At 37.6% G+C, this 144,179-nt stretch overlaps 1 protein-coding gene and 2 long non-coding RNA genes across 3 annotated transcripts; 2 read left to right on the top strand and 1 right to left on the bottom strand.

Annotated features, from left to right (window-relative positions):
- Positions 1-25,609: 25,609 nt before the first annotated feature.
- LOC138106456 (uncharacterized) lies at positions 25,610-31,794 on the bottom strand. The gene is made up of 3 exons (XR_011148995.1): positions 31,660-31,794; positions 28,225-28,343; positions 25,610-26,578 (listed from the first exon to the last, which is right to left on the bottom strand). It is a non-coding gene; the product is annotated as an uncharacterized lncRNA (long non-coding RNA).
- Positions 31,795-43,366: 11,572 nt separating this feature from the next.
- Positions 43,367-106,848, top strand: AHR (aryl hydrocarbon receptor). Its single transcript, XM_069007071.1, has 11 exons — positions 43,367-43,851; positions 51,514-51,701; positions 82,987-83,102; positions 86,555-86,644; positions 88,434-88,557; positions 92,782-92,912; positions 93,782-93,984; positions 95,645-95,754; positions 98,365-98,506; positions 99,270-100,560; positions 103,725-106,848. Exons 1-11 carry the CDS (start codon positions 43,796-43,798, stop codon positions 103,878-103,880), a joined length of 2,607 nt encoding a protein of 868 aa, XP_068863172.1. The 5' UTR covers positions 43,367-43,795; the 3' UTR covers positions 103,881-106,848.
- Positions 106,849-140,403: 33,555 nt separating this feature from the next.
- LOC138105688 (uncharacterized) lies at positions 140,404-143,947 on the top strand. The gene is made up of 3 exons (XR_011148616.1): positions 140,404-140,478; positions 141,322-141,447; positions 143,668-143,947. It is a non-coding gene; the product is annotated as an uncharacterized lncRNA (long non-coding RNA).
- Positions 143,948-144,179: the final 232 nt, after the last annotated feature.

Genomic DNA, 144,179 nt, shown 5'->3' on the forward strand with positions numbered 1-144,179 from the left:
TGTTCCCTTAATTTGTAGCCTTAATGAGTGTATTTTAATCATTTTAGTGAGCTCTGGCATAAGACAGTACAGAAGTAAGAAGACAATATGTTCCACAGGAAGTTCTATAACAAGAAGTGATATGTTGTGTCAGAAATAGTGTAGTTGGTGCTGACATTCTTTTTGGTAGAGTAAGAGAAAAGGGGAAAGTGTATGGAGGTCAAATGGAATTAATAAAGCACACTAAGCTATTTATTGCACATTAAAAATTGAACCTTACTCATCTCAAAATGCCTTTTGGGCTATTGGATATAGATCTCCTGACAGCTGCAGATGTAGTCACAGCAGTATTAGAAAAACAGAGATTTTTTTCTTCCAAAGTTCAAGACCTGAGCACTGCCTAAAAAGGGAGATATGCCTTCAAGCACTGAACTTTTGATATTTTTCTGACTTAAATGCATACCAACACTTGGAGTTCAAAGCATGGATTCAGTAACCCAAGGAAAAAAAATAATTTCAAGTGTGATTACATAACAATGAACAACATAACATAATTTTACCTGGAAAACCCTGAAAATACCTGACTGCTGTTTTGTTTTTCTTTTCTGTTTGGGGAGAAAATAGATCAGGGAAATAGAATGATGTTATTCACCATTTTCTGAAACACTTCAAAGTTAGCAAACATTTCTGATATGTGTAAAAGTGGAGATCTGTAGCAGGTAGAAACATGAATGCCTTCAACAAAAATATTATTTGGTTCCAGGCTGAGATAATGGCTGTCTACCCAGGAATCCAGACAAACTCTTTCATTTAGGCCCCTGCTGAAGTCAGAGGTGTTTTCTGGCTGGGTGGCAGCCTGGACCTCAGAATATACTATGCAGGTTCCAAAGCCACCCTACGTTTCAGTGAACACCAGCTCTGCTACGATTGCAGCTGTACAGCTGCTTTCACCCAGCCACAGTGCAGGCTCCTGGATTTGTTTTGTCTTTGTTTTCACCAGATCACTTTCCAGGCAGACCGAATCCCTGACCTGGTCCCAGCCATCTGAAGACTACAGCTGGCATGGAGAAAGCATCAGCCCTCCTGTTTTCAGGGGTGGTGCACATTGTTGTTGAATTGATAGGTCTGTATAAGAAGAATCTAAAAAGTAAATGTTCCTGAAAATGAGGATTTGAGAAGATGCCAAGGGACCAAAGATAGACCTCTTCTTTCAAGAAAAAAAGTCAGATGAAGGACTGCTATGTTTCACTGCAGCCACCAGGTATTTCTATAGAAAGAAAAGTTACCAAAATTTTAATATTTTTACCCACCCTGACTCCCCAAAGACTTAGGTATGGTGAAGGATATTACAGTATAATGAGGACACATGATAATCACATGGTTAAAATCTCTTAAACATATGATCATCTTACAGCTTTGAAACAAATTTCACATTGTAAGACTGTATCTACAAATCCTCCCTAACTCAGAAATTTTTTTCCTTAGTCAGCCTAAAAGAAATACATTCTTTGATGGTTTTAAATTAAGCTTGCAAAACCTGATGCTTTGAAAGTGGAAAAACCCCCCAGGCATTCTTTCTAGTGGTAACTGAAGGAAAGTTTCACAACAGGGATGTGCTGTTCAGCCTCCCTTCTGGGCATGAAAATATTATTGAGAAGACTCAAAAGAGTGCAGTCTATTCTTTCAAAAGTACTAGACTCAGTATTATCCTTTATTTTTTGTGGGTACAAATACCTTCCTTCAGACGACATCAATGAGAAAAGTTTGCAAGTAACCTGAGATCAAATGGAATACTTTTCTAACATAAGAAATGTTCTCATCGTGGATTACAGTCAGATTCTGGTCTCACTGAAGTCAATAAGATTTTTATTGTTGATTTCATGTGAACTAGTTAAAATTTAAAAATTTGCTAAGAAATAGGCTTGACATTTGACACAATAAGAACTTCAAGGGACCTTTAGCATGAAGCAAACAGAGCTTACTTCCAGCTGGACCATTGACCCTGCTGGCCACATTCACAGTTATAATTAGGTTCCTTTTAGCTTGTTTGGCAATATAATGGTATAATGGGCCTTTGAAGTCTGTATTTCCTTCCTGCATTTCTGTCCAAGTCAGTAAAGACTCATGACTCTGCTCCAGCGTGGTCTCTCACACCAAGCCATTGCCAATGTGCCACACACTCTGATTGTCAGCATCCATCCAGCTGAGGTCCCAGGGCCCTGGATGTGGCAGCCAGAAGCTGGCTGAGAGCCACTGGCTCTGCACTCTTGTCACAGCTTCTTTAGTGTACTCTGGGGATGGGCAAATCACCTCTCTTTGCCCCAGCTTCCCGACAAGTTAAAGGAATATCCTGGTGTGTGCAGTAGGCCATGGAAATATGAGTTGTGGGGAGTGAGGTGTTCTGCATTAACACCTTGGAAGTGGACTCCAGATTTAGTCACAGGCCCTATCCAGCTATGTATTGCATGAAAAAGTCAGTAAAAAATATCTTCTGGCCTCAGAAATATTGTGCCCTGAAGAGTATAACCTGATAATCTAATTTTTTCTCACATTGCAGGGCATCTAACAACAAATGCTAGGTTTACAAGGAATTTTTCTTGTTTGTTATCTCTCTGCTCTTGGTTATTGTCTTATTATCTGCTTACCTATGACTTTATTATTCATGATTATTTGGCTTTTTATCTCAAGTGTACTTAAACACCAAAAAAGTTAGGAGATACTTACTTTCACAGGTGAGAAACACTGGAAGCTAAAGTAGCCTTGAAAAATTTTGTTTAAATCCCTTCTACTTCTGTGTATAGAAGTGTATAAAGATATGTATATAATTACAAATAACTTTTATTTGCACAACTTTGGTAAGACAGAAATGAACACTTCTGGTCTTCACATGGCCCTCATATTTTTATTTTCTTATATCTAACAGTTACAAATGCATACAGCTTCTTATTAAAATGTAAATAAGTTTTTAAAATATCAGTATGGTTACATATATTTAGTTTTCATATTGCAAAAAGATACAATACTGTATGATACGGTATTAAAAAGAAAACATATGAAATGGAGTTATATTCCATCTCCATACTTTTGTACTACAGAGTTATTCTTTCCAATGGTCCTAGGATTTCATAGTAATTTAAGGAAGTTTTAACTTTTATTTCTTAAAAAATTAGACAAGCTATAAACAGGAAGTTTAAAAAAAAATCCAGTTGTTTTTTAATTGTTTTTGATTAATTAAACAAAATCACTGTAACCTTAATGAGTTCCTAGAACATGGTTATTTTGAATCATACCAGGGTGTTTGCCTTAGAATATACTTATTGGGTTCCTATCTTATTACATCCCTGATGTTAAAGGAACACTACAAAACTTCAAGTCACTGAAAGAATAAGATCTAAATCTTTGTTTAGAGTTAAGAATGTAAGTGCTTTTCTGGACCAAGGCCACCATGCTTAACACTATTCCAGGTTTGCCAAAACTTCCTTCTGCCAAAATACAGCATGGTAAAAACCAAAAACTTTTGGTTTTGGCAAAGAGAAATTAAAAAAGTTCTTGAGAAGAAGATGAATTTCTAGTAAAAGTATGCCACAGGGCATAGATTAGCCTGGGGAGTAGGTTTTACTCTGTTGCTCGAAAATGAAGGTTTTGATTAGTTTTCTCACAGGCTTGAAACAAATATTTTGTCTCAGGTCATTCTGAATTACAAAAATATGGGCTTTCAGTGTAGAATTTCTAAACTCTTAGTTTGAAACAAGTACCCTTCCTAGTAGGGTGTGGAGCTTGCTCCACTTCCATGCTTTTCTTGGATTCATTCTATGTTGATACCAAAAGAGATGAATTTTCTGTGTGAGACATGGAAATAATCTCAGTGCAGATCTATCCAGCAATTTGTAAAGCTTAGGCCTCAGTGAGAATAGGAATTCTGATAGACAAACTTCCAATGAAACCTTGCAATACTATCATAAGTTAAATATTATGATATTTAAAATATAGTTATTTTATTTTTAAATTTTTGTTGTTCATTTTATTATTTAATATCATTTTTTTATTGTTTATTAAGAAACTGATTTTCTTCAGCCTTTTTTCTTTGTTTACAGTGATAGAAAGAGAGCTGTCTGAAGAAGGAAAAGGAGATCACTGAGTGATTCCACAGGTGGGTCTAAAGTATATGTGGGACTTTGTAAAGCATTTGGAAACAATTTCAGATAAACTGATTTAAAGTCAGAAAATATAGGACAAGTACAAATTATCTTTAGCATATCAGGACATAAAATCTTCTGCAAGATGTTTTCTTTGGAAGTCTATTGCTCAAGCCTGAAAAATTTCAGTTAAAATATATTGGATGTCACTTCATTTCCCTATCCTCAGAGCAGGCATATCTGGTGACAAGAATGCCAGTCTCACTGGCAGTGAATAGGATAAGGGAAGTTTGCTGTTCATTAAAAATTTTGGAAAAGATTGATTTAATCTATTTTGAATTTAAAACACATTAAAAATAAAAATAAAAATAAAACCAACAAAACCACAAAAAAATCAAAAAGCAAACCAACCAAACCAAACCAAGAACATTTTTTACAAACCAGAAAAACACTTTCAAGTATCTCCAAATTTAGCTCATTTCTTCCTGAGATGGTTTCAGAAGTCAAGAAAATATTTCAGTAAAAACCTATCAACCTCCTTACACAATTCAATATTCAGAGTGCAGTAAGGTTCAAATGACTTAGCTGAACCAATTTAGAAGCTTCACAGAAGACAGACTGGAAGCTGCAGATCTGCAGATCTTATCTTTCTCATCCTGTGTGATTTCTAGCTGGCCACTGATAGCTCTAAGCCATAGAACCTAATGAAGACATTAAGAAAACCTATTTACGCAGTTATGTTTTTTAGAAGAAGCTGGCATTTAGCAATCATAAGCAGCAACAAAACAATATTGTGGCTTGACACTCATGGTTGTAACAATGTGATAGGAAGTGGGTGTCAAGTTCCCTTGGTGAGAAATAGGGAATAAATAAGACACTCTGAATCACCAATGAATCACTAATAGACTTCTGCTTCTGGTTTTTTGGCTTTTATTTCCAGACTCTAAAATTATGACAGTTTTAAAATGATGGATGAAGGTGAACACTTCACAGCATTCACAACTGTGTGGTAAGGGTTAGATTGTCATTAAACTTCCTAACACCATGAAAACAGGAAATTTTAACAACCAGCGTTCTTTGTTTCTTTTGGCTAATGTCAGAGTTAACGAGTGTCCAGGTTCTTTGTAGAACAAGACAGGATGAGGGTAGAAGGACGACCTCTTCATGGCCAGCAGCAAAACCACTAAGTTCAGCAGAGTTCAGGGAGTTCTGGATTCCTCTCACAAAGTTTACAAGAACTCACGCTCTTTAAGCACACACTCTACTACACATTGTGCTGGAAAATGAACTACAGTAGTTTTACTGTGAATAAATATACGCATTTTGATAGCCAATAAAAATAAAGTGATAAGATACGTTAATCTGAGCAACTGGGAGCTCCCTCAAATTTAAGACATGATGCCACAATTGAAAGTAAGAAATATCAGGCTGTTAAAGGGAACAAGAAAATTTTCTAGTTAGTGTATGTGTATGTATACATACATGGGTTCATTATCATCAGTATTAGCACTGAAATTTTTTAAACAGAAGTTTCAAAAGCATTGTCAGAGTTCAGATTGTCAGCTTTGAATGGACAGAATTACATGGATTGAAATACTTACTGTAAAGGTACACATAAAGTTTATTCTGCATTCATTCTGAATTCCTGTAGGAGTTCAGTGAATAGGACTAGGTCCAGGCTCTGGTACCTTGTCACACCAGATGGAACCAGACAGAGACCAGATCACCACTGTCAGAAGCTTTACTCTCCACTTGCTTTGTTTATTCTGTTCTATATGACAAACTGTACTCATTGAGCAGGCAGGACCAGGGAGAGCCTGGGCAAGTTTTGGTAAAGCAAGTGAAGAAACGTATCCTGCAGGTTTGCCATCTGGGCATTTCTAGATGCAAATATGTACAGCAATGTTTGTATATTTATTGACAATTGTATTGGCTGTATGTTTGATTTCTGCTATTAAACAATTGCATTGAATTAGCAATGGCCTAGTGTTATAATCTAGACAGGTCTCTGTGATGATTGTTGCATGCATTTCAACACTCCTGAGCTTACAGTCCAGTGGAGGTACAATAAGCAAATGCCGAAGGAAAAAGCCATTAGGATTGTGTAGGACTATGGCAAAGTGACTTTAATCTCTATGATGAAAAAGAAGGGTGGCTTTAGAGATTATGATATGAGATTAGAACATAAAATGTTCTGTATTGTTTGCATTTCTACTGAGAGAATTTTCCTCAGAAGAGAAGCACTGTGCTGTGTATTGGACTGATCCATATTGTTTTTTTTATCATCTATGCACTAATAAATGCTTTGTGAAATGTTTTTCCCTTGTTAAAAGAAAATTAACAAATTCAAAACTGGTTCTGGCCATCACCAGGGTAAAGAGTGGGTTTAAGTTAATATGTAGACTATTATCTCGGGAACAACACCACCACTACTTTTTTTTTTTGATTTTTGTGTTTTCCAGAGCATGTTTTAAGTTATAGAAGCACATTCAACTGTGAAAGATCTTGTTGGGTCACTCCATACCCTCTTCTTTCTAAGTTGAATTAAATCATAAAACTTTGCTTCCAGCAAAAGCTTTCAAAGCAAGGACACAATGTTCTTAACTATTATTCTCTTCCTGTCTCATGCAATTCTACATACATCCTGCCAACTTGGAAATCAATGTTTTTAAGTAAATCGAAGTTTTTATGTCCTTAATGGAGCTTCAATGGAGCTTCTTCTGTACCTACTACATTGAATAGTGGTCTCTGCAGAGGGGAAAATTGAAACCCAAATCTTGCAAAATTTTTTTCCCACTTGTAAATACGTACTTGAATGTTGAGATTGTACAGTCAAAAGCACAATGTAATCCACATCATGCCAGTTCATGGTGTCATCAGTAACAATTAGGAAATTTTAACATAAGAATATGAGAAACTAGTAGCCCAGTTAGACCAAGACTGACTCTAAGCTTGACTTGATACAAGGTTCTTGTCCACTTTGTAGTATCAGACTTTAGAATAAAACCTCCATAACCATTTGGAAAACTGAAGCCCATAATTATTGGTAAAGGGCCTGGCATCTCTGTGCTTGAAATTACTGATGTAAATGCAGTTGTGTTGACTCAAAGGTTGAGTAAGAAAGGCTATGGTCAACTGACTATATTTTCCCTGGTTCCTAATATATACTACCAGCTATTCAGCATAGCTTTACATTTCTCATAGGTTCCAGCTGCTCTAGAGATTTCATCAGTGCAGCTTCACTGGATGCTTTTCATGGACTGATGAGTTTAGTTCTACCAAATGCAGGTAATTCTTCCATGTGCTACAGTCACCTACTAAATCTTCACAGAGCAGAACCCTGGTAAAAAAATTAATGCCGGTTTATGCTGTAGCCTCTGTCTTTATTTCTATCAGTAGCAGTACCCCAGATGATCCAAAGTATTTCAGGTCTAAGAACTATCTCACATTTATTAAGTCATATTAGAAGGTAGATTTAGGCTTGTCAAAAGAAAGCTAGGTGAGTTGACCCATGAAAAGATTGATTTTTCTAACATTTTTTCAGTCCCCTATACTATCAGTAAAAGGGCTAGATTTCTATCCAAAATTAACTGCAGATGATTTTATAAATTGCCTGCACATCCAAAGAGATGGAAACCATCTATGGTAAATGGACTGAATTCTCCTCTACTGGTCCCCAAATATTTCTCCCTCTGTCTAGTGACTGTAGAAGAAATTAAGGACCTGGGGTGGTTGAGTCCCCTCCACCACAGTGATAAATATAAATTTACCACAGGTAAGTAAAACTATAACAAGACAGCACTAAACTTAGGCTTTGAGTCAGAAGAGTGATTCCTCACAAAGATAATTGGTGAAACTGCACACAGTTAGTGGCAGTGATTGGCACCCTCTATCCCACCATGCTCGTAGTCCATTTACATACAGCTGGGGAGCCCATGGTTGCCCCAATCCACACTGAAATAAAGTTGCACTGACTCCAGACCAATGGTGAGAAAAATTCTGTAGTTTTGATAAACATACCAAACATATGTATCCAGTGTCTACAGGTTTTCAAATACAGTAAGTGCTGATACTGAAATTTAAATTTCACAAGTACGAAGTTTCTGCTTTCACAGACTAATCTGACCCCTCTACACCAGACATAGTCTCTCCTTTGTGATGTTGTGCAATTATTTTTCTCAATTTTTTGGCTTCCACTTCCTTAACTAAGGAGAAAAATAAAAAGTATACCTTGGGAGTTTAGGAAGTTATTAAGAAGAGAAACTTATTCAGGAAAGGAACTTCTTTTTTCTCATAGATGCCAGACTCAGACAAAAGACGTCTCTTTTTTTGTCTTCCCTCCTCCCCACGCACACTTCCATCCTCCTCCCCAGATACAAAATACACTGTGGTTATTTGACTTGTTATGTTTCTCTACAGGAATCATAACAGAACATTGTTATTTTGTATATCTTCAAAAAAAAGTCCCGTGTCTCAATACACAACATTTTCCAGACATGATTTTGTTTTACAGTTTCAACGTCTACAGTTTCACCTGGCCAGCTCCACCCCAGAATTTCATCAGTGTTACAGGTGGAGATCATTTGCTATGACTTCATGGTTATTATTCTTTCTCTTTGCAAATTAGAGATAACAGATAAGCTATTATTTTCCCTGAGGGCAAACCATTTTCTCCTGTACTTGTAATGAGTCAGCAACATGTTATAATGCATGTGATCATCTCAGTGCATGAAATTTCACAAAACTCTATACAGGGTGTGAGCGTATTTGCTGTGTATTATCTATGTCTTACTGAAGTAGAATATTCAGAGAGTCCTTCTGGCTTGAGAACTACTATGACAAGATGACAGAGAATCTCACCTGCAGAAGAGTTTCTTCCTTACTCTTTTTACTTTTCCTTCAAGATTGATGTGCAAACTTTTAAACTAAGAGTCTTCATCTGAAACCATGGAGTTACATACTTCACAGAACGATCCTTAAATACTCATTTTGATGCTGCATTAATTAGTACAGCTAATGACCAAATGAGAGAGAGACACACAGGGCATTTACACCAGCATTGATAAAGTACTGCAAGGCAGCAATGGCAGTACCGAGATTTTCAGGAGAGCCTTTAGACTGTGACATGCAAAAGGAAAGCAACCTGGTGGAATTCTGTCAGTGCTATATTGCACTTGTGACCATTTACTCTCATCTTTTAAATGCTTGATGGTAGTACATTTTGGGGGCAAAGGCTGTTTCACATCACTCGTAATAGAGCAAAGAAGAGGTCATCTGCCTTATCTTCATCTTTTTACTATTAACTGAGGGAAGAATGGAGAAAAGTTTAGTCCATACTTTTTGAAGAATGCTTACATTTTGAAAAGTTGTGGTGTCTGAAACTACTATATTTCATATACCTGCCACGGGATTTATAGCTAATAAACATCAGTACTGTGTGGTAAATGCGGCCCCTGGACTACACTTTACCACAATACTCCACTGCGCCTTTGAAAAACTGTAGGGCATGCTGGCAGCAGTAGGAGGTTAGAGGGAAAGAATAGAGACTGGAGAAGGAGATTTGGCTGGAAAGAGAGCTGTGGTAAGTCATGGATGGGATCCCCAAGAAGTCACCTGTTGATTATACTGTGCAGATGTTATGTTGCCTGGAATGCAAAAATTAAAAAAAATTATAGAGGAAAAAAAAGAGGAGGAATGACATTTCCTGCAATCATACTAAGCAGAATAAGCAGAGTTATTTAGTGCATGAATTAATCTGAGAAAAGGGTTTAGTGTGAAAAGAATTACCTGCACTGATTGTTTGTCACTGTAGTAAAAGAGCACAAAGACAAAAAAATGGTGTCAGTAGCTGGTTCCAGCCAACGCCTGCCCTCAGCTGCCAGTGGAAGCATCCCAGGCATTGCCAGAAGCTTCACTGAGAGTCTGAGACTGGTTTGCATAGTTAAATGATAAACTTTGGTTTCTACTAGTTTCCTCTTTAACTACCTGTTGTGTTATACCTCAGGCTCCCTTCTGAGATACGAAAGAAAACAGAGGAACTGTAAAGAATTTTTCTTAAGTTTGAGGGTTTTGAGGATTTGTCATGGGGGTCATTAATGTCAACTCTTATGGAGAGATTGTCATTGATGAAAATTTAGAAACATCTGTAAATAACTTAATTCTATTTTTCTTTTTTTTTTTTTTCATTCCCCCTCAAGACACTGTGTACTTGTGTCTCTTGGATACATTTGTAAAGCTTGTTGTCTTTTGATATCAGTTCCCATTCTTTATATTTCCCCTTCAGGAAAGAAAACTTCTCTTCAAATGAAGAGTCAGGCTTAAAACAACAGGAAAAAACGAAGCAGGTGGACTACTCACTTTAGATAAAAGGCATTATTCTTGAAAGTAATTTGGGTTGTCTGTGTCTGTTGGTCATGTCAGGGCCTATTTACTTTACCTTGCAGGAGCAATCTGACTTCAGTTATTTTCACACTTTGGGCTGAAACTCTATCAAAAGACAAAAGCACAGATGTGTCTATCGCAACTTGCACCTCAAACTTTGTAAGAGGCTCAAGAAAGCACTGTGTGGATGTGTTTAGCTTTCAGAATGCAAATTTTTATCTCTTTAAGAACAAATGTTTCAAATAATAAGAAGAATATAATTACAAAATAGCTAATGAAAACAAAACACACTCATAAACTTCCTCTTAAAGATGATGATTGAGTACTACTACTCTGGAAGATTGTAAAGGTGTGATATAATTTCTTGGTTCTTATTCCCAAGCAAAATATTTTTTTTTTTTTGCCTTCAGTGGAAAAATTCTCCTTTGATGTAAAATACAGACTGTTACTTTCTCATTGAAATAAAATGCATGTTCTGATCAATGACTTGTTCCAAATAATAGTTGTGTCACTGAGAAACACATTTCTGGGATGTTTTCTTTGGTCATGTTAGAACTTCCTCTGTGCACAGAGTCTCATCAGTCTGGAGACCCTGCAGACAAATTACCTGCCTTTCATCTTTCTGCTAGACGGTGGAAGAAAGATTTCTAGAGGAAAAAAAAGCTTAGTAAGAGTTTTTGTGTAATAGAATTGGAATGTGAGACAGAGACAAATAACAATTTCAGGAAGAAAGACTTAAAAAAGCAGAATGGAAAAGGAAGATGAATATATAAGTTATGCCTTCTTTTACATTTACCTTTAAAGTTTCTATTTTCTAAAATTCTTTAGCTTTTATTAACAAAAAGTACTATTTATTAAAAGTACTATTGTTACTATTAACATTCTGGTAGATGAACAAGTCTCAGGGAACAATTGTAATTTAGCTGGAGAAGAAGGAAGGGAATATATTAAACTGCTTTTCCTTTCTTTTGAAGCAACTTAGAGAAGTGTGAAATTATGGCATAGCATCTGGTTCCTCTTCCTCAATAAAAGCAGGACTAGCCTTGTTATCATTTCATAATAAAGTAGAGCAGAATCTGTCTGAATGATGGTGAAAAGAAGATCTGATAACCTTAATTTTACTTCATCCATTTCAGAGACAACCAGACTTTGAATATGACATTCATAGATTAAAAATTTCAGAACTGTCAGATGTTCCCCCTTCTGACCAGCATTTCAGTATTTGAGAACAATAGCTCACAGTGGTTGTCCTGGAGAGCTGCTTTATCAAAGTCTTGCAGGAAAATCTGAGAAGTATGATATGAAGTTAAGTCTGATGGAGGTTGATACTGCCAGAGGAAGTGGGTAGTACTGGACTCTTCAAACTGGAGAGAATTGAACCTGGGGTCTCCAGTATCTGTCCTAACCACAGGTCTGAGTAGAAGCCTGAGTGGGATGCTGCTCTGGCAGTAGAAGCTGAGGCATCTGTGCTGCTGAGAAAAGAGGTGTCATGGGGTGGAAAGGAAAACAGGCGAAAAAAACCTAGTCGGGGGGTTGGAGTACCCTGTTGTGTGTTGTATTGGGTTGACCTTGGCTGGATGCCAGCTGCCCACCAAGCTGCTCTATCAGTCCCCTCCTCATTTGGACAGGGCAGGGAGAAAATAAGTTGGAAAAAACTCATGGGTCAAGATAAGCGGAATTTAATAAAGCAAAAGCAAAGGTCATGCATGCGGAAGCACAGGAAACAAAAATATTTTATTCTCTGCTTCCCATCAGAAGTTCATGTCTTGCCATTTCCCAGGAAGCAGGGCTTCAGTACAACTGGGAGTTGCTCCAGAAGAAAAATTATGTAAATAACAAATCACCCCTGGCCCCAATCTCCCACCCCTCTCCTCTTTTCTTTTAGCTTCTATTGCTGAGAAGATACATGGTATGGAATTTTATGGAGTATCCCTTTGGTCAGTTTGGGTCATCTCTCCTGGTCATATTGTCTCCCAAGGTCTTGCCCACCATGAACCTGCTGGTGAGGGAGGAATGTTGGAAAGGCAGGGCTGATGCTGTGCGAGCTCTGCTCAGCAGTAGTGCAAACACTGGTGTGTAATCAACACCTTTCCAGCTGTCAGTGCAGACCACAGCACTGTGAGGGCTACTATGGGAAAATTAACTCCACCCCAGCCAGAACCAATACAGCTGCTAATGGACACAGCTAAAATGCCATGTACACATTTGTATTAGATCATCACTTAAAACAAATAAAACCATTCCTGGATGCAGGGACCACTACCTCAACCCTTTGCTGAAGCTGCTTCTGAAATAAGTGTATGAATTAAAATTAATTCTATTCACTGTTGATTTCTCAAAAACTGCTTTATTTTAATCTTAAAGAAAGGCATGTGTAAATGTGTGTAAATGTAGGTAAATATGCATTGAAACGTGCATGAATAAAAAAGTAGTAATTTTCTTACCAGAATCATCTGATAAACTGTTGTCTTCAATGGTAAAAAAGAGGAAACAACCTAATTGCTCTGTGCTTTATATCTTCTCTAACTGCTCCAAGTTTTCTTGAGAAAACAGTTGCCAGAAACCCGTGGTTTCCTTATGTCTCAGAACTATATTGTTAGCTACTTGTATAATTTGGTGAGGTTTCATTTTGATCGTCAGATTTCAGCACTTACTTCTGTGATTCATTTTTACTAAAAGAAATCACCAATTCCCTCCCCTTAAAATTACTTTTCTGGATGATTAAGAAATGCAGTTCCACACTATCACAGGACTTCCCAAATTATCTTTCTTCAAATACTATGTCCTGAAGTTCCTTTAATGTCGTTCCCAGAAAGTGACTCATGATTCTTTATTAATTATAGAATATGTTAACTTGATGAATGCACTAGAAAAGTGTTTGTGTATTCTCACCATAGCTTGAAGGAAATATCATTGCCAAGGCATTATCTCTAACTGATCTCGTAATAGTAGTATACATATAACTTTTTTATGATTGATTCTTTAAAATTTAGCCAAATTTTTTAAAGCATGTTAATGTACACCTGATTTCCTTTCTATAGACTACATCTTTAATTGCATGAATAATTGTAGACATTTAAGGCTAAATATTAATTTCATGAAAAATGAGGACAGAAGCTCCTCTACTGTAGGTTGGCCAGTATTTTGTTCTGTTCATGCATAAGTTTATTGCTGATACGGCACAGTGCCTCTTTATTATTATTGGCTTTTTGCACTGTAATAATCTGAATGAGACTATACTGGAAGTAGCCCACTTTTGTGACTTGGATGGATAGGTTTATCACACTGTCAGGAAATAAATGGGAATATTCCAGTGTTAGCTTCAGATACATTCTCTGGTATCACCAAGGGCATGTTTGGAGAAAAATCTTGTGTTTGTATAGAGATGGTAAGTGGAGCAGTTCATATTCTTAGTTATGTTGTGCCCTCTGGCAAGCCTGCCAGGAGAGTGCTGTGCTTGTTTTGTGAAAAGAAACCTCCTCCACATTCCAGCTTGAGCATATCTATTGTTTTCAGACATAAACAGATGTCTTCCTTACCTAAGGGAAGCTCTCAAAAATCTGGAAGTAAAACAGAAGAAACTGATGTGAAACCACAACAGTATTTGACCTGTCTGCATGCATTAATAATCTCAATTTTAGCTGAAGGCAGATTTCTGTTGCATTCAGTTTTATTTATTTACTTGGTTTCTGCCCTGCAATATGGAAGAACAATAAAGGATATTAGTATTAATTTAATTTTTAAAAATTCAGTTAGGATTTTATTAAATACATACATGCTTCTTATGTCATTCAGAGTCTTTAAAAGCAAGATAATTCAGAGTTGCTTAAGAAGAGCTGGGAAAAGGGGGGTAAACATATTCTTCATTCTGCCAATACACCCTGTATTTCACCCACCAAAATCAAAATTCATGATGAGATCAAGCTACAGATCCAGAGCAGAGCTTTTTCTAATAATTCTGATAGGGTGAATGAATTTTATTTGCATGAATCTTGTCTGACTGCTAACAAAATGCATATGTTTGGGGGGTTTTTGCGTCTATATATTTCATTTCTGTGACAGGCTGATCTGTTTTTCCAGCCTTATACAAATGTCTGTAGGACATTCAAACGTGTTAGAATTTAGCTGCCTGTGGGAGGTAAGATGATAACTTCAAGTAGGTCAGGTTTACAACTCCTTCATGAAGACAAGGCACACCGCACTTATGCTAAGTTTGAGACTCATCTCCCTTGAGTGCCCTGTCTCTCTCCTCTCTCCTCACCCATCTGCACTACAGTTACAACACAGATTGTATGATGAAATTAAAACAATGCTAAAAAACTACTAGGGGTATTGAGAAAAATTACTGTGTGTTCAAGGACAGCAGGATAAGTGTATCGGTGAAGGGGAAGAAAGAGAAGTTTTGAACACAGCGCAAGAACAAAGGAAGTGGAGAACTATTAGAGTGAGGTACAGTGCCCCCAGCTGAGCCCTGTACTGGAGCCAGCTCTACACCTGCTGGGAAAGCCACATGTCAGAGCGCAGCAAAGGCTGATCCAGCATCTCTCCAGCAAACCACACTGCACTGATACTGGTGCTGCCTTTGCTGTTTGTGTTGTAGTGCAGAGTAGACACAGACCTCGGTCTGACATCTCCCTGCAAGGTTACATCCATTTGCAGAAGTAGCAGCTGGTATGCAACAAACCTCGTGTAAAAGTAAAGATGCCCAGAAACTTAGATATTTTAATTGTTATTTTTTCATTCTCAGGTACCTGATGGTCCGAATAGAAGCAGGTCTTGACTTCTCAGTCCTCCTCAGAATGATGAAACTGTAGCTCTACAAAAAGGAAAGAATGAGAATCTAGAGCATGGCAAAAAAAAACATGATGGAAGGATTTTAGACATGAAAATCAATTCTACTTTAAATTCTTGTAAAATTTAAGTGCAAGTAGCCTCTCATGTCAGTGAGACATAATTTAAAATAAGAGACTAAACATACACTACTAAAAGTATTCAGAGATGGAAGAATTTAATCTGTCTCTTTCATAAGTAAACTACAGAATTCAATTTGTTCATAAAGCAAACAAGATTTCCAGTAGAAATTCTTAAGAATTGAAGCTATCACAAAAGACTGCTATCTTTGATTTTATTTGTTATTTCTGAATGTGCATCATCTTGGTTTCCATGCTGCAGTAGTGTGATTCATATCTTGTGGTTAGGAAGACTGACTCTTTTTTTCCAAAATTTCTGCTGTGAGAAAACATCTGCTGAAATGTAGATAGTTTGTGGTATGTGGATGAAATATGTATTCTTTGCAACCTCCCACAGTAAGAACAGGCTCATCACAAGACAAGTAACAACACTATTCTCACAGTTGTTTTCTTGGCACATTACCCCCAATAGTATGATCAAATATTTTTTCTATGTAGAAATAAAGGTCTCATGGGATATTTACATGTATGTCATTTGCATCATTTCCAGGTTGTAGATACATACATTACCTTCATTGCAGGGAAGACTATTTCTGTAATTTAACATTTTATAATCACAAATCATATTGCATAAAATATAATAATTTCTATTACATAGAGCAAAGCCTCCTTACAATACCAAGAAACACTTGTTCAACTGGAAATCCAGTTTTAAGCCCTAAGAGCAGAGAGGTTTTCTTATCCAGTTTCAGCTTATCGGGCTGCAGTGGGAACTGTCTATCATATTACAATATGAGTACTCATTGACAGGAACTCCCTCCTGCTGCTGGTACCTCTCAAGATTCCAAATAGACCTCATATATCTACATCAGAAATTCACACTTCTGTATCTCTGTGCTTCTCTGCTCCCTTCCTCAACTGGGGGGACAATTCCCAGAAGGAGCAGAAGACCTCCAGCCTTTCTGTTAAAAGTCCATGATGTCTGTCACGTAGCCACCTTACCATCCTCAATACTTGATGGCTTAGGCAATTCTCTTACACACAAAAAAATACATCTTTCTCACCAAATTGGTGATGTACCTCATATTTTCTGTCTCAAAGCAGCCCAGGTCTGCACCACTTGCAGATTGCCCAGAAGTGTACCCAAGTCACCTGGAGAGATACAGAAGCAGCTCTTCCTTGCTCTGTGCATACAGAAAAGTCAATCATTCCTTTGCAAACAGTTACAATTGGTACTATGGTTCAATATTACCTTTCTGGAGAATGGCACTATGCTCACACTACAGAGTGGTGCATATGGATGGGAGTCCCTCTGTGGCCAAGACAATGTTGTCATTGTGTATTGGAATATGGAAGGAAACTGGAATTCTACAAAATTTTGCTGTGAGAATTTTCATTTAAACAGAGAATCATTTAGGTTGAAAAAGATCTTTAAGATCATTATGTCCAACTGTTAACCCAGCACCACCAAGTCTACCAGTAAGTTGTGTATCTAATAAAAGCTAATATTTTGTGATCAGCAGGAAACCCGAGGTTTTTGAAGTTCTGGTTGCCTTAATGGGATCATTGTGTATTTGTATATCTTCAGCAACTTCAAATGTTTGCATTTAGGGAAACATATGTAATGAAATCATTAATACTCTGTTGTCAAGCATTTTTAGTAATTATGTGAGGAAGAATTTTAAAAAGACAAAACTTATGGCTTTCTTTCTTGTGTTACAATATTTGATTTCATCAGCTGCTCAAAAATCTTTTGTTATTTTTTCAGTTAAGGGCTTTGCCAGAGTTTTGGATGAAACAGAAATAACCCCAGAATGTTTTTATTCTCTATTTCAGTACTAATTTTGAGTTGCCAGAAAAAAATTGTCTAAAAATGTCTATAAAGTAAGAAACAGGTTATATTTCACTTCTGTTTTCAGTGCGTAAACAGTGCAGCACAACACTGACAGACCCACAGAAAAAAACCATTTCTGTGGTTTTTTTAGCTGGCAAATGTGGATGAACAGGAAAGAATGAGCTCTGCATTCATCCACAAGATATGCAAACCCTGTATAGGAGTGTGTACCACTCTCCTCTGTAACACCGGTTTTATGGATAACAATGAGCCTCCAGCTCTCATCGCAGTCAAGAGGTACTGCTGGAGGACACTAACCCTGCTGGAAATCCTGACTGCAGTGGTGCTGCAGAGGGTTTTTACTGCAGCACAGTGGACACCAGAAAGCCATTACAGAATGCCAGTGTGACTATACCACTTCTTACCCACAGGTTTCTTATTGCTGAGAAAGGCTGGAATAGATGACCTGTGAGGTCACCTTCCAACCTGGTATTCTATGGTTCTACATACACATATGGTCCTTAGGGACATACATTGCTTCCTCTAAATGATTGATACTTTATTTTAATGTCACAGATATAAATGGGTATCATGTGGGAGGGTAGAAAGCATAATAAGTTGCTTTCAGATTATAATTTGTTCCAATGAAACCTGAGTGTTTTGGCTTTGATGATATGTTAAACTGCAGTAGGGAAAGCACCAGATATAACCCGGCTGGTAATGAGGAGAGGAAGAGATTTGCTTCTCTGAAGTGGTTATAGTCTAAGAAAATCTGTCTAAATTTTCTGGAATTATATACCTTTATTCACTGTAGATATTTAAAGTGTTAAAGAGCTGTTGAGCTATTTATTTTAACCAAATCTTATTTAATCAAAAGGCGTATAAAAATCTTCTTGCATAGTGAAAGTGAAAAGAAAGACAGGAAAAACTTAAATTTTTTTTAAGACCTTTATCTTCCTGCCAAAAAAACCACACCAGAAGATGCTTAACCATTTCCTAGCCATCTCTAAGGGTAAAATACCTCTCTGTGGCCCTGAATAGAGACAACAGCAATAGGCCTACAGCAGATTGTGATAGTCCCAGCCAGTAACAGTCAGTCGTTTATAAATCCACTCTTCTGCTGTGTCTATACATTTTCTAACCTTAAAAGGTACAAAAGCAGATCTCTAGGAAATCCATCCTCGTATTTAAGTGGCCCCCTTGAAGCTCTTTGTGTGACCAAGCCCGTGTGAATTCTCAGAAAAAAAATAAGTAGTGTGCTTGTTCCTAGCATATTATAAACTTTTCTGTGTATAACTATTGATCAGCAAACCCTAAGGCCAGCATTTCATCTGCTTTGTTAGATATCCCAAGGAACTCCACTGCAATTATCAAGACCAGAGGGATAATACTGCAATATTTGCCTCACACATCACGCCAAATAAATAAGTACTCATCCAGTCAACTTACAGAGGTAATTTCATACTCAGGCTTCTCTTTTCTGCTGTTTCTTCACCCTTACACACTTAACAGAAATTTCACAGATCTTCACAATCCCTCCCATCCCGAATGCCTCAGGTGTACATGCTCTCCATGCTAAATATATCATAGAAAACATAATTGAAAATAAATTTTCCCCAGTATCATGATGATGTTCTGCAACATGGGAAAAAGTTACACTTCTTTAACAAGAAGAGAGAGAAAAATAGAGTGTCTGAAAAGAGTCCTTTACTCATTTATAGAAGTTTTTAAAATCAATGTTACATATAGTATGCTCACTTGTCCCTAGAAGAGCTCAAATTCACTTCTTAGTTATTAAAATTAAACTGCATTCTAGATTGTAGAGAATATGGTATATTAAATATGTGCTCATTATATCCTGGCTGGTTCTTTAAAACATGTGAAAATATATTCCCACAGTGAAGTAGTTAATGTAACAGATGTTTTATCTCCTTCTAGACTGATTTTTTTCCTTTGGCTACTTCCTACTATGAAAAAGCAGAAATATGCATTATGTTTGATAAGCAGCATGGTATTCAAAGACTGAAGTATTCAGCTGTGACTCTAAGAAATAGTATTTAATCATTGGTTATAACTTTCCTCAGTGGTGGTGTTCCGTGATTTTCTCTAACTACTATTCTTTGGACTTCTTTCTCTTTTCACAGTTAGAAATGGAGCTCAATTTTGCACAGTTTATAGGCGTATCCTATATGTTTTCTTGATATTAGCCAGCACTAAAAGAATGCTTTTGATTTGAGATGCTTGAAGAAAGAAGTCATGGAGTGAAAATGGGTGTTACCCTGTTCTCTGACATTTTAATAAACTGAGCTAAGCTTGAAAATCATATATTCCACTTACCTCAATGGGACTGCTCTTGCATGGAATTGATCAGATGCTCTTTAGAGGGAGGCTCCCTTGGATAGGGAACTGACAGTCTGATCAGCACAATGTACACTGTGTCTGTATGCAACTGTGACCTGATTCAAAGCCCTTTATGGAACTTTTGTCACTGGTGACATTTCAAGAAGTCAAGTTTCCTTGTTTGTACAAACTAGTCCTGGTTTCAGCTGGGATAGAGTTAATTTTCTTCCAAGTAACTAGTACTACTGTGTTGTACTTTTTCATTAGGTATAAGGATAAAACTGATAACACACTCATATTTAGTTGTCGCTAAGTAGTGCTTGCCCTTAGTCAAGGCCTTTCAGTGTCATGCTCTGTGTTAAGCAGGTGCACAAGAAGCTGGGAGGGACCATAGCCAGGACAGCTGTCTCGAACCAGTCAAAGGGGTGTTCCATACTGTAGAACACCATTCCCAGTATATAAACTGGGGGGAGTTGACTGAGAGGGGCTGATAGCTGCTCAGGGATGAGCTGGGCATTGGTCAGCAAGTGGTGAGCAATTGTATTGTGCATCTCTTATCTACGTTGGGTTTTATTTCTCTCTAATTGTTGTCTCCCTTTCCATTACTATTATTACTATTACTATTATTGTATTCTTATTATATTTTATTTTATTTCAATTATTAAACTGTTCTTACCTCAAACCACAGGTATTACCTTTTTCTGATTCTCCTTCCCATCCCACGATGGGTGGGGACTGCTGAGCAAACAGCTGCACGGTAGTCAGTTGCTGGCTGGGGTTAAACCATGGCAACATGAAGGCTAACACTCCAGTTATTAAATTTTAAAATATTTCCCCCTTTTTTTTTTTTTTTATGGGGCTGGCTGTGAAGGAAAATGATTCATTAGTGTCTCTGTGTGGAGACAAAAAGCCTCTTAAAACAGAGGACTACAGAAAAATATAGTGGGAGGAGAAATTACACTGAAGATTTTGTCACCTTCAGAAGCAATTGATGTAGTTTCAGTTCTATATTTCACTATTTGGTTATATCCGTGAATACCCAGTACTAGAATAAAAACGTGGCTCTTCAGTTGTGGTTGGATTTCCATTGTTTTATCTGATTAACAAATATAGAAAGGTCTTGTCTAACAAGTGGTTTAATATCTCTGTGGTATAAATGCTAAGAAATTTTCACTTCTGGGCTAAGTGTCTAAGTATTTAACTGTCAAAAATGGCAAGGAAAAAACACCTGTGTAAATTAGAGGGATGAGCAGAACACAATAGTAACACTTAAAGCGTTACTAGGTTGCTTTGGTCTGAAATATATCCAGCCAAACACACACTGCAGTGGCAGGGGTGTATAAAAAGGAAAGGAGGGGTGGTGGTGTCAGCCACCCTTTTAGAGACATTTTAGAGCCTATCAAGAATGTAAAATTGAAATGTTAACACCAAAACAAAAGTGTTTTGCTGCAATATAGCAGACCTCAGTGTCAATATGGTGTCACTGAATGTAAATTTGCCTTAAAAGACTAATTTTCTGCTCACTATACATCCACTCAAGTATAAATTTTAAAGTAACAATAATAACCACGCTTCCCCCCAAAATTGTTTTTGTAAACACTGTTTTAAAGAAGGAAATTTTAGAGATAAATGCTGCTCTTACTTACCAAGTCTGGCAAAACTGTGAGTAATTGGAGAGGTGAAGGAAGAATTCCCTCAACACTTAGGTAGGCTTCCAGAAGATGAAGGGAGAGGTCTGACTTTCCCCCTCAGGAAGCCAATGGAGTCCCCAGCACAAGGAGCTTGCCTGGGAGCAAGGGCAGGTAAACGAGGTTTCTGGACTGTGAAGGATTCGAACTGCAGGAAATATCTCATAAACCTCAATGAAGGGTATTTTCTTTTCTCCGTGAAGTCTAAACAGCTTCTTACCTTTCAGCAGGGACCACAGTGCCTTTTAGCACAAACTAAACCTGACAACTTGAAAGTAGCAAAAAGCTCTGCTCTCTGAATCTTTTGACCTGGCCCTTTATACTGCAATGTCCCAAGGCAAAATTCCTTATTTCTTTGCCACTAGAAAAAGTTTGCACTTCAGGGACATCTTGGAGTTCCTTCAACCTTTACAGAAGCTGTGCATTTGGGGAATGTCTGAATAAGACTATCTCCCACACCGTCGTTCTATTTTGATTTTTTTTGTTTCTTGTCTATGTGAAGCCACTGATTTGTAATCTGGCAAAATAGAAATGACACATTCTCTTTTTGGCAGATAGGTGGACTTCCAAGATGAATACTAGCACCTATCCAGGGCAATGTTGATGTGCTAATGCTCAGAGCCCACTGATGAATGAAGCAGACATTTTCATGATGAGCTCAAGAAAATGGGTGACCATTTGTTTAAAAGACTAACATTAAAATCAGACACTGAGCTGAAGAAAGAGCTGAAATGAAGGAGGGTAGAGAACTTGCTCCTGCTAGAGGTCAAAGGAACCTTGCAGACTCATTTAGCAGGTGCTGCACCTCTTACCATGTGGTGGCAGAAGCAACCCAAACCCAATGTGGCCACAGGACTTTCAAAAGGGAATTGTGGGCCTAGTCTCGTGCCTGAGGTCAAAGGTTCTCTAACAGAGATTTAAGAGCTCACAATTAAAATTAAGTCAGGCTGGGCAAATTTTCAGTGCCTGCAGTTGGGAAGATATAAAGTCATGTTTCCAATTTATAATTTGTTCCTGGCATTGCTGATGACACTTCAGTGATGGTTCTTAGAATAATTTACTCATCATGCTCAGATTTGGCCCAAGACTTCTTTTGTATTTGTATACATTCAGAGTCGCCCATGTCTAGAGTTTGTTAATTATAGCTTTTGAACCTGTTTGCCTCAGAATTGCAGAGATCCTTTTATTTAAAATAACAGTAGGAACATAATAAACAAAGAGAGGAAAATAATCAAACATAACTGCCTTTAAGCTGATCCACATAATGTCATATTGGATATCCCATCAAAATAAAAAATGCTTGGAAAAGAGTGATTCTTTATGGCAGTGGAAACCAAATGCTTTCAGCTTCTTATTGGAAAGAATAATCAAATTGCATCATGTTGCTGCCTTAATCCCACTAGGGTTTAAAGAACATTAGTTTATTCACAGCCTTCTTTCATCTAACACTAGACTAAGCCCTGTATTAAATCATTATTCAGAGCTGCTTTAATATTGTAGATCCCAGTTCCATGTTTCCCACACTGAAAATGGCCTATTTTAAGAACTGACAGATTAATATTAGTATTTCTAGAAAATTTAAAAGAATTTTTTTTAATTCATCATATAATAAATTATATATTAATAATCTCAGTTGTTTTCATTTCTAAGAAAAATGGTTTTATCTTCTCTGTAAACTAAGGTTTTGGAAAATGATACTTAGGGTATATATTCAGTCATATATACTTCAGTCATATTACAAGTCATGCCTCTTTTGTGGTTCACCCTTTTCCCAGGAGGCTCATATTTTATCTTTTCCATATTGTTATCAACACAGAATATTTCCCAGTCCCCAGAAGGCTTGTTTTAAGCTACTTGTTTCCAGTTTGTTTCAAATATTTTCCTACAATATCCTTCCATGCTGTACAGAGCAGCTATTCACCAGATGCCAGATGCATGAAGTACTCTTCAGCTGGCTCCTTTCCTCAAAATTATTGATTTCTATGCCAAACCAATTTCTAATTTTTGGACTTCATAGCTGCTGATTGTGCTGTTACCTCAGGGCAGTTGTTACTGGAAACACTCAAGGCACCAGTGACTACTGTCACAAAACTTTCAAAAAATTCTCAATCCCTTTCTCATGTATTTTTCCTGGAATTTCTAAAGCTGAACGACCAAACCTTAGTAGCAGTAGGCAACTGTGGAACTGAGAATCTACTGCAGAGCCAGAGTGCTGCTTCCATAATCTATGAGACCTACATTTCAACAACTGCTTTTACACCCTAAACAAGGTTCCTTTATTGTTTTTTTTCCCAGATATTACTTAAACCCATATGATAGTGTAGGTGTAGTTCACGGAAATTACTTTCTTGGCCCTTTGACGTTTTATCTCAGGAGATGAAAAATGCATAAAGCTACAGCACAGTCTCAAATTCCAATTTCCATAGCCAAGGTGTTTTACAGCTGACATCTTGAGGGCCGTCCTACACATTATAAGTCATAGAACTGAAAAATATGAAGATAGGACTGCTTAGTGAAAAATACTATACACTACTGAGTCTAGAGGACAAACTCTATAGTGCAGGAGAAGATATCAGTAGTGTTTTGCTGCATTTGTGTATACCTATTACAATACTGCTCTCAATCACATGATCATGGGCAATCTTATTCCATAGCACTCTATGTTTATTCTGATCTCTCAAGAATTACAGAAGAAAGAGGACTCAAGGTTTCTCAAACAACTGTAAATGCTAGAATTTTTACTATCTCCTTTGCAGTAAGCTACAATTGATTATATTTTTGTATGTAATAATGGTAGATATGACAGAAGTATATTTTGTAGTTTACAAAACTACAATCAAGTAGGATATTAATACTGCTCATCAATTTTCTAGGATTCATCTTTTCCCTCATTCTTCTTTAGGCCTTTCAAAAGCCTCTTTTTCTAACTGCTTCATATCCTACAGCAGATGTTTTGCTGATCCTTTTCTCAGAAAAAGAAGAGAACACAAAAGCAACTACTCCCCAGGAGCACAATCTGATCCCTTTAAGGGCTTACTTTAAGCCTCCCATCTGAAGGATTTTGTGGGAAAGCACCTGAGGAGTGAATACTTCTGATTTGCAGGGAGCTGCTTTCTCTTGAGAAGTGATGATTACAGCAAGATGTTGGGGAGCTGGCCATCCCTCCCATTGTTCCAGTAACAGGAACAACACAGAAGGATGGAATAAAGGCCTGAATATCATATTTGACAGTATTCATTTAGTGAAAAGCCCATACAGAAATCCCATACGTGATGTACATACACACCTGTGTTGGGTAAATCATTGAATAATCCCTAAAATAAGGATAAGGGTAGAGGTTGCCAAAACTACTATTGTTAATTTTCATCTGCATTTCAATTAATTTTACAGGAGACTCTTCCTGTTGTAAATGTATTTAGAGTTATTATAGATATCTTATTTTTTATCTGATGCAATGCATTAACAAAGAGTTGGATATTCTAATCTATAATCAGCCCTTTCTGTTTCTAAATAAAATGATCTAATAAAATTCCTTTAGTTTATATGCTGACTCTTCTGCTTTAGGGTCCAGCTTCCTCAGTGTTAATGGGATGGTAACAGCTGTCAAATCTTCTCCCTCCCAGCCCTGCAGGGCAACTACATCCATGTGTTTCAGACACAGATGAGAAGAGAGAATTTACCTGCTCTTTGTATTTCTACTGAAAATACAGAATGTTCCTGGGTGGTGGCTAAAGAAATAATATTTTCTGTTTTACGTATTCCCAGGCATGATGGACAAGCTAAATAACACACTCACTGAGACATTTCATCTGCTGGAGAAACTCCTGAGAGTATTTTGAAATCCATCCCCATCTAAGAGTGTAAGTCCACGTGGGGGTGTTGGGTTTTTTTATTATGTTTCTTTTTTTTTCTCAGAGGTAAGTGTGTATATGATCAGTATTCCTGAATGGAGGTACTGTTGACATTCACAACTTTAGAAAGATCTCCTGCAAAGAAAAGAGGTTAATAATTTAGATTCTCAAACCTATAATAAAGATTATTAAATACAGACAGGCCTTAGCCAAAAAGCCCACCAGGTTTTTTGGTGTGAGTTTTTAGGTCAGAGGCAGTAGACATACAGATGTTTTCATGTCTGGATTTGAATGTGTGCAAATCCTGAGAGTGTTTCAATCTCAGGTTTGGATCTTAATTTTCCATCTTTTCCCATTTTTCTAAATAGCTTTTTCATCTTGCTGCACCAAAAAAAATTAAAACAAACAAAAAAAGGCCTTCATGAACCACTTGTGAAGAAATAGTACAGGTCTTTTCAAAGTTAGTTTTAAGAAAAAACTACAACTATAATTTAAAAGTGCACTGTCAACTTTTTATTTTTTACACACCAAATATTGGTTCAATTTCTTGTGAAGATAGAAGACTGCAACATCTTTGCTGCTCTTGTTACCATTTTTATTATGTTAAAGGGAAAAGGGAAGTAAACCTGAACAGAGTTGACTTGTCAGCACTGTCAGTGTGATTCTGTGCTATAGATTCTGTGTGAAAAAGACATAGAAATTCTGAGAATAAAGAAGTCTGATGAAGTCCAGGAAACACTTTACCTCACTATTCTTCCTCTTTTCATTTTTTTCACCAAATCTTTGTTTGGTTTCCCTTGTTTTGGTAAAAATGATAGAATGAACATATGTATCAAGCTGAATACAGGAATGATTATTTATAGTCCCATTTTTAACAAAAAAAAATTTTCAGTCTTCTTTCTAAGTAAAGCAGTTAAGAAAACTGAAGTCCTAGAATAACCAGAAGCACTTGCTTGACATAAAGAACCATGTACATGAAACACAGAAGTGTTATCATGACTATTAAAGTGGGACTGTGTCTCTTTGAAGAAGAGGCAATTTTTCATTATGGTACAAGCCTTCTTTTACCTTAATCCTCAAGAAAGCTGATATGTGTGACATTATCCTTACACCCTTACAGTGTTCATAGCACTATATTTTGGTTGATGCCTTCATTCAGTATCTCCCCAAGTGCATAATGTAAAGAGGGATCCATTTCTGTTTCTCTCCCTGGAAGCACCTTGAAGCTTAATATTTCCTGTGCAGGTTAAATTTAGTGTCCAATTATTGCAAAAGCAACAGAGGAGACACAACTGGTGTCCTGCTTGGAGATGGCAAGTGGCTGAAGCTGGTCATACCATCGAAACAAATCAAAAGGTTTCTTCTTTTGTGAGTTGAGGGAATCCAGAAGTTTTCCCCAAAACTGAAGACAATATAAGCCACACGTATTCTTCAAATATCAGTTCAGCAAGTTGCATAACTATGAAAAACATACAAATGAATTTCAAATTTCTGCAGAATAATTCACACACACAAAATTATGTGACTACCTCATGGTACCAAGCCTTGAAATGCTGAGGTCTGTTCAGAACTCTGGTATTTTCTCTTGCATAAAACAAACAAAGAAAGCTTTTTTGTTTGTTTGTTTTGTTTTTTTTTTTTTTACTTGTTTTGGTTTGGTTTTTAAGGCATTTTTTAATTTAAAAAAAATCCAACAGCAAATACCACAGAAGATGAACTGGAACACATATTTTACCTTTGTTTCCAATAGTCCAAATATTATGTCTACAGCCAGCATAAGAAGCAAGTTTTTTTTCAATTGATATTTTAAATAGTTCTGCCAGAACTGATCTTTTAAAGTAGGAGACAAGAGGGGACTCTCAATTTGAGGAAATTTAGGAAAACCATTTAGGAAAACAAGTTTGGATATAAAAGATATTGTGAATGTATCTTAATAATAGTAGCTATACTCCAAAAGAAATAGCTAATTTAATTATATGATATCAACGCAAATATTGATGCTTATGGTTAAACAAGATTTTAAAAATATATTTTATACTAAATATTTTTCTATATTATACATAGAAGGTTGTCTGCTTTTCCATAGGAGATTTGTCTATATACTCAGAAGTCACCTCAGGTTTTAAAAAAAAAGATAATCAGACCTACTGATACTTTGTCTTTTTATATATCACATACCACCTACAGACATAGCTTTCAGCATTATAATAAAAAGAGTCTACGAGGTGTCTTCCTTCCCCCATCTTGCTCCCAGGAAACATTTTTACTCAGCAATTTTCACAGCTGGGAAAAGAGTAAGGAAATATTTGAGGGCAATTATTTTCAAGTAATTGATAACTCATTTTAATTAAAATATTTCTGAAACTGCATCTGTGCATTTAGTGTGTGTAGAGTGCAGTGCATACTGTGCTACAATGTGGAGTCTTGCAAAATGAAAAAAAAATGCATCCATGCTTTGTAACTACATCTTTAGTGGCTGGAAAGTTCTCTTGCACAAATAGTTTTATGTTGTGCCAGGTGCTGACACCTCTGAAATCTTGCTTGAAGTAGTTTATGGCTTTGTCTAAACTGGGGTAATTGTGCACAGTGGTTTATGCAATGACAAATTGCTCTTTGCATTTACAGGACTCTGTACAGTTGTTAGGTTTAGCACTGCTATGTAAAGCATTAAGCTTATTATGCCCAAAAGAATTAAATTATGCTGAGGCAATTTGATTACTTGTGTCCAAAGGAAGACAAAATTGCAATGAGGTAAAAGCTTGAAGTGAATGTTGTTAACAGTAATGCTTTGTAATTAAAGAAAAATATTTTCTTAGGCATTTTTATTAAATCTATTTTCCCTTTTATTCAGTCCGTTTGCTGTCCTTGTAAAAATGTCTTTTGACTTACAGATGATTCAAAACATGAAAGTTGATTGCGCTTTTTAACCTTAATTAAGTGTTTATACACACTGCACACAATATTGTGTTTACAATCCGTGTCAGAAATTCTGGGTTTGTTCGATTTCTTTCAAAATGTTAAATGATAGGCATCTTAGCTCAAATTTTTCTTGAAACATCCAGGTCTCTGAATGAACTGTGATTCAAAAAATATAATAGCACTTACTCATTTCAGTCTGCCAAAATTAGACCAGTCATGAATGGAAGCTGGTTGATATTTCATTAGCATTACTTTTAGTTGAAGCAAATGTAAACCGTAGGTTCCTTGTGGTGTTCTGCTAAATGCTGGAGAAGAGAGAAGACTGCTGAAGTAATGAAGCAACACTGGGCAAATCAATAGATTCCTGCAGAAGCAGGTTCTTCAAAATCTGCACCTTGCCTTCAGAAGCAGGTAGTGAAGCAGTGATGGCAAGCGCTGTCTCATGGGCAGCCTTCACAGCACAGCTATTTTCAGCAGTATATAATTTGATAAGCATTTTCATCTCAGCACAATTTAGCATATTTATTCCTTCATAAGTTTTAATTCCCCTTAAGAGGAATGATCCTATCAACATAAAGAGGTCATAAGGATTGCTGCACGATCAGATTAACCTCTCTTCGACTTCATTGCCTCCAAGCTTTAGATCAGTTCTCCTGTGTGTGTGCTGTTTCCAGGCTACTCTTTCCAATTTATTGACGTATACTATACTTATTTACACATTATATTAGATTTATTTATCTATTGTTTTATTTCTTTCAATTAATATTTATAGGCCCATTCCCACCATATAGCCCGATTCCATGAGGATAACATTACCCAGACACTATATTTTAGGGTTTTTCTCTCTCTTCATTTTTGTAACTTTTTATTTTGTAACTAGTTAGTTGTATCATATTTAAAACAAATTCACAGGGGCATTAATAATGATCTCTAGCTTTCTTCACAAACTGAGGTGAACAAGCAGCTGGTAATAACTGCGCTGCTTGCAGAACCCGAGCCATCGGAACTTCTCCTAAGACTAAAGCGATACAGACTTGTGAATCTTAGCTTACTGTTGGAGAAGTTTTTAAATTATTCCTATGGTGCTTGAAAAGATAGATGTGAACTTCCTGTTGTGGTTGCCCTCTGAAGTTGCTTACAACAACTCTAGACCCTCATGCTTTCTCATTGCCTCTGTTGAGCTTGGAACACCTGATTCCTGGAGGTCTTATCAGGAGAACTGAGAGGGAGCACTGACTTTGTTTCCATCCAGGATGGAAATATGGAATGAAAGAAAACAGGTGTGACTTGGGGTTTTGCCTAACCAGGGTTTATGCAGCATGCTTATGCTTTGGGACCTGCTCAATAGTTTTTTAAATTAGTGCTGTTGTTATCTGTATGCTTGCTTGCGACATAACCATGTGAGAGCAATGATTCCTTAACAACGCTTTCCTGGGAGCTCTTCTGTTTTGTATTGTTTTCCAGACAGTAACAAGAGCTCTTCAGAAGAAATATGATAACTGAGTATCAATATATTGCTACTGGGTTGTGATCTTGTAAATACCTGTATTGTTGCTAATTGTGCTTGTATTTGTAATATGGTATACTAAGGAATGTAAGGTATTCCATAACTGTTAGATTTTAGGCAGGATGTTCAATTTAATTCTGACTTTTCAAGGCCCAGATTCTTAGGATAATTCAAATCTGTGTATCAATTATTATGCAGAATATAAAATGATGTCTATTTATTTAATCTGGATACCTTCAATTGAAATAATTAGCGCGAGGGACATGTGCCTGAGATTCCATTCAAAATCTGAGCCTGAATTGTGTTGTAGTCATTGCGCATGGTACCACATAAACCCAGGGCAAAAAGCAAATTTATATCCATTTTGAGTAGAACTGGATCCAAAACGTTTATTTATGTATGAGATTCACTTATTTCAGAAAATCCACTGAGCACTAATCCTGACTTTGTTTCAGTTGACATTGAAAAAAGAAAGAAAGAGTGCAGTGCTTTTTAAAGAGTTTACTCCAAAGACTAGAAACCTTAAACCATGCTCAAATGAAGGGATTTTCTTCTGTAGAATAAACTTAAAGATGTGGAAATGTTCATTTTTTCCTAGCAAGTCTGAATTATGGCTGTTTCCATTCAAACCAAATAAATAATTTTTCTTATTCTCTCCCACTTTTCTTTTTTCACATCTAGAAAAATAAGAGTCTATATTTAAGAACATGTCCCAACTTACACACTAAAACTGCAATTTTCCATTGTGTTTACAAGTCACAATGATTTATATCTATTAATTTCAACTGTGTGTTTGTCTACTAACACAGTAAGTGTCACAGTAGGTAAAACTGCACGTAAGCATTTTCATAAGAACTATTAAAACAAAAAGTACTTGTTTCCATTGCATCTCATATCACTTCCCAAGTATTCAGTTTAGACATCCTGGGCATTTTCTTGAAGAATATAATTTTATTTCAGTATGAAATCAATTAAAGACGATATTTCTACTTCTGGATTTTCTACTTGCTTTTCTCCTGTTGCTTGTTTTCCCCGTGCCTTCAAAATAACCAAAGTTGTGTGTGATTTCATGAATGTGTCTTTGTGTAATATACAGCTGCAGAAGAAACAAAACAGATTCTGATGAGGGATGAGGGAGGTACTTTCAATGACTAATGTGTTTGGCTTTGTTTTGTTGCCTGTCTGCTCAACAGCAAGGCATTAGATAAAAGAAAGCAATAAAGGGAGACTTTAAAACGTGAGATAGAAAGGTACAGTAATGATACCAGTACTGGTACAAATTACCTCTTCAAAGCTATAGAGAAAAGTGTTTGAATATTGGGTTGATTGGGATAAGGGTGTCTGGCAGGAATACAACATAGATAAGTCAGTAATCCTCAGATTGAGGAAATCACAAACATCAAAAATCCTGCAACTAGCTGGAAGCTTGAAAAGAAAGTAGTTATCAAAAATGTGCCATTGATATCAGTTCAAAACAACAGGATGATTTTTTGTTTGCTTTCTTTTCAATGGTGGGATTTGCTCACAAAGAGGATTTATTTACTTATTACTTTTCCTAAAGGCTTTTCACCTTGCAAAAGTAATATAAATTACTTTGTTTCTAAAGCCCTGTGTCAGCACAAACACGCTGTGACAAGTTCCCTCAAGGAAAGTCCTGTAGGGTCCAAATCCCAGCTGAAATTCCTGAGTGAGCCATGCTGAATGTTTGCTACCTGACTGCTGGTTGGAGTGACTGGATTGCAGAATACCGACTTGAAAGGTAGAAAAGCCTGAGGATCTGTACATCTGGCAGTACAGGTGGCTGCTCATCAAACCAAGGAGCACCATCGGAGATTTATTTTGAACCCTATCACTTCTTACAAAAGTATGATGAAATTGCAGAAATAACCTTCATTGATTATCTTCTATTGACTTTACATCCATTACTATCTCTTCCTGGACCTCATTTGGACTACCAGTCTCGAGCAGTTTGTAACTGATCCTGCAGGTCAGCTACCCTGATGCACAGCACACACTGACTTTCCTGCCTACTGATGTTTCTCCTTCCAGTGTAAACTGGAGTATAGGAAATAAATATAGAAGAAGAGAGAAAACTATATTGAGTTGCAGCTCACCTTATTCCACCACAGAATGCAAGCCTCCATCTGCACCCAGGCTCAGGGTCTAACAGCACCTGCCATTTGGATGAACTATTAATTTCATCAGAAGCAGCATGATGCTCTGTTAAATAGGACAGCCACTTCTTCTCTTGAACTGGAGTGATTTCTGGGAATGACATAGGTTGGATATTAGATAACCAACATGAAACCCATAGTTTTCTAAAAAAAATACTCATTTTCTTCCCATATCATCATTGCAATAGTTTCAGTTACAAAGAAGAAGAGGCATAGTGCCACCAGCTCGCTGTCCTGATTATTTTCTTGAGCATCAAGCTTGAAAAAGATTGAGTTGTTTCCATCTGTGTGCCTCTGTACATCTGTTAAACTAAATAGATTGAAGTGACTGAGAAATACTATTAGATGAAACACTGATTTCTGTGCTTTTTAAACATGGAAATTACCTAGCTACTCAAAAATAATGTTTTTTTCCATAAAGAAAACACAGGTGACTTAGAATAGGGAGTACTGTTCAAAGCTTATTCTTTAAGTTATGTCATCGTTATCAAGTATTTCAGAAAACACATATTATGTCTGCTGTTTGGATACATGCAAATATATTATCAGTGGGAAAGAACCTCAAATAAATGAATGCAATATATCAAATACTACCAATATTAGGTGTTCTTACACCATGTGAATACCAAGAAACTACATAAAAAGCATAGTTTTAATAATAGTAACTCAACAGCAAAAAGGATATAACTTTTTTTTTTCCCTCCCCCGTGACACACTGTGGCTTAAACCAGAAGCGTTTATTCATTTATGGAAAGTTCTGCTCTGGGTTTGCATAAAGCTTGGTGTAGGAAATTACTGTTTTATCTGACTAAATGTTCGGCAATATAAATCATTGTATGATAGTTTGATCCATATATATGTGTGTGTGTGTATATATATATAAATACATAAATATATATATCTATAAAATGCAGCCTTAGTAAGCTTGGAGAGGGTCACAGGAGGTTGTTCTATCCACTACAAGTCTAAAGGACCTAGAGCATCATCTCCACGTTTAATGCCATTCATCATCTGTGTGAATTATGTCAGGGTAGAGACTATTCAGCTGCTTATGGATAGAATGTATGTAGATGTTAAAGGAACAAACTCAGCAAAGTCAGAGCATCAATAACTATAACAGGAGTAAAATGGCACAAACGCATCTGAAATTCTTGTTATTTTCATTTTATAAAAGCAGTTCAGGTGACCTGCAGCCATGATTTTAAGGTAACCATACTTCCAACCATCAGGAATGGTAACTATTTTAGGCTTAAAATCCTAAACTGGCAGTTTTCTTTATTCTGCTCTGTCTACAGTAGAAAAATTTGAGATGAAGGGCAAAAAATCCCACTGAGTTGTGTTTCTTCCATCTGCATAGTTACAAAGGGAAGGAAAACACACAGGTATCTACAAGGTCCTGCCCTGATCAAGATAATTGCCTCATTGTGTCCATTAGAAATGTTGTCATGACTTTGGTTCAAATTTTGTCCTGAAACAATGGAGAACACAAAATATGTATTTGCTACTTATTGAGAATGTTATGGGAATAACATAAATATTTCATACAAGGGTAGCAATACATCTTTAACAAATATTATCTAGCCATAACATTCTGGCACATGGATTGCTGAAAGAATTGTTACTGGGGAGAAGTTCTGACAGGAAGACTAATATCCCAAAGTAAATTTGTTTTCAAGTCTCCTTTTAGAAAGACTTTCTTTTTTCAGTTTATTGTAGAAGGATCGTGTGATGGGAGAAGTGGAAATTTCCCTGTGGGTGCCTTTCCCTGAGGGCTTCACTGAGGAATAATTATTGTAAATTCACAATATGCTCTGTGGAGCCAAAAGACACAAGAAGATTCTGTGGGGACAAGCTGAAGATTATTCCCATATCATTCCCTTTCTTTGTCCAGTTTTTGGACTGGCTAATTCTAGAACATGAATGTGAAAGGCAGCATCTACCTAGGAAATTAAGTCGAGTTTAGATGTTGGCAATGACCCAGATACTGCAGCTCAGACATACATACACTGTTAAATTTGTAGAATCCCTTGAATGACTCTCTGCCACTGTAATTACTGGCATGAAAAGCTTTAAGAAATTTCTTTATAATGTAACAACATATTGATCACTAGATCTTACAGTGACCTTTCTAAATGAACTATTACAAGATAATAGCTTCCATGCTTATATGAGCTACTAGTGGAAATCAATAATTTTCTTTTTTGTCTCTTTTTTCAGATTTTTTTAATGTCTTCTTTTTGGTCCCAAATTTCTCCAAATCCATAGCTAGTTTTCTCTTCCGTAACCACCTCTTTTAACTATTGGCTTATTGTTATTTCTGGATTTCCTCATTTGATGTGCTTATTCTCCTTGCTTTTCAACAGTTTTATCTTCCTGTATTATTCTGATTGCATTTCTAGGAAAGTACTGCAGGAATCCCACTATTAGAAAGTAAGACAAACATTTCTGTGACTCTGATAAACTGTCACAAGACTTTTTTGTTATTAAACATCTAAAGATTGTATAGAGATGTTTAATAACTTCTATCAGATAAGGAGTGAATAGATGCACCAAAAACAACAAGGCGTTGTCTTATTATTTAGCACATAAAACACTATGCCAGATATCCTGATCTGATGGAATTAGGGATCCAAATGCAACATAGACTCAATTCACTTCATATTATTACAACTATTTGTATTTTTAGTAGGTATAGTAGGAATGTTTACCAAGAAAAGAGAAAATAAAAAAAGAAAATAGAAAATTTGACAGAGTTGTTGTATTTCATTCAATAAGATAACTTCAATAACTGAAGTAACCTTCAGCTGCAACTCCTGATTATTTTAGGCTTGAGGTAGAAACAAACACAGGAATTACTTTTTTCATCTTTGGAAACTCCCTTAAAACATATTACACTGGCCTTGGGACATTATGCAGACCACAGGCCACCTTAAGGCAAGCCTGAAGGCCAGCTGAAAGGTTCCAACAGACCAACATGCAGCTGCTTGTCTTTCTTAACATAGATGAGATCTTCTCACCCAATTTCTGTGCTTATTGTTTGGTTTCTTTTCAAAGCCTACTCTACTTCAAGATACTGTCATATGTTCCTCGAAAGGACTATCAACTACTTTTGAAGGATGATCTACCATGCTGCACATTACTAGGGAAACCCCCACCCTTAACTCTGTAAACTGAAAGAGCCCAGATTCAAATTTACCAAGTGTGGACTCAGGGAATTCTTATAAAAGGAATCCTGGATGAAAAATTAATGTTGGCAGGAGTTTCGCTGTCTCTAGGCCATCCCTTTTGGTAAGTCTTCCTTATGAAAGAAGCTGTGAACTGGCTCTGATATACACCCTCAGAAATAACAAGCAGTATTTTATACATCTGAAATGAGCAACTTTTAATCTCTGGCAGACAGTTTAGATAACAGATCCATGGACTATTTAGGGAAAATGGTAAACTTCTAAAGCTTTGTGGTACCTTGATGATGCAATCTATTGAAGTGTCAGGATGATAAGAATATTTGTGCAAAACACTGAAGAAACAGTTCTGACAATATTGTGCTGAGATTACCAGAATTGCTAAGAACACTGACTTGAAAAACTGGCAATGTGCAGGTTTCAAAGCTGGTTTAATCTAGTGTTTCCAGAAGATTAAAATCATACACTAAAAACAAGCACTTCTTTTTAAAAGAAAAAGTTCTTTTATTGCAAAGAATGCCCATGATAGCTCTTATCCACTCCAGTATTTTATTTGTCGTTTATTTACAATGTTATATATATACAGTACAAAATATAAATTATAAATGAGGCAGCATTCCTTAGAAGAAACAGAACAGCATTTTTCCTCACTGGATGGATAGTTTTCTAATTCAGTATCTTCATTATTCAGTATCTTTATTACTGTAAACAGAAAAATATTTAAAGGAAATTCTGAACTGCAAAAGAACACACTAGACATTGGTCTGTGGTTCTTTTGTGCATGTATAACATTAAAAAAAAATTAAGAGACAGCTTCTGCATAGATGAGATTGTTAAAATCTTGCTTTTCAGACAACACCACAAAACCCAAGGCTCTACGCTGAAGCTGATGCTAGATAGCTAGTTGTGAAGATAACATGCAAGTCACTATAACTGAGGAGCTAAACATCTATTGTGCATGCAGGGCACACTGATCAGAAGGCTTTCAGAAGGCTCATTACAAGCAAGTGTTAAATACTAAAAGTTAGTCTGTGAGCCAGACAGAATTCAGAGAACCAGAGATAATGAGACTATAAAGTTGATATGTAGCTAGCAACAGTTGTGGCTTGCTTAGGGACACATGTAAACACAGTCTGGTTAGGACACTTAACAGGATAAATGTGGAAAAAAATAGAAAGGATAAAGCAAACAATACATCAGATGGTTTGTGGGCAGTTTTCAGTACATGCATGTTCTCTGTTAACATTAAGAAGAAATAACAAGCCATGACTACTATTTGCAGAATAAAAGCATTCAAGTTTTTCCCACTGAAAAGATACCTGCTCCTGTTACCCCTTCTCCAGTGTTAGTGTTTGTTCTATGTAATGTGGCAACTCTCTGGATGCATGCTGGCTTTAATTCTTCAAAGGCAGTTGTTTCCCTACTTTCCTGCCCTGACAGACACACTGTTTCCTCTCTTCACTTCCTCAGGTATCTCAATCAGAGATGAAATAAAAAAAAATTACTGTTGGAATGGCAGAAAATTGTAGTCACTCTGAATGGGAAAATATGTTAAAGGTCTAAATTAAAAAGCCTACAAAAATACAATTGCTTAATGAGAAACAGTCTCTAGGAGTAAGCTCTGAGTAGCTTACCTGGGGAGGCTGCAGTCTCCTTGTGACAGAAGGCTGCAAATGATGGGCAGGGCAATTAGCTGTTAGGGATGACACAGATCACTATGCTTTAGAGAACTATGGGCTGAATGAATGGCTGCATTTTGTGTCATGTCAATGAAAATAACTTGAATGAAACTAACACAGACCACAATTTTATTCTCAAGCAGGTTATTTCCTGAGCAGGTATTAAAATCACTGTGTTTGGGCTTTCTTGTTTGTTTTTTCTCATCTATTATTAATTATATTATATATATATATACATATATATGTAACTATATATTAATTATATATATATTTTTGGAAACCTCTCTGTGTAATTATGCAGATATCATATTGGTTTTAGCCTTGGTCTTTGGCCTTTAGATATCTGTGTATCTATTTGCTATTTTTGTTATATTCTTCTCTTTGTATACCCACTAGATTTGGTAGGAAGTCCCACTAAAATGAGAAATAACACAGTTGCCATTGATACAATACCTGTAGCCTGTCTTAGTCATGGAAAGGTTTTATAAGGTTAAATTAAAATGCATGACACCTAATTTTATTTATCAAAATTAGCTCAGGTTTCTCTTCACAGAAATTAAACTTTGGCATGGAAACAGCATTGTCATGTCTAATTTATATAATTTTTTTTACTCATTAGTCTTACTTTGTGTATACCCTTTCCTCTTAATGAGAGCATAAAGAAAATTTGCAACCTACTGAGTCAGCCATCATAATTGTAAGCTTGTTTCAGGATCTCTCAAACCACAGGTTTTGCTAAAATTATAAGCCAATAGAGCAACAAAGCCCTGTTAATAAATAGAATGCAGTAGTGTTTTTAAAGCAGAAGTAAAATGATCAGCTCTTTATGTATTTGTTATGTGTATAAGAGAACACCACAACAACATTGTGTTTGTGGTGCTGCTGGATCATATGCTGCCCACATTTGCTGATTGTCATGGTGATTTATTGTTGTGATCAAAACTTCCCTGCTTCTGCATACGAGTGATTGTACGCGATTTGGCACATGTATGGCCAAAAGCATCGCAAATGTTCTCTGAGGTTAAATCTGTATTAGTAAGTTTAACAAGTGCTATGGTTGTTAAAACAACCATTGGTAGATTTAAATTGTTAGAATCATCCTTTAAACAGCTTCAGCATGTTCCCACATGATTCCCAGGGGCAGTTCAGGGTCTAGCACAGGGTAGTGGCTGTTTGCAGTTTGCAGGCAATCACCTTAGTTTGGAAACTAAGAAAATATTGTAGTGTGGATCTGATTCCTCATGTGCCAGTGAGCCTCAGTGGCAGGGAAGGGTCCTGGGAACATAATGTATTTGTTGATCCTGGTGGTTTGACTGTAAGAAACATCAGGCAGTACATGCAAAACCAGTAATTTTCTTTTAATAGGTTTGTAGTTGCAGACATAACTCTGTGTATTCATGTGACAAACAGAAGCTCACTCCATCAAGAAGGAAGGAGGGGAGGAAGAAGGAGTGGCTGTCAGTCATACAGGTGTCTAACTGCTGGGGTCTTGGTTAAGAGGTTCTCTTGGGTCATCCCGACTTGCCCTTGGGAAGAGATGACTTGTTATCACTGATTGATTTTTTTTCCAGTACTTGATTGGGAGTGAATTAAAATAATGAGCGGTTCTTTACTTTTCAGGACAAAAACAAAGGTCCTTGGGCATAATAATGGAAGACTATTTTAGCTATATAATAAAATTTGCTTTGAATGCTTCTGGGTAAAAGAGGATTGATGAATGTTTTAGGCAGGCAACTTTCATTCAAGTTGCTTGCTATAGCTGTATAGATCTTCAGAACTTTTTGGTTTGAAAAAAGAGTTCTCTTGAACAAAGAGGCAGTTTCTGTATAAACTTGTTCTCTTCTACTTGTTTCTGCATATGAGAAAAAACCTCAGAATACTAATCAATGTACTGACTTTTATACTTTTATATATTGTTTTATATACTTTATATACTGTTCCTTTATTCCTGTACTTAGAGGTGCAATATGCTTTTTATTTTATATATCATAGGATCTGAGCAGAATCATGATCCTGCCTTACAGATGATTCTTACTAATTACCCAAACTTTTTCCAAGTCGAAAAATCTTGAACACAGTCTTTAAATGTGGTTTTCATCTACTCAAGAATTTTTTTGGGGCTCTGTTGGAACAATTCAGACTATAGATTACATTGGATTAGTGCAAGTCAATGAATTTAAAATAATTAAAACACCATTATTAACCAAGACCTATCAGCAGGAACCACTATGTGAGGATTATATTCTACTTGCCCAAATACTAATTATATTTCATATTTTTCAGCCTTTATATGGCTCTTCAACTTCTGGAAATGCTCCCTAAATTAAATACTCAATAGAAGCTGGGTGTGATTTTAAACACTAACACATCAGCAGCACCTGCAAGGGGAATGGGGAGGCAGGTGTCTGAATGGGAGAAGAGAAAAAGAATGTGGTGGTTCTGTCCTATGTTGACAAAAATATAAATAGAAGGGTGGGGGAGGGGGAAGTTTCTTGTCAATCCCATTTTCCCATTAAAACTGTAGACAGTTCAATTAGTACCTGCAAATGAGGCTTCTCTAATATTAGTCTCATTACTGATTTTCTTTGTTCTCGATATAATTACTTCTGTTTAAGTTTTAAAAAGTGGGGTAGAATCTCCTTCAACAATCCTTGTTTCTCACTATGATATATTTGTATGACCTTCCCAGTCACCAAAGAATCCGTATACATGTAATTTGCTGACTCTCATTTAACTTCCACAGACGATTACTTCCCTGAAATGAGTAGGAAGAGACTCATCTGAGTTGCCATAGATATTCTTTCTTAGCAGAACACAGAAAATAACAGCTAAATCAGCAGTAGTTCTGTATATCCATAAAACCTGAGATGCATAAATCATGGTTTAAAATCACAATCTTCTTTCCATGTCTCCAGGGAAGGAGGAAAGAAATCACAGATAACCAGACTAGATTTCTTCTGTGTTATTTGCACTGCAAACAGCTAGAACAAGTCAGCACATAGAATTAAGCTGAGGGAAGGAAAATTTTGGCCATGGATAGAAAGAGTAGGATAAAAGCTAGAAATGAGTCAGAGATGACCCTAAGATAGCAAGCAATGTTTATAATTCTTATAAATTCCTCCCAAATGACAAGATTTTTGTTGGTCTCATAGTGACCCTGTGAAACTCCAGCCCACTCAGGAATTTCTGTCTGTTTAGTAAAAGTCCCCTCTTCCAAATAGCCCCTACCATAGGAAACGATTGAAGGGCCAGGAGACAGAAATTAGGAGGGAACTGTTGAGGGTAGGAGATGCAGAAATGGGGCAGAATGTGGAATTGTGTGGAAAAAAACTATACAGCTCATTTTGGAGCTAGGGCAGCAGGTGTGATTGCTGACAAGTGAGAGCTCTGGAAGTTTCAGAGGATAACAACTGCAAGGCATACTGGGTACTGGACCTCACACATGCTGGGGATGGGGAAAGGCACAGCTCATTAGATGCACAAACATATTTTTCTTAAAAATCTCATTGATTGGCACCCCAATTCATATCTATAAGGGCAAAAATGCTGGATTTGAGTATGAGGAGAAAAGTGATTGCTAGTGGTTTGAGAGAATTTATTACAGGAAGATGTGTTCTTTGGTTTAGACCTAGTAAAACACCTGGGTAGTAGCCTAAAGATAAAATGAGAAGGGATGAGAGCACTACATGCATGAAAGTGATCTCCATAGGAATTAAACCTTTTTTAATTGTCCACATTATGACATTAACCACAGTCATCCTTTGCGAGACCAAACATGTTGTAAGACATGACAAAATACTAGTTCAAAAAAGAAAAATAATAAAAAGTCCAACAAAAACATACACTGTAAAGGAGGTTTTAAGATTGCTGAATCATGGTTGTATAGTTTTTCTTGTTTTACACTCAATATGAGGCAAGATCTCTACTGTACCCAAATTATCAAATAGAAAAGAAAATACTGAGACGGTGCATTAGGCAAAGAGACAGTAAGAACGTCAGAGGAGAACAGATTTGCGAAAGTTGTGGGTAATTTTTAGAATTTTTTAGTTAACTGCCTAAAATGGACATTTTCCATGCATTCTACAATTCTCTGTGTGCTGAACATCTGAAATGTCATACTTGCTGTTAAATAGGTGACTGCCCCATTGGAGTGGATTTCTAACAACAGGCAGTGGATTGAATTGCAGATGTACAGAAGATGCCGCTTCTGCCTAGCAGCATGAATTTACCTTACTCTCTATTTCCAAATTAGGGAGCTAACAGTAACCACAGTACCTCGCTGGTGCCATGCAATTCCCATGGCCCCAGAAGGGAATTGGGAGATGAAGTCCCTCATGGGAGGCTACTTCCTTGTTTGTGTAACCCTCAGTAGATTTGGAGCTAGCAAATAAGAGTCTATGTACGGGTGTCTCTCTGCTACCTAGGTAGCACAAGAGATCAAGAAACAGTTGTGATCTTGAAGCCAGTGGAAAGTAAGAAGTCTTAGTTCAATCTCATAGTGAATGAACAAAAGACTGGAAGCAATTAAATTAAAAATTAGAAGAAGAGGAGCCATGAACAATGATTGTAAGCTCTCAACACAAAGATAATGTAAATGAAGAGAAGAATGAAAGCAGATCAGCAATTTAGGTTGTATGGATTGATCACAGCCCACTTGTGTTGACAGAGAAAGAAACCAATGAATACGAAGAGGTTGGGGATGAAAAGAGCACTGAAAGGGACCGGGAAATTTAGGCTGGAAGAAACTGAGTGCTTCCATAGATGAATGTGTATGGAGTGAAGAAAGTGTGTGAATTTCCAGTTTCAACCCTAAAATCAAAAGAAGAAAGGGGTTGGAAAAGAGAAGGAAGTAAGACATGTACAGTATTACCTGCTTGTTTTTTCTAGGATGCTGGTGTGATCTTGTGAAGAGAGATGAGAGTGAAGAGGAAAGGGGCAGAGGAAAGAAGCTACCAAAAAGTTGCTGTCCTCTGCAAAAATGTTTGGTCAGAAAGTTGGCAGGACTGTGACTGCAAGGCATTGCCCTCATAAGGCATAAGGTCCTCTTACTATATTTTCCCAAATATGTTGCATTCTGAAGACCTGTTTCTGCAAAACATCATTTGACAAATCCCTGGCATCTGACAAGCCCATTAGCATCGCTGAGGTTTTGTCAAACTAGTGTTATCTGCCTGTTGTGGCTTCAGTGTACTTTGCCCCTGGCATAGGATGGCAGGGAACTAAACCCGAGCAATTAAGCTGATAACCGAGGGCGCTCTGTGCTGCCTAGCGCCAGAGGGACCCAGCGGGGCACGGCCCGCCCAAAGGGACCCGCGGGACCCCGCGGCCGCCGCTCCGGGGAAGTCGCTGTGCCGCGGGACGGGCGCCGCGCTCAGCCCCAGGTTTTTGCCGTACGATAGCACCGGGACCACCGCTATCTCTTCCGTCGGCAGAGCGGAGCCGAAACGCCCGTGTAACCGGGGCTCCAGCAAGCACCGAAGCAAGGGGCGAGCCTCCCGCCGCTGGTGCGATGCTGACAGCTCGGCCAGCCCCTGCGGACGGGCAGCCAGAGCAGCACCACGGACACTGCCTCGGCCTCCCGCCCGCTGGGCGCGGGTGGCTGCGGGGGGACCGCACCGCGGAGCCGGGGTCGAGCCCGCAGCTGCGGTCGCGCTCCGGCGGCGGGGCAGGGCCGTCCCCATGGGGCGCGGGTGCGTCGGGAAGGGAGAAAAGGGTGCTCTTCCCGACTCTCGTCTCAGCCGTGACCGCGAGCAACCTGTGTTTACACAGGGCGATTCCCGGGCTCTCAGGTTTAGCGCGGAGACAAAATTTATTGCGGTTATTCCAGGGGAGAGAAGAGCTCTGATGCTTGCTGCAGTGGCGGCGAAAGGGACCGGAGGGAGAGAACGGGCAGGGGAGCGACCGCGGGTCAGAGCGGCACCGGGGCTCTCCTCGGACGGTTTTACTAGTCAGCAATCTGACAGTAACTTTCCCATGCAGCTCCTTTCCTTTGAAACAAGTGTTTAGCCTAAAATGTCAGTGTAATAACTCAGAGATTCATCACCTAATGAGCCGCGTCCTCGGTCACTGAGACCCGCCGGTTCTCCCAGTCGCTGGGTGAGCGACAACCTTGCCCTCAGTGATTCCCATTCTGTCCCCAGGTGTCCTGCTGTCCTTGTCCTCGGTGGAGCCCGGTGCCTTTGCGCTTCTCCCCCACTAACCCCCTATTTTGGGCGGTCGCGTGTTATTTTGGGTTTCTCTGCTGGGGCGACCTGCGGCTGTGACGGGGTCAGCGCAGCGGAGGCGGGAAGGGGGGGGAAGGGGGCGGGGTAGTGACAGACACGGGCCTCACTGTGACACTGTGCTGGTGTCATTTGTCTTTCAACCTGAACGCTGTGATTTTTTTTCCCCCCACGATTATTTTCTGTTATTGGAGCTACATGAGCGCTCGGAGCTGACCTTCCTTCTCACTGGCCGCGGGAGCCCCCCTCGCATGGCTCCCCGGCCACCAGTGGCTCGGGGTTTTTCCATCTCCCCATCCCATCCCCACCCCACCCCCATCCCGGAGCGCTCCCGCCGCGCTTCCCCCCGCGCCGCGCCGGTCCTCCCTCTCCTCGCGTGACCTTCCCAACATGGCGGCGCGGCCGCCCCTGCCCCCTCCGCCCCGCCGCCGCCGCGAGGGGCCTCCCCGGCGAGGGGGCGGTGGCGGCTGTCAGCCGGGCGGGGCGGGACCCGGCCGGGAGCGGGCGCGGGGCCGGGCCGGGCCGTGCGGGGCGGTCCCGGCGCCGCGCACTCTGACAGGCGCTCGGCCAGCAGACGGCGGCCGCGCCGGGGTGCAGAGCCCGCCGCGCACCCTCCCACCGCCGCAGAGGAGCCGACAGGGAGACGGCGTCGCCTCGGCGGGGAGACGCGGCGCTGGAAAGCTCCGACCGCCCCCATACCTGTGCCCTCCGGGGGCGGTGAGTGGGTGTAGGCGCCGCCGATCACCTGGGATCCCGCCCCGCAGCGCCTCCGCCTCCCGTCCTCGCCCTCCCGGGGAAGGTGCCACCGCCACTGCGAGCGAGCGAACTCCGGGCGGCCGCGGGCAGCAGGAGCGGGGCCCGCGGGCGGAGCAAAGCGAGGGCTGCGGCGCCGGTGGGGCTCGCCCGCTCCCAGCAGCCGGGGCGAGGCGGGCAGGAGGGGCGGCGGCCCCTGGCCGGCGGCGCCCCCGGCGCGGGGCGCTAGAGCCGCGGCAGGATGAACCCCAATGTCACCTACGCCAGCCGCAAGCGGCGGAAACCTGTGCAAAAAATGTAAGCGGCCCCGCGGACGGGCGGGAGGCCAGGCGAGGTGGGGAAAGCGAGCGACGGGCTTCCCGGAGACGCGCCGTCCTGCGGCGCACCGCGCCGCGGGGGCCCGGCGGGGGCGGCCGTGGGGCGGTGCGGTGCAGGTCGCCGGGGGGTGCTGGTGCCTCGGGGTGCTGGCAGGATTGTTACTGCTTTTAGGGTTTTTCTCCTCCACCCCGAAAAAGAAGAAGAAGGGAGCGTCGGGGTGCGGAGGGTCGCGGCGGTGGAAGGGGGGAGCAGTGCCGGCAGCGCGGCGCAGCCGGCTGACCTAGATTGGGAGGCATCTGAGGTGACGGCTCCGCGCGGTGGCTGCGCTCGCCCCGCCGGGGCGGGTGCCGCTCTCCCCGCTGCGCATCCGCAGCGCTCCGCACCGCGCGGCCGCCGGCCCGCTCAGGTGTCTCTGCGGAGAGCGCGGGGTCGGAGCCGGGAAAGGCTTGGCCGGTTCCCACCGTTTAGGGCCTGCCTATGAGGACTGAAAGGAGATGCGTTTATTTGTGTAGAACCAAAGAAGCCCATGTGCAGTAGACCAGTCGAAAGAGGGGGAAAATAAAAAAGCTTGGCTATATGGTGGCTTTTTGTTAATTAATGGATATTTTTGAAACTGTGGGAACAGCTTAGCGCCAGAGTAATTTTGTATGATGCACCTGCTTTAGGTTTGCGTCCTAGGTTTTATATCCTTCACTAAAACGTTGCTCTCATGAGAGGGGAATTTTTAGGCTAGCGGAGATGCTTAACTTGCACTTTCAACTGAAAGTCAAGAATCTATAGGTCATAAAAAGTAGCAAAGGTAAACTACTGAGTTGCAAGAAAAACAAGCAAAGCTTAAAAAAATCCCTATGCGTTTCTGTGGGCTACTTCTGTAGATGTAAAATAACTCCAAGGACTAGAAAAGCATTAAAGCAAAAAATGAAAAAATATTGGATGAAATTACATTGTGAATGATACGTTTTTAGATTCACAGCAGACAACTGTCTTGGGGCAAAGGGAATTAGCTTGAGTGCTTGCTTCTTTACGGTTGGAGTTGTTAGAATGAATGCATGTATATAGTTTGGGTTTTTTTTTACCCCACAAATTAGAAAAAACAGTCTAAAAATGTGTGTGTGTCTATCTATCTATCTATCTATCTATCTATCTATCTATCTATCTATCTATCTATCTTTAATTCCCCGGGTAGAAAATGCATTAATTATGAAGAGACCAATGTCTGCTTTTTTGACCATTCATTTCCAAATAAAAAGGTAGAGGTACCTAATTAAATTCACACTTCAGATTTGGATTTTTAAGAATGAAATCAGTGTTTGTTCATGAGGAAGTGAAATGTATTGGTGACATTTGTAGACTACTAATAGCTAAAGGCAAATGGTTCTGATTGTGAAAGGGTGAGGTATTCTGCCTTGCTGGTGAGATCGCTTAATGTCTGGCTTGTTATTAAATTTTGGTTAGCCTTAGCTAGAGGATGTGAAACCTTTTTGTTTAACCTTACTGTAGTGTCTGTGTAAGTAATCCTTTCCCCTGTATCTTCTTGTTATGTAAGTTGGCTGAACTGCTGTGATTAGTTGAAGTTGAAGCTTTATTACTAATGGGAACTATTTTTCTATCAAGGGACTTTGCCTTAGGATCAGAGGGAGAAGTTTCTTGTCAGAATAAAAGTATTCATATTGAAACAGTTTGTTCACCTGTAATTGAAGTGAAGGCTGATTATTAACCCACCTTGCTTGGATTACTGGAAATTATTTTTTATGTAAGACATTTATCTTGCTTTTAACACATTTATCCTGTTCATCCTTTTTCCTTCTCAAAACGTCTTATCCTCTTTGGTTGCTGCTTCTGTTGGGCCAGCCTTGGAGAAATTGCTAGTGGATCAGAGGGCTCTGATTTCTCACAAAGCTACTTACAGACCATACCTTTAGGCCAAAAAAAAAGTGAGACAGGCAATAATCTTTTTTTAAATGATTGTGGGAGAGAGGAGAGATGTACTTGGTACTGGCTAATAAAAGTTTGATGCTGTCATTTTAATCTGTTTGAAGTTGATTTTTCCTTCTCTCAGCAGAATTCAGTTATTCAAAAACATACAAACAAAAAAAAGAGGTGATACATTTCCGAGACTAGTATAGTTTTTATTTTATAGAAGAGATTGTATCTGTTGATATTTCTAATGTTTTGTTTGCCATATATGTAACTCTCAGTGGAGCATAATAATTAGAAATCTGTGGAGGCAGCTTACATAAATGAAAGGAGGTCGAAGTATAGTGCTATAGTTGCCATAGGAAAAAAATGAAATAGGAGAAATACTTCTTGTTTCAGGTACAAATAACTCATGAAAGCCATGGTCATAACTCTATAACAATTTAAGAAACTTTCTCACTACAACTCCCAGTTTTTACTATGTGCCTTGTAGAGAACAGAATTTGAGAGGGAATCACAGGCTGTTGTCTGACAGTGCCAAGTGTTGAAATGTGCTTTTTTGAGTCGGGAATTACAGTACTGCAGCTGAAAAAGAAAAGCAATTGCGGGGGAACGTAACAGTCAACTGTTCCTTCAATTCATCGTGTTATCTTGTCATGTAAGGGAAGAGGAAAAAAAGATGCAGAACATGTGCTCTTCAATTGCTTTGTAGTATGCTACAGAAATCACTTTCTCAATACCTTGGAGTCTTTCAATTTCCTCCCTCCTTAAGGTTTGAACCCTGTGAGTCCCCCTGGTGGCAGCAGGGCTGGGGGGATTTTTCACTCCCCACTGAGGCTTGGGGAGCAATGGCGTGGCCCCTGCTTTCTGTTTTTGTCTTTTTTTCCAAACCTTGAATTTCTTTGGCTAGTGATTATTAAGTGAACTAATATACTAGTATTTTAGTTAGAGGAAAAAAATGCAAGTTTTATGGAAGTGGGGTTTACTGCAGATAGATTCTAACATGAGATGAAAGGTATTATATAAGTACAGCTCCAACTTGCAGTTTTTATGTCTTTCTGCCTGCTAGCTCTGATTTGGTTTGGTTGGATTTTTTGTTTTCAGTGTTTGGATAGGAATTGTTTTGTATAACTGGATAAATATAAGAGACAAGGAATGGGGTGGGGAGTTCTAGATACTATGCAGAGGCAAAAAGAATAATGATTTGTTTATTATTAGTAGACTAAATTAAAAAATAACGATAGGGTTTTCTTCTGTGTTATCTTAAATAGATTTATGATATTAGTAGTCCAGAAGTTTGACTGGTTGATCCTTAATGATGAGTAGTCCTAGTAATGTTAGAAAGCAGAGCAGAGAAATTTTAATTTAAAAAATTGAAACTATTTATGTGTTCTTTCAAGGCAAACAAACAAGAAGTGCCAGAATAAGCTTTCAAAAAGGAAGCTCATCAGAAAAGAAAAATAATCTTTGAAATATTCCTTTGTGTAAAGCAGTATTTGCTACAAAGCATTTTGCACCTCTTATTTGAAATGGAGGCAATTAAGACTCTTGTCATATGTAGAATAAACTTCTTATATATATTTGTCAGTCTTGGGGTAGCCATATGTTACATGTAGACTGCTACTTAAAAGTCACTTGTTTTAAGGTTTGTTGGGCTTTTTTGATTGGTTGGTTTTGGTTAATGTTTCTTGCAAAAGTATACTTTTTAGAAAGAGAATCTGCAGCAAATGGTGGTGTACATATATAGGTAACATGGTCAGTAAACAGGAACCTAATTTTTTGTTCTTTTTTTCCAAGAAATCCTGGCTTGTTATCTTAAAAAGTATTGAGATATGTTAAAACTGAGTGTCAAACTTTCATTCTTGATTAGTGCTCTGGATGTTTCTATCACTCTGGTTGAATCCTTCATGCGCCAAACCAACCTGAACAAACTAAAACTATTTACTACTGGAGGACAAACAATAGCCCAGCATCAGATGAGTAGCATGTCACTGCTTAAGGTTTTTTTGGTGAAACAACTTTATCCCTTCAGCAGTTTGAATCTGGACTGGTTTCAGTCTCTGCTGAAAGAGCCACTGCAAAGGGTCTCTGCCCCTGCAAGATTGGTTGACAACAGCTTTAAATCTAAGAAGTCGATAGTCTGTGTCTTATCTGTTGTTTCCAAAGAAATCATCAGCTGAATTTTCAGTAACTGTAAATTCAGTGTGGGAAATAAGAGTAAATGCTTAGAAGTATTTTTCAGTTGCTAAAGTAAATAGAGAAGTTTTTTAGGATTGTATTACTTGCTTAGTGATAACTGATTTCATATACCTGGCCTCCACTCTGTGAAATTCTATGCATAAGAAGAACATATGTTTTTGCATGTACTATTAAATATGAGATGAAAAATATTCAAAGCTGAGAAGATTAAATCCATTAGTTGGGTGACTTGTTTGTTCTTTCTTATGTCCTTCTTTCCTAAGCAATAACACAGTTCTGATGAACGAATGATTGGGGGTTTTTAACAATTTTTTTTTTTTTAAACATGTCTCTGTATCTCTAGTGTTCTTCTTGCACGTTCTTTTATTCTCTGATTTCATTTCACACTTCAGTCTTGTTACTAAGGAATCATTCTTTTCAGTGCTTGGTTGTTGGGTTTTCTACTTTTTCCCCCAGCGTTTTATGTTGTCATGAACAAAATAAACTTGTACTCTTTTGGCATTTTCTCAGAAACTGCTTCAATTTCACTTTAAAATAATAAAAATTAGCATGTAAATATTGAAACTTAATTTGGCCTTTTGATAATAACTAAGACTCAGGTAATTGTGCACTTTTTAATAATTTATTGTTAATGTCTGTGAAGGTTCGCATGATGAGCATGTGTAGTGAAAACTTCTGATTTAATATTCTGAGCAGACCTGTGAAAACAGCAGTCAGCTGGTGTTGTGATGTCAAATCCTTTAAAATTGTTAAGTCAAAAATTAAGTGTTTTTGCTTGTCTTGCAGCTGGTGGGCAATAATTTGTAGATCAGAGGCACTGAGTGTACAGAGATCTCTGGTCTTTGCTTAGGGAATTCAGATTTCCTATGAAAGGTAGAAGATTAAGAATGGAGAGATCAGCTTAAATACATTCCCTCTTTTAGTCTTTTTTTTTTTTTCTTTTAAATAAAGCACATGGCATGGATTTAATCTTGCCATTGCACATAATTTGCCTTGAAGATCATGTTCTGCGTTGAAGCTCGGCTGTCTTTAGCATCGAGGGTTTATGTAAGTGGATGGAAAATGGTTTAGCTTGCTGCTTATGCCCCCAGCACTTCCGCCCTTATTCCCTTCGTCACCGAAGGATCCATTTTTATATAATGAATTTTAGTTGGGTGACAAGGGAAAAAATTAGGGATAATCAGTGTTTGATTTGGGGGGAGAGAATATGGCAATATTTATGCTGCAAATACTGGTAACTTAGTATTCAGAAATACTTTGAGCTAGTTAAAAGTAAGAGAAATCTTTAGAAAGTAAATTTAAAGTACAAACACAATCACATCTAACTGACTATCTGACAAGATGACTGCACAGTTGCACATAGTTTCAACTACTTTGTCAATTTTCATGTTTAAAGCAAAGCAGGGGACAGTTGTTAAGATAAAAAAGCCTGTTACTTAGTGCTGATTTATTTTGTAAAGTTTGCATGTGTTGAATGGTTTCTATGGGGTCCTCTGCTTTTCAGAAGCAGATCACTTTGATTTGATAGTACTTAGCTGTTCACTGGTTGTTATACAACTGTTACATGCTTAATGTTTGAAATCCATTATTTTATTTCTACATTTAGCAACTGTCTAATACGTAAAAAACATTTAAGAAATACCCTTTAATGTTGCTGCTAATGCTTGATGATTTTGAACTTGATTTTTTTAGGGCTATATATAAGTTTTGTTAATCATATGGCTTGTACAAGTTAATATTCTGCCAGCAGTAGAGAATATGAAGAAAACCTTGCTAAATTATTTAAAGTTTAATGTTCACTTGGGAATATGGTGAACTGCTGGTGTCAAAGTTGTGATTTGTGACTGAAGCACACATCTAACCAAGTAGTTTAGTTTGTCATCCATTGCCACTGATGATGAGCCTATTGTTTTTTCAAGAGAAAGAATTTTCATAATTCTTGATTCAATTGTTTTGCCCACTTTTCAAATGTTTTCAGGATAAAGCACTACTAATTTACAATATTTACTCTGCAGCAAGTTTAACTTTATCCATCTGGGAAGTAATTTCTGCTGATATATTATATTTCTGTCTGTTAACAACATTTTGTATTATGGCATCTTCACATTTCCAGGCTCCGCATAAGGCTCCTTTAATGTGGAAAAGAGCAGTTGTAGTGCTGGGGAGCAGGCAGCCAGGCTTAAGTGCAAGTTTTTGACAAATGACAATTGAATAAGCAATGGCTGTAAAAAGAAGGGCTTGAATTTAAACTAACAAGAAGTGTAATTGAAACATAAAGTAAAAACAAGCTAAAAATAAGAATGTCCACTCTATCAGTACTCATTTGACTGAAAACACAAGATGAAATTTCTTTTCTCTATGGTTTAAGCAGTGGCAAAAATAACTACTGGCACTTCTGCAATTGCTTATCATAAAATTGATATAGGGATGACAGTTGGGAGCAGACTAAATGAACTACTGGAGAAATTAGCTGCTCAATGTCTTAATGCTCAGTGTTTTTGAGTGATGCATCTTGCAGAACCAACATTTCTGTAAGAGAAGCACAAATTGATAACTGCTGTAGATCTCATGTAGAACTGCAGTACTGGAAAAGCGAAAGTGAGTCACTCTTTAATTAGTAAACTATTTAATAAAGAACATAAAATGTACTATGGCTTATGCATATAAATTACTTGGTTTTGGTATTGGCTTGTAATGACTAATTGCGATTCAAATGAGTAGGGGTTTAAACCTGTTCCCAGACTTCTGTGTATGTGGGAAGATGTGAGCATCCAAGTATCTGGAATTGGAGCTCAGGGTGGATATGAATGGATAATAGCAAGTTTACAAAACCTTCATTATGTAATTCATAAAACAAAGCTTTCACAATTGTTCTTTGTGAGGTACAAAGGCATGCCTTTGTCATGCTGTACTCAAATGAAATGGCTTCAGCTGAGAGGTGACTTAAAGGATGAGCTCCTACAAAGATTTTATGTGCTGGCTGAGCTGTATCTCATGGTTTTCTGTATAGTTTTGGATGCCTAGCAACTTACTAAAATTTTGTTGTATTCAATTAATAATAGCCTGTTACATACTGATAAAAATAAAAATTGAGGACATCTGTGAGAAATGGTTATTGAAGTGAAAAAGTGTACTGTCAAATTTATTTGTACGCAAATATTACTAAAAGTTATTGATGTATTTGAAATACTATCAGTAGGAAGAATTCAAGTGAAATTTGACTGAAAATATAGGAAGCTTTTTATAAAAAATGCTGAATCTCAAAGGTTTCAAATGTTCATTGCAAGTTCAAATAGGTGTTGTAGCTCAAACTGGTTCATTTAACCAGTGTGTGTGTGTTAGAAGGGAGATTAAGCCATTTTAGATTTTTTTTTTTTTTTCCAATGGGAAACAAAGACACTTGGGAAAACATTTTGGTCATTACAGTTTGAGAATGTTACAATTTGTAACTTTAGGCTTGGCAAATATTTGCCTTCATTTTGGAACAGACCTGGCATTCATATTGTGTTTGCTTTTTTGCCACAGTGTAAAGCCATCCCCAGCTGAAGGAGTCAAGTCCAATCCATCCAAGAGACACAGGGACCGCTTGAATGCGGAGCTGGACCGCTTGGCGAGCCTGCTGCCTTTCCCTCAAGATGTTATCGCCAAATTGGATAAGCTGTCTGTGCTTAGGCTTAGCGTCAGTTACCTGAGAGCTAAAAGTTTTTTTGACGGTAAGCACTGGGAATTTATTTGGGTTTGAGCTGCTTGTAAAATTCATTTTATACTGTATGTTGATTTCAGCTGTTTAAGTACTTAAAACTGTTAAATTTATCTGTATATTAATGGAAACGCCAGTTGCATGAATATATACAATGTAACTTTGTAAAGTAAGCTTTCCACTTTCTTGAAACCAAATGTAACTACTTTCATTTCACTTGGGTCGCCAGCCTTTCAATGCCGTGCATTTGGAAGTAATATTGCCCTTAATGAGTCCTCCAGTCCTTTTCATCAGACTGTCAAAGATACCCAAGAGATTTCTCTTTTCCCCCTCTGAAAATTGCCTTTGTACAACTATTACAGTTTCAAAATATGTCATATGAGTTCCCATCCAGCTGTATTTTGCTTAATGATGCATCAAAAATGATTTTGCTTTGATGTAAAGTAATTGATAGTGCCCCTTCCTACAGTTTATTGCAAAGGTGACTTGTAAAGAATAGAGACAAAATCTCTCCTGTGTCCAAGCCCTGATTAATGCAGGACATGAGGCATTAAAATGACAGCTAAGGTTCTCCAGTTATGTGGGCAGGTGTGCACTGACCCCAGTCCTGGCAAGGGTAATATAGCAACACTCAGAGTAGTCATGGGGTCAGAAGTGTGTGTCCTTGGTCACCTCAGATCTGGCCAGGGAGTCCCATCCCTCTCTCTCCTTTGCTACCTGAGATGCTCTGTAGGGTGAGATGCACTGGTTGACTTCATGCCAGTTTCTTCAAAGGCAGGCATAGTCTGATCCTTTTCATTGCAGGAATAAAGCAAGGAGCTTGTATTAATTGTCCTTTTCTTTTAGCAGTCACTGAGATTTTACAGTTATTATATTGAAGATTAAATTTTATTGATCAGCTGTAGCTGAAGAATCTTGATTGCAATGGAGTTGATGTTAAACTTCAAGTTGTTTTTAAACTTTTTTGGACATTAAAATAACCATTGTCCTCATCAGTTTAAGATTGTCTCAGCCTCCAAAACATGGATGAAAGGACTCAAGAAACCTGTCTAAGATAGTTCCACTTTTTCCTGCAGGACTACAGAATGTCTATTTTCATTTATTGTGTCAACTGGCTTCAGTTTATTAATGCTTATAAATTTATATTCAGTTTTATTGCTTGAAGAATATATCCAAGTGTCCTGATTTCTGTGCTTGTTCAGGACAGTTCTTAGTATGAAGTCTAAGCTGTAAGGCTAGATCTGGCCAAATATTTCTAGCAGGTTTTTTTTTTTTCCAGATGAAAATATTTTCTTCCATCAAATGAGAGTTCTCTTGGCAGCTCAGTTTCATGAAAATCTTTGTAAGATGTTATCTGAGGTAGACTGCTGTAACAGAAATTATTTTGCTTGCCTATGTTCTCTTGGTGAATTGAAGAAATTCTAGTCTCAGTGAAATGAGCTTTGTTGTATTTGTTTTAATTATGTTTTCTGAAATAAATCCAAGATTGCAAGTGATAATAGCAAATCTTAATTTCTCATCTCAGTTTCTTGTGCAATGGAACTGCTTGATTTTTATTCTTGTTGCCTCTTCCGCCCAATTTGCACTTGAAGGTCCTGGAATAAAGTTTAAGGCTATGATTTCTCTACATGGAAAAAAAAAAATTTGTACCGTCAGATAGAATGGCTTCAGTAGAAGTTGTCTTAATGGGTTTTATTACCAGAAAAAGTCTTTTTGCTACTTCTTTTCAGGCCTTTGTATTGTAGGACTACAAATCAGGTTAGTCATCAGTCTCCATCTGAAGGTATTTAAAGATTAACATTGATGACTTAAGTGAAGATAAACAAAAGTGACCAATTTATGACTGACAGACACAATAGTGAAAATTAGATCTTTCTACTGTTTTAGTTGTCTTAAATACCATGGAATCTATTTCAGTGAAATTCACCTTCCAAAAGAAAAATTAGTGCTTTGAAGAACAGAATTAGCAAAAAACTTCTGAAAACCCCTAGGTTTGATTTTCATGATCTGTCTATGCAGTGCTTCTCAGAAGGGCTTTTTTGAAAGAGTGTTTTGTGTGGTTGAATATATATGGAAAACCCTGTAGAATAAATCTGGCAAATGCAAGAGTGAGCACTGATTGTCACCTTGAGTGCCTAGACCAAGCCAAAGCTCCACTTTATTAACACAGCATGCTGAAGTAAAGGGAAACACTAAATGAATAACAGGATGCAAATGGGGGGGGTGTGTAAATTCCTGCGGAAAGTAAAATATAAACGCGTAATCATATGATCTTGCTTGAAAGGAAACCCAAGTTTTTGCTGTAACAATAGATTTTTTTTTCAAAGAAAACACTTGCATTTTTCCAAGTTTAAATAATCTAGAGTGAATGTCTGTTTTCTGAAGGCGGAAGTCTGGGGGGAGAAAAAGAACTCTTTTGTGAAAGACATCTCAGAAAATTACATCAATTTGAATAAATGTGCCTCACTTAAATGTCTACAAGGTTTTTTTAAAAGCTCTGTGTGTGTTTATATATGTGTGTGTGTATATATAAAAAATAAAAAAGCACCACCAAAGAACACCTTCCTTTGACTGTAGTCATTAAGATGGTACGGTGGTACAGAATGTTCTCTGGAGCTAGAGGCAGGTGAGTTTTTCTGTAGTGCCTACTGAAATATTGTAGACCTCTGCATGCTTGCTGTATTTCAGGTTGTAGGAAAGAGGTATATGCATTTTTCTCTTCCACAACCTCAAAAGATCTTACTTTCTTGTGTTGGTGATTGCATTCTGTTAAGCAGTTGCTTTTGATTGTTTTTCTCTGTTGGTGTAATTATTGTCCTGCTAAGTGACCCTGCAGATACACTGGTTTAGTGTGGTCAGGTTAGTCTCAAGACCACATTATGTCAGAAGGCTTTCTGTATCCCCATGTCAGGCACTCTGGCATGCTTTTATATGCACAAATTTGACCTTGACTCAAGAAGGAAATTGTAGTAGTGGATTAAAATTGTGAGTCTCAAGTCTGTTTCTTTATAAAGTCTTGTGTGGCACGTCAAAGCTAAAAAATGTTTTAGGGTGGTGTCGCTTCTCAGCTGTGCAGTTCTACCTGCTGTACTGAAGTGGATTAGCAGTCCTCAAAGTCAAGCAGGTTAGCTTAAATCACCACTGGAGTGTTTATTTTGTGCATGTAAGATACTTTCTGAAAGTGGCTTAAGGCAAGCTTTTTATTTATAAGAGACTAGGATGAATCAGGCAGGTGTCTGCTGACAATCAGAAAAGACTTTGTGTGTTGTCCTGGTATTATTTCAGTTCACTTTGATGTTAAGTGCCCATGCATGTGTGCAGTCAGCAGTGAAAAATATAAAGTAGAACATGGGACAACAGTTCTTTGTGTGGACGCAGGTTAGTGTGAGCTCAGCATCTGAAGCACCACTGGGCAATCATTAAGAAAAGCCTGTGTTTCCCATGCATACTAAAGGAAAAAGCCCTTTTCCTTCCAGGTTTGGTCCTTATATGATGAATTGATAATCACTTAAATACTTTGCTGCCGTGAGGAAAAACTTTCATAATTATTCTTCTTGGGATTTTGGTGAAACAGATTAAAGCGTTAAAAGTCGACTTTGTATGACTGATCACTTTCGTAATGTTAGGGGCAGGATTTTTTATTTCAAAGGTGTACTGAGAATAAAGGAGAGGCTTGCAGCATCTAAAATGAAGTAGCTGTGCTATGTGTGCCTATCGATACATTAGAAACAAAATTCAACATGTTGCTTATTAATTGTCCTTTCATCCATTTCACTAAGAATTCCTGTGGTTTAAAGTATGTGGGGTTTTTTCCCCTCTTGCTTATTGGGCAGTAATCTGCATTTATAGAATAAAGTTTCCGCTCAAAATTAGTTTAGAATTGGTTTCTTATGTGGGATGCTAGTGATTCTGGCAAGCACAGCAATAACAAACTAATTAAGATTTTTTTTTTCCAGTAAGTTTGCATTGCTTTTTTTTTTTTTTTTGCTTTGTAATATAATTAACACACATTCCTTGGCATGGTATAGCTTAAATTTGCACTGTCATCATATAAAATATATATTTTTTGATAACGTATTTTTCCTGTCATGCCCACTTTTCTATCATATTATGTGCTGGAGAGAACAGACTGCATGTGGTTCCTGTTCTGGAGACTATGGCTAAGATATACACATGGGAAAGACAGGCAGAGTGGGAGACAATGTATTTATTCTGTCGCACTGAGAGGGGCAGCAACATATTTCCAGTCTAGCAGATATACATAGCCTTTCTGCCAAGTGTCAGGTGTCGGTCTGGAACAGAAACCTGAAAGTACAAAAATTGTTTAAACACAACCCAGTAAGACCAGGATAATACAGTAGATCTGTCCTGACTTGCTTTTATTTTAGACAGTTACCATCTTTACCTGCCGTGTCTGTCTAATGCAGTTTTCCTCATGTATTTTTTGAAAGTGTTCCTTCCCTTTTATGTTACCTCCTTTCCCTGCTCCTGCTGCTGCATACATAGATGCCTGACCTCCACACTAGGAAAAGCTAAAGCCCTGTAGAGCAGTGGAGTTAGGCTACACTTACTGCTTTTGAGTGTTTATGTGGATGTTGCATAGGAATTTACTCTTGCCAGCAGCTTCTAGTGGGCTTGGCTAGTATTATTTGTTTCAGGACTCTGTCTTAGGCTATTGTTTTACACCTAAAGTAGAAAATACCCCATGGTTTGGTTGTTCTCTAACTGGGTTTTCTGTATCTGGTATTTTATACCATGCACACAAATAATTTTCACAGTTTTGAATGAGCTTCTTTGAATCTCGTCTGAGAGGTGGAGGGAAAAAAATAATCGGGAAAAAAAAGCCCAACCCAAACAAACCGTTTCCTTTTATACTCTCTTCCCCCCTGGCCCAAATCCAAAGTTATTACAAAATGTGAACCTTGGAATTGTATAGTTATTTCAGTATCAGACTATCATACCATTCAAATTATTTCCTAATCCATGCTTGTTCTTTCACTGTCTCTTTTTTTCTTTTTTTTCTCCAAACCTCCCCCCTTGCCCCCAATCCCCTGAGACTCACACTGAGCATTTGGGACAGTCTGCTACAGACTATTTTAGCCTGTATTTTATGTAACAGACAGTAAGTAGGGATTTAAGCTTTGAAGTCCTAAATTCCGATCTTCAAAAATGATGATCAGAGCCATGTAGCTGTGACGTCACCCTAAATCACAAAATGTGTATGTCTTCACAATCTTAGCTTTTGTTTTCAGGAGTACTGTGTCACTAGGCATCTGATGCAGCTGGGCAGCTCTATACCCCCATGGGCTGATGCAATTAAATATAACCCAAACTGAACACCTAAAATTGAAAATTCTGTTTATATCACACAATAAGAGCTTAAAATGTCACTGTATTTGTAGGATAAGAGGAGAAACCAGTACAAATGCTAACAGGTTAATGTGTTCTTTGGATTTTCTTTCCCTGTTACATTCTGGTATTTCAGTGATTGATGTTAATGATTGTTAGAACTCCGTTTGCAAGGAAGAGAAATGAAAGGTTATCTCTTCTTCTCTGCCCTATGTGTATTATTTAATCAAAGGCATATGAAAACTCATTGTAGGAGCCTCTTATGTTCCACAGAGCTGTTGTAAAATTTCTTGAAAACCCTGTCCCAGTGTGCAGAGCATTTATTTTTTCTCTGTAGCCCTTGTTAATAGAGAGATTAGTTCTAAGCATACTGTCTGGGCTTTGCTCTGGATTCCTGGCTCTTGTTTACAAGATCAGAGCCTAAAATATAATTTATCCTGTTCTAACACCATCAGTGTTCTGGAGATAGACACTGTTGTATGACATTCAAACCAAGACCAGGTAGCAAGATAAAAAGCTTAGCCTCAGGAAGTACCACTGCTTCTCTGGCCTTGTGTATTCCAAGTCTTGTAACCTTTGCTCATGTTATTGCTGTACTGTAGCACCTAAAGATAATGCAATTTGGAGCTTTTTGGTTTTGTTACACAAATCACCACAACTGTTGCTCCCTCCTCCAATGAAAGTTTGAGTGGAGAATTGGAAGTAGCACTGGGCTCTCAACATCTGTCTTCCATGGGCTTCATGTTTCATCCACCCAAATTTGAAGAAGTATGGTTTGCTTGAGTATGGCCTTAGAAATATGTCCTAGTTAATTAAGGCTTCAGTATGAATACACATTAAAAATGTGTACAAATAATCTATTAATACTGGAATAGTTTCTACTGCTCTCTGTGCCTTTATGACTCAGCAGTTTTCCTCCCGTGTGTGCTTGCCAGTGGAAGAAATGCCCTAGTTTTTCCTTACCAGAATACAGATAAAGTCAAACAGGAAATAAGACATGCTTGTATGATTCAGCTCTGTAGATGTTTACAGTTCTACCCAGTTATAACATTATTTATTTTTCCTGAGTAAACAAAAACTTCACCTTTGCTAAAACAGTTTCTGTTCCGTACGTGCTTTGATGAACTACTTAAAGAATGATTGCCCTGTGAATTGTCTTGGAAATCCAGCTAGATAAATAGAAGCGAATTCTATTTACCAAAGCTTGGTCATAGTAATTGTTGAATTAATTAGTTACCTCTTTTTAAAGAGGTAAAAATAATGAATTTCAAAAGTGCTCTTCAAAGTTTCAGGTAATGTATTGATAAATATTTCCTTGTAAAAGAATCTTGGGAGCTCCTGCTCATCAGTGCGGTGTCCAGTCTGGATGTTTAACAAGGTACTATGTAAATGATAAAACTTACCATAGTTATTCTAGAGACTTAAATGAACTAAACTATAAGAACTAGAATGGTTATCTGAAACTGCTTTAAGAAAATGTAGGTTTGCTGCCTGCCAGCTGTGAACATTAAAGGGGACCTGCAAATAGGAATTAGTCGCCCTTAGTGATGCATGCTAAACTCTGTTTTTAGTTGAACAAAGAGATGCTCATTGTTTTCCACTGAATAATTGCCTCTTGAAATTTAACACATGTGCCTTTTGAATTGCACATTACTGCACACTTTATGCATGGCATTGTATAACATCTAATAAGCTGAAAGATATACATACTTGGCCCCTCAAGACAAATTGAAGGATGATGTCTTTCCTTTATTGATGCTTTTCTTTATGCCACATTTTTTAATATGCCATATTTTACTTATTTGGAGGAAAAAAATAAGGATAGCCTCCAGTTTCGTCCTTGCTTATATCATTTATTTTTTGGTTTACTTTTACCAGACAATGATAAGAGATGTGCCTAGAACAGAACAAAGAGTCTTTCTTGCTTATCCTCACAGCTGCTCTGAATTTTGCTTTGATATTGTCATGCTCTGTATGGTGCTATGTGTAATATCTTACCAGAGACCAGGCTGTTGATTTGATCATGTTAAAGGATGGTTAAATGCATCTGGTGTCATACAGCACGTTGATACTGAGGGCTTTTTTTAATATGCTTTCTTGACCTAGTTAATGGGAAACTTTGTAGACAGGTGAAGCCTATTAGTAGGTCTGATGTTAAGTTACATAATTGTGTGGTTTGTAGCTGATCCTTCAGAAGGATAGCAATGCAAATATGAATTCCTGGTCAGTATGTTATCAGGTGGCATAAATGCTAATGTTATACCTAGTGATGTAGAGGGGGTAAATAAAAATTCCCCCTCTTCATGCTCCCCGTCATCATTTGAAAGTAAAGCTCAAGACTTAATGATCTTCTGCGGGAAGGGTTTGAGCTCCATAACCAAGAGCTTTTAGGAATGTATTAGCCTGTGCATTTCTCAAGTGTCCCCCTTCCCTTTGTTTGTCTTGATTCATACTGGGTGACTGCAAGCCCTGTGTAATTAATTGCAATTAACTACTTTCAGCACTAGGAACATCAACTGCACTGAATCCATCAGTGCTTCTTGTAACATGGCAGCACTACTGTGAAAAAGCTACTGCCTTAGTTAAGTGAAGAAGTTCTTCCTCAGCTTTTATCCGGTGAGAATACTTGTCTCCTCTGGAGGCTAGGGGCAAATCATGCCTACAAATAGACAAAGAGCCCTTTTATGAAGGGTGCCTAGGTTTGTGGACAGCAGGAGAGTGGTTAGTATTGTTTCCCTTGACTTTTACAGGGTCTTCAATGTTGTTTTTGTATCACCAAGCTGGTGAGTTAGCATCTCTCCAGAGAATCTCTCCAGTTCTGTCCTAAGTGATCCATTCCTCTTCCCCCTGAGTAGTACAACTGAAGTCTCGCTGTCAATATCAGTGGAAGCCTGTGAAGTTCAGGGGGTGACTAGAGGTTTCTGCAAAGGACAAGGCAAGAATCATCTTTCAGTCCGAGGACATGCATGTGGCTTTTAACAAGATAAGTCGATGGGCTCTGGCAGTGAAATAAGCTGAGAGTAACTCCCATATCCCAAGTAGAGAAAAGACAATCTTGGTCTGGAAAGAAAGCAATCCTCCAAAAGCTCACTTGATTCCCTTGCTATAATTCAGTCATTGCAGAAAGCCTTCTGCCAAATTGCTGAAAAATTATCAATTGGTGCAAAAATGCAACTTCATCTCTTTTGGTGGAATGCATGTTTTCCTCATTCAATTCAAGTAAGAGATACTTCTGTTAGAAAGTGCTTGTTCATTAATATTTTTATATAGCAAGGGTTGGAATTGAATGGTCTTGTAAAGAAACCTTCCAAACCCACTTCCATTCCCTTTTAATGCAGTAGTTGCAAAATTCAACATTGCCTTTTACTTGTAGAATTAACTGTCCTCTTTCATGTATGGGATATAATTGACAGTTTCTGTTTTTTCAGTTAAAATTGTAGAGAAATTCTCCAGGCAAAAATTCTATGAAGTTGCCATTGAGCCATCAGTTCAGTGAACATAAATTTAAGGCATTGTTTCAGTAGGGGAAAAAAAAAAAGGATTTGAGTTAATATTTGAGTAACAGGTCCAAGTTTGCGTGAGCCAAGTTCCCCAATGAAACTGATGGATAAGAAAATAACTGGGAACTATAAAGGGAATTTAAAAACTGCTTTAGATTCCTCGGCTTTATAATAAAAGTTAATACTGATGTATAAAAAGAACAGTTATTTCAATATGATTTTTTTCTTAAGTGAAGTTTAACCATTTCAGAATTAGTGATTTATTTTTAAAATAATCTATGGCATTGGCTGTCCTTTTCTAGTTGGTATTAATTAATCTTTTCTACAAATCAAAAGCCTAACAAATGGCTGGTTTTTAAACAATATGTAATATCTGATTAGCTTTTGCTTTGTTCTAACATATTGAAAAATTGTTATAGGAAGAGAAAACTCTGGTTTTAGGAACCAAAGGCTCAGAAGTAGGATACTGTTAATATAGGTTCAACTTCCCACATATCTCATTCCATAAGGAATTAAATTACTTCACTTTCTTCTTTGATTTTTCATGCCTCACCTCAAAAATATTAGGAGGACTTTTTTTCTCCCCTTTTTGTGGCTAAAGCAGTCTCATTAATAGGTCTGATGATAAGCTACACCTCTTGCTGACCTTTTTTTCTGAAGAAGCAAGGAAGATGTACCAAGACAAGCAACTGAATGGGAAATAGCTCAGAAGAAATGTGTGTGCCAGGATATGGTTTTGGTGATTCAGCAGGTGACTGTCACCTCTGTGATAGGGAACAAGAGTTCATTGCCTCTAAGTCTTGAAACCACAAGCAGTATACAGTTTGGTATGTGGTTGTTAAGCTTCAAAGCCCAAGTGAGAGATTACAAATTTGAACAACTGTATGTTTCCTGAGATTTACTTTTCTGTTTTTAAGTACAAGACAAAAGCAAAGTTTTTATTCCTTACGTGTGTTTCAAAAAAAGGATCTGAACTAAAATTTAATCAGGCGACTCGGTACAGCTGGATAACTATAAAAGCACTGCACACTAATTGCCGTTTTGCTGCGTTATACGTATGTCATATGCAGCCATTCTTGAGGCTTGTTTTTTAGCAACTCTGCTTTGAGTTGAGGAGAACTACCACTGCTGCATTTGAAGCTCAGAAACTCCCACCCACCTTTGACCCTCTCTGACCAAGACATAATAGTTTATTCCTGATCCTGCTCTTACAAGGTTCTGTAACCTTCTGCCCACTTCTTGCTCTCAAAACGGGCAAACTGCCTTTCAGCTCCCATGTAAATGTAATTTTGCCTTCCTTTTACATCCTCTGAATCTGGGAGCCTGATGCATCTCAGCAAGATGCACACACATGCTTTTAGACTTTAAGGGAATGAGCATTTATTGCATAGTGGTCACCACTGCTTATGATTCCTTTTTTATTTTTCTGGTTTTTTTTTTTTTCATCTTCATTCTCACCCCCATATCAGGAGCAGTGGCTCCTGAAGCACAGCACAGTTTGGGGACATCTGCTTTAGGAAGGGCAACTGTTTATGTGAGCAAAGACTTGAGTCTTTTTTGCAGTGACTTAACTCTCATTTTTGTAGGCTAGTGCATGTTGACTTAGCGTGGTGTTTCTGGACTGATTAATTATCACGCTGTGAAATAAGTTCAGTATCACTCAGTCACTCAAGGAAAAAAATACACAACTTGGTTGTTGGTTTTACTTTCTACTTAAGAAAACATAGCATTGTGTTAAGTACCATTTGTGGCAACTGAGGATATGTCCCCCATTTAAGGGAGACTACTGCATAAACACTTAACATTCCACACTTAATAACGCTGTTAACTCTTTCTTGAAAAAGCAACATTAAAAAGGCTAAAAACTTATAAAAACCTGAGTTCAACTGACCTGTGTAGCAGAGCTTGGGTTGGTTTTAATCAGTTGTGAGCAACTCGGTGTGTAATGGTTTTTCAGATCTTTAACAGCAGATATTTTATTTATTTTAATCTTTTAAAGATCTTGGGAGAAACACCAATCTACTTCAACAAGCAGTTCAGGGCTTGCTGAGCTAAGTTTTGGGAATGGCTCAAAAGAAAGTATACTGTGAAAGTTGAGGAAAATCGTCCAATAAACAACCTGGTTTAACTTCAAGTTCTTGGGTTAGGTGAATGTTTTAAAACAGGGTATGGTATATATGTTAGGCAAGTCTAGTAAAATCTGTTGTCTTCATTCTCTAAAATGTTTCAAAAAACCAGTAAGTGTACTGCTTCAATGTTATTACTTCAGCCAAATTTAAGAATGTCATAGCTACTGTTAATGCTTTTAAAAGAAATATGTTCCACATGGGTGTGATATTTTAGGGAAAAGAGTTCAATTACTGTACAACTAATATTTTGCAAAGCATTTTGCTCTAAGCATGCAGCAGGCATTTTTGTATTCGTTACTTTTATTCATAAGTTTTCTGTAGTTGCTAATGCAAATTTACTGTTTGGTAGTAGTAAATTTTATAGAAAGTAGGGGCCGTGACTTGAGGAGTGGGTTTTAGCCAACATTTTATATGTTTGTCTGTGTGGGAGGAAAAAAGAACATTAAGAACTCCAGTATTAAACTACTGATGTTCATGCTAGCTTTCTATTTTAGTGAGTCTAGCACTAGAATGGGATTTTTTCAGACATGACATTTCTAGTACCTCAAAAGTCAAGAATTTTGAGAATAAACTGCTGCTGTTACGAGACTTGTATGTTTGAGCCAAATTAGAAATAGTTTAGCAGAACACTGTCAATGAGCTTTACAGTTGCATTTAGTCTGATTTGTCTATTTTGAAAACATTTTAAAACCACCGCTTACATATTTAACTCACTTCAGAATTCAAGAGCAAAAAGACATTTGCTTCTCTGAAACTGTATCGGAAGAAAAGGTTGCTAGGCAGTTTCAGTTCAAGATAAGGTAGGGTGTTTCTGTTGCTGATTTGATATTTTTGCATTAATGATACAGAAAGAAATATGGATGGAGAAAATGTTTGAAAAAAGGTTAATTGCCTGGACTTTTGAGTATTATGTTGTGCTAGGTGGTTTCTTTCTCAGACACTTCTTCTTACTTAGTTAAAAGCGCTTGTTGTAATGAGAATAGGCTTAAAAAAAAAATCTGTTTTTCTGGGCAGGCCAAGTAATTAGGCTAACTTTTGAAAACAATAAAAAGTCTTGATTGTAAAAAACCAGAACAAAAAAAAACCCCAAACCAACCAAACCCAAAAAACCCCAAACCAACCAAACAAAAAAACCAAAACAATTCTGAGTGGGCTTGTGTGTGCAAGCAGATAATTAACTCTCTGACAAACAGTTCTGAGCTGCCTACCCATCATAATGGGTGATTTAGGATAAGTTAGAAATCAAAAGTTGGGGCAAACTTTGAAGTCATGAATGCATGGTATGGATCAGTTATTATATTTTTGACCTCTTCCTAAATTGTTTTCCCAATGAAATACAGAGTGTAAAAAAAATGGAATTGCATGCAAGACTGGATGAAAGTAGAGAACACTTACAAGATCATTAGGATGCATATCAGAGAATTAAAGAAGACAGACAGCTCATAAAAGAGAGAGAAAGCTACAAAATTGGTGTGCACAAATGAGGAATTTAAAAACATAGTTAAAATAACAAAGAAGAACATTTTACATTAAGCAATAAGGAAGCCTGGAAAAAGATGGAATGGTGGAATATTGTAATAACTGTTATAAGCTATATATGAAAAATAATTCAAGCAAAGGATTGGATTACTAACAATGTAGAAAAATTAACGAGTCTTACAGTGCCTCTTCTTACTAAAGAGAAGAAAGCATTAGAGATACTGATGACAGAAGAGGAAGTTGCTGAGCAGGCAAACTGAAAATAACATGATATTAGGTTCTACCTGTTGTAGGCAATAATGCTGGTTCAGACTTATAAGCTTGTTTCTTGAAGGATTTAAATCCATCTGAATTAGACCATAACAGAAGAATGCAACAAAAAACTTACACAAAATCAAGAAACATGTCTGTGTTTGAGAGGAACCTTAGCAAGTGTTTTCATTCCATGCCTTGCAAATTCAAATAACTTTGCCATCATTTTATGTCACCTTTAACATCCATGCCAGTCTGTGTTTGTAATGCAAAGGAGATGTGTTTCTTGTGCAAATATTTAGTTACATTCCCATTCATCAGATCAAGTAGCAGTGCTGAGGGGCAGCTGACACTGTGAAATGCATCTTCTCTCTGGAATCCTGTGGCTCAAGTGAGTCACTACAGCTATGTACAAAGACACGTTTTTGGAAGGGCTCCCACTCTTGCACTTCAGATAGTGTCTCTCTCCATTAAGAGACAGAAAACGATCTGCTGTCGTTTTGTGCCTTCCTCTAACTGAGGATACCTGACTGTTAGTGACTAAGCTGGTCAGACTAACCTAAAGACCTCAGCCTGTCCTTCACCCTCTTTTCTCACTTTAAGCTCCTAATCATCCTAGAAAAGAGTATAGCCATGTTCATTTTTCCTCTTCTCTCCGAGGAAAACCATATGTAAATTACTTTATAATATCTTGGACAGTATTTGTCTGATTAAGGAATAGAAATGAATGGGGAGGGAAGGCAGTATCAAGTGGAAGGGGGCAGATCCAAATGATATACTACAAGATGGTTATAACTGTTCAGATGATTATAACTTCTGCTCTAAACCCATCTGGGAGAAAATGACTTGTGCAGACTTTCAGTGCTGTTCAAAGCCATGTGCTGCTTGAAACTCTTATCTGGGTGAAATCATACAAGACAAGATCTGTCTCCCTTTGGGTTTGGTAATGGCCCCCAAGCCTACAGTTGCTTGTTCATAAAGTGGGTCATGTTTTCATTCAAGATGAAAATAAAACACAGGAATTTACACTCTGTATAAATATTTTCATACTTGAGGTATCTTTCAAGTATTCTGAAGATTCTTTGTTTGCATTAGCTAGCCCCACTCTATAGCCATCTGAAAGTAAATGTCAAAGTAGAGATGTTAAATGGAAGAGACTTTTGGAGAAATTGTTTCAATTTCTCTAGGTTTTTTTGTTGTTGTTTTTAAGGTACAGCAGTGAGAATACACTTACATTTCAGATACTTTCAGATGTTCTAACTTGGGGTTTCATGATGGCACTGTCTGCACAGCTATCATTCTTACATGGAGCCTTCTAGAACTCCCTGATGGGAATTCCTGCCTTTACAGAGATGTTTACTGACTTTATATGTCATGACCAAATTCTCTCCTTTCTGTTTGCCTTCTCTGATGGAAGAACCAAGTAGGTGCTATTAAGAACCTTCTTCACATCAAAAATTTGAACTCCTCATTCAAGGAACTTTTAAAATGTGAAACATACTATTTAATGTGCGTATGTATACTTCAGACTTGTAGGTATGTGGAAGGTTCTCTGGAAGATATGAAGTCAAGATTATCACCTTCCAAGATATAACACCAGATGATTTAATCTCCCCTAATTAGAAACTTAATGCTTAACAGGATGTAGCTCATGTGGCAGCATCTGAGATGTGTAGGGAATCAGTGCTGTATCTCAATAGCTTTATGTTTTGGCTTCTGATATTGATCATTTTAATCAGTAGGAGCCAAAGCACTAACAAGTTTCACAAAATGCCACTTTCTTTTGTCAAAAAAACAACCTAGGATTTAAAAAAAAAATCCATATAATGGGATATCTACTTCATTTAGATTATCTTAAGGTCACAAACTGAACTATCTTCCTCTTAAAACATTGATAGTAGCCTTAAGCAGTTGACACTTAAATGATAATTGTGTAATTTCTAGTAACTCAAAATTAATTTCAGCCTGGTAAAATGTTAGCTGATACAGTAAGTTCAAATATAACACTGCTGCAGCATCACCTTTTCTATGTATATCTCTGAAAATAAATGTCTACTTTCTGAATGTGATCATGGACTACATGTGACTCAAATTGAATTGAAAGATTCTGTGTAAGAAAGTTACGTGCATAAGACAAAAGGAAATATGAGATACAAGTAATAAATTATTTTATAAAAGCTTATTTTTTATTTTATTTTTATGCCATGCAACAATGAAAGTTGAAATCAGTTCTGATTCGTTTGTTTATTTTATGAACATGATGAATTGCTTATAGCAGAAGCTTTTGCTGTTTTGCTTGCAGAGCAAGTTGATTCCAAGTTGGATGTAAAATATTTGTCACTTGAATTTATTCTGCAAGGCTGGCAGCTATATATTTATGCATGCATACTGCAATACTGCTAAATGTTTGGAATGAAATAGTAGGTTTTTTTGGCACTAGGATCTAAGGATGGAAATGCCATTTGGTATATAAAAGGAGAAAGCTGTAAGTTACTACAGTACTAATTAGACTAAACACACATAGTTCCTCTCATGAGGAATACATAACTGAATTCCCTATAGTTTATTTTAATTCACCCCTAAATTATGCCAGTTAAAATTGAGGAGACAAGTATCAATAGTTTTCACAGCCTGCATGAAGAGAAGGAAAATGAATCTGATACATAAGACACTACTTTTTAAATAACTTCTTTTGTTGCTGAAGCTAGAAGTAGACTAGGAAAGCTCATAGAAATATTGACTTCTTATCTTCCCTGCAAAGTCAAGCTGTCCTGAAGAAGGAATTCGTGGCAATTTTGTGTCTGTCTTTTTGTGAGACTGAACAAGATCGGTTAAATCTCAAAAGTTGTGTATATCCTTTGTACAAAACAGACCATGTCTATCCCATGTGCTATTTTATCTTTGTACAGGTCAGTACTTTCCTCTGCTTGTACGTTAGTGTAGCTATCACTAGTAATATGCCTTTTTAATTTCCTTTTGCACTTGAATTTTTCTATTATGTTTCTATTAAACATACCTGAGAGACCAGTTATATTTTTAGCAGGGTGCATTTTATTTTATTTATTTTTATTTTATTTTTCTCAGTAGTTTATACATATGTACCACAAAGCTGAAACAGTATAGACTCATTTCACCTTTCCTAAACTGGTAAAATAAATAAAACCATGAACTTTTCTAATAGCCTTGCACAGCCTTGTGCAAGTGTTTGAGGGCTGTCTCACCTTTCTAAATCAAAATCTGTTCTTCAAACCATTGAATTTCTTGCCATCTTACTATTTCAGCTGGTGGGGGGGTCCGTGGCTCTGACCCAGGAAGAGGTGACTGGTCCGGAGAGATGGTCCCGGAAGGGATCGCCTTCCCGAGGCCCAGTGTCTTCCTCTCAGCTGCTGGCAAAGGAGGGCCCTTGCAGAGGCTATCAGCTCTTTAGTGATTATCAGCTCGTGATTCCAGCTCAGCTCTGCAGGGCATCCTCCAGGCCAAACCAGACCAGAGAGAGACGAGAGGGCCCGTGTGGCTGGTTCCGCACAGAGGTAGCTTTATTGTTGGTTCCCTCCGGCGAAGGGGAAGCCAGGGACGAGCTCTCTCCCCCTCCGGCGAAGGGGCTTTCTTTTATAGGGATACAGGGGATCAGCAGGGGACCAATGGGTTACAGAGGGTCTGGGACAGACCAATGGGTTACAGAGGGTCTGGGACGGACCAATGGGTTACAGAAAGATCTGCATAGTGTCTCTCAAAGGATTGTGGGACCACTTTTCCTCGCCATGACCCAAGAAGCGGCTGCCCCTTTCAGGGAGTCCTGCTGGGCGATTGCAAAATCTCTTGTCTCAGCAGAGATCCCTCCAGGGCAAGGGCTGGGCATATCCCACATCTTACTACTTGTGTTTTGCTGCAAGAATGAGGATCATTCAACTTTATGTTCATTTGGAATGCAGATAGCTGAACCTAAACTGCAGAATTAATAAACTGTATCCAGATTGTGTTTGTATGCACACTCCTCCAACACAGATAAAAGCTGCTTTGAAATGGAAACATAATTCGATGTCCTTTTATAAATTTATGTGATGTAGTAAATGTAATGGTAAAATTAAATCCTTAAATTACTATTTGCAGTAGTGTTACAAAAATGGTGATGTGCAAGGCAGTAAGGGGAATGTGTGTAACTTTTGCCAAAAATTCTCATGTTGCTCTTTCTTCTTTTCTACTGTAAGGTAAGGGCAATTATTATGAAGTTGTGCCTGGAACCAATCTGGAATTATTTCTACAAAACTATTCATAGCAACAGTATATTTGAAAAAAAAAATATTATCAGAATATGCCGTAATTTATAAACTCTAATTAAAACACTCTTGGTGAGTTCCGCACCCTCCTCCACAAAGGGCTGGGATGCAGGAAGGAAGTGGAGTTCCTCTCACTAACAATAACCATCTGAACTCTGTAGAGAGCTCTCTGTCATCTTTTCATCTGTCCTAAATGCATCTCCCTCACTAACATCTTAAAACTAATAATAGATTCTCATTCTGGTTTGCCAAAGCTAATCTTTAATTTGATTGATTAATTTTAGAACTAAAGCAAATGTCTTAAATATGGAAGCAAAACTTAGTTTCTATTAAAAGATTAAACAAGTACGGTGAATAGTTGCAACAGGTTATATTTTATATAAAAATATATCTTGCAATTAATGACAGTTGTCAAAGGAACATATATATAAATGTTGTTATTATTAATTCAAATGGCTTAGTAAAGCAGATGGTGTCAATTGAGTGAAATTGTCAACAGAGTATTTCAAAGTATTTTTGCACTATTTTAGCTTACATTTTAATTTGTTAAGCTAAATGATTATATTTCTGCAACTGTGTGTTGTGGTTTTTTCTGATGAACATAGTGAAAGAAATAGTTAATGCCAATCTTGTTACGTAAGAATCAACTGCACAAAGATAACTTGATGTGTATTTTGGGGAGGAACTTCTCAACTACAAGCAGTGATTTTGCTTTTCTTCTTGGCGAAATCCCAAATATTCTGACCATATGGAAGAATTTAGCAGAAAATACGTAATTATCAAACAGATCTGTCTTTGCCACCTTGAAAATTATTTCTTGTGGCAGGGTAAATGAAACCTCATGTTTAGATTTTATTTCATTTGATCTTTTGCTGCTTTGGCAGCAGAATACAAAAAAAATATGACAGACGGCACCATTAAAATAAGAGTTGATTTGTGCTTACTCTAATATGAATCTGAATATGCTTGATAAAGGCATGGCACAAACTTCTAACTGAAATTTTGAAGCAAAGTACATTTATCTTGGTAAGAACATGAACAATCTGTGTAACTGTAAAAACAAATTTAATATCATGCAGGTGTTCACAAGCAAATATATGCACATTATTCCTTTTATTATAAATAAAACTGCAATCAAATTTTGGCTCTAAGCTTGTTTCTGTTTCTCTTTTCTATGTAGAGCCCAATATCAGTGATTGCCAATTCTCTATTGCAGTGTCCACTTGGTGGGCAGATATCCTTACTGATGTTGTAGCCTTACGTATAAAAAACTCTTTTTACAACATAAGAAATGTGCTGTCAAGATTTATTCAGTATGCTCTGTTTTATGTGACTTCTGATTTTTCTTTATTGCCTTCCTACATCTACAGTCTTTTGAAAACTGAATTTTCTGGACTAGATTATGCGTTTCCCATGAAACACTCATCCCATAACAGAGTGGAATGGCCCTTTCAGTGGGGACTGGGTCAGGGTTCTTTTTTGGTCAATGTCCCAGATGGAACATCCTTTTGATTTGATCTTTCAGAGTTGAGAAACTCTTTTTTTACTGTTTTCTGTATGGTAGGTAATTTTCAACAGGAAGAGTAGGTATTACCTGTACTCCCAGCTTTAAGACCTCTTCTGCAGTGGAAAAGAAAGGAGTGGGAACCACCCGCAGCAGCGGAGTGAATAAAACCTGAGTTTGTATCCTGATACTGCAAAAAAGAGGTATGTAATTTTCTTCAGACCTGTAAAAGAATCAGCCACTAGCAGCTGTCAGAAGAACCAGGATTTATGCCACATGGGGGAAGAGTCAGTAGAAACCCAGTTTCTGCACCATGCTTAGGGTCAGGGCCAAGTGTGTGCCAAACCATTCTTAACCATCCAGCAGGAGGCAAGGCAGCTATGCATGGTGGGGCTTACAGTGAAACTTAGGAAACTGAAGTACGGATGGTATTTAGATTGGGAGTTTTCTAAATAGTATATTGTGTATAGAACCCCAAATTTGATGTATCAGGTCCTTTATATGGCTCTGGCCTTTTGGCCAGTACAGCACTCTGGCCTATAGCCATATCCATCTCTATTGCAATTGTCCATGTTAAAACAGTGTTTCCTGTTAACGTAACTGTTTTCGGGAGTCTGGGAGCCAGACAATAACTGGCTAAACTAAAATGTTAAGAATGTTTTTCACTTCAGTAGCTACAGTTAATAAATACTGATAGGTATTTTTGTAAACTTGTAGTTGTTCTCATTTCAGCTTTTCTGGTGGGACTAAAACAAGTGATGTGGAAGACTTTTTATTAAGTTGGGCTTAGCTGTCTTTTGTTTCTCCTTTCTGAAGATTTTGGTAGATTCTCTTGAAGCAGTCTTGGAGATAGTATTGAAGGGGACATTCCTGTAAAGCAGGGTTACTCCATTTATCAAACTTGTTTAAAACAACTGAGTTTCTCCAGAAGATCTGAGGGATGCCATTTAGTTTGTCAAATCAAGTTAGGGTCTTACAGATATTGTAGGAACAGGAACAAAGAAGCCCTAGAGAGTAGTACATACTACAGGACTACATGACTGCAGTTGTCATGTTTAGCATGGCAGAATGCAGGCTAGGGGTTATGATTGCTGTCTGTGCATATACCAGGGAGGGTAATACCAAAAAGGGAGAAGAGCTGTTGAAGTTAATAGGCAGCATTATCACAGAGGGACATAAGCTGGATGTGATAAAATGGTTGCTGGAGATTTGAAGATTTCCAGTAAAATAAGCAAAATAAGTCTTACTAGAATGTCAGTGAGGGGAGAAAGAAAAAAGAAAAAAAAAGAGGAAGAACTAAGTATTCTTGAGATTTAATTAAATATTTACTGTGGTGGCGTGGCCCCTCTCAACTGCAGCATCAGTTATTTTCTGAAAATGTTGCTTTGTCCCCTTTAAGACATTGCATCTTCCAGCTTAGCCTTTTAATGGCATTTCAGGTGCTGGGAAAGTTGGACATGCTTCAAAAAGCATTTTGAGGGGAAATGGTAATTACTTATGTACAGCCTATTATATGTCCTACTTTCTTTAGAAGTAAGAATATATGGAATTCCCGAACAGGAATGGAATGTGTGTGAAACGAAGAGTCTGTGAAAGGGGCCATTCCTTCTGTGCATCTAGAAAAGTCTCATGTTTACGGTAAAACTGTGGGACCAAGTTATGTGGAAGCAGGGGAAATCCCTTTTAAATTCTGCTGTAGTATTGTCAACTTCAGAGATACAAGATACTGCAGCATGGGTACCTATGAGCTCTATGGCCAGCTGGTGTCACAGCTCCAGAGAGGTCCCTTTTGCTGTCAGATTCTCAGAACAATCTTTGTATTTATAGACAATTTCAAAACAAACAAAATTTCCCCACAGCACAAACAAAAGCCCCCAAAGCCTCAACACCCCCAACCCCTCCCCTCCCCAACCAAAAAAATTCTGCCAGTCCACACAAGCCACATAGTTCTTCTAAAGCATGAAACTGCAACAAGAAACTGAAATCTTGATACCATCACTCATCTTTCTTTTGTGTGTGTGGTTGCCCTCGAGGGCAATCTCATCAAGGCAGGAGCTTTCTGGGTTTATGTATATCTGTGGGTCAATGTAAGTGGTGATGTTTAATGAATAGCATTCAAGTATCTGTCTTGCTTTTTGAAGCAGTTTATTAAAAGTAGAATGGAAGCATTAAAAATATTAAGAAAATTTTGTGTACCTTTTGGTATACTGAAAAGCTTATGCTGTGAAAGGGGCATATCATTTTTGTATTTAGAACTATTGGGAATAGAACCTTAACTGGAGTGATTTTTTTAAATAATAAGTAAAATTTTATATATTAATTTTAGAATCTTAAAAGCATAAAATATGTTAAAATATTTTATGGCATTGAAGAAAAGGTCCTCTCTATGAGAACTGGTAGACATACCTGGTAACATATTAATGAAAATATCATTTTGCTTTAGGTTTACTCTTCATACACATCTGATTCAATTGAGCAGTTATTTCTGAAAGACAAGCAAATGAGTTGTTCCAGTAGTAAGCTTTTGCTAATACTTGTAGTCTCTAGGGTGTGTTTTAATATTTAGAGTTTTAAATATTTAAAATATTTATTAATATAAAATCCTCTAATGTTAGACTTACTGGAATAAGCTTTGCAGACTTACACCCATGGTTTGTCTGTGGTTTTATCAGACCACTTCTATCAGCTTCACTTGTGGATGGACTAGAACAGACCCTCTGGGAAATGACTCCCTGCGGGGGAGAGCAGATGACAGAGGCAGAGGTTCCTGTTACCACCAAGTCCTCTTCTTCCAGAGTTTTGTCTGTGTGCTCCAGTTCCCCTTCTTTGCAGCATTCCTTGCCTTTCTCTTTCCCTCCTCCTTGGGATTGTAATGAATAAAATATAGTTTTCCTTTGCATCACAGTCCAACCCTTAGCAACATAAGTTATATAATGCTCGCTGTTGCTATTTCTGTTTTCTGATGCTAGGTCAGAAATACAGACCTCTGTCCTGTGCAGCCTCCTAAGCACAGTCTTCAATACAAGTACCTGAGGTAAAATCCAGTGTGACCTTTTTTCCCTTTTTCTTCTTTCTATATAGAAAGCCATTGAAATTTTTCTTATATGGAGACTATAACCATTCGTAGGTCTTTAATTCATAAACTTTACAGATCAGCATAGCAAACCAAAATTGTCCGGAAAGATGATATTGAAATACTGTGCAATTATAAGCTTTAAGCTTTGTGTAATCTAATATGATTTTCACATGGGGCTCTGAAATGTCTCCCTATTAGAGAATCTGAACTTCCAAATCTTTACTGCACTTATCCTTGCAGTGCTGGTGGAACTGAAGTGCTCCTGTTCTGGTTTCATGGTTAAGGAGTTTCATGGTTAAAGAGTGTACAGCGCTTGTATGATTTCCACTGCAATGCTCAGGAAGATGATGTCAGAACCACAAAACCCTTCATCCTCTCAACTTTTGGACATATTTTTGATAACTTCCTCACTGTCTTCAGCCTCTCAGTCTTTTTCTTGCCTGCCTACTACCCAGTTTGCCCCGTGTATATGCTGTAGTGTATCTTATAATCCTACATTTACTTGAAAAGTATAATAATGTTTGTTGCTGTGTGAAAAATATACCTAAGCCACAGATTCTGCACTGTTTATGGCCTTCCTCATTTTTGGATGCAGAGCTCTGCTGTCTTAAAATGCTGCCATGACTGAAGCTATGGGGAAAGACAGCTGCCACTTTTGCAGGCTGTTGCAGTTAAAGCATTGGTTTTTTAGGATATTTACCCATGAGGTTTTGGATATTTCTCCAAAATAACAGTGGAAACCCAGTGTCTTGTCCATATTCTGTCTCAGGAAGTTGCTATACATTTAGCCCATCCTAAACTCATTAGGTAAGATCTAATTCCTGTCCTGGTTACCTGCTGTTACCTATTCAGCTTTCAATAGGAGACTGAGGCTAGGATTCATTTCTTCTAAGAAGCTTTTTGCTAGTATAGAAATAATGCCAGGAAGAGTTAGAGATGTTTCATACAGGCTTTCCCATGTTTCAGGTGCTAGAAAGAAAGAGTTTATGGTTTTCTTCCTCCTATTTAGTATTTACAATGACTTTTCAGTACAACCAACTATTAAAATTTGTCTCCTTGTTTTATTATAAATGAGTTTTACGATTTAAATTGTGGTTCAATAAACACACAACTTGCAAAACAGCAAATAAGTTACCAACTTGCTGGTTCACCTTTTGTACCTTAAAGATATTTTGAAAAGTAGCTGATACAGGTTTGTATTTTTTTCTATGTATGTAGTTTAATAATTATTTAAATGACAAAAATTGCAAATTTAAATTAAAATCTTGTTCTTTAGAAGATACATATTCAAATATGTTCAAGTATAAAATATCATATAGCAAGGGGAATTAAAATACTATGCTATAGTATTCCTAGGATATGGTGGTTTATCAACAAAAGCTGTAGGACAGGGTTTAGAAACGTTTTGAAAGGGTTTTTTCTGCTTTTATTTGTTGTTAGTGTTGGTAAATTTTACTAAGCAGCAAAATTAGATTGAGAAAAAACATTTCTTTTTTTCCCTCAGTAGAATAAATGAATGTACTCATTTACTATCTTATAAGTAATCTTGTGATTCAGAAATGTAATTTCTGGGAAATTTGTGGCTCCCTTTGAGTCTTGGCCAATGAAATTTGATTGAAGTTTAGGTAGAAAAAAAGGTGATCCTCCTGCCAAGTTTTTGTCAGTTTTATGATTTATAACTGAGCATTGGAAACTTATCCTTGCCATAGACCTGGAAACTAAGTAGAACTGATCTGAACTCACAGACGTGTCAATTTTGAAAGGGCAAGCAACAGACTTCCTTATGCCAAAAATAGCTTTCATGCTAAATTATTTAAGCTCTTACTTGATCACAGATAAATGAAAAATAATATTTTTCACTTTGGAGTTTTTGTATAGTAGGGGAAACACAAGGTCATTTTAAAATTAGATGGGTTTTGTTAGGTGAATCTGAAATACCACGCGTTCAAAAACCATGGTGCTTGGTATTGAGAAAAATGTTGTGTGCTGCTTTTATTCTTCATCTATATTTGTTATATATTGATTGCAGTAAAGAGACTATTTTAGACTCCTGCAGCAGTTCAAGTAATGTGTACCGCTTCTGCTCTTTTCTCTTGTTGGGTGTAAAATATGTATGAAGACATGTCTGAAGTGTAAGTACAGCGGGGCCCTTGGGAAGCTCTGGAGCCGTACCTTGAATAATTTCAGCCCAATGCTGACAGACTATTTACTGGTTTATAGGTTTGCTTTTATCCATGGTCTCTGAAATGTTCAAGTAGGATTCTTAGTAGAACCTTAATATTGAAATTTCTTTATCTTGATTATGCCAAAAGTATAAATATTTCCCCACAGCCTAGCAAATACATACAGCTATATTGTAGTGGTTGCTTTGGTGGCAGCCACCAAAGGTTCCCAACAGTTTCTATTGAAACATTTTGGCACTTTGAACCTTTGGAATCACCTGCTTTGGAGAAGAAAATTTCCTTTTCCTGTTTTTAGCCTAAGCATTTTTGGGCAAGTCCTACATTTCTTCCTCCCTTAAAGAAAATTTATTTTATACTTAAACATCCTCGCAGATGGGTAGACTTGTGCACTTTCTGCTGTGTCCGATCATATAGCTGATGAGTATGCATTTTCCTTGGTTTAAATTTGGGTTAAAAAGAAAGTACTGGGTGACTGGAAAGGGAGGAGTGCACATGCACAGAACTTGTAGCATGTCCAGTGCAGGTCTATGGCGCTGCTGGGCTGTGGTTTGAGTCACAAAAATATGCACACCTGGAAATATTTGATTTCTAGAGATTTGTAACGTCAGTAAGCAATCTGTATCTGCACAGCAGTTGTTGACTCTCAAAAGCCCAGGAAATGCCCAGAACCTGGCCACTTACCCTTGTTCTGTTCTCCTTTTTTTAAATAGGGGAAATAAGATTTGGGTTTGTTGTTTTTTTTTTCCTCCTCCCTCTTGTTAAAACTTACTCTTGTAAAAGTTTTATTCCCCCTTAGTCTCTTTTTTTTCTTCTCTCACCAACCATAACCTATTAATATTTCTTTGAAAGTATTAATGGTTGTATGATTTATCCTCTTGTGATATTTCATGGCATTTTCTCTCTCTTGAACTATGAATAATTTCTTTGAGGCCAAATCAAGAAATACCTTTCTTCTGTGGCATGTTGGTTCTTTCAGTAGCTTTTCCTGAATATGTAGACATATTTATATGTTTCCACATTAGCTGAAAATATGCCTATGAATCAATGTACCATGTGTTCTGAGGCCGAAGGATGGTTGTTACTAGTTTTTTAAACTATATTTGGCTTTTTAGTGGAAAGTAAAGGCAGCTCTGCATATGTTTTATTGGTAATTTTTCTGCTTTAAAATATATCATTTGAAAGCAGTTCCAGTACTGTCATAATTAGGTGCATTCATTGATGCTTAAGGGGGAAAAAGGTACTCTTTTTTAGTAGTTACTACCAAATGTACAATTTCATCCTCCTTTTCTTATATTTACAAAATCCAGTTATTCAACTTCCATGACTACTTTTGTAAAGTGTTTTCTTCTGATATTGCTCTGGACTCTGTCAGAAAAGTAATGTATTTTTTACATTTTTATTAATGCATTTATCTTTTGGAGTTTCAGTAGTAATGGAGAATACATGTTGTTATCCATCCATCCATCCATCCATCCATCCATCCATCCATCCATCCATCCATCCATCCATCCACAGTTTATCATAATTTAGAAGCTGTACTGTAATTTGTAATGCAGTTTACCAGGAAGACTGGTCTTAAATTATTTCATCTTCAGACACGTAAGGAAGAAGACCCAATGTAAATCTATCTTGACAATTATTCAGAATCATAAATGAAAAGGTAGAAAATGGAAAATTTAAGTATGCAAAACACAGTGAAAAATTTTTTCCCCCTATATGTAATGTGTTTTGCTTGTAAATGCAACCTACATAGAAGTCAATCTTGCCTCGTGTAACATAACTGACTTTAGAACTAGTTATGATAATTCTGAATTTTATTTATTTTCTCTTGTATCTCTAAATACAGAGCAGTTCTTCACAAGGTTTGTTACAAAAATGTACAGTTTTTGCTATCTAGAAATGTAGCTATTTACAAAATATGAAGCCAATGTATCTTTATCTTCTTAGAAAAATAATTAATTGCATTTTTTCTTTGTGTTACTTAACTTTCATAAACATTTTTGCCTTGACAGTGTCAGAGACTCCAGGTGAAAAATCTCTTAAGATTTTATATAATCTTAAGTAATGGAAATAGATATGGTTGCATGTAGATACATGTGTGTGTGTATGTAATACTTTCTCCCTCTTAAAATAGATCTTTCACCAGTATAAACAGTTTATCTTATGTTAATGATTTAGGCAAGAGTTTAATATTAAACTACTGTTTTCTCAGTACTGCCCTCCTTGTCTTGTGTTAGCTGGTGACCTTTGTGTTGAAGCTTAGCTTTTGTTGCTGAAGCAAGACCACCCCCCTCAAGAGAACTGTTTTTGTACAGTAATCTAGAACAGACAAGTACAATTTATAAATCTACTGAAAAGGTTATGAAACAGTCTCAGCTGGCTTTGACTGCAATCTTTGACCTGTTTGGCTGAATTTTGGAAATTGTGCCAAGATTTGATTTAAAGCAGTTCTGGGAAGCTCTTTAAGATTAAATTCAGGACTGCATGACTGATGTGCTAGTGATATACTTGTGGTATTAAACAAGTGTTGCTTCAATACAGTTTTAGGCTTGAACAGATCATTCAGCTAAAAATAAAAATTATCTCGAGTCTGACTCAAAGAAATTTGTTGCATCTCAATATGATTTTAAAAGGTCTGTTTAACATTTGGCATCTTGATATTCTGTTCTCTACAGCTCTCTGTAGTGAGCTACCCTGACTCCTCTAAAACGATTTGCTATGTTTTTTCTTTGGGGAAGAACAGGTAGGAAAAAGAAAAGATTCTAAATGCATTGTACCTTGATATGGTTTCCATGAAGCTTTTCAGCCAGCAGTTGCTGAAATTATTTGTATTCAGCACTCTAATAATACGTGGTTGGATTACAGGAATTTTGGGATGGAAAGTTTAAGGATACATTTTTTCACTCCTTTGATAATAAGAGACATTTGGTGTGGGAATGCTCAGGTTTCAATGGGGAAAAAATCTCTGCAGACTTCACAGCTGAGCACCAGCAAGTGTGCATTTATGTCAAAAAAGCTTCTTTATTCACTCAACACAGAAAAAAATACTTTTATTTGGTTTTCTCTTGTTTGCTTTGTTCTGATTACTTGAAAAAAAATGTACTTTTTTTCCAAATGTAGTAGTTTGTAGATTTGAGGAAAACAGTATAATAATCTTGGTTTGGCTGAGTTGAGTATTGACAGTGTCCTGATAACCACTGATAGATGCTACTCTCTTGTTCTATGGTTAGAAAACTGATTATTACATAAGATATCAGTCACATTCAGGTTAAAGGCATTTTTACTAGATTTCGTTGTTACTGATATTTCTTTTGAATATATATTTGTATAAGTGTTGTAGGTGTGTCACTTCTTTTGTGAAAAGGGGAAGTGGAACAGTTTTTTGAATGCCTTTGTCTTACTTTAAGTAATTTAACTATCTATATTTTTTCTTAAAGTAATAGTAAATTTGACAATTCAAGTATTTATGTGTTAAATCAGGTTTCTGCATGAATGCTCATCAGAAACTTGGCTAGATAGTTCCTAACATATATACTTTATGCTGAATTCTCTGCATCTCCAGTTATTTTATTAACTCTGCAACAATTAGTACAGGTAGGGCTTTCTCAAGTACATCAGTAGAGTGTCTTTGCACCTGCTCTGTGACAATTTTGTGATTCTCTGCTGTTGTAACTTCTGATAAAGAGAGTAAGGAATCATCATTTACAAGATTCCTGTTGAAGGTGCTCTGGTAGCTACAGATGGCTTCATCTTTGATTTTGCAAGCTGAAGTGGATGAAATAGTGGAGCTGGGACTTCAGAGAAGCTGCCTGTCAAGTGAGGAAGTCATGGCAAAGGTTCTTACTGAGAACAGGAGTGACAGCCTGGAAGGAAGAGGACACTGGTTGCGGGTTAAAGCTTGAGGGGAGCATATTGATCAAGTATAAACCCTAGACATCAAGTGTTTGAAGGTGAAAAAGGCCTTTTTCATCTTTAAATAGAGTTTCACTTGGAGGACAGCACAGAGATTAAATGAGACTTATTTTTTCAGTAATTTAATCAATAATTTTCCTCATGTAAGATTACCTTCTGAATATCTCAGCAGATAATTAATGAAATTAATCTATCATGAACTGTTAGTTGATTCAGCAAGCTGCTTATAACTCATGCAGTTTCTTATACTGGCTGTTGGTCCCTGGAAAGAAGGAAGATCACCTAATACCTGTTGTCTTTAGGTAATGAAAATAATTTTTTTAATGAACACTTACATGGTTTTAAAATGAAAGATGGCTTTTGGCAGTATTTAGAATTCAATTTCAGACCTGAAGAAGTAGTTGTATGTCAAACATTTTTTTTCCTCCACTCCATAGAGTTAGTCTGATAAAGTACACTACCTCTCCATATAAAGCACGTATCACCTGAATGTAATGGTTAAAACCAGAGATAAGAAGCTGGTAAACACTGATGTAACCATTGTTATTTAATTTATCTTTGAAGATACCATGTAAAAGCAGCTGTCTTTTACATTTGGTGGTTTGGGTGCTAAAGCATTTCACAATCATAGAACAAATGTATCAGAATATATAATTTTTTTTATGTCTAGAAAAATGTCTATTAAATGTCACTATCTAGTTGTCTTTGGGATTCAGCTTCTACTTCAAATCAGGGAATTCTAGGCAATGGAAATGATGCTTATTGCTGGACATAGGATTAAATGACAGTCATTAACCTACTTGGAAAGCAGGTGCTTACAATCCAGCCCTCCTGCTAAAATTGCATAACAGATCTTTTTTGGTTTGGGGTTTCTTTGTTTGTTTGTGGGTTTGTTTTTTTCACTTTTTTACAAGTATAAACAAATTTGCTTTATTTTTTATGCTTTAAAATTATTAATGGGAAATTCTGAGAAGTAATTTGTTAGTGAATATATTCTAGAATATGTGTCCAGATTTTTCCTATTTACTCTGGGGGAGTATTCGTGTTTTAATTTCCTGTGTAGTAAAATAATGAAGGGATAGCCTGAAATGAATTCTGTTTAATTCAGATATTCAAAGATTATCAAGTAATGAACTATTGAGATTATTTTGTCTGATACCATGAGTAAGATAGACTATGAGGACTAGCTGAACACACATGGCTGATTTTAAGCTAGGTGGTGTTGACTGTAATATTACTTTTGGTTGAGTTACGCTTTTTGAGATTTACTTCTCCTTTCCATTACCTATTATTATATCTCTAGCTGGTATTTCTGAAGCCACATCATTGTGTGCTGTGACTAAGTCTGTTCATAATTGCTGCTTGGCAAGGTGGTCCTCCTATGCTGTAAAGTTTCTTGTTGCTGGTAGCCTTCAATTTGACTGTATAGAACCACACATTTCAAGTGTGCATCCTAGTATCTGAGGTTGTTCAGTGCCAGGGACTTGGGTGGCTTGTAGCAGGCACTAACAGACCTGTGATTTATCTGTCAGAACAAGGTAAATTTGGATTTGTTTCTTTTTTTGGGAGAGTTGTATAACCAATGATGGATATACAGCTCTAATTTCCACTGTTATCTTCCATTTTTACTAATCCAGATTGTTGGCAATTTTCCACATGCCTTAGTTGTAAACAGCTTGATTCCCTCCACCTTCTGATTTCTGCAAAAGGTGTAGGTTCCAATTCAGGAAAATGTTTAACTTCACACATACCTCTTATGCACCTTGAAAGTCAGGAGGAATATAGCCACCAATGTATTGGCTACGTTTGAGCTCAGGAGCTCTGTTAATTGATAGATGTTATCTAGCAGACAGTATCTTATTCTATCAGACATTACAAAAGAAAAATCCCACCTGTATATAATGACATATAGTATTTTGCAGAATGGCAAGCGTGATTAGGCATCTTTACTTGAAGCTTTCACAGCTGAATGTTGACTTTTTCAATAATCATACAGTATAAATTAAAAGTTTTCCTCTACTGCCTGTTGGCTTCAGGGGTGTTTAGTGAATATTCTATATATCCTTTTGAAATAATGCTCAGAAAAAAGTTGGCTACATAACCTATTCACACGAATGTGCAACTGCAATTCTGTGTGGCCTGTTGTAGGACTTTTTACTACCTTGTAGGAAGAACAGCATCAGGGTTTTAATTTCAAAGCAAACCCTTAGATACATTCTGATCTGATTAATCAGTTAATGTCTCTTTAGAACACATTTTTCCCTGTGGTGCCTTTGAGGTATATTTTAATGAAAACTGTCTGGCTTGAAAGTTCTTAGCTGCCATGATAGCTTAAAAAAACAGGAAAGGCATAATCTATCTTTCAGTTAATATATGTAGTGTAAAATACCATTTAATGTACTTTAAAAGTGAGTGAACAGAAATTCTCCAGGATTCTTAACTAAAGCTCTGAGCAGTGGAAAAATGAAGGTTTTCAGCAGGTTGAAAAGTAATTTGAAATTTAGAGTGAATATCCCATTGTTATGAGAAGCTGTTGTATTTTACAGAAGTGGAGTTGTTTTTGTAGTTTTATTCTATTATATCTTTCCCTTGCTTTTCAGCATAGAAATTTTGGGTTGGGAGGTGGTGGCCTTTAGTTTTATGGTAAAGGTTTAAGGTACAATTGCTCAAGTAATTTTAAGCTGTTTAGACACTACAGACCTACTCAGACTAATTTCAGATTTGAAGACTTCTTCCCCACCCCCGCTCCCCTGTTTTGGAATGGTGAAAAGTAGGTAAATTCTGACTTATGGATGATCTTTGAGTATGTAGTTTTATTTGACAGCATCTTGTTTATTAGAAGGATGCAGAGATGGGAATATCTTTCAGGAACTTCATAGCAATATGGTCTGATTTTTCCTTAGTCACTGAGTAATTTTCTCTTTCAATTGGATATATTTGTGATCTGAATAATGATGATTCATTGTTATAGTATTTTATCTGAAGTTGGGAAAAGTGCCTAGTTGTTTAAAAGGTTAAAATTTAACTAAGAAAGAAAATAACCACACCTTTTTGTTTGAAATACCATTCTTTGTTTTGTTGGTTTTTTTTAATATGTAGCATGAAATTAGGGCTCAAATTTCTTTCCTTCCTTTCCCTGAAGGGAGCTTTAAGTCTAGAGCAGGCTTACCTGTCTAATGAACCAGAGTTTGATGTCTGAAATTAGGTGGGTTAAGAGTAGGTGCAAGTGTTTGCATATCTTAACACAGAGTTGTTATCAGATTGTAGGAGGTTGGCCTATGAAAACAAAAAGGCCCTTTGTTTGTCACAAGAGTGACAAACTAGAAGTGAGTCTTACAGTAAAGAGAAGAAGGAAAAAAAGGTATAAAATAATGAGATTTGCATTGATTGCAATAATACTGATTTTGTTGTGAAAGTATTATAATATAGAAAAGAGAGCAATGACAAAATTGGGGGGTTCACTCTAAAGGTAAGGAAAAATTTGACATGAAACAAAATTTTTTCATCAGATTGAATTTATAATATATATATTTAAATACATTTTTTTCTTACACAGAATAGCACATCATTACCTAAATTACTGGTAAGCCTTTCAAAGATTGCTCAGGTTTTTTTTTTTTTCTTTTCTTTGTTCTAGTTGCATTAAAATCTTCTAACTCTACCAGACCAGAAAGAAATGGCATTCAGGAAACCTCTAGAACAGGAAAATGTGGAGAGGGAATGCAGATCCTGGAAGGAGAACTCCTATTGCAGGTATGTTTTGCAATAGACATATTGTATGAAGATTTAAATTAAAAAAAAAAAAAACAAACACCAGTATTTAGCATACTAGATGCTCACTGATGAGATAGAAAAAGTAAGTTTTTTATTGTCAAATTCTTTCCTCATTTTCTTTAGGGTAATATTAAACAGCTCTTGCATTTTCTTGTGTAGTAGTGACTTTGGAGTGGATGTTAGAATATGGGCTCCTTTTCAATGTTTCTAAGTCATTTGTTGGGGGGGTGTCCCCCATTTCTTTGTATCTGTTGTTAATAAAGATGATAATATAAAGGAACAGTTTTTATAAGGACCAGATAAGTTACTAATTTACTGTAAATTTGGTGATTAATTATCTGAAAGAAACAATTTCTCCTCAAAACACCTTGGGCTTGGTAAAATATCTTGCTTTTTCAGTGGTTTGAAAGAACTCAACATACATAGATCCAGGACAAATTTTAAAATACTTGGAATAACTTTTATGTGAATCAATCGAAAATATTAATTGTAAAAGTGTGGATTTTTTAAAATTATATAGCCTGTTTTAATGTCCTAGAGTGTCAAAGCATATGGATAACTATGTACTATCAAGTCCAGATTAAACTCAAGAAATTACAAATATAGGTATTACAATGTTCTAACTAGTTTCACAAAATAGATTTTATGGAGACCTGCAGCTCCATTTGAATTATGTTGGTAGTCTGTCTTCTACACAGGTTTCACACTGATGTATCTACCAAAAGTGGCAAATTGTTCAGTCAGAGCCAATTGTTTGCTTAGAACAAAATTAATTTCAGTGTTCAAAGACTAGGAATGAAAACAGGTTCTAAGACTCCCACAAAACAATTATTTTAAATTGATGCTAATTGAAAATTGTTTTCTAACCAACTAAAAAAACTAGGACATGTATTTCATTTTCTAACCTTAATAAAGTATGACAGTGAACTGTTACAGAGTTACTGCTGGAGAACAGCTTTATTTTAAACAGACAAAACCCTAAAAAGCTAAAATATATGGTTTATATTGGAAGCATCTATTTAATCTGAAATATAGGGGTTTTTTTTATGACTTCTGAGTGGAAGTTATATGAGGGAACTCTTTTCCAGTATGAAAATTAAAGGGGTGATATCGTTATTACTGTAAATTCTGCCCCTCTTGGGAAGTAAGTAAATTACCGACTTTCTTAAATGAATTTGTTTTGTAAATATTTAATATATGTGAAAAAAATTATGAAAATGAATATGCAGATAGAGTTTTCTTATGTTATTGTAACAAGTCATAAGTGTGATGAAATTGGGAATTTTCTAGAAGGTAGTGGGAATTAGTAAGTTGTAAATATTGATCAAGTCCTTCCCTTCCACTTATGCTCAGAAGTCTTTTGTGTTACACAGGTGTCAATAAATTATAACTGATGATGAACATTTCCCTTTTACTATGTCCCTAATTTTTTTGGATTTGCCAGGGTGGTATGAATAAACACCCTATTGTTTGTATTTGCTTTTATTTGTTCATCAGATTCCTAACAAACAGAAAATTGTCTTTTATTTCCAACATAGAAACTCTCTTGCCAATCCAATAGATTGTGGAAGTAAAGATCCAATACATAAATGTGCCTTCCTTAAAAATTAAGCTACATTTCCTGTAAAATATTTAACTTATTTTAAATACAAAATATATTACAGCCTAAGCAAGTTTATGATAAAAAGTGCAAGACAAATGATGACCCCTAAGAAATTTTTAAAACTTAATTCTCACCAGTAATGAACAATTTTGTAATTATCTTTTTATTAGGAGCATTAGAGGCAGAAATATCATCTTCAGTTCTCCAGAATAATAAACTCACTGAGAAACTTCATTATGGCTTTTAAGATAATTATTTTTGGATTGCATTTTGCGAAAACCTCTATCAGCACTCATCTCTCATTTATTGGTATATCCAGATATATGGATTTTACAGGATATTTTGCTTAAAGAATGTGTATGGCTATCTCAGTAACAATCCTGGTTCAAGATGAACTGCATACCAGGGCTACTGCAAAATTTGATTGAATTCCAATGTACAGAAGGTGTACATAGCTCTGTATGAAAGGGACCAGAAGAACCAGTTTTAACATTTGAGACAAAGTTAGATGCTGTGCAGCTTGCAGATTTTTTATGTCAAACAGCTGAGGTGAAAGGCCCTGCAGAGCAGGTCAGCAGAGGACACGAGCACCTGCCATTGCGGCATTCTGCTCCCGTGAAATTACTGCAAGCTTCTTCAAAACCAAGGATTCTGTGTAACCACTCAAGATGTCTTGGATTGGCTATGCTGTTTAATTTCAGATTCCTATTGGTTTTTTTCCAGCTCATTCTTTATTCATGTAGAATTTACTAAATGTATAAGGAGTTTTTTAGAGCTAACAATGGTTTGTGAGAGTAAATTAAATAATATCTACACATTAAATTGGAGTGGTTCACAGCATTTAAAGACCAGTCACTTAATCAAATATTTCATTTATATATTATTATTTTTTTGCAGTAAGATATACGATATCCTTCCCTTACATTACATTTTCTATGTACAATAATTCTGCATAAATAAAGAGGTTTTTTTAGAAAAGTGTTTTGAGTATGCTGGCCAAATTTGCTTTTGAATGCGGCTAGAGGAAATTAAGTGGCACAATATACTCAGTCTGGCCTCTAGAGACTGCCTTTTGTTAAATCTTGACTGAAATCCGTGGAAGTAAATCGGCACCTTTCAGATGAGCTGCCAAGTCACAAATGTACTGTTTGCTATCACAACAATTGCCATGGACGGTATTGATTGGGAGTTCAGATAAATGCCCTTTGCGTGACTTTAAGTGTGGAGCCGCCTGGTCTGCTGCTCCATGGAGGGGGAAATCTCTTGAAAAACATTGTTTACTTGCAACAGTCCGCTTGTGCCGACGTTTTCTATTTTAAGTGAGCTATAAAATGTTTTCTTGGGCTATGTAGGGGATCTTGATAGCTTGATTTCCTGTCCACAGTGGCCTATCTGCACTATGAATAGAATGGATTTGGGGACTGGGTTTGTGACATGGCTCTTGTTTGTGCTGTGGACAGCTGGGGGTATCCAAGGCTTAAACCACACAAGCATTGTGAACTGTGGTTGATATTAGATAAACTTATAGTTCATACTGCTGTCCCTTGTCGCATATAATCAAGAGTATTTAAAAGTCTTCAACATGGTTTTGTTTTCTCCACTGAATTTAAAAAAAATTTGTTACTTTTTTTGTTGGATCCAGTTTTCTTCATTTTAACATGTATACTGTAGAGAGATGCAATGAGGGATCCTTCTGTTTATGCTGTTAGAAAATGATATGCTTTTACATGCTTCACATTGTATTGGGGGTCTACAGTATAGGTAGAGCCGCAATAATTATCTGGAATTTTGTCTCTGGAACTGACAGATTGGTGTGTTTCTTCCCCAGGCATTAAATGGATTTGTGTTAGTTGTTACAGCAGATGCTCTGGTTTTTTACGTCTCTTCTACTATCCAAGACTACTTGGGGTTCCAACAAGTAAGTTTATTTCTTCTTCTATTTTTTTCAGAGATTTTGCTTAATTTCAGAGAACATCAGTGTTCATATGTAGGGTTTTAAAATACTTTTTGTACTAAAAATTTCAGTTAGGTACTTTAGGTTGAATTACTTTGAAACCATATTACTTTTCTATCAGCTTTACATAGCCAGTATGTCAGGCCAAGCACAACAGGAATATAATTTCCAAAGTTGAGTTAGGCAAGATAGGAAATTTTCGCACTTAATTATTCTTTACTGGAACGACTGTTTGAAATTTATGCTGTGGTGTTACCCAGTTTATGATGCTGAGTGAGACATAATTCAGTGGGAAGGTAATTATTTTAATAGAAACCTTTCATGCAAAACTATTTCCATATGCCTTGAGATTTTAAATATCCAGTGGGTAATTCTGGTATTTTTAGAATTTGTTCTCTTGCTCATGTTTATTTATTTAATTATTAATTTCAAAACAAGCATTTCTTTTTGCTATTTATGGTGCAGGTCACATATGGCTAACTTCTTTGGGCTTGCAAGCCAGGTGCCAAAGTTCTAAAGACCAAGGCATAGCAGGAAAATTCTGCCTTTGTTAGAAAACTCCTGGGATTACTTTATGTGAAGATGATAGTTCTAGTTCTCAATGCATATCTGTGGATACTGCATATAGACATTCAGCTGCTGTCTAAAAATAGGGAGAAACCTTGGTGGGTCTGCAATTTTAGGTAACTGGTAAGAGATTGGGGAAAGTTTGTGTAAAAGAAAATATGTCAAAAAAACCCCATTGTTATTCCTGGGGTTACATATTCCTTCAGTGTTGGGGAATGAAAAAAGAAAAGCTTGGAAAAAAAATTGGGCATAACATTTTTGAAGTAATGCCAGCAAATTAAGTGCATAATATAGAAGTGAAGTCTTAAAGTTACAAAAATTAGCATTTCTGGCAATTATTCTGGAAAATACTGGTTGTTTTATTAAATTCATCATAGCAAAATTTGACTTAGGCTTCTGCTTTTGCCAGTTCATTTAAATTACTTTAGATCTATGTTTTATTTTAGTATTTTCTGTTTATATAATGGTTGGGTTTTTGAAACATGCCAAGAATGGGGATCCTAACTCTTCGCAGTCAACTGAGTCTTTTCTTGAATATTTTGGGTGTTTTTTTCCCCTGTTAAGTTCCTTTAAGCACTGATCCTTGCTTTAGTGCCTTTGCCATTTAGATCACATTCCTAACCACACAATTGGTAGTGGTATAAGAGATTAGTAATTACATGTTTTAACACATCCTTAAGAAGTGACAAAGCTTTCAGGCAAACAAATCCACTGTTTATAATCTGCTTGGCTTAGTTTTGGCAGTTGTTTGGATCAGGGTCTTTTGCTTCTTTTGTGTTCCTGTAGCATCTATAGTGGGTCAAGTCAAGTACTAGCTGGCAAGTACTTTATTTACCACTGTGTAAAATTAAATAATTTAAACGGTACCTAAGCATAGCATTTCCAGGCCTTCTTAGGTAAAAGCAGGTAAAGAAATAGTTGACATAATGTAACATTCTTTTTCTAAGGCAATATTTTTATTACTGTTTCCTACATTTACAGTCATGGGTGTAACTGAACTGTTCTCTATGCTGCTAAAAATTGTTTCATGCAGCTTTGCCACATACATGTGATTGTATGTATTTACCGCTGAGCAAAATGGATTTTGCTATATTCATAACAGCATTGTCAATCAGACAACTTGTATCATATTGTCATATAATTTTCTTTTTCTCATTCTTTCACACCTTTTTCCTTTTGTTCATAGTCGGATATCATACACCAGAGTGTATTTGAATTGATTCACACAGAGGACAGACCTGAGTTTCAACGACAGCTACATTGGGCATTAAATCCTGCCCAGTCAGGAGATTCTGGACCAAGTGTACAAGGTGAGAACCAAACCAATTAATGTGTTTGCCTGTCTGATTAGTTGTTTGTTTTTTGGGCTTTTTTAATTTGTCTATGTAAACAAGTTTAGATCATTTTATATGAAGAAAGGAAGAAATAGCATCTTTCAAATTTATTTGACTTTTATGGACATATTTAGCCAACAGTGAGAATTACTAGTTTTGCACTTTAAATAAGCGCTGTTATTCACAGCAGAGCACCATTAAAATACTAATTATACTTTGAATTGGAGGAGTTTAATTTGGAGTGTGACAAGGTTTCTTAGACTGATCAGTCTAAGAATGTGCTAATTACGGTCTTAATAGAGGGAATAGTGTATTAATTGCCACATGGATGAGCACTTCTCTTAGAGATAAAAGGGGAAGGGAAATAAAAGATGAAATAGAGGGGCCTTTAAGATCAACTAATGTGCATGCTAGAGCATAGGGTTGTCACGTTACTGGCTGATGCTTAAGTGAGCTGCTATATTGAGAAACAGCTAAGGAGAATCACACTGCCTGTGTATCAGAGCAGTGATGTGTAGGTGCAGGTAGTTATGTGTAATACAGGAAGCATGTGCCTGGATCATAATGACAACAAAGCCATTGAGACAACTGCTCCATTTTAATGCTCCTTTTGCACAACAGTTGTTTAAACATGTAGGTAAAATCTTCTGTTACACTGACTTGATTATAGAGGTTATTTTAATCCATAAAAAAGTCCAATTTTTTTAATAAACCTGCCATTCTTAAAGTAACTTGATCTAAAAAAATTTAGAATATGGAAATGCCATGATTTGATAGAGAAAAGTTACTGTGCTTGTAATACACCTCAGTATATTTCAGTTTTTCACTTAGTGGTCCACATTGTTAAATCATCTCTGGATCAATCTCCACAGGCCTGCTGCACAGCTAGTTAATAGTAGAGTTCAGGACAGCAAACAGTAAGGTGCTCAGAAACCAGATTTTCATGTGGTGACTTCCTGTTTGCTTTAGAGTGAAATGGTGTTCTATGGACCTTAAGTAAGTGCATATGAATTTACAAAAGGTTGTCTGAAAACTATGACACCAGGCTGAATTGGCCTCAGATTTGACTGAACGACAAGAAGTGCTGAGCAGAATTACAAACAATTCTTTGTTTTGTATTTTGTGTTTCTAGCTTGCTAAAAACTGCTAATTGTGCCCATTCCTGAAAGGCCAGGGTGCATGGGGCTTTGAGCAACCTGGTCCAGTGAAATGTGTCCCTGTCCATGGCCAGGGGCTTGGAATTAGGTGATCTCCAAGGTTGCTTCTACCCTAAACCATCCTATGATTCTATGATGACTTTTGAGTCTCAAGTAGCATAAAATGTTTGGATGTTGAGGATTTTTAAACTGAATTCAGATTTATAGCAAAGAATAATGCTATGACCATAAGGATCCCTTCCATTTTTCATAATTTAATCCATTTCTGTTTTAATACATTCAACTAGCATTATGTAGATATTTATAGATACAATTACGCTCTGGCTTCAGCACAGATTCCATCCTGAGTCTGGGAACTAATTCTGCTTCAGTTAGCCTGGACTGGTTATTTCTCACACAAGACTCTGGTATGCTGCTAGACCACTGGTTTCCTCAACTGTTACTGTGCTTCCCAGATATTCCTACCAGTCCTGTCTTGTTCCCGGAGAAGTTTGCAAAATTCTGATTTTTCAGTCCCAAATATCCACTTTGGGGCATTAAGTCTGGACTATCTTTTGAACTTCCCGTGTTGCGCAACCATATGGTCTTGAGTTTAAAGACAAGCTCTAATGCACTGCATGTTCTGCACATTGCTCCATGGTATTGATAAGATCCAGTGTGAGATTTGTGAGGGATATCGGTTCTAACCCCGGCATGTTAACTGGTAGTTTTGCTCTCGGGATTGTAGATGCTCTGTAAGATTCTTTGCCTTCTTACAGTGAGTCACTTCTTCAAGATCTTGGCAATAAAACCTCCCTGCCTTCCGTCTTCCTGGAAAAGTGCAGCAGTAGTGCTTTCACAAGTGTAGGAGGCTCAGTTTTGAAGCCCATTGCCTGCTGTTTTGAATTGTGTTCCCCTCCTCTCAAGAGCCACTTCTTCCACCACAGCTTTGCTCACTCTTGGGTACTGTGCATTTTACTATGGAAGTTGACAAAAATCCACAGGACCCAGCTGGACTTGCTGAACCTTCAAATTTCAGCTCTGTATTTTACCAAAAGAATAACATTGAGTTTCTTGTGTGGCAGTAATGCTGAAGGGCACACCTACCAGTGCCAAGGATGCCAGTAGAAACCCTGGCACTGCTTTTTGGGTACTAGATCTGCACCCGGTCAAAGTTGGCAGCTCTGAAATATAAGTTTGGATTTGCAAACTTATATATATTATATATACTTATGTATATAATAATATACTTATATACTGTTTCTTTGATGCTCCTTCTTCATAATCATTGCTTCTTCAAAGAGCTTCTTGGAGAAGCACTGTCTCAGAAGTTTTGGAAATTCTCACCAGCAATTAGGCAATTAATAATAAAAAAAAAAAAATCTGCAGCAGTAGGAAGTAAGGAAGTTTGCTTTGTCTGTTGAGAACCATCCATATGATGAATGTGGGAATTAGTTATTTTCTGATTTCAAAGTTAGCTGGTAACTATCTTGGAGTACAAATACCTGAGTTTCTGTGGCTGTGGGATCTGCTCATAATGGTGACTGGCCAATACAGTTCTTCAGATGACTGTAATTTCAGATTATCCCTTTTCATACACACGACCAGCTAGGGCGGAAAAAGGTTTATTTTTCTCCATACCTTGAAGTTTATTCAGCAAATAACCTTGCATAGCAGTTCTTTTAAGAAAAAAAAGGAGCTCCTGATTTTATGTGAAAAGCTGGATAACTCAGCATTCTTGTTGGATTTAGATGGCCTTACGTTGCAAGGCCTATTGGTAAGACATCAGCAATCTCATTTGGCTCCAGTTCAGTCCCTTGAATTCATAGGAGATTAAACTGAAATGGATTTTGGTAATGATTTGTTTAACTTTGGGTTTGTTTTGCCATTGACCTAACCTCTGAGCCTATCTGTAAGTTTTTCCAGCTGTTCAAGAAACAAAATTGTATTCCAGAAGATATAATGTGGTGTGTTATTAAGTGACATGCTTTCCCTGACCTCGTCTCCATGTCTGGAAGGTCAACATGGGTTCTTAAAATCTGTATTATTATTTTGTCTGTACTTGATAATTTGTTCTCTAAGAGTACATGCTCTTTTTTCTCAATTTCCTGCATGTATGAATTCCTAGGGAACAACCGGTGTTTTTCATATGTATTGCAAGTAAGGTCACTTTGCTAAATTTGCTGTGATAGTCATGCCCTGGTAGGTTCTCTGTATATGTAGCCTCATGTAGAACACATGTATTCTGTCAGAAGTTTATTGATTTACCTTCTGTTTTTACTTTATATTCCAAATGTTTAAGTCTGTTTTCTAAATACCACTTAGCAACAAATGCTTGTCCTGACAAGGTAGAAGGATACCATGTTGTTATCCTAGTTAACAATCATGGCTTTGAGTATTTTTTAAAACAAACAGCCCCCAAAACACAAGTACTCCAGATATACCTTGGAGAGGTAACTATGGTGTTTTGATCAGCAGAGCCCAAAAATATTTTCACTATTTAGTAGGGTGATTCTGCCTTTACTAGAGAAAAATACTGAGTTTTTGTGGCAATTTCCTAAAGTTGCTGATTTTTATTTGCTGCTACTGCTTTCACCTGGCTGTCTGGAAAGTTTCACATTTTGATACCATTACTGAGTTTTTGAATACTCAGTTCCCGTAGGTGCTGTGCCTTTTTATAGACCCTGCTGTTGTAGGAACATGGGTGTGTTCTCTGCTGAGGACTCTGCTCTCTGCAACTGATCCAGAATCTAGGCTGTTGACAAACATAATGAATAAATTAAAAACCCAAACAAACAAAAACCCCAAAGAAAAAAAACACTTAAAATAAATTACATTCAATTTTCAAATACCATAGCCTGTAAAACATAATCCCATCAGAAGAACTGATGCTTGACCTCAGTGTTACAATCGTTATAGGTTCTGAGGATGTTTCCAGCTTACATTGTTCTTGCTCAGGTCGTGACCTAACGTTTTGTTTATGAGACGGAAGATCGTTTGTCATAGATAGCCTTCACTAGGTGTTCTTCTAAAAATAATCCCTATAAATAATCCTCTCCTGCAGGAGATAATGGGTTTTCACAGCCAGCAACCTATTATAACCCAGACCAACTTCCTCCAGAGAATTCTTCCTTTATGGAAAGGAATTTCATCTGCAGGTTACGATGCCTTCTGGATAATTCATCTGGATTCCTGGTGAGTATGGAGTTACATAAAAACTTCCACATATGCTTAAAAGTTGGAAATCTGCATTAAACTAACAAGAGGTGCAGCAATTTACTTTATTTGTTAAGTCTCCAAAGATAATCTGAGCTGCTTGAACCACAGTGTTTCAGTTAGTGACATTGAATGTCTCCCCTTTAACATGTTGTCATAACCAGGTGCAAGTTCTCTCATTTCTCATGGCCCAGTTTCCTCAGTAAAATGCAAATAAGCAACTGCTTTTGTAAAGTGCTGTGTGATTTGCAGATAAAAAGGCATTGCAAGAGTATTTTCTTGTATCAAGTTGACTATGTTGAGATGTAATAAGCTATAGTAATTAACAGGACAATAGTTCTTCCGTTTTTGGGAAAGTTTGTCCTTGCTCTTTTTAATGCATTTTTTTGCTAGTCAATTATTTAGATTTTAAAGCAAGTATGGGTTTATCACCCTCTGCGATATCTCACAAATAGAATTGCTTACAACTGCAAAATTGAACATACATATATGCAAGAGAAATAATGATATAGTTATATGTATGTATGTTCATTAGAATTTTAGAAGCCCCAGATGATATTTATTACTTACTACATGTTCAGGGGTTTTTTTTTGTTTTTGTTTTTTTTACAGAATAATCTTCCCATTAATTAATTTTCCAGTAAGTTTATTAGTAGATCTTGAAGTGACACAGGGGTATAACAGCAGTATTCTGTACTTGTTAGCTAACTTTTATGTATGCTATCCTATAAAGCTTGAATCTGATGGGTCTTAAAAAAAATGAAAAATACATGTTTTCCATCAAAACAGAAATATCTTGCTCTTAAGTATCTCCAGCATATAACAATTACTTTTTTCCTCATCCTAAGGCTATGAATTTTCAAGGACGATTAAAGTTTCTTCATGGACAAAACAAGAAAGGCAAGGATGGTGCTACTTTGTCTCCTCAGCTTGCTCTGTTTGCAGTAGCTACTCCCCTGCAGCCACCATCTATCCTTGAGATACGAACCAAAAACTTCATCTTCAGAACTAAACACAAACTGGATTTCACACCTACTGGCTGTGATGCAAAGTAGGTATAAATTATTCTGGTAACAGTCTAGTAATCTGCCAGTGAGATAGGTTTCAAGTATGTATTTGAAATATAAAGCAGGCTACTCTTTCAGTATATAAACTGTTTTAGTGATGGTTGTTTATAAACTATTAAGGTTTTTCTCTTCAGCCCTGCTAACAAGGAAAGAGAAATGGGTTTGCCATAGTCTATTTCCTGGAAATGGCATAGTGCTCTCTGACTCTCCAGTGTTAGAAAAACAAAGCAAAAACCCACAAAACCAACCCAAAATAAAAAACCCAAAAGACAGCATACTAATGAATTAGGGAACAAAAAAAGTTTCATGTTAAATCTGGTTTGAAATTTGGCTTTAGAACTGACAGAACAAGTGTTTCATTTCATTTTACATGCATATTTTCTCCTTCAGTTCAAATAGGTGTAAAATAAAATGGAATTTTTTTTTCTTCAAAATAAACTAATTAAGTATTTTTTTATGCTATGACTTTTACCTATTTCCAAACCATTTTTTTCCCTATGAAAAATTTGGAAACACTACTTCATTACTAGATCAAAATAATATTACTATGCATCAACATGGCAAGAAGCCCATTAGGATGCTTTTTTATCAAAAAAAAACCTCTGGCTTCCTTCCTTCTCCTCTCCCTCCTATTTTTGACTGACAATGCTTTCATTTGCAGTGGAGTCTCACATATGGGTTTCCATGCGTACTTATAGGATACAGTTAAATTACTTGGTATTCTGTCTACTTAGACACCAAAATGTTTTACTTCTCTAAGCTGATACAAGTAAAAGTTAAGAAAATGTTAACACAAGTGTTTCTTTCCTCTGATATTTTCATTCACTTGAAACTTCCAATTTTTGTCCTATTTTACACTTTTATGTATATTGTTCCCCATCCCTATTTTCCCCCTTTTTTTACCTTTCTGTCTTTGAATCTCCATTTCTTTGTTCCAAATAACCTTTAAGTCTCTTTTTGACTGTCTTTTTATCATGTATTGCACAGAGATCACATGAATTCTGTTAAGTGTTTCATCTCCCCAGCCTCTAGTAAAGTTCTCTAATTTTAGCTGCCAGGGTCAAACATGACTATCACTAGTAGTCCTCTGAGTCATATCTTGTTTAAATGCAAACACAGGGGTCCCAAGCCCCTCGATAGCAAACGGAATGTAATTCTGAAATACACCTGGGTTTGAACTTTAAGGTACTAAAAATTCTAATTTAGGCAAGAAGTTTTAGACAACTAAAGTTAAACCCCTACTTAATTCTACACACAAGCACCTATAGGTAAATTCTAAGAAACATGGCTAAGGAAATAGTTTCTTTCTTTGGAACCAATGGGAGCTGACTGCTAGGAGTGAATATATTCAATAGTATGGAATTGAGAGTCCAGCTGTAGGCATCCACTGTTTTTTTTATGATCTAATGGTTTTGTGAACCCAGCCCTAGTCACTGAAGGCAACTTGGCAGACTAGTTAAAATTTTATTATTTGTGCACTGTATCTTTTATTGGAGCTGTTCTGCTTCCGCATACAATTGATATAGGAACAAAGTGTAGTTAGCATTTGTGTCTGAAATGTTCTAGCCATAATTAACTTGCTTCACATTCATTCTGTGAGTTGGTTCATCAGCCGTGTTGCAATTTTTTGGTTTTACCTTCCAGAGGAAAGATTGTCCTGGGATACACCGAAGCAGAGCTGTGTATGAGAGGAACAGGATACCAGTTTATTCATGCAGCTGATATGCTTTATTGTGCTGAAAATCACATCCGAAGTAAGTTTCATTCCCTAAGAATAGCTGAAAAATCAAAGCATGGAGTATTTTTTCAATATGAATGCAATATGAAGTACAGTATAAAAAAAAAGGTTGTTAACAAAAAGAACACTGTTCATTTCATGTGTTTTTTCTCTCCATCTAAAAACCTACCCTAGCTGAAGAAATGTTTTATATTCATATCTAGTCCCTTTTAGGATATATATTCCAGTCTCTGTCACATCTTGCTCTTCTCACTTCCTTTTCTGCTCAACCCAACTTCTGCTATTTGAGCAACTTTCTTTGGGCAAGGGGACTACCAAAGATAGCTTTCCTGTTAGCAAGTTTTAAATAAAGCATTTTCTTTTGATATTGGTGTAAGATTTTTACCGGAAATTAATCTCTGATTTAACATGCTAGTGTCCAAACATTTCTGAATTTAATTCTTGACCTCTTGAGTTGGTTTAAGTAACAATTATGGAGAGAAGTATAGTGTTAAGGAAATAAGCATCAGCTATCTGATATACAACTATTTAGGGGACTCAGCTTTTTACTTTTGTTGTTAGTTATAACAAAGTTATCTTCTGAATGTACAGAATCATCTTCAGAATATTATGGTACTTTTTATTTTCTACTGACTTCGCTTGAAAAGTTCTTTTTTTTTTCTTTTATCCCCTCATAGACAATTAGATAATACCCCTCAGCAGGTTGTTCTCAACCTATTTAGGCACATTTTCTGTTTCAGGTATAGCTCAGTCACTGTTGCTCATCAGTGGTTTTGTTTCTTTCATAAAGAATAACAAAGAAATGATTCCAGAGTAGAAGGGTATGAAACTTGAATGGTTTGAAATTTTGTCTTAAAGAACTAGTTTTGCTACATTTTTGATGCTAAGACTAAAATAAAGAAAAGTTTTGTAGCTAGGATTTTTGGTTATATTCTTAGACTTTCCTAATACATTTTATTTAATTTCTGTCTAGAAATGCAGGGGTTTTGAGCCATTGTATTACTTCCACCCCTCACCTCTGTGAATCACATATTTAAGAATTATCTTTAAAATCCATATTCATCATACAACCTTTCATTCGAACAACAAAACCAGCCAAAATAAGCTGAAGCTCCCCACACAAAAACCAAGATAAGTTCATCACAACACAGAACAAAATTGGACAATTTGCACAAAATCCACCTTTTGTCCCTTCACCACAATTACAACAAAACTTCCCCGTGATAATTCTACTGTCTGACATTGCTCGGTACTCGTTTTGCCTGTTACCTCTCCCAATTACTCTCCTTATCTCAAAATCCTCATGATCCTGGGTTTCAGCAACAAAAAGACTGTAGTGGGTTGACCCTGGCTGCAGGCCAGGCACCCACCAAAGCCTTTCTATCGCTGCCCTCTGCAACTGGAGAAGGGAGAGAAAATATAATGAGGGGTTCATGGGTTGAGATAAGGACCAGGAGAGATCACTCACCAAATACTGTCACAGGCAAAACAGACTTCATCTGGGATATTAACTGAATTTATTACTAACAAAAACAGAGCAGGATAATGAGAAGTGAAATAAGACCTTAAAAACACCTTCCACCCGGAAATCTGCTCCAGCATGGGCTCCTCTCTTCATGGGTCTGCAAGTCTCTGCCAGGAGCCTGTTCCAGCACAGGCCTCCCACAGGTTCACAGCCTCCCCTAAGGCATCCACCTGCTCCAGCGTGGGGCTCCTGCATGGGCTGTGGGTGGATCTCTGCATCCCCGTGATCCTCCATGGGCTGCAGGGGCACAGCTGCTTCACCATGGGCTGCACCATGGGCTGCAGGGCAATCTCAGCTCTGGCACCTGGAGCACCTCCTGCCCCTCCTTCTGCACTGACCTTGGTGTCTGCAGACCTGTCCCTCCCACATACTCTCACCCTGCTCTTCTCTGGCCACAATTATATCTGCACAATAATTTTTTTTTTTCTTAAATGTTATCACAGAGTCATTACTACAATTTCTAATTGGCTCCACCTTGCCCAGCAGCATGTCCACCTTGGAGCTGCCAGGGATCTGCTCTGCTGGAAATGGAGGAAGCTTCTAGCAGCTTCTCACAGAAGCTACCCCTGTAGGCACCCCTATTGCTACCAAAACCTGGCCTCAAACTCAATACAGAAATGTACCATGAAAATGTACTATGTTCATCAAGCATAGTTAGTGGTAGTGGGAATGTAACATAAGATTTTTAAGTACCTCTGCATTAACCAGTCAATATGTGAAAGAATTGGATTCAGAACTAAGTGTTTTCTAATTGTTTAATTGTCACTTTTTTGAAGGTAAGAGAGACTTATGCTTTTGTCATTTGCATGTTCTAGTATTTACTAATTTCTGTTATTGAAGAAATAATGGACAAAACCCCATATAGAATGCTGCCAATCTGTAGCAGATATCTTGCAGTTTTGACTTTTATTTTACCAGTAAATTAGACATATTGAAGTGATCAGTCATCCTGTTTCACTGGGAATGTGTTAGTGCCACATGGAATTGGGTGATTGAGGACATGAGATTTGTAGAATTGCTCTGCAGATGGATTTCCTTTCATGACATACAGGTTTTTGTGATTTTGTTTGCTGGACAGTAAATAGTATGCTTACTCTTTAGTGATGAAGACAGGTGAGAGTGGAATGACTGTATTTAGGCTTTTAACCAAAGAAAATCGATGGGCCTGGGTACAGGCAAATGCACGTCTTGTCTACAAAAATGGAAGACCAGATTACATCATTGCCACGCAAAGACCTCTTACGTAAGTCATCATTGCATAAAGTAGTAGGCTTCAAAAACTGAAAACTGGAGGTTGTTTATGTTCACAAAGGAATTTTTGTTTTTAAATTAATACCCTTTATATTCCAAATTCCCAAAATTCTTTCAGTTTGCTAACAAACATTTCAGAACTTGTGGCATAATCCTTTTGCATAAAACTTTAGACAGATTGATTTCTTATAAAGAACAAGATCAGCAGCAGAAGCATGAAGTTATTCCATCCACCATATTCAATCCCAGTGAACAAAAACTGAGAAATCCAACTGCAGTTGTGTAGAAGGAACAACGAATAACAAAGAAATTCAGTCCTGAATTTCCGTGCAGAACTATGTTCTGCATAATATGGAATTCAGCCTTGTTAAATAAATTAAATAATTTTTGCAAAGGAGTCTGTAAAATGGAGGAAAAGAGATACTTCAAGTATTGATTTACTTGCTACACCAAGAAAAGCTTAATGCATGGCACAAAGCCTACTTATTTTCATTTCAGCCCATAATGCACAGAAAATGGTGTATGCTATCTAAATTTAATTACAAATGTAATATGTAAATGTGGTATTACAGTCATAAGCTCCTTATTTCATAATCTGTCTCTTGGTTTAACTCACCCAAGTTGAGTTGAGGTAGGAATTCAAAAAATGCCTACAAATAGAATAGTTCATTTTTTATGTTAATTCCGGGGGACAAAAACATTAGAGTAACTATTAAGTACTACAGTACCATGCTATATATCTGATTTATTTTCAGAGATGAAGAAGGGGCAGAACATCTACGGAAGCGTAACATGAAGTTGCCCTTCATGTTTGCCACTGGTGAGGCTGTGTTATATGAGGTCTCTTTCCCTATGTCAAGCCTTATGGACCCCTCTCAACCGAAGAGTAAAAGCACAGTGGGAAAAGGAGCCAAAGCAATGCTACAGAATGATTCTGTGGATCCAAACTCCCTCCTAGGTGTCATGTTAAGGCAAGATGAGTCTGTTTATCTCTGCCCTCCAGCATCACATAAACTTTCTTTTGAGCGGAACTTCTTTGCAGACAGTAGGGATGAACTGGGTGGTGTTGTTAGCAGTGGCTGGACAGACAATCTCCTACCTGCTGGAAACCACAACATTCTCAAACGGGAGCTGATGGAGTGTTCCCAGGACAGTACTGTTCCACTTCCTGAAGACAGTGCAGCACTCTTTCAGGATAACAAAACCAGTGATTTGTACAGCATCATGAAAAGTCTGGGTATTGACTTTGAAGATCTAAAGTGTATTCAGCAGGATGAGGAGTTTTTTAAAACTGAATTATCTGATGTGGATGATATTGGAGACATCAACATAACTGACGAAATCCTGACTTATGTTCAGGATTCCTTAAATAAATCTGACTTCTTATATTCAGACTGTAACCAGCAGCAGCCCTTGGTCCAGAATGAAGGTTGCATGGTACAGCAAGACTTAGATCCACATCAACTTCATCAGCACCAGAAACAGCTTGTGGAACAACAACAACAGCAGCAGCAACAACAGCAGCAGCAACAGCAGCTCTGTCAAAAGATGAAACATATGCAAGTCAATGGGATGTTCACAAATTGGAGCTCTGGCATCAGCATGCCTCTTAGCTGCCCACAGCAGCAGCCCCAGCAATATGTGTTCCCTGGCATGCATGCCACTACATCTGAGTTCTCTTACAAATCAGAAGTAAACACTTCCCCTTATGAGTGTAGGCAAGACTTTGTTCCTTACAAGCAACCCACAGCGATGATGCCACAGCTTTCTAATTTTGCTCAAATGGATTTTCCTGCAGCAGGTTTTGATGGAACGACCTATGCTGCTTCTTCCAGCTTTGAGGATTTTCTCAGTTGTTTGCCACAAGTCCCTGAAAACCTTGAGTGTGGGATAAATTCTGAGTCAGTTATGCTCACTCCTGAAACATGCTATGCAGGCGCTGTTTCTATGTACCCATGCACGCAGGAGGCACAGCCCAGCTGCGTGGATCAAATGCAGTATGATCCTGTGATGACAAATCAACAACAACAAACCTTGGGGAACAAGGTATGGTAAACAGTATTGCTGCATTGCTTGCATTTTGAATTGAGTTTATATTATAGTTTTGGCTGGCTGCTGGGGGGCAGTTTGTTGTGACTGTATTGCTGAGTTTGAAATGGATGGGTTAGTAGTGTGTGGATGTCTTTGCTTTATTTGTTCCTTAGAATGAAGAGAGTTGCATTCGGTCAAGTTTATATATACATGTGCCTGATAGAGAGTCTGATAGCTCTTTTTGGCAGTATTAATCAAGAGTGAACGAACTAGTCTGTGGTACCTACCAGTAATTTTCCTGATAGGAGCAAAAGAAGAATTTTCAAAGTCTTGGAGTTTGCTAATTGACCTTTTTGAGAGGAGTTGAGTTTCCTTGGCACACTAATATTCATTAAATATGTTGTAAGGATCAAAAAAAAGTGTTAGTATTGTCTAGCTACTCAGATCCTTCAATGATTTTAGGATTAGTGAAAGTATTAGATTATAATATCATAAAAATGGCCTTAAATATGAACTATTTAATTTCTATACACAATTTTACTCCAAAAATTTTTTTATATATTGCTATAAGTGAAAGTCAGCTGCTTCTTCATGCTGCTGTCCAAATTATCTGCTGAAGAAAACAGAGTTTGAAAAAGTTATATTCACAGTGAGATAAACTGGTTCTTTTTCACCAAGGAGAATGCACAATAAAAGTCATGGAAGAGAGGATCCTGGCTGTAGCACAGGCACAGTTGTAAACATGGTTCTTCATTGGTAAAATTAACTTAGAAATAAAATTCAATTACTAATTCCTGCTTCTGAATAACCTTTCTTGAAGTGCTTTCTCTTGTACCATTTATTTCTGTTAATGCTGCTAAAGTACAGAACCATAATTCTTTTTTTTGTTTGTTTTACCTCAATGAGTTAATGTTCTGAGGTACTGATCCTGCAAATGCTTATGCACATGCATAAGCATTTGCAGAATTAAAGTATTAATTGGCATTTAACCTATGCAAGACAAAGGTGAGGAATGCAATTTAGAACATATCCATTTTTTTACATGCTTAATACAAGTACAAAACATTCCCTTTTTAAAGCTGCTTCACTGCTGAAAAGAATGCAACTGCAGAATTGCAGAAATTTACCTAAAATATAGGACAGTTCAGCAATATGAATGGCTTCTCCCTGAGTTCCCAGGGTTGAAATTGCATGAAGTGACTTTGAGAAACTGCAGTGCACAAGCTTGAGCACTGCTTGGCTGTGCGTTGCCTGGCTGTGCTCGGTGTTCAGTCTTTTGCAGTGCTTCTTAATAGTGTTGCAGGGAAGTTCCAGGGCCATCCAAGTTTATTTTTATAATAACAAAGAATTACTCTTTTCACAAAAGCTGTACTAGTGTGATGCATCAGTTTTGAACAGCCATTGCATTTTCAATTCCATTTCTTTATTTTTAATGGTTAGTTTCAATTGCATTTATGTTGCAGATTATTTTGTTGTTACACTGCCTTAATCATTTTTGTTATGACCCCTACTTTTTTATTTTCTTCCTTGCATTTTCTTCACATCTATCTATAAAACATTTAATGACTGAGGCAGCAGCTCTGAAAAAATTATGTCTATTGCTTCATATTTAATAGAATGCTGTGCTGCAATAATAATAGGACATTCAGTTTGTTGTTGTAAAAAAATGAACAAAAGCCACTTTGTGAAAAATTGTCCTTACTTAAGTTGTTCAGAGCCAAATTCAGCCCCTCTTGTTAGGGTATTCCCATGCTGTGTGGGGCTGGGTAGCACTGTATAAGCAGAAGCCTCTTGTGAATAAGCAGATAGGATACTGCTGTCTGAGCCCACATTCACACGGCCAAACCAAAGTAGGGCAGTCTTGGTGGCTGTGTTTAGCACGCTGACATCCCTGTCAGTGGTTAGAGTCCAGAGAGAGGACAGATGTTGCTATCCAAGCCATGATTGGTATCTTTTCAGACTTCTAACTCCCATTGATTTCTACATGAAAAGACTATGGGATTAGAAATCCAGAAGGGTTTATTGTGCCTCGACCTTCTGCCTATCTTTTAATTGTGGTGGGAACATAGCCAATGTAGTTTAAAATCACTTTCAGAGATGGAGAAGGGCAGAAAGGCCTGTGATAGTTTGGCTGCTTGTTTAGGATCAGTATTCCTTTATTAAGTAGGAGAAACCTTCCTAAGTACTTGATTCTGTGCTGAGAGCATTCTTAAAAAATTTAATGAGCATGGTCATCTTATTAATGAAGAATTTTAAAATAACCTGCTTCTGTCAGAAATAATCCTAGTGTATGCTCTTAAAAGTGTGTCAGCTTTGATTAAAAACATAATTGTTGTTAAAAGGTTAGAAGAATTGGGCACAGTTAGTCAAATTTCAATGTTTGCATAGAAGGAAAAAAAAGAACTAATACCCAGCATAATTTGATAGATGGATGAATGAATGTATGAGACATGTTCTTAAAAACAAATCTTGAATGAATGAGTACTTATGATATAAGCTGCTCCTAAAGAGATGATGGAAATGTTTAAAATACTTTGTTGTATTTTCTTTGCATGACCGAATTGAGTATTTTGTAGATAAAGTCCATAGCATGACAGGAAGCATTACATTAGGTGATTAAAATAATCCTAGGAACAATTTTTTTAAGACTGATGAAAGCCATTCATTGCTCTTACTTGGCATTGTCTGTATGAAGACTGTCAAAAAGCCCACCCTGCAACATTTCAGCCTGTGGATTGCACACAGTATGCTTCAGGTTATGGATAGGACTGCATGTGCATTCCTGGAAGAGCTGTAATGTCTGGATCCCACTGCAGGCATGGAAAGATGTAAATAGGTTGCTTTTAAAATGTAACAGCTGGATATGACAATTAGGAGTTCTCAGTCAGACTGTACTTTCTAAAAATAGAAACTATATTGCACTTTAGATAAGAGAATTGTTTCTGTACTTAACCAGAAGTATGGCTCCCATTGACTTCAACATGGGTAAGATTCACTGATGATTCAGTCCCTACTTTAATGCAAATTAACTTCTCATTATTCATCATTTTAAAAAAAATTAAACCTAATCAATGTATTTTAAGATTATTTCATCCAATGTGTCTTTAGGAGGATTATTAAATACTTATAAATAAATTGGTTTCCTATGCTAACCATTTATATTCTTTTTTTCCTGCCAGTTCCAAAATGGTTTCAATGGAGGAAATGTAAACGAATCATATCCCTCTCAGTTAGATGTGATCAGTAATGCACAGACTGCTACACATCTTCAGCCTCTTCATCATCCAAAAGAACCCAGATCCTTCTCAGATTTGGCATCTAGTGGATTTATCTGATTCAGATCTAGAGCTCCATCTGTGATTTTGTCTGGGCGTCAGGTTGCTCTGATAAGTCTCTCTTTGAGCATCAGACTTTAACAGCTAAATTGCATTTTGAGAATATGAGGTTGATTGCACTATATACGGGTGGATATGTAATTTAAGACCTGGCTTTTGAGAATGACAGGTGAAATTGAATCTTCCAATTAAAAGTATGCATGTGCTGTTTTGCATCAGGTTGACTGTGTCCGTGAAGTATGGATTACATACATACTACAGACTGTGTCATGCTATACAACATAAGATAAGGCAAATGGTTTTGTTGTTTAGAAAATAATTGGGCACTTTACAAATAGCATTGATGGCACAAGGAAGGTGATTTCACACGTGAATTATTCCCAGACTTTATTTTTCAAAAACTATTAAAAAGCTCTAAATTAATGAGAATCAAAAGCACTTAATTTTAATGCATACTAAGCTCTTTAATCACTTATTTTATATTTAAATCCTTTTGTTTTAAGTCTCCATTTCTAGCACTTTAATAGAAGGCTTAATACAAGGATATGATATGCAACTTCAGGTTTTCTATGAAACAGACCCCTTGCATTCCTCCTTTTCATGTCAACCTTAAGTGCCTCACAATTTAGCTACCTTGTTTCTGATGGGAGCTTATTTTAGCAAAACTCACTATAAATGTCATCTCTAGATTGTGAACTTTTAGCTAACATCTACAGTGCTACTGGCCGTGTCTTTTTTTCTTTCCCTCTAACAGTTATTTGTTTAGAGAGTGACTTAATTCATCTGTGGATTTGTTACACTATTATCAGGAGTTGTTAATGTTCTGAATTTAGTTCAGCTAAAGAATTTGAGTTTATTCTATACTGCTTTTCTGCTTTCTTCAGGCAATACAGGGTATATTAAAAAGCAGATTTTGCTGAGGGGGAGGAGCAGATCCTCAGGATTAGTTTTAGATTATTAATGCTGAAAAACATGTGCCTTATCTTGTGTTAAAATGCTCATAATGTTCTTTAGAAATAATACAAGGCTGTTCTATGCAAATATTTTCATTAAAATGGATATTGAAAAGGATTGCATTTTCAATAAAAGGGGTAAAGAAGTCTCAATAGTGATTGATATTGACATTATTTTAACTGCAATTTTCAATGTTAATAGTGGGATAAGGGTCAGTTTGGTTTCAGTTTTATCCCTGGCAAATTGCACTGCAAAGAACAGAGAGGTTATTCTTCTTGTGTATGTTGATCCATTTGTAAAGCTTTGTGCAAAATATGAAATTGGGGAAAGAAAAAAGTAATTGGAGAAATTCTCCTTGTAATAGGTTTTATTTTCAGGAAAAAAAGCCAAACTAAACATATCCACTAAACATTCTGGGGTTTTGTTTTGCTTTTTCTGAGGACTGTTAAAATTTCAGACACCAATGTTTGGTGCAAAATAATAATCTCCTTGAAAAATACAGAAATGTGTATATGTTCAAAATATTTCATACTCTTGTGTGTTGTATAGTTCATATATATAATAAAATGTCTTTGTAAAATATTTTAAACAGTTAATTTTAAAGTGTTACATCGTTATATGTTAAGAACAATTTTATTACATTTGTTAAATATAATGTAAAATGGCAATTTAGCTAGTTTGTTTGAAACAGGCAAAAGTAAATTGGCTCCCTCCAGATAGTTGTTAATATTGTTTAATAAAGGACAATCACTTGAAATTGGAATCCTTTCATAGCTGAAACATGCTTTCTCTGAAGAAGAGCTTATTTTCTTCCATTCTGTGTGATGTGATACATTAGGCCAAACTTCTAACTTAGTTACAACTTTTCAGATTAATAAGTTCAGCAGTTCTTTTAAGTGAAATTAGCATATATGAAAGGGACATTAAGGAAGCAGTAACTATTCAGGAAAAGCCCATAAAGACATTGTGGGTTTTATTATAAGGTTCTTTTTTCTTTTTTTTTTTTTTAATAATGTTTCAGATTTTGTTTTCAGCACAAGACAATTGTAACAAATTCACATAATATCATTTGACTTAATCCTTCATTCTGTCTATTTTTTTTTATTGAAGGTCTTGTTTTAAGCCAATATCTGAAGCGTCTTCCATATCTAGCTAGTGTATCATGTCTGCATTTGAACTTGAAAATTAGAAAAATGCTGTAAAACCAGAAGGTTGAAAGGGATAATGTATGTGTTCCATCTTACAAACCATTATATATCCTGTTTATGAATTTAGTTAAACCAAATACCTGTTGTCCTATCACTAAGTGCCAAGGATGCAGTACTACAACTGTGCTGCCCTACTTAATGTAAACAAGTTAGTTGTTTATATGCATATCAGCACATTTTGTGCATTATCTTACGTGTACAACGTTGACTGTATTAGCGCACTCTTGATCTGCACCAAACTGTACCTACAGTGCACAGGTGTTTTTGAATTGGATCTCTATTAGCCCTTCAGGCCTGTTATAAGTAAGATTATAACCCAGTGTTAGTCAGTATTACTCTCTGCTTTTGTACAAGTTTTCTTACCTTGTTTTACTTCCCAGTTCTTCTCCCTCCTTTGCTATGCCTGCACATACCATGCAATACACCTCTTGCGTTAAGGTATGGTTCTGTAGCGCTCTTGCTCATCTCCACTAAAGTTTGTAAGACATAATACATTGTAATAAAATATTCACTTGAATGTAGCTGAAATGTATGTTCTTTTACTACAAAAATGTTTGATTTCAGCAGTATACAAAAAATACATTATCATATGGTTACTAATATCTTTTGAGAGCTCGTCATCTAAAATAGTTTACAAAACTTGTTATTTACGTCACTGTGGACTTTGCACTTCTCTGAATATTAGATGCAAATACAATGTATATAATTTAGAGTGGTGAAAAAATGTGTATTTGTCCATGGAATTAGTATTTTATACTTGCATGAAAATGAGTTTATAAATAAAGTTTGTAAATAGCAAGCCACAATTAGTAGTTGGAAGGCTCTTATATTCATTGCTTACTCACAGTAAATCCACAGTTAACCAGTACTGAGGCAGGAACAGATTTCTTCATTGATGCTGCTGAAAAGAAGCATACTCTCTTTTGTGATCTGTAGCTGGCCATTGGTACTTACATTACGTTGGTATTTACTGTTTATTGCTAGTTTATAAGTAGCGGCATTAGGTTAAGAAAACAATTTGTTTATTTCTAATAATATTTGCTAATATTACTGTTTCCTGTGTGGTATGTTGGCTTTGCATTATAATCTTTTAAATCGTTTGTAATGCTAAATCAAATGTTTCACTGTAATTCCCTATGCAGTTTACCAAATTTACAATAGTTCTTCAGTTTAGTGACATGATGGACAAGAATTTAATTGGCTTGAACTACACCACTGTCTTGTAAAATGTATTAAGACAAATGTCTTATTCAGAATCAATACTAGGCTATGAACTCTGTATGTCAGTCCTATTGTTTACTCTTCTTTCACTGCACAAAAAGACATGCTAAGGTACAAGAATAATTCAACAAGACTGCAAATCTATAAGGTAACATCTGGAAATAATCAAGCAATAATATAAGCAACACTGGTCATCCTTTTCTTTGTAGTCTGTTGCATTTGTTAAATGTGCACCTTCAAGCCACATATCAGCCTGTTCCTAGAAGTATATGACCTTACTGTCCAGTTTTGTTTGAAGGAAGGAGATACTTTCTTCTGGGGAAAGCCATTTTCTTTATGATTTATGAAGTTTTTTTCTTCTTTGCTCTAATTCAACGTGAAAGTTAACAACCATGGTGATACCAAACCAGCAGTAGGGCACTGCATCAAAGCTCAGGCAATTTGTTGATAGTACTCAAGGTTCTGTCAGAGGGAAGCTTTTCCAAATAGCTGTGTTGGAGATCTTCCAAGTGAGGAACCATGTCTTCCACTCACACACTTAAAACTGAAAGCTGTTTTATTCTCAGATGATGTTGTTCATCTGAGAACTGGCTTTTTAATTAGAGTTACTTCTACTGTTTAGAGTAGGAGCCTGATTCTACTTCTAATATTTTTATTCTGTCATTGATTAATCTGGCAAATTATCTTCCTGCCTTCTTTCCTCTCTGCCTAGGCATCCTTCCCTACTAGCTGACAGTTGTAGTTCTAAATAAGTAATACAAGACCAAAACAGCTTTAGACATCCAAAATACAAGTTAACACTTAAAACTAATAATGAAATTCCCCCCCACTGTATACTTTGTGCAGTCTAAACACGTCATGATTTCCAGCATGGGGCACTGTTCACTGTCCCCCATTTCATTTCCATTCCCTCCAGGAAGCAATTCTCACTTTGATTACTTATCAATGAATCTGAGCCAGCTCTACAGAGAGACATCCATTCTTTCACTCTAGCAAGTTCTGGTGCATTGATTCTTCTGGTGAACCCACATTCTATAATTCCTCTTATCTCTTGAAGTTTGTCTTCCTGACAAGTAAAGAAGAACTATAATATTAAGGCATCTGTATGTAAGTAAAAAAATTTCAAAGATTCAACCAAATATGTGAAATCAAAGATGTTGTCAGTCTTATGAGATAGTGAGTTTTCTTCTTAATAACCTGACTTTTCTATTCAATGTCCAACATACAATGTTATAGTATTAGCATTAAATAAAGCTGTATACACTTAGTTTCCAAAGAAGGCAGTCTTTGAGAAAAGGAGAGGTTCCTCAACTTTAAACATTTTTATGATTTATGCTGAAGCCAACAGGCTCTTATCTTCTCTTGAATCCTCCCTGGATGCAAATAAAAGTATAAGCAACACTGCTTATAACTTTTATTAATTACTAACTTAATTTCAAAATTAATGACTTCAACAGCTTAATGTTTTGAAGGCTCTATATGATCATAATCATCTGGATGTCTGAAACCTATACAACTAAGTTTGAGAAGTTTCATTATTAAAAAAATAAATTATAAAAACAGTAGAAGCCTGAGGAATGTTGGGACTAATTGGAATCCTTCATGTTGCATAATAATAATAATAATAATGGTAATAACAATAATAATAATAAAATATTAAAGTCCCTCCTATACTTACAGAATGAAAAATTTTGATCAAATTTTCTCCATTTTGCTGGTTTTGGACAGGCAGACTTCCCACAACACAGAGTAGTGGGCATGTGTTGGTACATGATATAAACCAGAGGAACTCAAGTCCTTGTTAATAAAAGTAAGAGCTAAATTAGAAGAAACTATGAAATTTATTTGTGACACTTGTCAGTAAAGTTATGAGGAGGAGGTGCAGGAAGAGAAAGGATGGTTTCACACTCACTGGACTTCAAAGGTGTTTGAAGGTATTTGTATTATTTTCTAGTTTCTAAACCATAATCCTTGGTTTTTTAAAGACCAAAATTTAAATCTTCAGAGTCCTTACTTGGCTGCCTTGATTATGCCATAGCCACTCAGATCCTGGCAACACCGAGCTACTTGGCTACCAAGCCCTCAAAGTTGCATATCAGGTGTTTCCTGCATCTCTGTGGGGCCCAAACCAGTAAGGGGTTTCAGAACATACCAAGAGAATTTATCCAACAGAAAGCAGCCAGAAAGTCTGTCAAAAGGAACTAATTGGCAAGCAAAACAAGTTAGCTCCATCCTCTGCCTTGTTTGGCTTTGGCATGTGAATGAAATGGTCTCCATAGTGGTTCATAGGATATGCTGAAATGAAAAAGTCTCTCCTTTTAAGTTGTTCCACTTGGAACGAGTAGTTCATGAATAACAGAGAGTGTGAGAGAGCAAGGGACGTATCCTTTGGTGTAGGATCTAGGACATGAACTTAAGACAATTGGATTCTTCAGGAGGAGGTGCTGGATTCCCAGGATAGTCTGTGGCCCAGCAATTAGGACATTCATTCACCTCTTCATCAGCATCTTTTTCATTCTCTTGAGGGGATAAATGTTATCAATTTGGATGGAGGTTTAAATGTAAAAACCCTGAAACAAAATAAAAACCCTTCATACTTGGTTTTACATCTGCAGTAGATGAAGGATCTCTGCAGCTGAAATATGCTACAAATGGCCTCATTGGAGAGTTTATTCTCTTTGATTTTAGCTGTCCATACTGACATATATGTTTTTTGAGGCATGTGTATTGCAAGTTCTCATCAATATTGTAATCATAACTGTCTCTCAGATCTTTTTCTACAGAAGATGCAAGTTGCTCTTCCAAGTCATAAATGGAACTGTAAAGTAAGTGCAGAATGACTTTTTGCCGGTGGAGCTTCAAATACAATGCCAAGAGCTGATCAGGCCTTCACAGTACTGCCAATCACTATAAAAAATAGAGTAGTCCTTTGTTTGCAGAAGTACCTAAAATTACTAAACAAAATGGTGTAGCTTTTGTGTGTCCTGGTGGGTGGTGGTAGCAGTGCTGTGTAACGTGCACATGCACGTACACAGAGCAGCCTGTGATCATGAAGGCACATGATTGTGTGCCAAAGAATGTTTTAATTATACTGGCATTTAATCAAAACCTTGAAAGGCTAATAAGAGCCTGTGACACCTCATTCAGTATAAAGAGGGATCTGCGTTAAACTTCAGACCTAGACTTACAATCAGTACATAAACTTTTATGTACTTAGCTTTATGGCTCAAATCTACTTTCAGTCCCTCAATAGTTCTTAATAAAATAAATTAAAGGAAGTTCTCAGGCAAAGAAAAGTTTTACTAACTTTATATTTCAATTTTAATATTGCAAAGTAAAATAACAATCAGAAGAGCTTCAGACCAAGAATATTATTATTAGGCAGCAAAAATGTGGAAATGATCAGTTTAAAGAATGTAGATAAACCTCATCAAAACCTTCTAAGCTATTACTTTTTCCCTCAAATATAACTGTGTGAAGTCACATTTGTCAAGTTTGTTACATTCCTTCCTTTTTTTTGCAGACACCTAAAATCATAATTTAAAATGCCTCTTGCTACAGGTGAGAAAAATACAGATTTTCTGACTCAGCTGTGACTTCAAAACTTGTGGAAGCTCAAAGTGCTTTGAATTCAGCATGCCCATTGCTCTCTAAGCTAGAATCTGGACAAAAGTGAAATATGTGGCAGAATATCCAGATCTGAGTAGGTGTACCACTGAATATTTTTCATTGCTTTTATTTATTTGTAGAACTAGAGTATTTGTATATTAGTGGACACCCCTACCCACTCTCAGGGGTCATATAAATCTTACAGAACCTACTCCAATAGATACCAGTCGAATGAGACCTATTTGGGCTTATTGTTTAGATATTACCAATGAAGTTTTTAGCTTCTGCTGCTTCTGAATGAAGACAACTGTGCAGCTTCTGCAGAAAGGGCCAAAGTATACTGTGAGAGTGTCTTGAAATCCCTTTGACAGACAGCAAAGGTAGATGAAGAGTTCAGCCTATCGGAGTCTGTAGAGCAAGAAGAGTTGCTTCATGGCTGGAGCAGTTGCCTGTTTCGTCAGGGAACAAGGTAGGCAGACTCCTGCAGCAGCACTGCACAGTAGCTGAAGTCACTAATAGGATGTACAAAGGACAATTATGGCTCAGAATTGCTGCCAAGGATCTTAGCTCATTACATGTACTGCAGAGAGATCCACAGTGCTAAGTGCTGCTCACACTGCAGGGCCCAGAGCCAACTGTAAGCTCCTAGACCAGACTTGTCTGACTGGTGACTCCCTCTTATGCAACAGCATTGTGGTTCTAGGACGAGCCTTCTGCCAGGGCTCAACTGGCAGCAGGAGGGAATGCATTCAAATGTGGATCCTCACAACAAATACACCAGCTGAACTTCCACCCAGGAACTTGGAATAACTGATCTGAATTATTCAATGTTCCAAGTGAGCTGACTCCCGTGCTTGCAGACACAGATCACCTAGCAGTTGTTATTTGGGCGGGGAGGGGGAGTGAGCAGGAAAATTCCAACAAGTTGGTTAAACAGGATGATTTATAACACCTAATGCCTAAAGCAAATACCAACTATTTTAGAATCTGTTCTCCTCTGATGTGGCAATTGTTAGGTACACTCTTGTCCACTTTGAGATATCACTTAAGCAGCAGCCCTCAATCGATAAAATCTGTTGGGTAACACAACCCAATTTGAACAGTAAGGTAAGCTGCTTATCTGCTTGTAGCTTTTACAAACTTCTTTGCTACCATTCTTTGCAACTTCTCACTGCTCTCTGTTCCTTGCTCTGGCAGCTGCTCTCTTTACCCATGGCATATTGGTGAGTGGTTCCTGCTACAGCAGCTCAGAGCGCTGAAAATAACACAGATAACTAACATACATGTTTATGTGTGTTAGCTTAAATAGCCTTTCCTGCTTTGCAGCATAGAGGGAATTGTTGCATATCAGTCCTTTATTCAACTTTAGAGGAGAGATTTTTTTTTTTTTTTTTTAGGCCTTCACCATCAGTCTTACAGCAGACTTGGCAAGTCCCTTGTCTTGGGATCATCCCTTGTCATCAATCTTCCTTCTCTGCCCCCTGTATCCTGAGAACATGGCAATAGTTCTGCTCTCTCTTTTCCAGTTCCTTCTGAGTCATGTATTCCCTCAAAGCAATCTTTCTCAACATTTTGGGCTGTCAATCTTCATGCAACCCTGAGTCAGTTCTCCTGCCCAGCAGAAATGAAGCCACTGCCAGCAGTGAGAGGTAGGTAGCAATTCTCTGGCTAAGATAAACATACCCAGTGATGTACTACAGCCCACTCATGTTCCCTTGTCACTCCCCACATTAGAGGAATAGAACTTCTACATACTTCTTCCACCCATTATGCCTTTGGAGCCTTTTATAACCTTCTAGTTGTAACCTAAAACTTGAGAAACACTTCTTTAAAAACTACATGCAGTAAATGATGGAGGACCCTTCTTCCATCCCTCAAGAACTCGTATTTGACCTTTCATTTGCCATACTGTATTTTTAGTGGTATAATTTCAGACACAATTATCTACACTCAGCTACTTAAATCATGCATGAAATGCTTTCTCAGAGCCACATTAACAACTAGCTGCTCAGCTTGCTGGAATTAGAAACCAGATATGTTGTTCTATTTACAATATAAAATCAGACTGTGGCTTTGGTGTAGATTGCTATAATAAAGAGGAAAGGTCCCTTTGGTGTTCTTTAATTTATGACACACTGTAAAATGTCCAGGCACATTTTGCCTAGTAGCAGAAGGAAAAAAAATAGTAACTCTTGGCTGAAGATTAAAAAAGTCTCACACACCATTAATTGAGATCCTGCACATTTGGGAGCAAATCAGCTACTTATCTGCTTCTGGGATCATACTCATTTGTAACCACAGTGCAGGCTCTGTGGCTTTCAAGATCTTTTTTGTTAGTCTGCCTAAATAAAATCATTCACATCAGATAAATGTCAGTACAGTGCCATTAAGATCACATTAAAGAGATCTTTAGGCTAACATTTTTGGCCTTGCAGGATAAATTGCATCCTGTTCTGTTTTTTCAGATTTTTAATGTCTCAAAGCCTGCTTTTTAAGCACTAGAAAGTAAAAATAGTCAGGTGCTGTGAATTACAGCTATATTGTGCTCTTTACCCTGCTCATGAAAAGTCTTGTCATCATTCTGCTGGGTGTTTCCTGGGGAGCAGCATAAACAACTATGACCTATAGTTTTCTACAGCTTGTGGTCAAATTGTTTAATCTCTGCTTATCAGTCAGGAACCGTCAAAATGGCTACTTCACTGCAGAGCCTGTAGTAGAAGTACATCATCTGATTAACTCCAATCAACTGCAACAGTAAACAGAAACATTACAATCACAGAATGATGCAAAGATCTCTTATATCATCTCTCTCCTCTCACTGATAGAACAGGATTCCTCATGGTTGTATAAAAGTTTCATCTCTCTGACTGGGGCAACTGTGGTACCTCCAACTCATGCAAGAACCCAGTAGGTCTCTCCCTCTGAGAAGGATTTCCCTTCATTTATCCTGTATTTTTCTCCTCTTCATTTCTTCCTTCTAGTCTCTATGTAGCTATCTCAAGAAACTGCCTTCTAGCCAGGCACACAACAAAATAGTTCTTGACGATCACCCTTAGTCAATTTGAACAGTATGTATTCAGGGATTGGTACTTCCATACACCATGCTATAAAATAATTGGTATGAACAGACAAGTAAAAAGTAATAGAATGATCCAGCAGAAGTGGCAGGTGAGGAGCTATTATTTTTTTCTTGACATGATAATTCTTCAATAAAAACCTCCCCTTGTAATACAAGCCCATTGTTTGTATTGTGTTTTGAAAATAGTTTTCTTTCAGCATGCTGGGTTTTTAAGGGGTTTGGGGTTGTTATGTTTTGGTTTTTTTTCTCAAAGTGAATGTAGTCCATTATGTCAGTGCTGGACAAAGAGACATTAGTTGATTTGATTGCTCATCATATTAGAGACATATATATATGGAAAAATCTCTTGCCTCCTTCTTTATATGAGGAAATTCCTTATGCATGCCAGATTTGTATTGGTTTGGTTTTGCAGAACATTATGTTGAAAACTCATGTCAAATGCCTATCCAGAGTCTCTTTCTCCACCAGTAAGAATTTCTTGTTTTCTTCATCCTTTGAAAGAGTTGACAGTCTGCATTTCCCAAACAATTGAGATAAAAAAGGTAAGGGAGATCTGTTTTGACTGAAGAGGATGCAGCAGGGAGCTGTTAGATAAAACTGTGGAAGAAAGACCAAAATATTAAGGAAGCCTGGGGAATAATAGGACATCCAGCAATGGTCCCTTGGGGGTTAGTTAGAGGTGCTGTTGTGTAAGACACTCAGACCTAGACTGAGCTAGCTTGTACTCTGAAAACAATTTATATGGCTTAATGGATTTCTCCTATCTTTTATTCATGACTCTGCTTGGTCCATGACTGGGGCCTTTCATTCTATGAGAAAAACATGTGTGCACAGCCCAAGAGTGGATGCTTGCCTGTGTGCTTTTAAAGGGCTCATAGCTGCCTGCCAAATTGCTTTTTCTTTTTGGTTTCATGTGTTTTTTGAAATTCATACAAAACCTTTGGAAATGGCTCACACAAACATTTCAAAATCCATCCAGAGGAATTGAAAAAGGAAGGTGTTTACTCCCTAGCTCACAGCCTTTGTGTGTCATATCTCACCCTGCAGCAGGTGTTCTCAGCTATCATCAAGATGTTCTCATAGCAGCTGAACATACATATTTCTTTGCACATGATATTATTTTACCTTATGGAACTTGTCAAACTGCAGCATAAGTTATCTGAGCTTCTTTGCAAAAATTGCAAGGAAATCCTATATTTGCCACTTCTAAATATTTATGTCAATGTTTTGTGGAATCCTTTTGTCCTGTGGGCGAAACAAACAAAAAGATAAGTATAGATTTACCCACTCACTTCCTGTCTTCCCCTCTATCCCTCTCAGTGTCTATACCCTGACTGTTATTCCTCACCTGCAGGCCCAGTCACAGTGGATTTAGTTCAGTCTGCAAGGTAAGAAAATTACCTTGTTTAAAGCTGACAGGTGAGTTTAGAAGTGGCCTACCTTACTTAGGAACTCTGTGCCTCAGGATAGAGATCACTTTTGCCTGTTCATGTAGAAAAATACAGAACATATTTGCAAAAAATAACTGTGCTGTCCACATACACCTAAAACAATTCTGGCAGTCTCTGGCTCTGAATGTCACCTCTGGGTCTCCTAATTTCGCTCCCATCCCAGCAGGAATGGTTACTGCCTCTGAAGCTGGAGATGATTGTCATTCATGCACAACAGAGAAAAGCTCTTATCCTACTTTAGAAATTAATATATAGCCTCGAAAACACTGACTGTGGGATTTTTTAACCTTAGTTTTCTGATCTCTGCTACAACCATTCTGGCATCAAAGAAGGGAAGATAGAAAATAATGACAGTAGAACAAAACCACAGATCTTTTCACATTTCAGTCCTGCCACTAACTGACAGATGTTTTTCATAAATGACGATATACTATTTGAAGAGGTTGAGGCAATAGAACAAAAAAAGTGCTTTATTTTCTAAACACCTTTGGAAGATTATCTTTTCTACAGGTGGAGAAATCAACTTTCATGTTTTTCCTCCTTTCTATTTTATTTTTTCCTCAGCCATTCAGCCTCTCCTCAGCATCTGCGTAGTTTCAAAGAATATAATCCCTGCCCTTCACTGAGAAATTGAAACCTTTGCAATCTACTGACACAGCAATTAGCAATCTACTGACACAGTCTTACTGGTATGCATCTTTTCCTCCTTGCTCAGCGATAATGTCATCATCCATTCTGCTCTTTAGTCAGAGTAATGAAAAGTGACTATCTGAAATACTTCACTGTTGGAAATGGAACAGATCTGTTACCAGATGTAATACTAGATGTAGCTTTATTCTGTATTTTACAGAATATCAAAAGCATGACTAAGGTATAAGATCAAGATCAGCCATTTAATTACTCAGGGTATACATAGCTAGTGGTTACACAAATAAATCTTGAAATTCTGGACTCTTAAATTCAATCTCCTACGCACATCGATGAATGACACACTGGAAGATATTCAAGGACCTAAACACAGACATCTAGTACCATTTTAGCTATAGGCTATCCAAAATATCTACATAAGCAATTTCACAACTTTTACAGAAGCAGCTGGGAGTCCAGGAGAGACTGGTGCCTATTCCAGATATAGGAATCACTGTCACACTGGGGCATCTGCATGTTGTTGAGAAGCACTTAGGAAGAAAAAATTAAATAATTACGTTCCTTTTACATTCTGACATGATCAGCATGTGGATTTGTTTAACATGTTAATAGGCAATCAGTTTGATTTACATACCCTCTCACAGACATGGAAATCAGGAGGGGAAAACTGAATTTAGTAATTTCTTATCTTTCTAATCCACCCCCTGGTCACAGTCCTTTTGTGCTCATAATCGGTCAATGTTGTTGCAATAAAACTTTTTAAAACTGGAAAGACTTCATTGTACCACCCAGCATCTGGAATGCAGAAGCAATTTATATTTTTATGTACAAGAAACTGCCAATCTCCTCTCACTAAAGAAAACACAGAACTTATGTCCAAATATGACCCCATGACAGTGCATCTGTCCTGGCCTCTGGTGCTCAGCCATCAATATAAACTCATTTGATCAATTATCCAACACATTCAGCTAGGTTGTATCCTGCTTCTAAGTATTCTGTGAGCAGAAGTCCTTGGGAATCATCCATTTGTTGCTGCCTGTGGCATCTTGCCTGTTGCCCTCTCTGTAACAGGGGATATGAAAGTCGACCAGAAAGCTTTCACAGTGGCAGGGGTGCCAGCTGTCTGCCAGTACCAGTGGGTGTTACAGCAGTCAGTGCAGGCTGCCCTAGGCAGGCATGAAAGCCAGATACAGTGATCCCAGCACTCAAGCTCTGCTAGAACTCCTGGCACTCAGCTTAGTTTTCTATGCTTGCTCTTTTTGCTTCAGATCTCTGGCCTGGTGAGGAGGAAGAACATTTTTTAAGAGGTATTTTTCAAGCAAAGTGTTTTAAAGTTGATTGTGATCCCTTAAGAGTTTGCCTTGCGTGTTTCTGGGTAGCATCAGCTAGCCAGGACAGTGCTGGATATCTTTCATAGATGATGAATCCACTTCTCCAATAGAAGCTCTGCCATAACTGTTCCCCTCTTATCTCCTATTTCTCATTCTGAAGAGGCTTTCTGTTTGCAGATGAGGTAATTGGCTAAAGACAAGCTTGCTGACCAGGCCAAAAGTTCTGTGGACAATTCTTCACAGCTTTACAAACTGATCTATGACTCAAAAAAATTCCAAGAACTGTGTGAAAGACTCACCTGGGACATGTGCAGAATGTAAACTCTTATATTAGCTGTTGCAAGTGATTAAATAATTCAGGCTATCTATCCAAGAGAAGACTTGAAATAAAGCTAAAATATGGGTAGAGAGGTTTCAAAGAGTGTACTGAGAATCTGCATCTCCCCTATGAAGTGAATAAGGCTGAGAACTATCTCTTACCAAGGTCTAGGTCGCAGGGGAATCAAGTAGTTTTAGATAGAGAGATAGATAGATAGATAGATAGATAGATAGATAGATAGATATGTAGGAACCAAATTACCACTGAAATAATCTTTTTAGAATGGATGCAGTAAAAATCACCAAAAACCAAAAAATTGTATTTTACAGAGTTCCAATCTTTAGAAAATCCTCCTATCATTTCTGCCAGTAAATCTACTCCTTTTATAGATTTCCTCCTGGCCAAATGTCTGCATTGTCAATAAAAGAGGTATTTTATTTTTAAAACACATGCAATTTACTTGATGCTTTAAATTGCCTTTGAAAAAGTTTGGCTTCAAAGAAGCACATAACAATTATCCCACACCCATGAAGTGAATAATAACTTCACTTTCTCTGAAAAGCAGTGCTACAGCATTTTGCTTTGGCTTTTTGCCAAATTCAGAGGCATTCATTAAGGTTTTACTGCATTTTTTTATAAACACTGTCTGATTTACCTGAAATACCAACATGATCTTTGCCAGAAAAGTCATTTACTTCAGGGGTTTTTTTTGTACAACATACTTTGCTTCAGGATGACTGTCATTTAAAGTCATAGAGCCACTGACCACTTGTGCCAGACTCTAAACTTTGTAGAACATTGTAGATATGTTCTGACATCTGGGTCCCAACAGATGCCAGGTATGGTCAGGTCTTCAGACTCCTTCTTTGTGTTTAGTGTAATTATAGCATAATATTTTGCTTTATTCCCTTGACCCATTTAGCAGTCTTTCCCCATTGCTTTGATTTGTGAAAGCCCCCTTTCCTACTTGAATCTATGTTTATCATGATTTATTACATTTAATTGGATTCTGCTGTATGCTGAGAGCCACTGAATTACACTGAGAAAGAAAAGAATATACACAATGTCACATCAGACAAAGTGCTAGCATGATTTCATTTAGTTTCATAGTCTTCTTTTAGGTACCAAAAAGGGAACTAGAATGTGTGGTCACTTCCTCTGCTTACTGCAGTGGAAGAAGTGTGCTTTGTTCACAAACAGGAAAAATGAAGGCTTAGGGTATAACATGATCCTTATGGGCCCCTTCCAACTTGGGATACTCTGTGATTCTATGATCTTCTGCAACCAAACAATTTTCAGTACCAGGCTAAAAATAAAATGTAAAGTAATAAATGGAAACGTAAACTAGTTTGGGGTCCCTTTACCTATATTTCCTTTTTTGATATACATTTCCTGTTTTTTCTGTCTTCACAAATATGCCAAAATAGATTCTAAGAAGAGTAACTTCTTTGATGTACTCACAGAAGAGCTCCAGTTCTTTCTCTCCTGACACAGTCAGGCACAGTCAGAGATGGACTGTGCTGGAGATGGATTCTACTGATTTGAGCATGCAGAATGAGTGGGCTCCCATGGAAAAGGTTACTTATTTTCTTATATTGCCTTTGCAGTGGCAGATTTTGTTCCAAAGTGATCCATTCACCTCCTCCCAGAATTATGACTAGATCTTGATGGAAATGGAGAACCTGCACTCCTGGTTGCTCACTTGTGAAGCCCTGAGTCAGGTAATGGGGTTGACCCAAAGCAGGGGAGATCACCCCATTGATAAAATTTAACTCCTCTCTAGATTCCCAGCTTAAATATGCATCCCTTTCATTTAATTAAAGTTGAGTTAAAAAAACGTTTTCATATTCTATGCATGCAGACCTCAGCATATGAGACTATTTTATTGAGCATTTGAAACTTCTTTTGATTTACAGATTCATGGATGAATCAGAATGATCTGTGCCAGCTAGTCTGCATGACCATTATTTAGTTCTGTCTTGACTCATACAATTGAAAAAGTGCAACAGAAACAACAGCAGAGTGAAAGGTGTGGAGTCAGCACCAGCCTAATTTTAGAATCTACATGTGAGCCTGATGTCTGTACTTCAATTATTATTATCAGCAAAGATCTCAACCTACAGTCAAGTGAAGTCTGGAGAGTGAGACACTGGAGTCTGGTCTAGTGGAAATAGCAAGGCTGTGCAATATCCTGTGAGAAGGACTTCCAGGACACCAGCACTAGACCTTTGGTGGTAAAGGAATATGGTCATATCATCCCACACAAAGAGTTATCAAGCACCACTGAATTTTTCTGTCAGGAAAAATTTTCCAATTTACTGGCCTAACTCTGGCTGGTCAATGATCATTTATCCTTCAAAGCAGGGGAATCTAGATCATGCAGAGATGGAACAACAGGACCTAAGGGCCTGCTTCTCACATCACGTAGTCCCATAATCCCAGATCTGTTCTGATTTGGCTGCTACTGATGTTTCAGGCTCTGACCTGACATTTGTTCTGGATGAGTTTCTGCTGTAGTGCTATTGCCTTGCACTGCATGGTGCAAGCATACATTCTCCATCAAAGAAGTGGAAAACTGCACCGTTGACTGTATTTACTTTCACCTCATTGCTTCATCCTTTGAGCTTTCTTTGTGCTGGCTTGTGACCATAATAACCATGCATGTCACTTTACGCTGTAGATAATGTTTGCACAATGATATAGCTTGTGTAACATTATGATCATCATCATCACATCTATGCTGCTTTTCTGACAGTTCCAGACAGATTTACTTCTGTGTGTAAACAGGTTACTGACTTCTTTTGGAAAACACTTGTGAGCACCACGCTTTTTTGTTTGTTTAGGATTTTTAAATTTTGTTATGGAAGTCCCATTCCAGAAGAAACCTGACAACTTTTTCTAAAACCCAGCAATTTGTAAAGCCTAGAAGAGTTTTCTGTCTTAATCTATTCTTGAAAATCCAAAGTTCTGTAAATTTTTTCCTTAGTGTTTTAACTAATAACTTTCTTATGAGAAAAAAAAGCACAAAACATGTCCAGCACTTTTCATGTTTCAGAAGATAAATATCTCTTCTAAATATAATACCTCATTTAGTATTTTAGTATCTCTAAAGCAGGAACAAAGTGAAAGTTTTGAATCAATTTCTTCAGTGACAGCTGAAGATGGCCAACAGTCAAAATGGACAACAAAATAAATGGAACATGACCAAGACGATTCTGACACATTCTTTCAAAGTGCATTTTTGCAGTTATTCTGTTTCATTCTCTTTGTCTTTTCATACCTCGAAATATTATACCAGTTGCTATATCCTTAAAGAAGTTATTTGAAGAATGGTTCACAGTCCATTTATTGTTATTCTGTACAGAGATGTGATGAAATCTATGTACTCTGCACCGCAGGCATAATGTAAAGCAGATGGGTTTTCCTCAAGCAATGAGTACATTAAAATCAAAACTATAATACAATGTATATAGTGCTTCTAGAGTAAAGCTCTTGCATGCCAGATTTGTAGCTTTGATTCTTTCTGATTTTAGCGCTTAGTAGGACTTATCCCAGTGATTCTGCCCTTGGGCCAAAGTGAATCAGCTTTTATCTAGGATGATCATATATTGGCTAAGCCTTGTAGATTTTCTTTTAATAAACATGTAACTTTAACCTACAATTACATGTACATAAAACATTACAATCCAAGCTTGTGTACAACACTATGGACAAACCAAGATCCATTAGGGTTCAAAATGTGGTTCATTTGCAGCAGGAACAGTTCTAATTTGTCCTTTGAATTTTTCTGATTGGCTTCTAGTCAGCTTTCTTATAATCAAATTCATGCTTGCCCAAAGCTAAGCTTATTGTGGGCACAATAAAAAAGCATCTTCAGACTCCTGCCTTCAGAGTGAAAAGTCTTCATCAAGTTGCAGTTTTTGGCTAGAAAGTGACATTGACCTGTGTGCAAAGTGACTCTTTGATTGTCTTATCTTTCTTGATAGCACAAGAAGCAACTTTCAAAAAATGTTTCTGTATCACTTTGGCATATTTTCTTACACTTCTTTGTTTCTCAAGACTTTCGGGGCTTTGCTCATATTCCAAAAGATTAAATTTCTTGAATCTGGAGTTATTATTGTTTTTTCCCAGCTCTCCAAAAACACATTTTGAATGTTGAAAGTAGTCAAGTAGGTCCTCTTGTCCAAAATATTCTTTTACCATTGTACAAGGGCAAAAGAGAAAATCTGTCTCTAAGGCTCCTACCTTAGAGACAGATGTGATACATGTAAGATATATATTGTTTACAGAGTTAACTTCCAAGGCTCCCCTCCTCCTGGTCATCAGGGCACATGCTGTGACAGACAAAAGCAAGAGGGCAAGTTGCAGTCTGCTCTAGAACATTCTGATTTTCTCAGCACATGGGAAAATCCTGCAGGGTCATAGTCAGACTGAAGTTGGAGGGCAGAGAGTCATAAACAGTCCTTTCCTCAAGTGATGTTTTAAGTAATTCTTTGAAAGCATCCTGAGATCTATGGGAATACAGGCTTATTTTGTTTGGGAAGATATTTACAGAAGCTGAAGCTAGAATACAATAAATGAGTGTCAGACATGCAGTCTGACACATTTAACTGATTAGTTCCAGAACAATTAGAAAATAATTCCCTCTCACTCCAAGTTGATTTTATATATCTCTTTGTCTAGACTATTCAAAGAGGCAGGATGAGTCTGACCTGTACACTCTCTGTGGCATTACCTATATGCTTCAGTTTCACAGATTTAGCTCATTAACTCAGCTATTGCCTGAGCAGTCCCACAGAGAAGCTCTCAGTAGGAGGAATAACATCTACATAGGCCTGGGTGATTCAAGACCAGGTTAAAAAATTGTTTTAGTCAGTCCACCATGTTGAAGACTATATTTTACTGAGGCAGGAGTCCTGTGCCTGTTTGCACAGGGATGTGCACTGCTCCTGCCCTCCATCAGCCATGCCTCTCTTTGCCACCAGCTTTGTACATCTGCTTAGATTCACGACAGGGTGTCATTTCCAAAACTGAAACATCAGCTCCTCAATGAGACTACCTCAAGCACAGTGCAGAAGAGATATACTATCATTCATACAAACAAATTAGAGGGGTTTTCCCTCCTGCCTTTTTTTCCTGCATGTAAAGCAGAGGCCTATTTATCATTTCCTGTAAGTCTGGCAGCTCTGAGACTGGTATTGACTCAGAGCAAAATAATTTACGCTAATAAAGAAAGCAAGCAAGACTTTCTCCCTAAATATAGCGCAGACTTTTTCCTGACTGGTTCAAATTCAGACACAAGCAGTATAAGATTGTCACTGAGTGTTAATATAACTCATACAAAAGACCAACCAACAAAAAGAGTGCAGAAGGTGCAGAGAAAGCAGAATCTTCCCACGCTTTGCAGTTTGATGTTAAGATCATGCAGCATGTGACTTAGAGTAAACACATTTCCTGCAGCCTTTAAAGATGCTCAGCAGGTCTGTAGCAGGTCTGTAGCAGGTGTCAACATGTCGAATAAAAAAGTACAAGTTTTTGAAACAATTAGTATATTTCACATGTTAATTTAGCCTGGGTGACCTAAATACTATCTGTCCTTCAGACATTCCCACAGCAAGCTCTCCCAACCTATCCTTCAGGTGAATATTCCTAGAGATGAGATGTAAATGCGCAGTCCGGAATGCTGAATTCCTGCTAGTGTGCTGAGACAGCCCACAAAGCCCCTGATGACAGTGGAAGCTGTACTGGTACATGGAACTGAAAATGCTGCTTCATTTCACCAAGAAAACACACCAGTAGATCTTTGTTCAGGACAATAAAACCTTTTGGTTACTACTGATCTGGGCTGCCTCCAGCCAGTAACAAAACAATGAAGGACGCTGTCTTGCAGTACTTATCTACTGAAACCTTCCAGCTCTGGATTGAAACATGATCGGTTTTAATCACCATATTGTTAGAACTTGTTCACCCTGCCACAATTAATGCAATGAGAATGCATCTGCACAGTAATTTATTTGATTATTAGTTTGATTATTATTTCATTTTAAATGGGAGATATACAATTACTGCATTGCAGATACTCCCATTTTTTTTTATTGAAGAACTCAGTGTTCTCCATGAGATTAATTGTGATCCTCCCATATTTTGTCGACATTTTCTTCTCCAATTGGAAAGTGGTGTTTTCTGTGACTGCTAAGAATTCTATTCATCTACACTGAGCATTTAGCTACAAAGGAGTAATAACAACTAGGGTAAGTTACTGATATCTGCCTGCACTAATAAATCTCATAGCTAATATTATTTTAGCCAGGAAATTATTCTCTTTCTGATATATGGAGTTCACTTTGCAGAAAGATTTCACTTTTTTTCTTAATTTTAAAATCTAAGGTAAAATGTGGGGTTATCTCTTTCGATCTTGTTTGGAGAGGTTTTTTTGTGCCATGTGCAGTTTTTTTCTCAAAAAAAATTCAGAAATATGACTTTTGGGCACAATTATCTGTTTAGTTCAAAGCTATACTACATAATAAATATTTTTTCTACTTTTGAAAATTTCTACAGCTGTTTAAATTAGTTCAGTCATCCATCCCACACAAGAAAATTTTTTGAAAGAAAAATATCAAAACAGAGGTAAAAACAAAGTAAAATTCTCAATATATGAAGTAAAAAATTAATGGAAAACGTGCTTGTTACAGTGGTTACATTTGAGACCATGATGGTCCGATTGTTTGTAAGTGGTAGGCATGCCTTTTCTCACTTGAATTGATATAAATCAAGGGTAATCATTGTGTAGACAAGGATATTCTAGAGAGGAATAAAGTTCCAGTTATACTAGCAAATTTTATGTTTTACATATATATATATATATATATATATATATATATATATATACATCTATACATATATTTATATCGTCTCAGCTATCATTTTGCCGAAAAACATTCATGGAGATTATTTTCATTTTATCCCACCACACAGACAATGTAATGATTCTTTGGGGTTTCATTTGGAAATATGCTATGGTTTAGTGACAAGTTCACTTACTTTTTGTTTAAAATTCCTTTTCATTTTTTCACTGTGTAGTTATATATGTATTTGAATTACAGAACAGTTTTGTTATGGTGCCTTCTATATTCAGGGAAAACAAGGATAAATAAAGCTCTAAATAAAATAAAACCATATGCCAAGTATGAATGCTTTGAACCTTTGCAACAACAGAGGAAGTGAAATCTGAATTCTTTCCTGTGAAAACATTTGGGGAAAGTATGAAATCTGGGAACTGGCTGGATTCTGCACCCTGTTTGTTTACCAGAGCAAACAAATAATTGCAGCAGGTTATGCAATGCACTGTCATGTGTTACCTCTGGGCCCCTTCACAAAGACTTTCAGGAAGGAAGTAACAAAGAAAAATATCAAAAAAATCAGCAATTCACACATAAAATCTTCCTTTTCTTCTGGAATCTAATAATTGCTCCACAGTTTTGGTGAAGAGCAGCTGTTGTCACTGGGATTGGAAGATCATGGAAGGATCCTGACTGTAGCCTTAGAGAAAACTGGGAGATGTTTCAGGAATATTCTGAGGCTGAAGAGCCACAGGTGTGGTGCCTGGCCAGAGCAGGGAAAGACCCTGGAGAGGGAGACTGAGAGAAAAAAACTGGGTTTGGACAAGGCGCTCGCAGGACAGACTGCAATGTGTCAGGATGGGACCAGGCCTGCAGGTCAGAAGAAGAGGTCCAGTTTAGGGGCCAGATGAAGGGATGAACTCAACAAGAGGTGAAATAAAGAAAGATAAACAGACAGAGAAGCAAAGAGCCATTTTAGAAAGAGTAGGGATTACTCTGTGTGCCCGTTAATGCACTCCAGGTGGGGCGGATCCAGATCCTGGATTCGCACTGGGGGTCTCAAGCACAATTTGGTTGGTGAATGCAGCACTGAGGTACCAAATATGGGCTCACAGCTGCTGCAGAAGCCTGCAGGCACATAAACACCAGAGATGTTTTCCCCTTTTGCCACAGTTCCCTGGGGCCAGGGTTCACATCTCAGCACATCACCAGAACGGGCCCATTTCTGACATGGCTGAGCAGCTGGGAGGTGGGGATACAGGCATTCCTCTTCCTAAATCCCCAACAGGCCATGGTTGGAGAGGCATTTGCAAAGCACGCTGAACACACTCGTGACTGACACGTCCCTTTAAACATTGCCACAGCTGAGGGGCCCCTTGGCAGCGCTCTCTTGCTCACTGACAGCACTAAAGCACTTACCCCAGCTGCAGAAAAGCACCTCTGTTTCCCCAGCAGTTGTCTCCAGGATCTCGGAACCCAGCCTAGACCTACACTTTTGCTTCCTAGTCAGACCAGCAGGAAAACTATGTTTCCTGGAAGAGGAGTTGGAAATAAGTTTGCATCCATTTTGTAGGAGTATGTGGGCTCCACTGTTTGTAGGAGCAAGTGGACCTCACCTGGACCAGTATGTGGTACAGATCTGGAGGACTCTGGACATCTACACCACAGTGGAGGCACGGAGAAGGATGCTCTTGTGAGATAGAGGGTGAACCAGCCTAGCAGCATGGCCTGCAAGCACTGCTGCGAGGTCATCTCTGCAGTCTGCCAGGGTTCTGCTGGCCCTCAAGCACAGTCAGGGCCTCCCACCCCAGTGCAGGTACCAGGGTGCTGGCAGATAGATTAACATAAAAAAGGAGACCTTTAGTAAGTCAGAGCATAGTCGTGTTGGCAGGGGCCGACCTTGGCAGCAAAGGTAAAGGTGTGGCTGTGTGCCCTACCTGCTATTCTGTTCCATGCAAGCCAATTCCTACTGCTGTGTATTTTTGCAGTAAAAGCACCAAATAAATCTGACTGGCACTTTGCACAGTGTTGATTTATAGCTTCAGCCTTTAAGACTCATTTGCTTTTTTATCTCTTCTATATTGATTTTACTCCCTTCAGTGGCATGCCATAAATGAGAGCATCCTAATATTTATTACACCCACATATCTTTGTTACATGTCAATGCATGGCTACAATTAACAGAAGGCAATAACAAAGGAAAAATGTGAGAACCACTGTGTGTACAATCACTGTGATAGCTGCTGGATTATATTATAAAGTACGTGCTTTACTTTACCACATATAAATGTAGTCTGTATTTCACCATGTGTTGTGGTCTTTAAAAACCTGTGTCCTCAGGTTGATTTCTCCAGCTCTGAATTTCTGTACATGTCTCCACTGCATTTGGATCAGACTTTTCTTCATGGCCAGACTCCTCTCCATGTGCCTGCAGATGCGGCCCCTGGCATAGCTGGAGCCCATAATCTGGGGTGCCTGTCACAGCATGTTTGGTGTTGAACAGTGCCAGGCATAGCCAGGCAAGCTGCTTGAGAGACATGGCTGTGGTGGGAGGAGGCTGGCACCTGGGCACCACTCAGCTTCTGCTCACTGTCGTGACTATCCTGGAGATTGTATTTTTCCCCTAGAAAAATATTTCCCTACTTCCTCTCAACTCACATATTGGACTGTGCAAAATGGAACCTCTTCTCTTTGACAAGCGCTTTAATAAGTTAGTCATTTATTTCCTTGTACGTCTACCAGCCTTTCTGTCCTGAGATAAAAGTGAACAAAGAAAGGAATTTTTTACCCCTTTTTAGAAGCTGTTAATTATGCTCAAGCTACTCTTCCCCTGATAGTGATATACGAGTGGGAGGTAAAAAGGATGAAAAAGACACTGAAATGGACTTAAACAGCAGTTCACCATTTTATTCATAAAAGGGAGGAAACACAGAAATCTCTGTGAAACTTCCCTCAAAATAAATTATCTATCCCAAGTGAGGAATTACCTCTGGGACCATGCTGGGAAATAAAGAGATCTGGCCCATGGACACCTGACAGATTTTGCATCTGTGCTGTAACTTTTGGACAGAAACATTTTATTTTTACCCTAATAATCCTTTAAATTTCACCACACTTTGCTTAATTTTCAGCAAAACAGACAAGGAGTCTCCCCATCACCACCCAGCACAGTGGGTGCAGGAACCATCCTGATTTAAAGTTGAGAGGTAATTACGACACAACTGTAAGAGCTGAAAGTACTGGTGAGAACACTGTAAACAATCCATCAACAATCCAGGTAGTCTCAGGCCACCTTTCAGGTCTCCAGGTGAAGCAGGGCTCTGGTGCAACTCTGATGGCCCCAGTGTCCGTATGTGAAAAGCTCCTAGTCTACTCAACAGACTTCTCAATTCCAATTAAATGTTAAGCACCACCTCTGTCCTGATACTACCCCTCATATATCTCTATCTATTCAGTGTCCTCAAAAAATAACCTAAGCCATGAATACTGTAATCCTTCTCACTATAAAACCTAGTTCTGTTGTTACTGTTGCAATCCCACAGAATCAGTGCCCATCACACACCCCTGACATGATTTGCCCTCTAATTCCTTTTCTTTATTCCCCTATATCTCCATTTACTCCTTCTGTGCGTATCTTGGCATCAGACAGTACACACAATAGAAAAAAAACCTACTGTGAATTCCATTCTCTTTTATTTATTCTATAATTCTCAGAAAGGGAAATATTTTTATGGGTAGGAAACCTTCTTTAAGGAAAGGTAAAATGAATAAAGATTTAGTTAGCAAGTAAGAAATCAAAACCTGTTACAATAATCCATAAAAACCAACAAGTTCTGGGGTGGTGTAATATATTTTTATTATATTTACTATGGTAAAACATATAACTCTTCTGATACCATTGGAGTGACTCAAATTAAACTGTGCAGAGAGTCCACCTACACTTTTTAAGGGTCTTTAAAAAGGTACATAAAAGCCTAACTGTATGAGACGTCTGTAATCCATTGACAAAACAAAAATACAGTGAAAGTGTGTGCCTGTGAGAAACACTGTATACGCTCTGCAAGCAGCTTCCAAACCACAATATCTTAGCAGTTTTCATTTTCCAAAACAAAAAGCAATAAACTATATAATGCACTGTTACACTGCCAAAATAGTTTTAACCATGGTTTATGGTTAGATAAGCACAAATACAGCCAAAATGAATAAGGTTTGAGACTTTTCCTGTGTGTGTATATACTTTAGAACAACCATATATGTTTTTGTCTTATCCAATAATTATTGGTGCACTGCAGTGCACCACAAGTAGGGTTTACAGCTAAAAACTTAGTCCATTTTATTGCAACTAAACTAGTTCTGTTTTTGCTATTAGGTTTTGTTTTGTGGGTTTTTTTCATCTCAAGAAAAATAATAGGGCTAGCCAGTTTCTCATTTGAGGCGTGTCAAAGATTTATTACTTGTTTTGAAAGTAAAGGGAAAGAGAGAGGTGTCAGTTCAATTTGAAACATAATCTGAAGTGAGAGTGTGTATGTTAACCATTCTGGGGGTTGCCAAGCATGATCTAAATATGTGTCTAAAACACTGGTTGTGCCTTTTCATGCTTTCAATCAGTAACACAGACCAGACCAGATCATAAGGTGCTACTGCTAGCAGATTCTTTTCATCTGGACCAGAGCTCCAAGTTAATGCTCTATAATTATTAGTTACAGCTAAAAAATTCCCTTTTTATGGGAGCGTGTGGGCTGAATAACACCATAAGTTTACATACGACATCCTAGTGAACATAACCACTGAATTTAATGCAGCAAGCAATGCATTGCACAGCTTGTCCATCTCAAAAATTTTTATACAAATGGCAGTGGGAAGACTCATCTCACACTCCTGCCTCCAACCACCAAATTTACTCTCCCATGGAAGTAATTTTCCCCCTCTCCTTCAGTTTTAACTGAAATGTTTCCTGACCTTGAAATTTCCAAAGCAGTGGCTCTTCTTGGCTACCCAGTATTCAGAGGAACAATTGGAAGAACTACTTTGTGCTTTTAGTCTTGTTCATCCATGTCCATTGCTAGTAATCATGAAGTTCCAGACCTTGCATCTCCCACTGCCCTGGCCAGCATAGTTTAGGAGAACAGTGTTTTAGTGCTTTGAATGGTACCACAAACTGGTGTGTAGAAGGCTGTTGCAGTAACATTCCAGATAGAAATGCCACAGATTGATTTTCTAAAACTGGCTAAAATTGATATTAAGAAACACTTTCTTTTTTTTTAAATACCCGAGATACAAGATTGCACAGTGCCATGTTTTCAGCTTACAGCAACTCTTCAAGGGGAAGCTTGAGGATTCACAAGGGCATGTAAAATGAAAAAGGAAAATTAAAGGCCTTTCTATTATGCACTCCCTCAGGGTTAAACTACTATGTTTCTCCTTTCCATCTCATCCCGAGGTTTTGCTGAGGCAGTTCTTGGTGAATGGGAGAAATATTAGTAACATGTTCTAAGAACCAACACTATTGAACCACTACTGAGGTGGCAGAAGCTGACATATTCACCCACTGACCATTACCTTGAGGTTTCATCTTCTTTGCTGTCCTAGTTCTGCTCATATCCATGATTTATTAAGACAGCATGATGTGAAACTAGGAGATTTTCCCTGACACAGGATATTTCTTCACACTGCCATGCCTGGAATTTTTTGTTAATGGGTGGTGGCTGGAAATTCAGAAAGGCAGTGCTACATGCAGGTCCATGCACTTCTCATGTTCTTGCCTACAACAGAGGTTTCAGGTCAAAACTTAACTAATAGTTAGTACTGCAATGTCTAAGGAGGTAACTCTGTAACAAAACATCTTTTAGTCATAATATAAATAAGCTTTAGGAGCTTTAGGTGTCTACATTCCACTGCAAGCTGGGTCTTTAATTCCCCTAAATTCTTAAAAAATCCTAGGCTTGCTTCATGCAATGATCAACATCATCACTGTCCTTCAAAAATTTGCAACTAACTAAGCCACTTAATTCTGTAATTAGCTCTCAATAATGCAAATGAAGACACTAGAAACCTGATCAAATTTAAATCTGGGCCATGTGATAAATTCACGAGAGATCTTTAACTGTTAATCAGAAGACTGTTCCTGGATTTCTTAGAAATGGTATCCAGTTATTAGCAGTAAGCATTAATTCCCCACAAAAATTATCTGAGTTTAAAAGCCAAAATGTTGGTTTTTAAGAGCAAGCAAAACATGGTTCCAATAAAATTTATGTTTTTTAAAATTGCTTGATCTCAGACTTGGTATTGCAAGTCCTAGAAATAACCACACATTTGAAGCCCTTTCTTCAACTATTAAAGCATGGGAAAATTCAAACACATTTATACATTTGTATTTATTTAATCCTTCTGTTTTCTTAAAAACAATAAATAGTTTTTATGGGCCCAAAGAGATCAGTACACATTGGGTACCTACATTAAAGTTCTCTAAATTAAGATGTTATGAATTCTTAATGCAGACAAAAAAGTGTAAATATTGACATTTGCCAGCTGGAAAAGCTGAGACCTAGCCTTCCTTTATTTTACAGTAGAACCTGTGAGAATACACTCACAATGTGGAGCCCAATGCACGATTTCAGAAAGTATTAATTGACGCAGTCTGGCAATCCAGTTCATTTCTTCCAGGCAAACCCATAAGTTCCTTTGGAAGACACACTGCAAATTGCCCAAAACTAGTTACCAATTGCATTTGGAATGGAGCTGTGAATGTGGTGGCATGGAAATATTTGTAGTCTTTTGCTCAGTCACAGGGTTTTGGTGTGACACCTTTTGCACTGTCTACCTACTCCATGTCAAGTGCTTGATCGATGTGAAAAAGCAAAATTTCTCGTATCTTTGACAGACAAGGCAGATTTTCTCATTCTGGAACTGCTTATGTAAGAGAAACAGCATAAACATAAAGGATGGAGAATAGTTGACAGAAAGAAATGGGAGAATTAAGAAAAAAAATCTACTCTTTGTACAGACTTCCATATGATGATACTTCAAAGAAAAAGGACAAACCAGTTAGTGATCATGACGAGTTTAATATTGCTTTTCATGGCCTGGAAGAGGGTGGCACTGATCTGCTGAAGGGGTTTGACTCCTTGAACATGAAAGAGAGTTCCAAATTTCTGAATGGTTTTCCACAGACGGCTATGACTCCACAGAGGCTCCACTCTCTCTATTTGGTAGTGAACACCATACTGAGGGGCATACTTACAGCTTTTTACCGGCTAGGCTCGTAGTTTAATGCCTTAGAAAGCCTCGAGCAGCCTAGAGAGGTAGCACGGGCAATCCAGCATTTCAGTAGCTCTGAAAGCGGCAAAATGGTAGCTGCAAATCTAATGCCACCAGCAGAAGCAAAGAGGGAGAACTATAGCTCTTAGCTTGCTTAATTTTAATAATTGGAAGCTTTCAAAAGAAACAGAAGCACACAGATGTTCGCAGAAAGAGTTGCAAAGCCAAAAGAGGGTGGGCCCCCCCTTGGTCTCTTTTATTTGGAGAAGGGGAAAGGGGAGGACTGGGGGCAGACCCGGGGTGAGCGGCCAATCAGACACTGCTAAAGAGTTTGAGTTACATTTGGTTTTGCCTGCGCTTTGGAACAAAGGGTTTCAGCTTGGGGAGGGGGAGGGGAAACTCGGAGCAGGCAGCAACACCATACTGTATACAAATAAAAACAAATAGACATAAAGATCTTGAAAATTATGCAAACAAATATAGACAGAATACTCTTATTCCTAAGTTTATCCTAAGGCTCCAGATGACAAAAACATAGAAACATTTGTTTCAAAAGGATTAAAATGATCATGAATTCTGCTCAGGCATCAACCTGCACCATGTTTCTATTGGAAGCAGAGCAAAGTCAGGGAGAGGTCACAGTCACTGCTTGTTTATCTACTCATATATTTTTGGAGGTAAGGAGGAGGATGGGAAAGGGATTGTAAAAAAAAAAAAAAAGGCAAAGAATGATACACACAAAAGGAGCAAAGGGTAGCTAACTTGCCATTGAAAGGATGAGTTTAGAGAAAGACTGTAAAGGCACCATGGCCAAGAGGAATTCTGAGGTTCCTGAAATTTGTGGGATTTCTTGTTTGAGTTCTGCCTCCTTCCGCGGATTGCTAGCAGTTTTCTGCAATTCGTGGCAATTTGTTCCTCTTCACATTTGATACAGTTTCTAACCCCTGACTCAAAAGTGTCAGCGTTTCAGCCTTTCTCATAGATCAGGGATAAATTTCTGCTGCATCCCACCTAAATAAGACTTCAGAAAGCCCAGAGGCTCTCATGGGGTGAGGAGATGAACAGATGGGCAGCAGACAACAAGGAAGAGTTTGTTGCATAGATCAAAGTACTCAGAGTGGCAGCACTAACTCCAAATTATTATGACCCTTTGGTATGAAGGAGGGAGGTTTCAACAAGTGTTTGAGGCACCATTTTGCAAAGAGTTTCAGTGTGTGTTTAACTTACAATGCTGAAGTCACACTTGAATCAGTAAGATTTGAGTGTATCTCTTTGCATATGCATTATGTGTGTGGAATATTTTGAAAACATTGATGTTCCTGTGCCTATAAAAAAGGCTAGCATAGGAAAAAGTATATCCCAATTATACCAAGTAGGGTTATCCAAAAGAAGTTTCTTTTTTGAGATTTGCTTTCATGGGAAGAGACATCAAATATGTAATCAAACACAGCTATGAGAACACATGATAAAACTTTGTGCAAATGGAAATGAAACATGATTTCTCATAAATATCTGTGCTTTTGAAAAAAGTCTCTATATTGCATGAAAAGCACCACATGCCAGTTTTATATTCCTACAAACCTCATTTCCTTGAGGCAGTCATTGACTGAAGATCTATAGAGAAGAGGTTTTTTCCATGTTTTCAGAGAGGTGAAATATTTTCCCTGTGAAAACTTTTGGGCACCATAATGTCTTCAAAAAAGTCTTAAAAATTAGTTTCCACTTGGTGGCAAATATATCATTATGGCTCTGTGACCAGATAACAGTGATCCTGCTGCTGCTGAAGAGGAATGGGTGGACAACAAACAGATGATTTGATGAGTTTAAATAAGTATGTTGCAGACAGACATTCCTCTGCAAAAGAAGCATAGGCCCGCAATACCAGATAGGCTTGAGGTGATGTGAGCATGTTTCAAGCCAAATTTAAGAAGATCCTACTTCACATCTGCACTACTGATGCATCTCCCACCTCCCCAATTTCTGCCCACTCCCTGTCCCAAGTCCTTCTTCCTCAAACCATTTCAGTCATACACCATCTCTATACTGGTTGCTGTTTTTACACCTGTGACATAGTCTTAATTATTTCTGTGCAATCACAATCTTCAAGCACCTCTTGAGATACAAAACAGTGCAAATACAGGCTCAAAAGCTGTTTCCTTGGGCAGGCTATGACAGAAGAACTTACTAGGAGGAGGACTGAATGAGACAGACTAAATAATCCTGGAGCACTCAAACATGAGACCTATGCAGCCATTTAAACTGCTTGAGCTTTAGCCCTGCTTTGTGTCAGCATTTCAGTTTTGTCACAGAACAGATGCTTTTTTTGTGTTGTATCTTCCATATTCTCTCAGTTTTGAGCATCTCACAATTAACTCCATCCATGAAAAATAAACCCTGACAGAATTCAGTGCATGGGAGGCAGATGTAAATGAGCAGCACTGCTTTGACCAGCTGTATCTGGCTGAACCTCAGCAGCAAGCTGCCTGTCAAGCTCTGCCATGAAAAGACAAAACCCTCACATCTTGTGAGCCGGTGTGTGTGTTTGTGTGTGTGTATGTGCTGCAGAGGCCTGAGCTGGAATAAAGATCATGCTAAATGGGGAAGGAGAGAGCCTGTGATGGAGCAGCTGCTGCAACTCAGCACAGCTTCGTTTAGATTTTCTCCCCTCCCAAATGCTAAATCTACCCTGCTAAAGAGGAGTTCAAACCATGAAGATATTCCACACAGAAGAGGATTATAAAGCCCTGTGATGAGCCTGGAATTAAATTAAATATAGCCTGTGAAATTAATGTACTTTTCTTACTCTGCTCTGGGAAGTTTCATGAAGGAGATTTTGCCTCTCAAAGCAGTAAGTGTAATCTCTCATGTATAGATCCCAAAATGTCCACTAAATGTGACAAATTTAGATGGCTGTTAAAAAGGAATGCGCTCGCCTTGTCTGGGGTCTTTTTTTTGTGTTTTTGGGGCAAGGGGAGTGTGTATGCCTGTGAGTATGTGTGTAGGAAAAGGAGGGCTCAGCCAGTTGATCAGATTTCATTAGGTTTCTAACTGCCAGCTTTAGGCTAGTGGTTTTGGAATATTACTTGGGATCATTTCAAGTATTTTCAGCTTTGAAAAGCAAGTTGTTGTAGTTTCTAATTAAAAGAGAGGGAAAAAAGGCCCCTTTGTCAGTTAATAAATAATGGCCATTGACACTTCAGTTCAAAAAAACAGGAAACTCTGGAGCTTTCCTTTCTCCCACCTCAGCTAAGGGCTCTTGGCAAGAGACAGTGTCCCCAGCAGAGGACCACCTGCAGCTCAGGAGCAGCCAAGTTCTCAAGCTGAGATAGAGGAATTTTTTACAGGACCGTGATGTCCACTCCAGGCCATCTTGAGACCAGATGCATCCAGATACAGAAGTGGATGGTGCCAGATTTACAGTATAAAACACCTTCTTTTAGCATTACTCAGTCTATGGGATCCCTGGCTGCTTATTTTATCCCTCATAATATTAGAAAAAGAATATGGATCCTGCCAAGTTTAGTAGTTTCATGTAAAGCAATGACAAATAACCTTAAATGGTAAATTCTCTAGGAGCTCTCTTATGTCTGCAAAGTACCATGAACATTCCTGCTGAAATATACATATATTTATATAAGTATATAACATCATCTCAAGGACAGGGAAAAGGTATACTTAGCATTTCTTCTTGCCTCATTCATGCCACTTATTTCACCTTGTTGTGACAATTCTTATCCTTGCCTAATAACATCAAAATTATTTCATGGAGCTATTGTAGTGTCTTCAGAAACTTTGGAAAACACTTTGATATCTTCTCCAGATACATGGAGTTTGAGATCATACGCACTTAGTGTTCAACTGAAACTACAGATAAAACTCATCCTGGAATAGGGAATAGGAAGCTGATAGGTATCTGGTATGCTAGTGCTACACATTGTCCTAGAACTCACTATATGTGGGTGACTGGAAGTTTTATTTGTAGAGATCTGCAGACACTATAGGTGAAATTAAAACCTAGGTCTAAATCATGGCTAAAATACACCACACTCATTGGTATTTCTGTGGTTGGTGTGAGTGTAAGGATGGCCAAGAACAGCTAAGCTGAACCTTGCACCTCAATATGAGAAAGGTGGGTTGGTAAGAATTCCTCTGGCCTCTCAGAAACTTTTGTTCTTGATTCTGTTTCTGTGATAATGATCCAAAAAATTTTGGAAAGGTCCCTTCACAGAAGTTTTACATGACATCAGCTTTCCCTGTGACCAGCTCAAAAAACAACTATAAGAGGTATATATGGAAACAATAAAGACCTACTGTTTTTATGGAAGTGTAATGCCATCCAAATAAAATCCACTATCTATGGAAACTTTCATTAAACACATAACTCTGAAAGACTCACTACTAGTAATTCAACAAAAAGTACCCTTGTTTTCTAATGCAAGTTAGAGTCTTGTAATGTCAGGTTTATCAGAGAAAAAAAAAAAAAAAGAGCTATTCACAAACACGTCAGAGAGAATCCTGCATGTGGAGATAATTAAGGACAGATGTTATCTCATCTGAGATGAAGATGAGATGCTGAGCTTCAGATTTTTTGCAAAGGAGGCTCAAGAATAGATGTTTTATGCATCATATACCATTGAAGAGATATCTATTTTTTTCATTCTATTCAGTATTATGCCTGCACTTTACAGGGGACACAGAACTCTGTGGGCAAAGGCAAGCTTTCCCCTAGCTGCTGACAGTGTGAAAACTGTCCCCACTTTTTTTCCCTGTCTGAACACCTTTCAGTTCCCTGTGCCCAATCCTCTGCCAGTCCCAGAGCATGTACACCTGTCTGGAGAAATCCTGATGTAGCTTAGTTCCAGCTCTAAAGAGTTACAAATATTGTAGGAGAGGCTCTGACAACTCCTAGGACTACTGAAAAGTAATTTTACAAGTCTCTGATCCCTCATGCATGCCCCATGTCTGTCCACTGTGGTTACACTACTCTTTTGTGTCTTAAACACATGGAAAATTAAGCTAAATTTATCAGAATTATCTCAGTATATGTACAAAAATATGATTGCTGAATGATTTCTTTTTCCCCATTGGCTGAGAAAAATCGTGGAATAGCCTATAAATACTCAAATACCCTTTGAGAAATATTTTTAAGGTGATGAGTTAATACTAATTCAACAAAGGGGCAACAGCATAAATGGTAAAGTTCTATCATGAGTAAGGATTTAGCTATAAAGCAAGAACAAATAGTCAACACAGAAAATTATTATTAAAGCCTATTTTTAATAAGCTGAAAAAAACCACTAGAGTGTATAAAAAAGAAGTGTCCCAGTATAATTTAGATAAGAATTAAATGTACTCCTGGAACTGTCCAACTGAGAATCAAAGATGGCTTACATTCATTTTAGATTACAAACTTGCTTATTTTTTCTGATATTTTCAATTATTTTAATGAAGCAAACCTTTTTGTTTTGGTTAGATTGAATAAATAGGATGTCCACCGTCCTTTAATTGAAGAGTTATTTTAGGTCTCATTACCCATTATCTTTCATTCTTTTCAGATATATCATCTGCTGACAATATTTTTTACTTTTTTTATACTGATGGGGAACTCTGTGAAAGGGTCTTTAAAACATTGAACAGGGTTTTAGATAACTAAGTTACAGGGCATGGCTACCATGTAAGCCTTCAGTGCTTACATGATGTGTAAAGGGTGTTTGATAGGTAATAATTTGTACCTACTGTAATTGCTTGTTCTTGCAGATTGCAGAGTAATCCAGAAAGAATTCTGTAGTCACTCTACATTAACATAGAACAGGAGAGGTTGCAATGTGTACATTCCTGCTCCGATAATGCAGGCATAACAAAAAAATTAAGTAGGTGTGTCACAGACCTCTTTATTTCCCACAATGTTGTTTCAAAGCAAAGGCATCAGAGATACTAGTGTGTAAAGCAGCCCTGGAGTAGCAAGTATAGCAAGTTCAGACAGGTACAGATAATAGCAAAATATTTTGTCTGCATTTCAGGTGCAACAGCTGAAAGCTGAATGTTGACACTACCCAGATAAATTCTTTTCAGGTCTGTTACAGAATAGGGCTGAAATATATTTTTGCCTAAACAAGGTATCTCAATTTTAATAGTTCGGGGAAGCGGGGGTAGGGTGTGTGATTTATCTGCATTTTCTTTAACATATGTTCATTTATGAGTTCATTTGTTTAATTTGTGTGTGGTACTTTATCAAAAGCTAATCTTTTTTTCATAAATAATTTCTCTTAGTTCTTACTATATAAGCAAAGTTCTTACATTTCCCTATGGAAGAGAAACAGGATTTATTTAAGGAGAATGATTCATTGTTAACTTTGCTCAGTGATGTTGTACATTTACCAACTTTAAAATTTCCAAGTTGGATTGTCAGAAAGATTAGCTGTAACCTGCTATTGATTTTTAATTTATCAATTAGAAAATGTTAGTTTGATGTATCCCTTGGCAATAGTCTTCCTTGTGACATATTTACAAATCACAAAGCTAACATAAAGCAGGAAGCAAAATAATGAAAGCCTGTGCAGCATAAGCACGGACGAAATCCCGCCAGCAACTCAGATGCGAAAAATAATTCAGTTAATTGCATGCTTACAATTTACTCCATCCTAAAACATTTTTATGTTTTCAAGGATGACTAGCAATTGTATTTAAAGAAAGACACTTCCTCACCCATATCTGCAATATGAACACAAAACAAAATGTTCGTGGACATGGGCAATGGCTGTGCTTGCAGATGTGCCATGAACAGCACACTATCTTTGCCAGTCCTTATTTTGCCAGGGATCACCATAAAAGATGCAGGACACACTGCCATAAACGATGGGTCAGCAAATTGTTTTGAGAAGAACTTAACTGCACTGGTGGCAGGTATACTACAGTCTTTCTGCTGTACTGTGGTGGGGAGCTCCCCTGGAGCGAGACACGTGAGACACATTCCTATCACTCTTCAAATAAAGGCAATGAGAAATAGCAAATGAAACAGGGATATAGTATCCTGACAGAGTTTACCTGGGTTGAGTTGAAGGTTTCGTTTGGAAAACGATTTGGGAAACCACAGTTTGTTGTGGGAATGTGAAGGGACAGGAAAAGGAGAGACTGTGAATAACAGTTCTGAGGAACCCAAATTATTTTCAACAGATTTATCAAGTGCAAGAAAATCTGGAAGTCTCACTCAATTTCTTAAAATCCACCACTCTAAAATGAGAGTATTGCAAGTGTACCAATCTGATACTGGTTAACCATAACATTGCTAACAATTACCTCATACCTCAAATCTTTGCCAAGGGTTTCTATTTGCACAGAAAAAGGCTGGCAGTACCCTTTGCTTCAGGCAAATCCTCTCAGGTTGTTCTCCATATTTTTCATCTTTCTAAATTCAGTCTTTTTATAAGGTTCCCTGGTTTCATTCTTTCCATATGTTTTCTCCTTGGCTTTTGCACAATAGCCTGAAGTTTCAGGTCTGGATTCTGCCCCAGGTGGTGTCACAGAGAGGGGTGGGCACAGCCCACCCCCTGGCCTGGGGCCCGCCGGAATTTTCCCAGTGCCTCCAGGCTCTCCACTCCACCAAGGAGGCAGTGTCACCCTTGCTGTCCCCACAACCTTCAAAGAGCCCCTAGAGCCATCACACTGCCTCCCGTTTGTCCTGAGCGCTTACGGAAATGGATCCTAGTTGCACAAATGGGCAATTCTCAACAGCCAAATTAGTGCCAGGCAACTGATAGGGTGTATTTAAATATCCAAAGCCAGGAGGCTCAGAAAAAACAGCCAGGTGGATGTGAGGTAACTTAAGTTGGCCAACAGGGGATTCTCAGGCAAGAGTAGGGTTTAGGTCTTTTTTAAAAGGTAGTTCATCTGCAGATTTTTGAATAGAGGGGCAGACGATTCTGTTAACATATACTTCACAGCTACAAATCAATTCCAGAAGTAGGGTAGATGCAAAAGTGATGGTAAAAAAAGCCAAAAGAGGAAGACTGTTATCCTAGCTGAACTCAAAGAAGTGAATACTAAAATGCAAGTCCCCATAAATTTGATTTAGAGCAAAGCTTTGAAATAAAATTGCTTTCCTCCCAAGACAGCTTCCTTACACTTAGAATAAGCTGAGCAAAGTCTGTTTGTTGAAGGTGATCCACTTGACACAAACATTAGTATGTGTATGAGCAGAGATTGTATCTAAATATATTGATTTTCACACTCTGTCCAAGCTCAATGAATATTTAAGTATTTTTGCACAGTAGGACAAGAGAGACTGAGAGGATATCAGAACTGAACACCTCTAGTTTTGCTTTGCAGTGTTTAGATGACCTAGGTTTAAATCCTATACACAGATCAGACAGAGGAAAGAGCTCTAGTTGGATATCCCACCCTGCCTAAGCCCTCCCAACATTGATTTCTCAGTGGTGAGTGACAGGGGAGGACATGGACTTGAATCAGTGTGCTTTGTTTGGAGAGAATCACCCACAGTCCTAAAAGCAGTTTGAGAGAGAAGGTGAACCAAGATATTTCTGTAACATGCTAGAGTTTAGTCACGAGTTACACACTCATTTTACGATGTTAAGGTTTAGACAGAAATATCCAAGAACTTAGGCCCTGGAAACTCTAAGTATCAAAGGCAAGTTAGGGAGGACTATGAGGTGAATGAACAGAAAGGTAAGTTTAATCAATCTCTCCAAACTTTCCTACTGTGAATATGTAGCAGAAAAAGACATCTTAATTTAGAGTAATGTTTTCTAGTGAGAAATTGACTGTGAAACAAAAAACGCTATGGCAAGGACTCCTGTGCATTTCAAAGAAGAGAAAAATTCTCAACAGGTTTATAGAAAGGCTGGATCTGCTCATTTGAATTCTTTGGCTGCTCTACAGTAAAACTATAAACACACAGCCTATCTTGAAAAACCACAATATTAAAAGCTAGATAATTCAGAAGTTTAGGAAACAGATTGAGGGGCTATCTTTGTGACAACAGTCCAGCTTTCTTGTGCATATGCATTAAGACAGGACCCCAGATCACCCTTGCCCTATCCTATGCTCAGCATGGATGGTAAGCAGGTTTATGAAAATTAGTTTCTTCTGGGTGTTGAATGTGTGGTCCCCAGCATTTTTACTCTAAACTGTTTAAATACTCGTCAAGACATAATTGATTTTTTCCCCTTGTTTTCTTCTGTACTCCTCAGGACTACAGTGCCTATGTGGGATACTTCTGTATATTTCCCAGCTCAGTAGAAGCAGGAGCACACAGGTGGCTCTGTGCCTCTAAGTCTCAACTGACAGGATATTGGATGATCTGGACTTCAGCAGCTGTTTCATTGCCATCCTGTACACTTGACAAGTCAGCAGGTCTTGGAAGCAATTAAGCTAGCTAGTTAAAATCCCTATTGCCATATATACGTGGAGGGGATGTGTGTGTTTTAAATTATTCTTTTGCATGATTCATTTGACGTCCTTAATAACTTCATCACAGCACAGTAATTTTCTAGCTTCCTTGTTTTTCAGGACAAAACTTTGAGACAGAATAACCCCATGCAGCCCTACAGGAAAGTGTCTCAGTGGAGAAGGACCTGGGGATGCTGGCAGAGAGCAGCTGAACAGGAGCCAGCATGTACCCAGGTGGCCAAGAAGGTCAATCTTGTTCTGACTTGTATCAGGAATAGTGGGGCCAGCAGGACTGGGAAAGCCATTCTTCCCCTGTACTCAGCACTGGTGAGGTCACACCTCGAGTGCTGTGTCCAGTTCTGGGCCTCTCAACTCAGGAAGGACATTGAGGTGTTGGAGCATGTCCAGACAAGGACAACAAAGCTGGGGAGGGGTCTGGAGCACAAGTCTGATGACGAGCAGCTGAGGGAATTGGGGTTGTTTAGCTGGGAGAAAAGGAGGCTCAGGAGTTACCTTACCACTCTCTACAACTGCCTGAAAAGAGGGTGTAGCCAGCTGAGGGTTGACCTATTCTCTCAGGTAACCAGCAACAGGACGAGAGGACATAGCCTTAAGTTGTGCCAGGGGAAGTTGTGGTTGGATATTAGAAAGAATTTCTTCACAGAAAGAGTGATTGGACACTGGAATCGGCTGCCCAGGGAGGTGGTGGAGCCACCATCCATAGAGGTGTTTAAGGAAAGACTGGATGTGGCACTTAGGGCCATGGTCTAGTGGACATGGGGATGTTCAGTCATAGGTTGGGCTCAATGATCTTAGAGATATTTTCCAACCTAATTTATTCGTTGATTCTTTGATTATGCGATATAGCAGATTCAGGATGATGCCTTCCTTTAGTTTTTTGAGGGTCATTTTTGGACAATTTTCAACACCAAGGTCCCTCATAGGGAGGGGTCTCCACATATTCCCTTGGATAAAAATGCTGTTACAACTGGCTCTTCCATGGTGCTGACAACAGCAATGAGGACATATTCTCTGTATCACAGAATCATAGAATGGTTTGATTTGGAAGGGAACCTTGAAAATCATCTAGTTCGACCCCTCCGCTGTGAGCAGACACCTTCAACCAGATCAGGTTGGTCAAAGCCTAGCCTTGAACACTTCCAGGGATGAAGCATCCATAACTTCTCTGGGCAACCTGTTCACGTGCCTCACCACAGTCACAGTGAAGAATTCTTTCCTAATAACTAATTTAAACTTACTCTCTGTACATGGTATCATCTCATAACTGCCACTCATGCCACCTTCTCTCTGCTTCAGCAAAGAAATTGTCATCATCATGCGAAATACTTATCAGGCAGCAGTTTAAGGTCCAAGAACAGATGAATTTTCTTGTCCTTTCAGGCTGCTTCACATCAGCCACACCTATTCCAGCTATTTGATTCTTGTGAAATATTTTTGGTGATTCTTGAGCACATGATAAAAGTAAACTGTAAGGTTTCTTTTTTTTTTTCTTTTCTGATGTATATTTTCATGTTTTCCCAAAGTACCAGATACAGCCTATAAATTTTCCTTAGTCCTTTCTTTAACAAATGATGAGTAGACTTCAAAAGGCAAAAAGATTTTACATCTTTAAGCACCAACTCAAAGCAGAGAGGCTCTGAAAAGCCTCAATTTTTTTTCAGAAATCTCTTAAGGAAGATATTTGGGTTTACAAAGCTTAAAAAAAAGATTAGCTGAATTGTATGGTACATCTCATTTAAAAACAGAAGCTTGTTCATTCTACTTTAGAGTTCTCTCAAAAAAAGCATGAAGCTACTTTTTTCCTCAGAGTAGAAGAACTCAGAGTACAGCTGGAGTGATATTGGGGGGTTTTATATCTGCTCTGATCCTGTTTTTAATACATGATTAAACTTAAGACAAAAGCACTGTGAATATTCCTTTGCAAATTACTTTAGCTTGTGGAGTCACAGTGTGGTCTGAAGAAGGGATGACAGTGGGGCCTAACCAGAGATGATTCCTCATTATATTTCTGTCTGTCTTCTGGCCTGAACTCAGGAACCACAGAATTGTGTAGGAGTTATTAGGATGGGTTTGGAAGATTTCAGTGTTATTTTCTTCAGGTTAAGGGGTTTGCTTATTAACTCAACTTCTCCTGTGGAAAATCTTGTGCCAGTGATTTACAGAACAGACAGTAAATGAAGGGAAAGATTAGAAGAAATATGTTAACTGTTCATTATGTACCTGTCTTATCCTTTTCTACTATAATTAATGCTCTTGTAATGGAAACAATGGCCAGACTCACATAGGAGAAGACCAGTTCCCTGTTTTCATGTGGGGAGGAAGTCAGGAACACTTAGAAGTTTTAAGGTCTGTTGCTTTCCTCAAATCTCAGCTCTGCACTGGTAGATTTGTTGGTGCACAATTTGGTTTCCATTTATTAACAATTCTGTCTTCTGTGTCCTACAGTGTATCAGATGGATCAGCCTAAAGCACTGACAATTGCAACCAGTCGGTTTCTGCATCTGACTGATGTCACTCTGAGGGCTGAGTTCTTTCATCCCTTCCTTCACCAAAGCCCTGAACACTTGGAGGAGGTTTACCACCCTTACAGACATTTTCCTGAGCGCTGCCATGAAGGGAAAGAACATCTTCTGCGGGTCTGGGCCTACAAACCTTGTTGACTATCTGTGCTCGTTATAAATCACTTGTAAATGCTGCAAATTACTGACAATTAAAGCTGGAATCCGATGTATTCTTACTTCTTGCTATTTATACCTAATGAAAAATCTAGCCATGTTTCCTTGCAAATGGACAGAGAATGCAAAACTGAGCCAGAGTGTGAGACTGCAACAATTGTGTGTTACAACAGTCTTGGGAAGCTGGTCTTAATCTGTAATTTTCCCCACAGTAATTCAAATTATTTTTCTAAGTGATTTCAGTGACCTTTTTGTGGCAATACTCATGTCGCTATGGCAAGG

The sequence above is a fragment of the Aphelocoma coerulescens genome, chromosome 2 (assembly GCF_041296385.1).
Source record: "Aphelocoma coerulescens isolate FSJ_1873_10779 chromosome 2, UR_Acoe_1.0, whole genome shotgun sequence".
NCBI lineage: Eukaryota > Metazoa > Chordata > Aves > Passeriformes > Corvidae > Aphelocoma > Aphelocoma coerulescens.

Bases quoted from the DNA above. Each gene is read 5' to 3' on its own strand.
- AHR (XM_069007071.1), top strand. From the start codon at position 43,796: ATGAACCCCAATGTCACCTACGCCAGCCGCAAGCGGCGGAAACCTGTG. The intron at 93,985-95,644 runs GTAGGTATAAAT...TTTACCTTCCAG, and splicing joins CCTACTGGCTGTGATGCAAA to AGGAAAGATTGTCCTGGGAT. The intron at 100,561-103,724 runs GTATGGTAAACA...TTTTCCTGCCAG, and splicing joins AACAAACCTTGGGGAACAAG to TTCCAAAATGGTTTCAATGG.